The following is a 144179-nucleotide window of genomic DNA, read 5'->3' as shown; positions in this document are numbered from 1 at the left end:
GAGTTGGAGTTGCTCTAAGAAATCTTAGGAAAATTACACATCAATTATTACCATATTAAAGTGATATTTTTTTTTGCTAAATAAAGTGATATATTTTATTTATAACAATCTAAAATATTAATAACATACTATTTTTAAATTATAACCAACCAATATAGCCAATACCATCGAAGCAAAAAATGTCTTACAGGTTTAGCAAATTTTACATAATGTTTTACAAATTCAATTTAGCCAACCATTATAGCTAACCCATTCGAGATAGGTTTAGCAAATTTTACATAATGTTTTACAAATCCAATTTAGCCAACCATTATAGTTAACCCATTCGAGATAGTTTGAGTACACGAATTGCACTTAAATTATTAATATTTGTCTTGCAAAAGCCTCCCCGTATTAGTACTACTACCTCCGTACCGTTCGATTCTATACATTTACTATTTGCACGTATTTCGAGAATTCTATAAAGTATAGTTTGATAATGTTTTTTTCAAAATTTTTTTTTTGAATAAGAATTTAAACATAAAACTTTTATTCTATAAAAAAATTTAAAAAAATATTGTGGAATTATATTTTAAATGAGCATTGAAAAACGTGTCGAAAAGTAATGTATAGAATTCAATATGATAGAGGGAGTAATTTTTGGCTGATAATTATTCTTTCATAAAGAGAACTTAATCACCATCCAGATTCTAGGACAAAGCGACTGTCATAACTCTAGAAGATGAACTGAAGATGGGTGGATCAACAGCAGATCCATAAAGACTCTGTACACCATTCAGCAAGTGGAACAAGTGAATTGCTTGTTAAGATTAGTTCCGAAGAATTTTTTTTATGATAGGACAAAATGAACTCTTTAACAAACGAAACCTTGAGTATGTGAATAATACACCCACGTCATATCTCTTTTGTGCATCATGTCTCTCATAATAATACGGAAGCCGGACAGTATCTCTGCACTTCACACTTCACTCAACAACCCATCACAGTTCACTCTGAAAAATTTAGCGATTTGATACATATTGATTGTTGACTTGTATCTAAAAAGTGGGGCTGAGCAAAACCGAACCGAAACCGAAAAACCGAACCGAACCGTGCTAATTCGGTTCGGTTCGGTCCGGTCCTAATTTTTCAGAAAATTCGGTCTATTCGGTCCAGACCGAATAGACCGAAATAAAATTCGGTTCGGTCCGGTTCTTGTAAAAAATATTTCGGTCTGAACCGAATAGACCGAATCATAAAAATCATAATTTTATATTATATCTTTTACATAGATTTTAAAAAATTTAATCATAAATTTTTAATTATAATTGTAGTTATACACTCTTAGAACTCTACATAACACCTTACTTTAATTATATTTTAGATTTTATAATTTTTGGTTTATAATTTTAATATAATTTTATTTTTTTCATAAAAATTCGGTCCGTTCGGTCCAAAACCGGACCGAACCGAAATAATTCGGTTCGGTCTGGTCCGGTCCATAATAAAATTTCGGTCCGGTTCGGTCCAAAAAAAATATGATAATTCGGTTTTTCGGTCTATTCGGTTCGGTCCGGTTTTGGACCGAACCGACCGAATGCTCAGCCCTAAAAAAGGTTTCAAACACTCTTATTTTTATAAATCGGACCGAACCGACCGAATGCTCAGCCCTAAAAAATGTTTCAAACACTCTTATTTTTATAAATGTGTAATCTTACAAAGAATTTAATATTTGAATTTTTTTTCTATGCTTACTTAATAAAAGCTCGTACTCGGTAGATGTACCAGTGTCTAGAGTTGACATCTGAAGGTTCTCCTAACATGATTATTAATTAATAAACTAACTTAAAGTTAATATTCTAGGATTAGTTGACATTGTTAACTTATGTCTTCTCCTAACCAACTACTAATCATCTTACAATTGCTAATAATCCTAATTTGTTTGGAAGATTATAACAACATAAATGCTAAAGTTGCTAATATCACTCTCAAAACCCTTCTAAAATTGCCGTTAGACATAAATATAAATTAAAATCAGAGAAATATTAGGTTCCCCAAATTTTTTTCCCAAACATTTTCTCAAATACTGATATATCACGTTGCAGATAACAACTTTTCTAATAATATTAAGGGACTCCGCATTAGGGCTGTCAAAAAAATTCGAAAAATCCGATATTCGTCCAAAAAATCCGCACCCGTATCCGAGAAAAAGCGGATATTATCCGTATCCGAGAAAAAAGCGGATATTATCCGTATCCGAGAAAAAAACGGATATTATCCGTATCTGAATTCGGGATATTCGAATCCGAAACTAAATACATATATGATATTTAAATTATATAAATATAAAATTATATATAATTTTAAATTTATTTTTTTAGTTTATAGTGTGTAATGTATTAAATAATACGTTTATACAAATTTTATATATATTATACACTTACTTTATTCATATATAAATATATTATGTGTATTTAAGGTAGGGGCAACAAAAAAATTCAAAAAATCCGATATTCGTCCGAAATATCTGTATTCGTATCCGAGAAAAACGGATATTATCTATATCTGAAATAAAGCGGATATTATCCGTATTCGAATCTGATGATTGCGGATGCGGATACGGATATAGGCATATCTGTATCCGAATTATTCATTTGACAGCCCTACTCCGCATGCATAAATATGCGTGCACAAATCAAAATCCGCTCATTTAAAAAGATTTTTGGGAATTTTTTTTCAGGAACCTAACGTTACTCTTAAAATTATTAAAATTATGGGAAAATTCTTTAAAATTATAACCAAATTACCGTAATTGAGGATTAAATAATAAATATTCTTTGCTAATCAAATAAATGCTTTATTACCCGCATCTTTTTAAAATTTCATTTGAATCACAATAAATAAACTTTTTAAAATTTTCATCCCATTTTTTTATAATTAATCACACGCACACACATCAGAAGTCGAACTTAATTACGCATAAGCTTCGATTTTCAATTTTCACCTGTGATTCTCATTCTAACCAAAATAAAAATAAAAATCAACACTAAAATGAAAAAATACCAAAAATCGCATTGTAAATTCGCCAAAAATAAAGGGTAAAATCGGTAAAGGGTAAAATCGGTACTTCACAACAAAGCCGCCACTCGCCAGTAATAAAAAAGCCCCCTTCTGCCCCAAACACTCGTCTCATTTTTTGGATCATCACAAATTTTCAACTCTCTCTCTCTCTCTCTCTGATCTCTCTCCGAGAGAGATCTCTATCTCTTTTGTAATCTCTTTCTTTTTTCTAGGGTTTCGATCAATTCAACCCTTAATTTAGGTTTTTTACTCTTTTTTCAATTCATCAAATCTTCACAAACCTTGATTTCTCGTTAATTCACAATGCTATCTTATTATTGCTAGGGTTTTTATTAATCCCCTCGATTCTCAAAAACTTCACACTGTTAAATTACTTTCTTAGTCTTTACAAATTTACCGTTATGGCGATTAAAATTACTATTAACTTTTCTGGTTACCTGGCTAACAACCTTGTATTAAAACCTGCCACTAAAGCCCGGGTTAACCCGGGCTTTAGTGGCTCGTTGTTTACGACTCGGACGATATTTTCTGATCGTCCGGGTCTGAACCCGATGTCTAAGCAGATCTCGGGTTTGGAATTTCCGAGTTCTGGCTCGGGGATTTCGCCGTTTTTGCACGTGTATAAATGGTTGCCGTGTAATGAGATGAGAGTTAGGGCTGAGGTGGATAAAGGAGGGACAAAAGAGGGGAATGTATGTTGTGGAGAGTTTTCGGGAGTGGATTTCGAGAGGAGTAATTGGTTGGCGAAGCTGTTGAGTTGTTGTTCGGAGGATGCTAAGGCTGCTTTTACTGCTGTTAGTGTTAGTTTGTTGTTTAGATCGTCGTTGGCTGAGCCTAGGTCGATTCCTTCGAAGTCTATGGCTCCTACTCTTGATGTTGGTGATCGCATTCTTGCAGAGAAGGTATGAATTATCTACGTATGCCTTTGTCGATTGTTATGTATTTATTAGTGAATTGAGTAATGATAATGTCTGTTTTGTTTGCCATGTAATGTGTACTCTTTATAGCGTATGTTTTTCGTGTTTTAAAATGATCCAAATTTCATAAGGTTATACTCGAGAGAATGAGGAAATATGATAAAGTTAGTTGCATAATGGGCTTATATTTGGTTCTGTTAAATTTTACATGTATCCATGTGTAATAGTGGTCTATTAGGCTATCCCTAGGTTCAATTTCAGAGAAATGTATAAACCGATTTGCTGGTTTTCAACACTAGATTATCAAATTAACATAACCAAAAACGTGTACTTCTATATGGCTGTTAGTATCTACAGATTAGTGGTGATTTGTTGCTCGAGGTTATGTGATGTAGGACAAGATAAGTTATAATTAAATAAACCAACTAATAGAACAAACTTAACAAGTCTATATATATAATGTATGGGACTGATCTAATAAAGTAAACCAACTAATACAACAAGCTTAATAAGTCTATATATATATTATCTATGTAATCTCGGGACTGATCCATATCATTATTTGGGGACTGATCTAATAAAACAATTAAATAAACCAACTAATAAAACAAGCTTAATAAGTCTATATATATGATGTATGTGATCTCAGGACTGATCTATATCATTGATCGGGGTGTGCCATGGGGAAGTATTTCTGTGTTGGGTGACGAGGAATGTGATGAGTGGTATAAAATTTACACTGTTAGATTAATCATAGGCTATATAGTCTCCATTCTATGAAGGCTTATATATTTTCAAATTTTTCAAGAGAATGACATAACTCATCTGCATCACAAATATTGATTTTTATATATTTTACTATCTATTTAGTCAGCTCCCCACCCATTGCTTCCATCTCTTTTACGCACCCATCATTTATCACAAATCTTCATTCCATTCCCACCAACCAAACACAATGTTTTTAGTGTTATCTTATGTGTTTTTAGTGTTATCTTATGTTGTATTTGGTTGCGGGAGAAGGAATGGAATGGATGAAATTATAGGGGAAACAATAGAGCTACGAGGGAAGATTTGGAAGAAAAATGAGTGGGCAAATTTTCTATGATGAGATTTGGGGAGAAAAAGGGTATGATTTGGGAATGCAGCATTCTTTATTAATTTGGGGGGGGGGGGGTAACTTTAGTTTAGGTGGATGAGAATGGTATGGATAAGGATATAACTTTTGCCCCATATTATAGGTCAAATTCCATTCCTTCCTCTTTCATTCAATTCAACCAAAGACAAAACACGTTTGTTCTCATGATAAATTGATTTAGCTGGATATTTATGGAAATTGGAAGATACCATCTTATTTCTGTTAAACTGACTAAGCGGCTATGGAAAGGCTTAGTGATTGTTTTCACTCCGTGATTTGATGTGTTCCTAGTTGTTAAGTTGTGATAGAAGTGACTGTCCTTTATACGTGCAGGATGCTGTTTCTCGGGTTAGGAATATTTATATTATGTTTTGTGCTCTTTCTTTTGGTGTTTCTAGGTTTCTTATGTTTTCAGAAATCCAGAGGTGTCGGATATTGTGATATTCAGTGCGCCTCCAATTCTTCAGCCAATTCTTCAGGTACATTAGATCCAAGATTATAATCCAGCTGAGCATTTCTATCTTTTATTTGGAATTTGAAAATAGAAAACTGACATTGTTGTTATGTTTGTTTGTGCTACCATGTGTAGAAAATGGGTTATAGCCCTGATTATGCCTTTGTAAAGCGTGTTGTTGCAAAAGCTGGGGACTGTGTGGAGGTGAGATCATCTTTTCTAGAGAAACACCTAGCTATTGAGTCATTGTTCAACTGGTGCTAAAACTGATAAATTTGATCTTTGTATAGGTTCGAGATGGGAAATTGTTTGTAAATGGTGCTGATCAAGACGAGGACTATATTTTAGAGCCACTTGCTTATAATATGAAGCCTCTGGTATGTTTTAAACTTCTTGCAATCTAATGGAATGAACATCTTTGTTACATGATTCTGTCGATTTTAACTGGCAACCTTGGATGTATGTCACATGTCCTATTTTAGTTTCAACCATAGTTAAGTTATAGTATGCAGTTAAAGCGTGATTTAACTATTCAAGTGTAAATGAATGAAATCGGGAGATTCAAATCCCGGAGAATTCAAGTCCTTTTTAGACTACCTATAAATTCAACATCTAAAACTGTGTCTTAGAAGTCGTGGTTGATTGTTGTTTTTTACAGCTTGTTCCTGAAGGCCATGTGTTTGTGTTGGGGGACAATCGAAACAACAGTTACGATTCTCATAACTGGTAAGTTTAGCTTCCGTTAATATGATTCCTTGAAACGTATTGACAGGAAATAGTAGATTGTCTAGATATTTAGAAGTTATAAATCGTAGTTTCCAACATGATAATTGTACGCGGTGGAAGGGGGACCATTGGATTTTAACTTGTGACATCATTTTATGCAGGGGTCCTCTTCCTATCAGCAACATTATCAGTAGATCTGTCCTCCGGTATTGGCCGCCCTCAAGACTTGCCGATACAATTTATGAACCATACGCAGGACATCGAACCGTTGCCGTTTCTTGAAACATTTTACGTGCTGCTTTTAGCACTCTTCATGTTTGTGCTTTGTATAAAGTTGTTTTTTTAACTCTTCTGTTTTGTTTTATGTATAAAATTGCATAATTAATGAACAGAAAAACGTAAACTTTTGTCTCGATCTGGGTTTGTTACATATCCTGGACCTGGTATGTATAATGAACCGATGGTTTTCCCTTGTGATACACATAGGGTGTGTTTGGGAAATCTATGAGTAAATAGCAGTTTGCACCCAGTATCTTTGGGTGTTTTCTCACTATGATCCCAAACTACGTTTGTTGACAATTTGCACCTCAAGATTTAAGTATCTGTTCAGTTTGCAACCCTTCAGCCATTTTCCATCCAAAAGCACCGTTAATGTTAGTATTGGCAGGGGTAAAATTGGTAATTAAACTAAATACATACCACTAATCCCAAATCCCCAATTTGTAGTTTCCTTTTATTATCTATCTTTTAATGATATTTGTTTGGTTCATATGGTTACTGTTTAATTTAATGTATTTTACAGAATATTCAATCCACTTTACAATTAAACTATACCACGGTGGGGATTTAGATGAATATGTTAAGTCATATGTTGGTGGAGAAATATCATATTTTGATATGTGCTCAATTAAAATATACCACGATGAGAATTTAGATGAATCCACAGTGGGGATTTAGAGTAAGTCAAATGATAGATGAGGCAGAGGATCATATTGTACCCATAGAAAAAGAGGATTAAGATGTGCATGCACAAGGGGATGATGAGGAGGATAATGACAGTTTTCAAGGGGATACATCTAACTTAGATTCAACTGACAGCGAAGTGGAGAAGACTCCAAAAAAGAAGAAGAGAACCTAATCCTCCATACAGGACCATAAAGAGAGGAAGATATTCCATGTTGAGGGTAAAAATTAGAGTAATTCTTTGTTAATTCATTGCAGAAGGTTGCATATGAATTTAACAGTTGTAATTTTTTTCTGTTGTCACAGGGACTATTTAAAAATACAGAAGACACTCCTGTAGTATTGGATGACAGTGAGCCAGTTGAAACTGAAGTTAAGCAGAGTTGCAAAGTAAAAAGAGCAAAGAACCAGTCAGTTCCAAGGAAGAAAGCACATAAAAGAAATGAAGGCTCTGCAAATGTTGTTGAAGATCAACAAGTGCCATCAGAAGAAGACCCACCACCTCAAACAGTTCCAGATGTTGAAGAAAATGTGAATTCAACCCCTGAAGATGCACCAGCTGCATAATATGACTTTGAAGATTCTAGTTCAGAAGATAGTTGGAATTCTGTAGATGAAAAAATGGTTGTCTCTTCTTGTGATGAAGCTGACATTCAGTACCCAGAATTCAATGAAATCACTGGGATGGATGACCCTCAGTTTGCACTTGGGATGTTGTTTACCAATGGGGCTGTTTTCAGAGCAGCTATGTGGAAGCATGCCATTGTTCACCAAAGGCCTATCAGATTGCGGAAGAACTTATCAGACAAGATCAAGTGGGTGTATGATGCTGGTTGTGAGTGGAAGTGCTATGGGATTAAGCAGAAAAGGTCAGCTACCATCCAAATAAAAACATTATACAACAGACACACTTGCAATCCAACTTGGGAGCAGAAGTGTGTCAATGACACATAAATTCACCGTCTTCATTTATCATTCAACAACCAGCACAACCACCTAAATTCAATGCAAATCTATTGAAAAACATAAATTATAACCACCAAACTTTCCATTGCAAGACATAAGTTGATAACAATTACATGACTATTTCTACAACCACCAAACAGTTACAAAATTGTACTCCTAAACTGATGAAAAGAAGAAGAGAAAAATCAAGATCCAAGTCACAATTAGAAGAACGAGAGCTTTACTGCATGACTGTTTCTCAACCTCTACTACCCCAGGTTGTTCAAACTCATTTCTTCCTCTTTCACCTTCTTTAAGTCTGTTGATTCGCTTAAGCAACCCATGGATTATGATTTGAGCACGATCACACATAGGAGGATCAACCCATCGAAAAAAGCCACATCTACGATCAGGACATGATAAGAAACGATGCCCAGCATTTGTCGAGGTCCATGTTGTTGCCTCGAATACTCAATTCCCACAGTTACACCTGCAAGCCATTAACAAAAAAAATGAAGGTTGTTGATGTATGAATCATATATGTACTGGGGCTGTGTATATATACTACTATGTACTGGGGCTGTGTATATATACTACTATATACTGGGGCTGTGTCCGTTACAAAAAAGCAAATTACCAATTTTACCCCTCTGAATATTGAACAGTACTAACATTAACGGTGATTTTGGATGGCAAATGGCTGAAGGGGTGCAAACTGAACGGATACTTAAAATTTGGGGTGCAAATTGTCAACAAACGTAATTTGGGACCATAGTGAGAAAACACCCAAAGATACTGGGTGCAAACTGCAATTTACTCGAAATCTATTAAGTGGGCTTAATAACTTATAAGTCCGCAACAACTTATCGATGAGTGTTTGTCTACCCAATTTATAAGTTGAATTTACAACTTATAAGCTGATAAGTTCAATGTTAGCAATGACGTACTTTTTCTCAACTTATTTTGATTTTTTGTTTTGTTATTAACTTTAGTTTTTAAAAATATTTTTTAAAATGTTAACCTAACTTAAAATTCAAGAATTAAGATAATTATATTTAAAAATTATTTATTTTAGTTTATTTAAATAAAAAAAATTCTGAATTATAAGTTAAATTAGCCAAATACTTGTATAACTTATAAGCATTTATCAACTTATCACTTATCAGTCACTTATTCGATTTAAGTAACCAAATACTTGATCACACCGGAACTAAGATTCAATAAAGGATTATAATCACACTACTTTCTTGATAGAATAATCTCATTTCACTGAAATAATAAGAATGTAGAGCTATGTAGCAAGCATTCTACCGAATTACAAAGGGTTGCGTTTCAAATTTGGGGTATGTTGATAAGAATAAGATACATAGTTTGGTCACTGATTTGAGTGCAAAAGGAGTGCTTGAGCCTTGTTGGGTTGAGATTGAAATTGAAGGACTTCGAGTAATGTTGTTACTGGTGTCCTATTGATCTTTCAGATCAGTGATAGCATTTCTGGAAAAAGTTTCAGAGTTTATGAAGTGACCATGTTAGTCATAATATAGTTTCTGGAGTTTAAAAGACTCACAATTTATGGAAATTCTTCCTCAAACCCTAGAATTTGAGACAACTTAAAAGACTCACAATTTAAGAAATTCTTCCTCAAAACCTAGAACCCTTTTTTCTACTTCACTCGCCCGAATTTTAATCGGAAGTCGATGAATCACCGTTGTTGTTGCCACTACCACACTTACTTTTACATATTTTTATGTATCATTGTATATAACTTTATACCTAAAATACACTAGTATGTGTGCACACACAAGGGTTTTTTAAGAAAACAACCTCTTCATTTTTTGGAATGTGGTAACCCTCCCCAGACATATTGTCCTAGATAGTATTTACTGGGTACGGTGGATTGATTGATTCACGATTTCTGGAGTTTGAAGTGAAAGATCGGGTTCGAACACTATTTGGCTTTCAGTTGGCACTTCAAAGGGACATCACATTGAGGACCAAACCTTGGTGATCAAGAAAGCGGGACGTTTTGATGGAGTGCATACTGGATTGATTCCTTAGAGCACTTTGATGTCTAACATGTCTTTCATGAAGTGCCGCTCTAAGCTTATTCATGTAGAGTCAGAGTAGAGACTAATAAGGATAAGCGTACCTCCTATACTATCGGCTGACTATTTGATTAGATTACAGATAGGAATTGGATATCTATATTTATAGTTGATATTGATAAAAGGATAAACTAGATATATCTTTATCATTCTGTTAGTTAGAGAAGTCAGGTTTATCATTCTGTTGTATATAAACAAGTGTATATTGATTCAGGAAATAGAATGAGAACAATACAATTCTAGCATTGTTAATCTTTACGATTTATTATGGTATCAGAGCCATTGAAGCTCTAACAAGCATTTAACGATTCTGTTCCATTCTCTCATTATTCATCCTACAATTTCAAATCGACCCAACTAGTTGCATCATGACAACCTCGTTACATCCAGATAACACCATCACCATGACTGCTCCCAACAATTCACTAGTTCAATTTAATCCTACATCTCAGCTACCTATTAAGCTAACCGGAAGCACGAACTTCACAACATGGAAAGCTCAGTTTGAATTGCTTCTTTTCGGGCATGCTCTTTTAGGCCACCTTGATGGCTCATCAACAGTACCATCCGTTACTACAAAAGCAAACGACAAAGAGATCTCTAACCCAGACTACATATTGTGGCTCCGACAGGACAAGCTGATCCAAACTGCACTCCTTGCATCTGTTGATCCAACCTTAGCTTCTATTGTCGCCACTGCTCCATCTGCTCAAGCTGCATGGCAGTCTCTTCACACTGCGTTCGCCAACAAATCACAAACCAGAATTTTCAGTCTCCGTGATCAACTTGGACGCATGACTAAGGACTCCAAAACTGTCACACAATATCTTGGTGATATTCGAGGAATTGCCGATGAGTTAGCTATTGCTGGTTCTCCTCTGTCTAATGCTGAACTAGTGGTCAAAATTTTAAGTGGAGTAGGACCAGAGTACAGCTCCATTGCAGCAGCCATTCGAGCCAGAGAAACTCCCATCTCATTTGAAGAACTTTCTGGTCTCTTGCTTGATCATGAAATTTCCCTACAGCAAAATGAAATTAAAAAATTGACGATGCCTATCACAGCTGCTTTAGTACATCAAGAACAACCACTCTCTCAGGCACAACCACGATTTGGGCGCCACACACCAACCAGACGTGCTTCATATCCGACTCAATGGCGCCATACATCGGGCCAACCAAATACATATCCATCATGGCGTAATCCGTATTCACACAACTCTGGTGACCCAGCTAAACCTACTGCACGTCTAAGGTGCCAGCTGTGCAACAAGAATGGTCATACAGCCAATGTTTGTCGTTCCAGATCACACAATCATATGGAAGCCAAAGCTCATTTTGCTAGCAGTTATCATCAACCACCTGCACCTTGGATAGTGGATTCCGGGGCATCTCACCACATCACATCGGACTCTCAGAATTTCACAGAAGTCCAGAATTATGCCGGTCCAGATGAAATTTCAATGGGTGATGGTAAAAAAATTCCTATATCTCAAACTGGTACTACACGTATATGTTCTTCTAATTCTCAGTTCCGATTAACAAATACTTTATGTGCCCCTGATATTAAGCGTAATCTTATCTCAGTATCCAAGTTCTGTAATGATAATTCTACATCGATTGAATTTTTTCCCTCTAAATTTTGTGTGAAGGATCTGGATACAGGAGCTCCACTGGTATACGGTCGGAATAATGCAGGACTTTACGAGTGGCCTTCAGATTCATCTTCTTCATTACCTCAGGCACACCTTGTTACTCGTCAACCATCAATAAATCTGTGGCACCAACGCTTAGGACATCCTAATAGCAAGTCTCTTATGTCTATTTTACGTACTTTTGCATTATCGTACTCTTCCTCAAACAAATTTGATTCATGTAATTCTTGTTTATGCAATAAAAGCCACAGATTACCATTTTCAGTCTCATCTTTAAGCACTACTCGTCCCTTACAAATCATTTATAGTGATTTATGGGGTCCCTCTCCTGTGCTATCAGCTGATAAAAAATTATACTATGTGCTCTTTGTTGACCACTATACAAAATATTCCTGGTTGTATCCTCTTAAATATAAAAATGAAGTCCAGAATATTTTCAAACATTTTCAAACCCTTGTTGAACGCTACTTCAGCACTAAAATTTTATCTTTGTATACCGACGGGGGTGGTGAATACGAAGGTCTAAAACCATATCTGGCTTTGCAGGGCATAGAACATTTACAGTCTCCACCTTACACACCACAAAGGGTAGCACAGGCCGAACGAAAACACCGCCACATTATTGAAACTGCCCGAACACTATTACACCAAGCATCCCTGCCTCCCAAATTCTGGTCATTTGCTTGTAAATACTCGATCTATCTAATTAACAGACTTCCGCCTCATGGGTCTACAAATAAATCACCTTATCATATACTATTTAACGAGCCACCAAAATACTCTAATCTTAGAGTTTTTGGATGCTTATGTTATCCATGGCTAAAACCTTATGCTACATCCAAACTTGCACCACGCTCTACAGCTTGTATCTACTTGGGATTTTCCACACAATTTCATTCACATCAATGTTATGATCCTGTCACATCTAAATTATATCATTCACGTGATGTTGTATTTATTGAGTCTACATTTCCATATGTCACTAAGTTTGCACACATTTCTCATAATTTCCCTGACTTAGATTGGGTTCCTGAAACCCCTGAGTCTAATAATGTCTCAAATTCTCAGCCACATATTTCACTCGAAAACCATATTCCGGAGCCACTTACAGTCACCCCATCTTTACCTACGGTCATTGAGGACCATTCGCGCACCACTCCACTAGAGTCCTCCTGCCAAGAATCCGCATCCAGTGTTTCTCCTGTGTCCTTCCAACAGCAGCCACATGAAGAATCGACCTCACATATGTCTGCTTCATCCCAGACACCTACAACTATAACTGAGAATACACATGAGGCCTCTAGTCCGGCTGTTATTCAAGAAACATCCAGGCGAGTAACAAGATCACAAAATCAAATCTTTAAACCTAATCATTTTTATGGGTTTAATGTTACAGTGCCAGCTGCTTTCACTCCGTCTACTTACAAACAGGCTCTGAAAATAGACCATTGGCGTAATGCTATGCAATCTGAGTATAATGCTATGTTAAAAAATAATACTTGGACTTTGGTGCCCATGGATCCTTCTCGTAACATTGTTGACTGCAAGTGGTTGTTCAAGATAAAATACAATCCAGATGGTTCCATTGAACGCTATAAAGCTAGACTCGTTGCAAAAGGTTTCACGCAACGCCCAGGTGTGGATTTTCACTCGACGTTCAGTCCTGTTATCAAACCTACTACTGTCCGACTTGTTCTCTCTATTGCAGTGCAAAAGAAGTGGCATATTCATCAACTTGACATAAATAATGCATTCTTGCAAGGACGCTTGGAAGAAGAGGTGTTTATGAAGCAGCCTCCTGGGTTTGTTGATCCTTCCTACCCCACTTATATATGCAAATTAAACAAGGCAATTTATGGCCTTAGACAGGCATCTCGGGCATGGTACCATGAGCTTGGAAATTTTTTGATCGAGATAGGATTTCGAAAATCACATTCAGACTCATCTCTGTTTATTTTGCATACCGGTAATGTCACTGCATATGTATTAGTCTACGTTGACGATATTGTCATTACAGGGTGCACTTCTCAGGTGGTTCAAAAACTCGTACAAGCTCTTTCTGCACGTTTTTCACTCAAAGATCTTGGACGGCTTAATTATTTTCTAGGTGTGGAGGTAATCCCCAGGTCTGATGGACTAATTCTTTCGCAGTCCAAGTACATCAATGATTTACTGCATGAAACAAAAATGGCTGAATGTAATGGTGCTGTCACACCCATGAGTACTTCATCAGTTCTCACAATTAATATGGATGAGCCTCCAATTGATATCACCAATTATAGGCGAATTGTTGGCAAACTGCAGTACCTCTCGTTCACCAGACCAGACCTTGCTTTTGCGGTAAATAAGCTCTCTCAGTTTATGCATTGTCCACAACAAAATCATTGGCAAGCAGTTAAACGCTTGCTGCGATATCTTAAAACAACTAACATGTATGGCTTATATATTACCGCGAGCCCAGGATCTCAATTGCATGCCTACTCTGACTCTGACTGGGCTGGAAATATACTAGATCGTACCTCCACTACTGGTTACATTGTTTATTATGGTAATACACCCATCAGTTGGTCCTCACGTAAACAGAGAACAGTCGCTCGCTCATCTACAGAAGCGGAGTATCGTGCAGTTGCAAGTGCTTTAGCTGAAACTAATTGGATTGAGAATCTCTTATCTGAACTTCAACTTCCACCTGTCCAACGTCCTCGTATTTATTGTGACAATATAGGTGCAACTTACTTATGTCAGAATCCAGTTTTTCACAGTCGAATGAAGCATATTGCCATTGATTTCCATTTTGTACGTGACCAGGTTCAGAAAAATCTTGTTCAGGTCAGGCATGTACAATCCAGTCAGCAAGTTGCCGATTCCCTCACAAAACCACTTCCGAAGGCTGCTTTTCAATCTCATTTTTCCAAGATCGCCATTGTTGACACAACGTCGTTCTTGAGGGGGCATAATAAGGATAAGCGTACCTCCTATACTATCGGCTGACTATTTGATTAGATTACAGATAGGAATTGGATATCTATATTTATAGTTGATATTGATAAAAGGATAAACTAGATATATCTTTATCATTTTGTTAGTTAGAGAAGTCAGGCTTATCATTCTGTTGTATATAAACAAGTGTATATTGATTCAGGAAATAGAATGAGAACAATACAATTCTAGCATTGTTAATCTTTACGATTTATTAGAGACTCTTAACCCTAGTTGTCGAACAGGAAAGAAACCAGAAAATGTAGCTTTAAGTCGTGTTTTCCCTGTCATTTTGCTTTGTATTCATGACTCTGTAAAACCGTAATATTCAAGTAACTCCTGTAAATCGACAATACCTAAAAAACTAGCTATTTAAATGTGTTGAATAGTTGTACATCATTTTTGAGCTGACTGCTGATGTTTTTTGGCTTTTCAGTTTAAGTTATGCACCTTGCTTGATTATGTACTGCTCGTACTTTAGGAACTGATTTGTCTCGGTCAAGATTTTTAAATTGGCGAAACCAGACTTCTGCAGATGGTGGACACCCTTAACAGATTGGCGTAACGGAAGCTGAAGATGGAGGCATGTCTGGTGGATACCCATTGCAATGTAGAGGTTCCTTTCTTTCTTGTTTTTTTGTTCATGTACTTTGAGAAACAGTTTTGCAATCTGTTTGAATCATTACGTTATTAAATAATATAAGAATGGACGATGTTTATATATCAAAAAAAGGAATTTGAATCCAGAAAGTTCCCACAAACTCCTCCAATGGAGGGAAGTTCTACTTGTCTAGAGCAAGAAGCTATGAGTAATTTATACTATAACATACAAGTTGAGAAACTTAAGTTGTGTGCCCAACTGCCCATGTTGAGAAACTTGGCAATGAGTTTTAGAACACAATGGCCTGACTACCTTATACACTCGCCAATTGTAACTTGCCCTCACCTTCTATCTGCTTCATTTCCACTTTCTTATATCTATACCAAGATGCACAGAGCAGATAAGCCCCGAGATTCAGTATACTTAACACGGCTAAAACCCAGTAGAAGTAGTTCAACTTATCTCTGTTCAAGTTGTTGCTTTTGAACCACCCTCCACTTACTGTGTTCACTAACTCTACCGTAGCTGAGCTTAAGAAGTATCCAAATGCCAGTGAAGACCACGAAATGGCTGTGCCCAAAGACTTCATTCCTGCTGAACTTTCCGCGTAGAAAAACTCTAGCAGTCCAACCACTGTAAACATATCAGCCATTCCAAATATTGCATACTGGAAACCTAACCAGAACACAGTCATAGGCAAAGGCTCTGCAGAATCAACCATGTTGTACTCGACAGCAACAGATTTGCGGTGTGTCTCTACTATTCCTGCCACAGCCATAGAAATGGCTGAGAGGACGAGTCCAACTCCTATTCTTTGGAGGTGTGTGACTCCAGTGGGAATCCCTGTGAACTTTCGGAGAATTGGAACACAGACGCGATCATATATTGGGATCAATATAAACATAAACACTAGTGGAATGACGGGAATTGAAGATCCAGGCACTTGAAAACCAAGAAGATTTCTGTCCATCGTATTACTCTGTTGAATGCTGAAAGTTTGGAGTTGAGCCAAACATGTATTCATGAAGATAGTGCTTAAAATTATCGGGAGCATCCGAATTAGAATTTTTGTTTCCTCAACTTGTGTCACAGTACACATTTTCCAGGGTCCCGGATTGTTAACAGTAGATGAATCTGTAGTCACAATAACTGCTGCATGATCCAAGAACCTGCAATATATAGAGATTAAATTTTCCGAACACTAGGACTCTCCACTAGCTAGCTAAGATGAATAAGAGTAGGCACCTGAATTGATTTGTTCTGTGAAGAGTCTCAGATTGTTTATCATGAACCTCGTGGAATCCTACAGCGTTTTCTGGCAGTGGAAGATTACGGTTTCTAATTGCAGCCACAAATACCTAGTTTTAGAAAAAAACATTTAAAGTCATGAATTAGCCCCCATCAAAATAATGGACATCAAAGTATATCTCTCTGCAACTGCAATGACCATGCATAAGTCCTGTGTAATTGTCACAAAATGGCGCACACCTGCATTATTCGACTGAGTGGGCTTCCTTTGGGGACATTGTTCCTGTAGAGTGATCTTCCCATGCACAGGAACAAAATCGCGATTGCTACTGCAAAAGTAGACACCCCAAACCCCCAGTTCCAGCCTTCATTTTCACTAATCCAGACCAAGAAAGTGACACCAAAGATAGCTCCAGTAACAACAAAAAATAGGAACCAGTTAAAGAAACTAGAAAGGGTATTAGACTCTTCAGGATCTGACTCATCAAACTGGTCTGCTCCCAAGGAAGGAAGCGCCGCTTTTAGTCCACCAGCCCCAAATGCGACTAAATATAGGCCAGTGTATAGAATCGCAGCTTGGCTACTATCTGCAGCCTCACATTGATTTATCAGTAATGGCGAAACATCCTTGCAGGGTGAGGGTCTTAGCTGTGGGAAGAATGCTTGTACTGCCAGGACTGCATACCCCTGTAGTTACACAATATCTTAGTAATCTGCTATCCCACATATGAGCCACAGATCATGTTTGTTACACTTTTTTAAGCCTTTAAACATCTAGAATGTGATGCATGATGACATATACTGTATTAGTTTGTTGTATTATATCCTCGGAACAGTTCAGGATCAGCAATGCCTTTGTGTTAGCTAGCAATATCTCCAGCCTGGTTTCTGTTTCATTCCTATCTATTAAAACTCGATAAAAATCTGCAGGAAATGATTAGTTGGTGCAGCTTCAAATCTTACATCAGTAGTCCTAAAAAATATCATTATTAATGTTGATAGTGTTAGAATAATATAAGATCCTGGAAAGGCCATTCTCTACTAGTTCCTTGACATGGTATCAGAGCTCAGGTTGGTGAGCTCTGGCAGAGGACTCAGGTTCGATCCCTACAACCCCCAACATCCTCACAATTTATGAGGAACACGAAAGACAAATTTATGCCCCAAAGATGGGCGCCCATGATCCACTCTTCGACTCATAAATGGGCGGGCTTTCGAGTGAGGTGGAGTGTTAGAATAATATAAGATCCTGGAAAGGGCCATTCTCTAATACTTCTTAAACTTTCAAATTAAGAGTATAATAGCTGTATTATTCTGCATTTTCCCTGTCAAACTATGTCATGCATGTCTTCTAACCACCAATTATCTCCAATTCATGTATTATAATCTGGTCTCAGTTGCTAATAATTATATAACTAACAGGCAAATAATTGAAGTAGCCGAAATAGTATAATCAAATCGATTTACTAGCAAACATTACATCAGATAGTTATTTAAATCGCGTTGTACATTGTACCCTACTTCCGAGTTAGATATACTGCTACGTGTAGTTTATTTTACGAGACTGCAGATTATGAAATTTTACCAAAGTAGCTCATGATAGTTATTCTTCATAAATTCTAATTAGTTCTTGCTAAATGGTGACCAGATTGAAGTGCAGAGGACATACCAAGACTTCTACACCTCCAAACAGCACACAGCTTCTGAATCTGGACAAGTAAGTATCGCAAATGAACCCTCCAAACAACGATAGCAAATACGAGGCCCCCATCAAATTGGTAAGCATTGTTGCTGATTTTGTCAAGCTGAAGTTCATGTACCCATAGAAGTAACTAAACAGGCTCACTGCATTTGCTATGAATGGCATGTTCTCCAAAGCCACCGTAGCTGCAGGTGCACACAAAGTTCAGTATCAAGTAAAATGAGAACAATTTTTTTTATAGAGTTGTATATGAGTAGAATGAGTACCATATACAAAAAGAGTTGCTCTTGTTCCTCCCAGTTTCTTTGCATGCTTTTGCTTGGGATTGACTTCTCCTAAAATGCCCTGTACATTGTATCAGTTACATACATGAAATCAGTGTTAGTTTACGTATCAATATAAACCAAACCAAACATAACCAATATATTCCTATTTCCGATTATAGTAGCACAAATCATGTCACAACTTAAATCACCGGTTTGTAGTTTGTAGGCTAAGTTAGGGAGATGATCCAGAGCAAGCGATTGTTGCAGCATATTATACCGCGAAAAGTTTTCGCAGTACGTGAAAATGATGGTCCCCGTGTATACACATCAAAAACCTTACCGTACACGTGCCACCTGTCGTGAAAACTTTTCGCGGTTTCGTGTGCTGTGTAACAATCGTTTGCTCCTGAACGGATCCCTGTACCAGAAGAGGCAAAGAAAAGTAGTATCATGCATGCAAGTAGGATTGAGTAGTGATGAAGTGTGTTACCATTCTTGAAGAGCCTTATTCCAAAGGACAAGGGAACTAAAAGTGTCTTCTTTGAAGGCAATAAGAGTTAAAGTATGGATTGTGCAACGCAGGAGAGTTTGTTTATATAGAAACCTTGTCAAGTCTTCTCAACTAAAAAGGAATCAAAATGCAATTATGTTTTGGCATGAACTTGGTGGCTGTTTGGTTCTTTTTTGTTTGTTCTATGATTGAACTTCTGTGCCTCCCCATAACAAATTATTAACATGTATGCTACTACATGTAATTAGTGTATTTGACTTTATTAGTTGACATGATTCTTAAATATTAATTTTAATATTCAGAAATGCAGTATAATTAGTTGGTAGCCGGCGTCAAGGCATCATAATTATTTATATAGGGTGTTGTTGCATCGATGGCTATAATCGTTTGGAAAAATTTCATGAATGCATTCAGTAATATTGAAAATTGACGTGAATGTAAGGGTCAGGTGACTCTATTCGCGCTAAATTTTTGTTTATCCATGCTTAGTTTTTACTTTTGAGATTTTTTTTATAGATGAAAATTTTTCGCCAATATATGTGTAAACAGAAATGGGCATTGACTCGGGTCTGAGCGATCCCGTCCCGATCCCGTCCCGATCCCCACACGAAAGTGACAAGGATTCGAAGATTTTTACGGATACGGGTCGGGGAACATGCGATTTTAGAAAAAAACCGAGGAACATGTGGGGGAAGGTTTTTTAGTCTATCCGACACGATCTCCGTCCCCGACTTGATTTTTCCCCGCTATACAATACATTTATATATTCTTATTTATTTTCAAAAAATATGTAAGTGTTAGGGACAATCTGCATTTTCTGTTTTGTTAGAAATGTTTTTAAATATTATTATTTTCAAAGTATAATGTTAGAGTGAATTACTATAAATGTACTTTGATTTTACATAAATATTTCATGTATCAAAAAACAAAATTATTAGAATTTGCAGTATAATATTTAATTTTTACTATTTTTTTCTATGTCCTACACTAAAAAAATTAGCTAATTAAAAATAATAATTTAAATAAAATATCCCGATTATCCGCGGAGATCCCCGTTTTCTGTTTAACTGGGAACAAAGAATGATATATAGTTCCCGATAAAAAATGATCCGAGAACAAGAATCAGATTTCTGAAGTCGCGGATTGGGGAAGGAGATAGTATCAACTGAACCCGAAAATGATCCGATGTCATGCTTGCGTGTAAAATTATGATCCTGCACGCTCCAAGAGCACAAGTAGTTTGAGGTCGGCAAGTATAAAATTATTGAGACTGTGTTTGACATTTCATTGTCACTATATCATCACTAACACGGGAAAATGTAAGGAAGAATATACCAATTCTATGGCAGGTAGCAATTGTTTCTTTACTCTGTTTACATTAGAGATGTACAAAAAGCCCGGGCCCGAAAATCTGGCCCGGCCGGTTAAAACCTGGTCCGGGCTTCGGGCCTCGACGGACCCTATATTTTTAGGCAAAGCCCGGCCCGGTCCGGTTAAAAGTCCGGGCTTCGGCCCGGCCCGGCCCGATTAAAAGCTCGGTTATAATCTGATTATTCTAATATATTTTCTTATATATTTATAAATTCACATTTACTATAAATATAAATAATACTTTAAACACATATATATTTACATATTTGTGATTAATAATATTATTTATATACTTCGTTGCATAAATAATGAAAGAAGATATAATAAGTACACTATATATATTTGGATATCATTATCATGAATATTTGGATATCATTGTTATCATTGTTATCATAACAATGATAAAATATATTATATAAACATGTTTCATTTTTTGCCGAAATCATTGTTATGATAACAATGATAAAATATATTATATAAACATGTTTCATTTTTTTCCGAACTTAAATATTTTCAACGAAGTAATGTTTTCCTAAAATATTCCATGTAAACTAATACATTTTTACGATGATCTAGTTGCTAACACATATGTTCTTCGGAATCTCTAATAATACTAGATCCGATTTAAATTAGAAAAAAGCCCGACCCGGTCAAAGTCAAAGCCCGAAAAGTCCGGCCCGGTCAAAGCCCGGGCTTTTTAAGGCCCGGTCAAAACCCGTCCCGGTGGGCCTTTTGTGCATCTCTAGTTTACATTTTACAAGACCAATCATACTATTACTACTCCTTCTGTTTTTTATATGTCGTTTGACTTTCTTGCACACAATTTTAGAAACTTTGACTGCAGAGATAAAATAATATTTTTTAAAATTTTCTTTTTGTAAATTAAAGTTTTAGTTATATATTTTTATTCACGAAAAGAAGAAATGAAAAATTATTATTGTAACTATGCGGTCAAAGCACTAAGAACTGTGTGCATAAAAGTCAAACGTCATATAATAAAAGCGGAGGAAGTAAAATAATCCTAAATTTTAAAAATAAATGTGTACATTTTACATATATCGTTCACACATGAGGATATTCAGTTTTAGAACAGTTTTCACGTAAAAATAATTGTTGAACAAATTTACTTACAAATCGAAGAAAAACGAGAAAGCATAAATAAAATTAATTTGTTTTTGAAAATAATTAAAAGAGAGCAACTATGTAGTGATGCTCATTCTCATTCCTTTGATGATCAAGCATTCATTCATAAATGGGTTAAATATCAAATTGGTCACTGAAGTGAAAGTGATATATCAATTCTTTCACTGATCTTAACGGGGTATCACTTTAATCACTAAAGTCGTATAATTATCAAATAGATAACTCCAAAAATGTGACGAAAAAGTAAATATTATATTTTGTTAAGTTCTACACATTTTTCTTCAACGCTACTACAATCAAATGAAAAGTCATGAACTCTAGTATTTTAGATAATATATCTAGATTTTAAAACTTTTATTTACTATTTATTTTTAATTAAGTAAGATAAAATAACTAGAAAATTTAAAATAAATAGTAAATAATTTTTTTTAAATCTAGATATATTATCTAAAATACTAGAGTTCACAACTTTTCATTTGGTTATAGTAGCGTTGAAGAAAAATGTGTAGAACATAACATATGATAATATTTACTTTATAATCGCATTTTTAAAGTTATCTATTTGATATTTATATACCTTTAGTGATCAAAATGATACCTCGTTAAGATTAGTGAAGGAAGTGATACATGACCTTCACTTCAGTGACTACTTTGATATTTAACACATTCATAAATTATGTATAGTGAGTCAATTTCTATGAATATCACGTTTTTATTGAATATTACGGAGACTACTTATATTCTGTAAATAAAATCTTGTATACAAATATTGCAAAATATATTATTTTTCGAATAATGTTCTACAGAGATTATTATTTTATTCAAAATCTTGAACATCATACATGTACTACATGTAGAACATTATCAAATATTTTATTCTACGAAACATGTATAGTTTGCAGAATATTTGTTCAAATTGCTGAACATACACATTATATTTATTAAACTTAAATGATTTTCAACAATTTTAATGAAATAGTAATATTCAGATAACACACTTTACAAAATAATATATTTTATAGTATTTTGATTGCAGAACACAAGTGATTTCCGAAATATTAAATAAAAATGTGATCTCCGTAAAACTTTATATTCCAATACCCAGCTGAAAGTAGCTATTGATTTGGACAAAAGCACCGGCAATATTAATTATATTTAAAATAGTAAACTGACGGCTACAAGCTAACATATTGCTGAGACATCAGGATTCAAACAAAAGTTTAGTTGAGAGTTTTTGCATAAAACCATGTAAATTAAGTATATAATATGTTGGAGAACTGTTTTAACAAACTAATGGTCTCATCAAGACTTTTTAAAGTTTTTTTTAAGGAATCAAGTGGCATCAATTTGAGTCTAACTAATTTTAAATATCACCATATAACAAACTGGTACTCACTTAGTCCTGTAATTTTAATCTTTTATGATTCAAAGAAATTTCTTATAATATATATCAATTTTCAATTTTTAATATAAACTAGCATAATAACCCGTGCGAGGCACATGTCATTTTTCAGATTTTTTTGTACATTATACAATTATATTAGTAAAATTCTTAATCGTTTTGTTATTCATAAATATTGTATAACGTCTAAAATATATCAAATACAAGTTGAGTATCTGTCAATATGTATGATTTCATGTAAAACATTAATAACACATAACATTTTTAAATATATTTCATTAACTATAATATATATTTTCTTATTTGTGTCGTGTAATTTGTATTCATTAAATAAATACAAGCAGGTAGTCACTGTATTGTACGTGTAAAAGAAAAAAATTGTAGTTAATCTATCAAATATTGTCAATATGTTTATAAAAATAAACTAAAAATTAACATATGTGTATATTGCAGAGTCGAGTAAATTTTTTGAATTTTGATCAAATAAACCCGGAGTAATGAGGTATTTTATTACCAAAGTCATTACTAATTTACAGGTATCTTACTTAATTTAAAAGGATCAATAATGCATAATTAAAGTGGTCAAGAGCTGCAACCGTAATATTCAATAAAGTAGAATTTACAGTTCAATTAATATAAGTTTATTTTTTAAGAAAAATATTATTTCTTTAATTCAACGTTTATGTTAATTTAATATCATTGCTAATTGCTAATGTCTTAATTCATTAACTAAAGTTGATCTCGACAATGTATTTAGCTTTTAATCATCTCCATTATATAAAGTTAATTTCATAAGAAGTCATGTTATTGTCAATTTATAAATTAAAATTGACATAATCTATTTAGTTTTTAACACATTGAAAAAAAAACTTAAATTTAATTGATCATTCTTATTTTCAGAACATAAAAGACTTTTATTATTTTCTTCTAATATATATATCAATAACTCTGAAATACAATATCAAAATTGAATCTTTTAATATTTGTTAAGATAAAGTCACATGTGTGTGTATGTATGTAAATTATTATTTATTATATATTTGAGTAAATTATGTTTATGTCATTTATTTATATTCTAGATATCTTGGTCATGTATATATCTAATTGTTATTCAGTAAATTACTCAAATAACATATATTTATGATAGTTCAAAAATTATAATTATCTAATAAATAAATTACAATTATTTATATATCGTAGTCGTATTAGCACTGAAAATCAAATAATATCTATTTTTACTCAACAGAGCATGAGTCATGAATTTAACATAAAAATAATTCATATATCGTCTGATATTCAAAAGTTTTTTTTTCAAAAATCTGAAAATAAATTTGTACTAATATCATCATTCAAATCATTTTAAGTTTCTTTCATTTATGATACTAATATTTCTTTTTATAGTAACTTTATAACGGGTGAGTGACCAAAATACCCACCATTTGGGGAGATTTGCCCAAAATACCCATCGGCGGGAAAAGTGCCCAAACTACCGACGAAATACGCATTATCATCTTGCGTATTCTGATTTTCAAAATTTTTACAAAGAATACGCATGTCAGACATGCGTATTCTGACATTCTTTGTAAAAATTTTGAAAATCAGAATGCGCATCTCTAAAATGCGCATTTCGTCGGTATTTTGGGCAATTTTCCCGCCAGTGGGTATTTTGGGCAGTTGAAACTGGAAAGTGGTGTATTTTGGACATTTTTTCCTTTATAACATTGTATACTATTTTTCTAAAATTAAATATTTTCAATTTGACGATTTTTTTTAAAATATTAGTTAAACTTGTTAACCCTTTCAAAATATCGACTAATACTAATTATTTTATTCAGATAACATAACATGGATTAAATCAAATAGTACAATACATTATAATTTTAACCTTTTTCCAAATAATTTAAAATAGTTGTACAATATTTTACAACACTAAATATTTTTTTTGTAAATTTATTATTGCTAATTTAATTTTTATTTTTCAAAATATTGAATTATATAATTTTCCAAGTTTCTTATATATATATATATATGAGAGTCTATATTTTTAGTTTAGTACGGGAGTCCATATATGTTTTTCAAATAAAACTGTATAAAAATAGTAATTTTGATACATAATATCAATTGACTTAATCGTATAAAGAGCTCAAAAATATTAAATTTTATTAATATAAGATATTATAAAATTTATCCTTATTGGTAAAATATTCTCGTCGAACTCGTAATTTAAATTTATTAAATCTAGATAGTGATGATATATTTTCGGCTGGGTCGTGTATTTAAATTTCGAGTATTTTTCAAAATGGGTAAAATTCTGATTTTGAAGTTAGAAATTTTGATACATAAATCAATTGACTTGATTCTATAAAGATCCCAAATATATTAATTTTGTTGGTAAGATTTTCTTGTAAAACTCATAATTCAAATTAAACCTATGTAGTGACATGGTATTTACGGGCAGATCATTTAGTCAGATTTCGAGTATTATTTGAAAAATGAGTCAAATTCTAATTTTAAATTCGAAATAAATCGAAATACGTTAATGATAACTTATCTAAATATGTAGTACATATATATTATTTATAAAAGTATATCTCTTTTTAACATATAAAAAATTAATTATATGTACAATTTATTTTATTATTAAAAATACATATTAAAAATACATGAAACATACTTTTCAAACTAAATTATTTAATAAATAAGGTAATGATCCGTTTATACACTGTACTTAACTTTATATCTCAAATTCAATTGTTCAAAACTAACTCTACAGATATATTAAGAATTTATGTTTAAAATTAAATAAATTGTCGTTATTTACGACACTCACATGTTATGGGTATGATAAAAAACTTAAGTAACAGTATGGTTTAGTGGTAAGGTGATGTATTTGTGAATCTCAAGGCTTGGGTTCAATTCCTCCAATTTATTTTATTATTAAAAATATATATTAAAAATATATGAGACATACTTTTCAAACTATATTATTTAATAAATAAGGTAATGATCCGTTTATACACTGTACTTAACTTTATATTTCAAATTCAATTGTTCAAAATTAACTCTACAGTTATATTAGGAATTTATGTTTAAAATTAAATAAATTATCGTTATTTACGACACTCACCATATTATGTGTATAATAAAAAACTTAAGTAACAGTGTGGTGTAGTGGTAAAGTGATGTGCTTTTGAATCCGAAGGTTCGGGTTCGATTGCTCCCAACAACCTATTTTTATATAAATTTAAATACAAGGATAAATTAGTCATTTAAATGAGATTTTTTAATTTTATGTCCTTATTCTTCTATTATATATAAGAGATGTATAATGTTTATCCAAATTCTTTTTTTTTTCAAAAGTTGTAAAAACGACGAGTGAGTAAATGTCTAAAGTAATTTGCTTTTATATGAAATCAATGAATTTATAATAAGTATAAGTAAAAGAGTTTGATGCTCGTGGCTTAGACGAGTATAAAATATTTTTTCAATGTAAATGTACAAGGGGTATTATTTTAATTACCAAATTTATTTAAAAATTACAATTTCGTCATTAAAAATACTTTATGTGCCTAAGTAAGTCCCCTAAGTACATACTTAGGCGCATTTTTCTCTAAGTAAGTTGATATTACTAAATTGATATTTTTTTCACAAATATAAAAATTCAAAAAGAAACTAATATTAGGTGAAGGCATAGTTACATATTCCGAAAATCAGAATTATTTGATTGGGCTACCGATTTACGATTTATCGGGTAATTTTTAAAAATTATAAAGTAAATAATTTATCAGCCATTTATCAAGAATCGATAAATCAAACAAATATTTTGATAAATTTTCAAGTAATTTATGAGCATAATGCATAATGCATAATGCATAATGCATACATACAGAATGGAGTTCCGGTTTTTAATTGTTATTGGCCTATAATCCGTGCATTGCACGGATTGCTTTTAACATTTGATAATTTTTATTTAATAATATATTTTATAATCTAATTTTTAATAGTTGAAAAATATAATAAGTTATAACAATATATGTTTTATAATAGTTTGAGACTTAGATTGAAAATAAATAATATATATAATATGTTTTTCACAGGACCCGGGCCCTGAACTTGTAGAAATTGTTAAAATAAAGAATATAAAAGTTTAAATATAATAAACTGTTGACGGGGTTTGAACCCTGAATGCTGCAAGAGAACAGTTTAAATATTAATATAATAATATTTTATTATTGGATCCAACGGTTCTCATCTTTCTGACATTAGATCTGACAATGGTTATTTGTCGTACCAAACAACTGTACCGAGTAACTGACTACCAAATAGAGGGTGTTCCGCTTATAATATTATAGTATATATATCAAATATTATATTTCAGTCATTTGTTTAGTTTATCATTGACCACTCTATGATTGTTTCCTGCGTGAAATAATATGATTTTTCGAGTAAATTGAATCGGCCACAGCGCCAGAGTATTCTGCTTGAAACAACATGACTTTTTAATACCTCGAATCTGCCAGAGTTCTCGAATACCAATCTTACACACTTGTTTGAGTTCAAAAATGTGATAAAAAAATCAAAAGTCTGATATTTATGTGAAAATAAATTTTTTCGTCGTCCAACTTATCGTCTTTTTAGAAATTTACCTTTTAACTATAATTTTTTTTTCTTTTACTCACTAATGTACTCCCTCCGTCCCTAAAAAACGTTTCCTATTTATGTTAGACACGTTTGTCAATGCACACTTTTGATTGTTAATATCTTTAATTTCGTATTAGTATTAAATATAAAAACTTCATTGTATTAAACTACTCATAAATACGAATCCAACGAAATCACTCATGACTATGTTTGATCTTATAAATTAGACGCAAATTAGTAGTCAACCGTTTACCATGAACAGTACCAAAAGTCAAAATGAGAAGAATATTATGGAACGGAAGGAGTATTAACTATAATTTTTTTTTACTTTACTCACTAATGTTAGGTTCATATTTTTTTAGTGACTAACGTGAGGTTCTGATTTTATTATTAGCATTATATCAATTTTTGTAGCATTATTAAAACATAGCAATAGTACTCTGTAATATTTTAATGATTTGATATATATATCTATATGTTTATATATAGTACTCCATATGTACCCCAAAACGTTTACCTTGGTTGATAAGAATTTGACACGCATTTTAAAGTTCCTAAAAGATGTAGTTTCATAAATTATTTTAAAATTTTATTTTTCTGAATAAAATTTAACGTTTAAATCTTTTTATACAAAAAGAAAATTTTAAAAATAAGTTATAAAATTATGTTTATAAGAAAAATATGTTGTGGGAGTTGTTTCATTTAATACCAAATCCACATTAGTACAACATTATTCTATTTTTGTGTTTATATATATATATATATATATATATATTTGTTTCATGATTCTATTAGAATGGATGAGTTTATAGTTTTGATTCTGGGTCGGTAAAAGTTGCATGAAGGAGTTGTGATTAGTGATTTCATTGGGCTTTTGCAAGTGTCTATGTGGAAGTTTGGTAAAATATTGATATATAACTTTATAATATTTATAGTACTTTATGATCAGTTTCCTAATTTGATTGTATTGATTTTTTTATTTTCATATTTCCCAAATCTCTTACTTCAATCAAAGAAATCTCCTAGAAATTTTAGTATTATATTCTCCCTTGTATATGAAGTAGTTAAATAATCCTCTTAATCTTAAAAGGCTAAAACAGTTGCTGACTTGTTGCTCCTATTAGGATTATATTAGCATTGTTGACAGATTGGGATGCGTCTCCTCATAATTTTGGTTTTGAGTTTAGTACCCAATCTAATAAATAACAGACGTATATGATCTGATTTTATGTGTCTGTTTACAATGTATATACGTCTGTTATGACCAGACGTTTAAAACAATATGCGTCCTTTCTATAACAGACGTATATAATCCATATATTATACGACTCATCCATATGCATCTGGCAAACTTAGACGCATATAAGTTTTTTATAAGACGCATATGACACTTTATGTACTAGTTTCCACTATGGTTTAATAATGCTACAAAAAGTTGACAAAATACTAATAATCAAATATGAACCTAATGTTACCTAACGTTAGTGACTAAAAAGCTCTGAACCTAACATTAGTGAGTAAAATAAAATATATATATAGTTGAGTGGTAAATTTCTAAAGACACAATAAGTTGGGTGGCGAAAAATATCCATTTTCCCTATATTTAAAAACAGTAAATTTAATTATTTTCATAATCATTTTGTTTGAGTGACATTATTGTAACAAATGGTCACCATGAACCATCAATCATGGTATAAGAAAAGAATTTATAACCCTAAGCACCTTAATTATACATAATCAAGTTACTAAAGTAGTACCCGTAAACACGGATCTTATATGAAATGATTTCTTCTTGAATTTTTAGAAACACAAGTCATAGATTATTTGTTCAACATCAATATTTTTTAGCATAAATTCTTCTTGATACTTAGGTGTATACATGAATATATATAATTTTGGGCCCCAAATTACGATGGGCCTAGTGCGATTCCACTACTTGCACTAGGTCGGGTCGACAGTGATTGAGTTTTTTTGGAGACGATGCAATAGAGTAGAAGAGCCACCACATGATTAGTAGAGTAGAAGGTACGTCCTATATATGTGAATATTAACCGTGGGCTCATGTATGAATCGTGCGTAAATTTTAGTTTTATTGTTGTGATAGTATTTACCATATCTGTTACTATGTCCTTTTATCACACAATATTTTTATCGTGTAATAAGCCGGGGTCTTCACGAAAACAACCTCTCTATTTTTTGGAGTAGGATCATGATCTGCATATATTTTACCCTCCACATACACTAATGGGATCTGTTCGCATTATATCCGCCCTTCCATACTTCTCCATCTATTTAAAGAATAAAACTGCTACTATTCATAAAAGCTAATCAACTGAGATACATGCATGGGCGAACGTAATTTGCTATATATCATCAGCTTTGTAAGTGGGACAAAGTGTTTCGACTCTTCATCCATCAGTCCACCTAAATCTTGTTAAGTAACCAATTCATCTACCATTAAGATTTTCTCTTTCATTTATATTTTATCATGTTATCAAGAGTTATGGTCCGATCCGGGATAGGTTGATGGAAACTCGATCGTAACAGCTTCTACATGTAGATTTTAAAACATGTATTTCGATTATTGTTGCTTCTCGTTATCTTCTTCAAATCATTTTTTTCCTTGGATGATTTGAAGTTTTTCTGCTAGTTTTGATTGGGACTCTCATACACACTCTACCTTTCTTTCATGATATTAATTCATTGATAATATTGTTTATTTTTTCTTTCTTCCCTCTAATCTTGATTTCCTTTCTCGTGTTGATGATGAGGGTAAATTTAAGAAATACCTTCTTTAATTTTTATTTTTTATTTAGTACTCTAGGTACATTGCTCCTTCACGAAATTGTTTTAATTTATTAGGTGTTATACTCACACTGGTCAATCGTGAGATTGTTTTAGTTCATGGGGTGCTCTTGGCATATTGGCCCTTCAAGATATTGTTTTAGTTTTTTGGTGCTCTAGGAACATTGGTCTTTCACGAGATTATTCTAGTGTATTCGGTACTGTAGGCACATTGACTTACGAGTGATTAATTTATTTGGACTCTAGGCACATTGACCCTTCATAAAATTTGGTTTTGAATTTGATTTTTATTTTGGTTTGATGTTAGGATTGAATGCAGTTTGTTAGTTAGATTTGGATAAAAATTTGAATAGAATTTGGATTTAGAGTTGGTTTGGATTTGGACTTGGTTTGATTTTAGATTTGAATTTGGTTTCAGTGATTGCAGATTTGTTTTACCGTTGAAGTGTTTTGGTTGATTATTGGGTGACATGAATCATTCTTATTTTCTTGTTTATTACATACTCATTTTTCTTTTTTTTCGCGGTTGCATCTTTGCTCTTGTTTTGTGCTTGTGCGCAGTTTGGATTCATTTGGAAGTACTTGGTTCGTTTGGATATTTGACTCTATTTTTGCATTCAGTTGAATGCTCTTGTTTCTGGTGTTGCACTTGTGTTGCAGTTTTAGATTTGTTTGATTATGTGACTCTGTTTTTTGTTTCTTATGTGAAATACGCCTAATTCATTATCGTGAGTTTGATGGGGAACATTAACATATATATTATTATTATTAGATAATTTTATTTTATTATACTTTTCTTTTTTGGATGTTTTCCTTTATTTTTTGGTTGTTGACTATATAAGGTGTCTTCATTGTAATTGAGAACAAGTTGAAATATAATAAAATTCTACTTTTCTCTCTTATTTCCATACTTTAACATGGTATCAGAGTTCAGTTTAGGGGGGACTCAGGTTCGAGTACTCCTACCCCCCATTTATCTAATTTAAATATTTGTTATTGGTATTAGTTATATTTGTTGTTATCAATCGTAGATAAGTATCGTATATTTGATGGGGAGTGTTTTGTCACAAAGATGACAAAATTTGGCTGTATGTAAGTTACAATGTACAAAATTATTTTTTATTACATTTTTCACATTACTTTTAATATTAAACCTTGAGATTATAGAGAAAATGACTTAAATATCACAAAAATAGGTATACGTTTCCCAAATTGATAATTGTGGGGATTGATGCCCTTTTCTCATTTTATACTCGCACAAGGTATATGTGTATCCTAAGAGTCTCACATGTACAAGTATACTTATCTAGTTGCTTAAAAGTTATTGTATGTTTGTGTTACACTCATTTTTCTTCTTCCTCTGCACACTTACTAGCCTCTTGCTTTACTTTTTTCCCTCGTACCTGCCCAACCTCCCTTCTATAAGTTTTCTCGGTCAAATAACTAAACAAAAACATATCCACAATCTCCCATGTATTATCCTTTGCTTCTTGTAATTATTAAGTTCAAATATTACTTGGATTTTACCTTCTCAGTCCCTTCATCTATACTTTATCCTTCAATACAATTAATTGTATGTACTCTAAAATTGTTATATATTTTGAGGTATCACTTATGCCAGGATAACTTGAATTAAGCATTTATTTTTATTTATTCGGGTAGAGTTAAACCTTCATATCCAAATGTTGTTTATATTGTAGTATTAAAATATAACGCTCCTAAATCCAAAAACGATCCCTGAAATTTACTGAGTTTGGGTGGTTTTTGACCCATTGGACATTCACCGGGAATTCGACTGGAATATGAAAATTTTACAGAAATCGGTGAGTCGCCGATCATCTTTTTTGCTACTTCGACGAGGCTCCCACATCTGCAACCACCTTTGATTCTTCAAAACCCTAACCGTTCATTAATAGTTAGTGTCTCTTGTTTATAGACGCTTGTAGATTGATATAATATTCACGAGTTGAGTAGCCATCAGATGTAAGCTGGGATTATAGTAAGCAGATAGTGTGCATATTAGGAAAGTATAACTTTCATATTCTAAATTCAGAATAGATGAATGTTTTATATATTTAAAGTATTAGAATAATTTATTAATGTTCTTGCAATGTATTATACACAGACAATCACTGAATTATTGAAATAATTTTACTATAGTAATCGTTTTGCTAGAACAAATCTTCCATTTGATAGATAGTGAATAATTATATTATCTAGATATATTTTATACCGTGAAACTTTGTTATGAGATTAGCGAATAACTATTTATTTTAGTTATCTCGCCATGAGTTGTTGCGGTTATTCCAGACTATTTGAAATGGGGAGTTATGTTGTTAATGATGTTGATTGTATCAGCTGCTTTAATAAAAATATTTGTATTGATTGGATGGTTGCATAAAAGGTCGTGGAGGCGGTCAGTGTAAGTTATGTATTATATTTGATTATAATACTTCGTTAGATCAATGTGTGCTTTGGGTACCCCTTTGTTTTGTTGGATATACTTCGACATACCGGTGTTGTTCCGCGGCTGATCATCGGCGACAATACGCCGTCGTTCGAGAATTACAATCTAAAATATCTAAAATATTGTTTATCATTAAAACTTATATTATGTTTTGATTTTATTCAGATATTGTTGTTGTTTAGTTTTTATTCTTTAGATATGTTGTTGTTGTTTAAAGCAAAAGTTATATACTGCTTGCTGACCATTTCATTCACTCATACTTGTTTTATTATTATGATATTTCATCTAGGTCAGAGCATGTTTATTACCCTTCACCATGAGAAGGTTTTGAACAGAATTCGTTAGCTTGTAATTAATTTTGGTGTGTCTGTCTAGGTAGAATGTTTTAAGACGTTAGACTAGTATAGTAGTTTGGTTTGTAATAAAATTTGAAATAGCTTGTAAAGCTAAATAAACTTTGGGTTGTAATAACTTGTGGTTTGTTGTAGTGTTTGTTTCATACTATAACCCGTGATCGATCCAGTTGCACGCAGGGGTAATATTTATTATTTTATTCAGCTGTGTATATTGTAGTACTGCGTAGCAGTTAGTAACTCTCAAATCTAGATTCCAGATTTGAAGGGAGTCACATAAAATAAGAAATAACAATATTCAGCCCACACACTATGATTATGCGTATTCCACAAAACATGTACATATAGTGTCTCTGTATATACCCACTATGCATTCATAGGATGTGAGTTCCATGATATAATTAAAGTAATAATTATAAATCATTTTATACGCATTGCTGGAATGCGTATATGTACATTCACATTCACATAATGCGTATAGAGCTAGTTATTTTGGTTACCTCTTCCGAAAACTGATATTTTGGGCACTTTAGGTGTAAAAAGAAGAAAGATAATGCGTGTTCACCCAAGAAAACATAGTCATTAATTTACTTTATCTTTTTAATTTGCCCATATTTTTATTATTTTAACACTTTCAAGTTTTTGAAGCACTTTTTATTGATCTCCTACGAAAAGATCAGCTATAAAATTTCAATATCTTTTATAACCATTTATGACTCGATTTTGATTTAAATTGGATTTTAAATACTTTTTAGCTTTGAATTTTAAGAAAAAATATATTGTAAATTTAGAACATATGAGTCTAACCTCGTTTTTATCAACAACTTGTTCCGAAGCGAATAAAACAAATTTGCTTTTACCGGCAGTTTAGCTATAGAAACGTACGAATTCAACCTCGTTTTTATCGACGAATTAAATATAAATACACGACAGAACACCATTATTTCTTAAGCACATCTTCATCATTTCTTTACCCAGAATACAAATGTTTTATATAATCATGTTTGTTCTGTTGATCCAACCTCCATTAACAGATGATACATGTATTACACATATGTATGCCATGTATAAATATAAATATCTACTTTAATAGTAGACATATCATCAATAGTTACACCATAATATCATATAGAGGCGTTCAACACAAAATAAATTAAATTGAAGATCCAAGCTGAACGTTCTCAAAAATTCAAGTTCGAGTGATCAAGCGTTGGCACGTGCTCATAGTTCTCTGCTCAAATCCAAGCAGATGCTCATAGTTTTCTGCTCAAATCCAAGCAGCTGTGATGAACTTGAAGCGAAGATAAATCGCATAATTGTTTTATGTAATAATTTTATGAGATTGATGTTCATGAGATTAACTCGGAAATTTTATCTGAACTGCAGAATAAAATTAGTTTATTTATGATAATTAGTTATCAGATTCAATCAAAAAATTATTCACTTTCTTTATTACATATACATTTAATTATTATATTTTCATAACATATATAGATTTGACCTTGTAAAGACAGGGATCATATTTATATTGGATACTCCAGAAGTTCCCTAAATTAATCTCAGAAATATTATTATCTAAATTTATGAAAGATAATAAATATATGTCAATTATGAGAATGTGTATTTTGAGGTAAATCTTGGAATATTTTGTTGATGCAGTGTAGGGGTGGCAAAATCAGACACAATCCGAAACCCGACACAAACCCAACCCGCAAAAGTACGAATTAGGGTTGAGAATTTTGACTTTCGGGTCGGGTTCGGGTTGGGTAAAAATTTACCTGAAAAAATCGGGTCATTTTCGGGTTGACCCGAAATACCCGAACCCGACCTGTTTATTTAAATAATTAATATATGTATTATATATGTATATAAATGGTAGGTTATATTGTATAAATCATTTGTAATATTGTATTTTATTATATTTCTATTTTTTATATTAATTTGGCATAACATTTTAATTTTGTAATGATGCAAATTATTTTCTTTAATTTTAATTTTATTAATTTTTTCTAAATTTTGGGTTATTTCGGGTCAAACAGATCAATTTCGGGTTACTCGGGTACCTACCAGGTCGGGTTCGTGTCACAATTTTTAAACCCGTTTCGGGTCGGGTCAGGTTCGGGTCAGACAAAAAAAAATCAGGTACATCCAACCCGACCCGAACCCGACCCAAAATCCGAAATTACCACCCCTAATTGACCCTAATTGAGTGAGTGTATTATACATAAGTCATTTATTCTCCACTTTCATAATTTGAAACCAAAGCAAAAAATGGTAAGTAAAAATATGTAACAAAAATAAATAGATTTATTTATGAGGAATGTTAGGGTCCAAAAAAGCGTTTCAAAATGTTTAATGGTAAGTATATTATTGGTTATTTTGTTATTAATGACACGGGCCTTCATGAATAAAATCATGCCATATATGTCGTATTGGAACAATTTTTTAAAACATTTTTGGATACGTGATACTGAAAAATATCCTAAAATCTATCTCAGAATCTCTATATTCATAAACTATTTTATATTAGCGGAAAGATTTAAGAAGGCCTCCATTGATTGTGTACTAACAAAATACGAGTCCAAATGCAAGCATTGCTAAGGTAGCAAAAATGACTTGTGTCAGTTTTACCATATCTATACGGTCAATGCATCTTAAATTATCTGAAAAAATTAAACTTGACAAATAAATTGGGAATGATGGAATATATTAGTCGAGTGCGAGCGCCCTGCAACTAGGACAACTAACCTGATTACACTTTAAAATACTCTCATTTTCCTTAACTCAAGACCATGATTTTGCTCGAAAGGGTTGGCTCAATTGGTTAAAGAGGGAATAACTATCCTCTTTGTCACAGGTTCTAATCCCACGGGAGGAGAATTTATGATTATGTCTGCTAAGCCAGACTCTATCGTTTAAATGCGGTTTACCTTGGTTCACGTGATTTGCAGGTTATTTGGTTCACGTGATTTGCAGGTTATTGCGTGAGGCCATAGGGTTTACCCAGTGCGCACCCGAAGGGTAGCGGTTGCGGTTTAACTTGGTTCACGTGGTTTGCACGCTATTGCGTGAGGCCGTAAGGTTTACCCAGTGCGCACCCGAATGGTAGCGGCTGCGGGTAACTACGATAAAAAAGAAAGACCATGATTTTGATTTTACATGTATTTAATTATTACAATTATTTTGGGATTTTTAAAAAAATACACCATTTACAATTTTTTTTATACATAGATCGTATATGCAATCCATTCTAAACTATCGTGAAATTTTACATGAAAATTTATCCATATTTTAGAGAAAAAAGTTTGAAAAATCGAGTGTTTTATACAAAATCCATTATTTTTTTGTCATAAATTATTAATATACGAGTTCGATTTCTTGGGACGTGCGTATATGATTAACTAAAAAAAATGTTTTCAAACAAATAAAAAAGTAGCACTAGTTGAGCAAAATCGAGACCCTCAAAGGGCACCCCATTTCGTTATTGTAGACTCGAGTCCTTGTGAATTTGGATTGCTGTGGCCGGGAAATGATGGGCTGGATTGATTTAACAGCCCATTTAACTCAAAATTAAAAATGCAACACCAAATTTGCCAACCGGAAGAGTGATCTCGGGTCTCGACTCTAAAGGGTCAAGCGGTATTTTAAGCTGTGCTCCAGAGATTTTTTAGGAGAGAAGAGAAGAGAAGGAAGGAGAAGAGAAATAGTAGAAGAAAATAAATCAGTCGTGTGCTCCCGAGTTTTTGTAAAAATGAGAGAAAGTGGCCATGAAAAAGAAGATAATGTGAGAGGATCTTTCCAAATCTTCCCATTTTTGGGAAGAAAGTTTTGGGGGGAAATTATAGGTAATTTTCTCTCCTGATCACTTCTCTTCTCTCGCCAAAAAACTCGGGAGCACGCATAGGAAGGAAAATTTTAAAATTTTCTTTTCTCTTCTCTTCTCTTCTCTTCTCTCCATTTTCAAACTCGGGAGCACAGCGTTAAAGTCATCGGTTACTTAACATGATTTCAGAATTTCTTTTAGGGATGAACCCGGGTTTGCAATTCCTTACCCAGTTTATTTAATTTAAATATTTGTTATTCCATGTGTCTCATTCAATTATATACATTTTTTTTCAATGTTTGACACACATTTTAAGCTGAATAAAAACACACTTTCATAATTTATTTTTAAAATTTTTCTTTTTGTATTAAACTTCAAATATCAAATTTTTATTCCAAAAAAGAAATTAAAATAATTTATACAAATATGTTATAAAGGGACGTTAAAATGTTTGTTGGCTCTCCGTCCCCATGTATACTTCACACGAGGACTGAAGCAGTATTAATATTAGGTGTTAGTATACTTGTCATTGTCAATTATAACAAAATATATCATACGATTAAAGGGAGTGTTCGGATAATTCAAATCGAAGCAATTGGATGTCCAAAATATGAAGGATAGAGACCGAAACAAAACGCAGAAAAGTAGGTCGCAACGCATGAACAGTCGCAATTTATCACCCCCATGATCTTAATTGTTACAAGTTGTTTTCAAGCTAGCTGCTCCATTGACAACTTATCAGCAGTCCTTTTCTTCTTCTTTATTACGCGTCTAGTCACTTACATAGTCACTTACATATTTATTTAAATTTTATTTATGTTATACTCCCTCCGTCCTTTTGAAATCAAAAGTATTGGATACGGAGTTTAAAAAATATATATAAAGTAGTGAAAAATAGAAAGAGAAGTGTGTGAAGTGGTGAGACCCATTGATTTTTAATGTATAAAAGGAAGATAGTGGAGGTAAAAGTAGTGTGAAAAAAAAAGAAAAGCGGGAAAATGGTGGAATACTTCGATTATTTTTGGTAAGTTTTGAAATGTAAATAAATGAATGATACATCCCAAAAAGGAAAATGTAAAAAAAATGAAAAGGACGGAGGGGGTAGTTTACTTTTTCAAAATTTTAACTTTTTCAGCATAATTTTGTATTATTTGTTGTATATTATACTGTTTCCAAAGTTAGCTTTTTAATATTATGCCCGTTTGAAAAATCTTAAAATAAATAATTTACGACTTAAAATGAATAAGTGAATTGTAAGTGATAAGTAGAAAAATACTTAAAAGTTAAATAAGTGTTTGGATAATTTTACTTATAAGTCATAATTTTTTTTTCTTAAATGAGCTAAAATACATAATTATTAAATATAATTATCTTAATTCTTAAATTTTAAGTTAGATTAACATTTAAAAATATATATTTTTTAAAAATGAGGTTAAGAAATCAGCGAAAAATCAAAATAAGTTGAAAAAGAATACGTCGTTACTAATATTTAACTTATCAATTTATAAGTTATAAATTTAACTTATAAGTTGGGCCGATAAACACTCATATATAATTATTACGGATTTATAGGCCAAAAATAGCTTATAAGTCACATTTTTTAATATATGTCACATTTTTTAAACATTACTGCGAGTCGTGGTACGGTCTTATCTTGTAATCTCAATCTCGTTTTTAATTATCAGTCACTCCTGAAATTTGTTTTGTTGAAACAAGTACTAAATTTTAAGATATATTAGTTCAATTAGTCAAAAAAAAAATTATTCGGATTATTTTATTTCCTTTGCCAAAATTTGTTAATACAATTATTCTCAACCTTAAATGAAGAAATTATATGCATATAAATCATTTGGAAAATTGGAAATTAGAGAATTGATAGAGGTATAAATTATAATCGAGGAGGGATTTATGTATACTAAGCGAGAATTTAATGAAATATACGGAAACACGTGTCACACTTAAAATAAGAATTTATATTTTTTCATCATTATTTTTTTAAAAAAATAAATAAAAATAATTCCTATAATTTAAAAATATTAAAATATATTAATAAAATAGAGCCGGTGTCTCCCGAATATTTATTGAGAAAATTGGGCCTGAGGTTGTCCTTAAGCAAATTACCTGAGGTTATGATATTTTTATATTGTAATATTTTAAGGGCAAATTTGTAAATATAAACATGACCCTCTGTATTTACAAAAATACCTCTATACTACACTAGTTTTCTTTTAACCTCAGACATATCTCCTGAGGTTGTACTCAGGTCAGCAATCTCATATTTATTTCTGGTTCCAACCGCGTATATATATAGGGGTTATTCTAATATAAACCAATTTAAAATAAAAACTAGAAACTGGTCAAACTCACCTATATTATAAGAGGCTAACTGCTCAGCCCAACCCATTAAGTTAGTCCATTTACATATTAAACCATATATACATACACCTGGTTGTATATCATCATCATGACTACAATCATCAATACTATAATCGCTTACTATCTTTTTCATCTTCCATTACAGCTAGTTAGTCATCATATAAAATCACCTTCATATCTCTAATTTCCATCGTTATCGTCGATCTATATCCACCATTTACGATCTCCGATTACCTTCCACCAACACCTTCAGCCAAACTTTCCGATTTTATTCATCACTGACATAAATTTTGACGGCTTTTTATTTCTTCCGCTTCGATCTTCATTTATCTACACTCAGTGAATTCGATTATATCTAAAATTTTCATATTTGACCTTTCTTCATTGATTCATGTATAAAAATCACTAAATTGTATAATGAAAATCACTAATAATCTCATGAAAAACATCGATTGTATTATATAAATCACCAATTTATATTGTCGCTGATATTTTAATTTTGGGCTTATAGCTGGAGTTGTGGGTGATTATAAACCACGATGATGTGTGAATAGGGGGTGATGGAGATCTATATATATGTATAATTTATATAATGATGTTTAGTGATGACAAGGAGGTAATTTGTGGCGATTATGACAATGTTAATGGCTCGAATTACTGTGATAAGAGTGGTTTAATGTTGTGTTGGTTTAAATTTTGAGCAGATGGTGACGATATTCTTTGAATAGAGTAATGTAAATACGGGGTTGGGAAGTAACAGATTATAGGTGGGAGATTGATAAAGATAAAAAGAAATTTGAGTAGTCCACGTTTAATATAAATTAAAATAACAAGGGGTATGGTAAATTTCTAATTTCTATTTTAAAATTGTGTATATTTGATCAACTCCCTGTATATATACTTTACAAATAGGAAAAATGCGCAATGGGATTTTGTTGCGAAGAATATTGTGAGGAGAGCAAAAGAATAAACGCCCACCCATTATAACGTGACGTTACATAAATGCAGCTAAGCAAAATCTGAATTATTTGTTAGATGGCCCTACTATCCATATAAAACAAATATATCAATCATACCCTTTTTTTAAAAATAAATATCTATTTTTCTGTTAGGATAAATATCTACTTTTCATACATAGAAATATAAACAATTAAATTTATTCCATTTTAAAATTTTGTCACCAAATGTTATAATATTGCACTATTCTAAAAATTGATTACTCGAACAATTGAATAATCGAAAATTGGATCTGATTCGAATTTAAGCTGATAAATAACAACATTATGTTATAATATTAGTTTATCTATTTATATTAGTTTATTTAAATTTTCGGTGATTCAAAAATGTTATAATATTATGTTTATATTACAACTTTTATCTATTTATATTAGTTTATTTAAATTTGTTCATTATTTTAAAATAATGTTCGGGTTAAATTTTAAAAAAAATAATTTTCGGGTTTCGAATCGTATCGGATTCCGAATCTTAAAACCCTGACCCGACAACGACTCTGGTCGACTGGTACATACACTTATTATTCCCACCGGTTCACTCCCTCTTTCAGTTACTCATCTCTCTCTCTCTCTTCACATTCTTCTGCTGATCTTCCTGTTCCGCTGACGTCATCATGTTCCCGCCGAAAATTTCGCAACCTACTCCGCCGGAAAATTCGCCGCCGGCGAACGTGATCGTCGCCGTAAAGGCTGAGAAAGTGATCTCCAAGACCGCCTTGGCTTGGACTCTCACTCACGGCGTTCGCTCCGGCGACTGCATTATTCTGTTGGCTGTTTTTCCCGCCCAAAAAACCGGTACTCATCTCATTATATATTTAAATAGTTTATCGTTGCGGAATAATTTTAGCGCGAGAACACGTGAGAACCGAAAACTATTAGCAATTTGTTATTATACATTTATACATATATGATCTCTCCGTTTCAAAATAGTAGTTAAGATTTTTTACTGTATTTGACCGGTAAATTATTTGTTAAAAGTAGAAAATTCATGTCAAATAAATTGTACTCCCTCGGTCCCCCCAATTATTATCATTGTCCGGAGTTTTTTTTAATTTTTTTTTTTCTGAATAAAAAATAAAATGTTTAAACTTTTATTCAGATTTTTTTAAAAAAAAAACGTTCTGGAACTATGTTTTATATTCATCTTAAAATCCGTGTAGGACTGTCTTAGAAATGATAACAAATCCGTGTAGGATTGTCTTAGAAACGATAACAATTGGGAGAGACTGAGGAAGTATATATTTATAATAAGTTTTTTTTGTTAATTTTTTAAAAGTCTATAAAGTTTAATGCTACTGTGTTGTGTACACATTACTATGCATGCAGTGTATATTTGTAATTTGTACGTTGATGATGAATTATATGGATTGATAATTACAGGGAGGAAGTTTTGGAGTTTTTCGAAGTTGAAAAAAGATAATAGGAATGATGAGCGTTCGAAATTGCCAGATCAAGTGTTTCAGATCTCGGAGTCTTGTTCGCAGATGGTGCTTCAGTTTCGTGATCAAATCGAGGTTATTGAATTTTGAATTGAATTGATTATTGCTTGCATTTTGTGCTTGGTGTTTGATCCTGAAATATGCTACTCGTATGTTAAGAATGGATGCAGATTCATTTGAAGTCTTTGATAATTTGTTGAATTTAAGTCTTTTTTCCTAGTACTTCTCTGCTAATCGAAAACACTAGAACATTCAAGGTTGTTGTTAAGACAAGATAATAGGTTCATTACGATATATGAGACCATTGAATTTAAATTGTAACGATTTTGTAAGATAATTGATGATTTTTTTGGTAAAAGCTCAGTTACAGAAATTTAAATACTCAAGCCGTCGCGCGCGCTCAAACTTTTGATCTCTTGTTACTAAAAGAACAAAACAGGGTATCCATTAGGCTGCAAATGCTACTAGGGCTGTTCATGGGTTAGCGAACCCGTTCAAACCAACCCAACTCAACCCAACCCTTAATTGGGCCGACCAAACTGAACCATCCAAACCCGTGGGTTAGTTGGGCCGATTATATTGGGTTGGGAATTATGCTAGGGATAATGATTGATGATCTTTGGAAGATATTGCTGTTATGTAATAATAAATAAATGAATAGGAGAATGTAGAGGAGATAACAATTATTGATAAGTTTGTTGACTATTTGGCATTTGATTGAGTTGTCAGGGGATACCACATTTGTCAGGATCCAATGCTGATAAAAACAGATTAATCATTTTAGTAATTTGAGAACTACATGTGCCTTGAGAATAGAAAAGTTAAAAGAAGGAACATCACAAATTTTCTTGTAATAGTTTATTCCTTGCATCATAACTTTACCAGTACCGGAATCTGATTATAATGCTTATGGTCTCTTTCTTTTAGAAAAATGTCGTGTATTCAAACTGGCTAATGACTTATTATCAGACCAGAAAGATTATTATTTCCATAAGAAATTGATTTATCTGGACACATGTTTTGGATGTGGATACTAAAGGCTCTTCCTTTTATGACAATTATAGATAATATAACTATCTGCATAAATAAAAAATCCGCTTGACAAAATTTACATAATTTAAAAGATATCTAGCAGTTTTATGGCCACATGTTAGTAGCTAAATAGTTTAAACATGTAAGCGTATGTGTCTCACTGAAGTAGCTTGTATACCCTGCAACCAAAAGCTGTTGTTTCTTATATATGCTGATATGTTGAACTTCTGATCTGTTTTCATTTCCTTTCTGTATTTAAAGTGAGCAATCTATCAAGGCGACAAGTAAATTCAATTCGGTTTTCTTTTGGTATTAAACGTTAATCCTATCTACTGCTGTAAACTAATATATACAAAGTAACAACTAATTTCTTTTACTTGAAATAATTTGCTAATTTGTAGGTCATAGTGCGGATTAAGGTGGTATTAGGTACGCCTTCTGGAGTCGTGGCAGCTGAAGCAAAAAGAAATGAAGCTACCTGGGTCGTATTGGACAAGTAAATAGACGTAAAGTTATTTTCTTTCACCTATATACTAGTTAGGTGTTTAGGTTTTTTATTTGGTTCCTCTTTCTTTGAGGACTGGTGTTTATTACTTACCTTAAAGCTCACATAGGGGCCTCAACAAGGGACCATTTCTGCCATTATTTGGATTACTTAAAATGCAATGGATGTACATGCATATATAGAGTAAGTGCCTGCAGTATTGATCACAATTGCCCCGTTTTGTGCAGTATACGCATACTCTCTTTTCCCAGCCCTCTTTCCTTATCAGTCACAGGTCTCACAGCTTTAGAAGTTTCCTAATTGAAGTGGTTTCCCTTTTTCTATATCTGATGATTTATATATAATATATGCATAGATAGATGCCCCGAAATTTACATATTTATAATTTATAAAAAGTCATACTTGCATTGTAACTGTTTTTTCATCACTTCAGTTATTTATTAATAAATTTCTATCATCAATTTGCAGTTGTAACACTGTGTTTAGCATACTATATAAAGTTTGTTACTGGAAGATGAACATCAAGTTCCAAGTCATAAACTTTTTATTTAAAAAAGTCACCTCTTTACCCAGACTTTTTCGCTTTATAGTAGCACTGACTTCGCATGCAGTTCTGAGATGTTACCAGTGGACTTCATATTTTGCTTGACCTGTAGAGATGATCATGAACTTGGCTGTGGTTCTTTCCGAAGTGCAGTAGATCATTTTGTATTTTGTAGCCATCAAAACATGCCTAAAGTTTAAATGATATTCTTGATATACTTTATTTTTGCAAATCAGTCAAATTCACAGTTTCCTTTCAATATACGGGTTTGTGGTAAGGTTGGCAGTCTTATAACTTTTTTAGAATCCAGGCAGCTACATTCACCTTTTATATTATTGAACATAATACTATTGCAAGTCCTAGTTATCAAATCAGAATTTTTTATTTATCAAATTTTAGCATCTTTAGCATGACCCTTGATTTAACTTCTAGGATTAAGATTATTTGGAGTACCAATAATCATTTGTCTGGTGTGCTGAAACAGGAAACTGAAGCAAGAGCGTATACATTGTATAGAGGAACTTCAGTGCAACATTGTAGTAATGAAGGGTTCTCATCCAAAAGTTGTTAGACTCAATTTGGCGTACTCAGATGATATTAAAACGCCTTTCTTTTCTGCTTCTTCATCGCCAGATTCTTCAATGTCGCAAGGCTACAGGAAGAGGCATTCTACTCCTTCAAGCAGTCCTGAGGAACCATGTACCTCATATACAAGGTCGTCAGATGAAATTTCAGGATCAAGTTCAGACACGATGGCTTACTTTGTCTACGAACAAAATCCTCTTTTTGAAAAACCTCATAAGGTAAAGCATGCACCATTTAAAATAACTGATATGGACAATCCACATGCTACAGTCTATTCTGAGGAGGAGAGGGTGATTGCTCTCTCTACTGCCCAAAAGTCAAACATAGATGGTACTCCTAAAAGAGTTATATGGATTCCCCAAAACCATGTTGTTGATCAACAGAAGCCCAGAAGTAGATGCTCCAGAAACTACCCCCAAACCAAACCTGTTAATTGTAAAATTGAACTTCATAAACAGCTTCAATTTGATCAAGATGCAAATATAGCACGAGCGAAGCTCCAACAGACTCAAGAGCACATGGATATCAGTAGCATTAGAGAGGCAGTATCTTTAGCTAGAACTTCCTCGACACCGCCTCCTCTGTGTTCATTATGCCAACACAAGGCACCAGCTTTTGGTAAACCTCCAATACGATTTCAATATGAGGAGTTACAAGAAGCTACAAACGGGTTCTCAGATTTGAATTTCTTGGCAGAAGGTGTGTTTGGGTTGGTCCATAAAGGGATACTAAAAAACGGACAGGTGGTTGCAATCAAGCAGCTTAAGTTTTCTGGGTCTCAAGGTGATGCTGATTTCTGTAAGGAGGTGAGGATATTAAACTGCGCACAGCATAGGAATGTTGTGCTGTTGGTTGGCTTTTGTGTTCAAGGAAAAAGAAGAGCATTAGTATACGAGTACATATGCAACAATTCACTGGACTTTCACTTGCATGGTATTTGCTGTTCAGTTCCGCATAGTTACTTTAACAGAGCAATCAGTTATTAGAAATTGTCTTCTTGCAAAATTATTATATTGTTTTTCTTTACATATGACTTGCAGAAAACAAAAGAACCCCACTGCAATGGCATACACGTTTGAAGATAGCTATTGGGACAGCAAGAGGCTTGCGATATCTACATGAAGATTGCAGAGTTGGTCGTATAGCTCATAGGGACATGAGACCTAGCAACATACTTTTGACTCACAACTTTGAACCACTGGTACTTAATTTTATATGATCTTTTCAGAAGAGATTTAAATTTATTTTACTGTCTAATTGGCGGAATTGTGTATCTAGGTTGCTGATGTTGGACTTCTAAGACTGCACACTGAGTGGGATATTGTTTGTGAGGAGCAAAACATCGAAACTTTACGGTACTAAATTTTTTCCAGCCAAATTTATAGGCTATAACGTAACCTTTTTTTTGCATTTGTTTGCTATTTAAAGAGAGGTGAGGGATAATAATTGCAGCTAATTCCTAGAGTCTGAGCCCTCAAGTCCCTGCCTTATCTCTGTTTTATCTGTTTGTCATCATAACTTTATCAGTATGTAAAGTGTAGAAATTTTCGAATGAGAATGATCTTGTTTTCTCAAGTAAAATTGGTTAAGGATCCATTCACAGCCTAAATGTAACCATTATTGATGTATTAGCTTTGTCATCCTCTAATCAAGCATTCTTGTACAAGGTACCTTGCACCTGAGTACTTTAACAATGGAAATATTACAGAGAAGGCTGACATATATGCATTTGGATTGGTACTGTTAGAGCTAATTACTGGTCAAAGAACTGTGGAGTTGCAATGCTACAAGATTGAAGACCACTCATTTTCGGAAAACATTGACCCTCTACCCTCTTTGGAAGCTGTAAATATTTTAACAAATTTGCATCAACTGCTGGACCCGTCCTTGCACTCTCATCAACATGGTAACATGCCCAGTGAAGTGCAAGCAATGGGTCAGGCTGCGTTCCTCTGTCTACGACAAGATCCAGAATCAAGACCTCCCATGTCAAAGGTTCAGTACATATCTAGTATTTCAAGTGCATGTTATCCAGGAAATACCTGTAATAGGTCATCTCTAACTTTTGCTTCTTTCCTTTTCCTCGAATATAGGTCCTCCGAATACTAGAAGGTGGAGAAACAGTTATGCCTGTGGGTTTGGACTCGCAGTCAGTTGGTAATAGAAGTGCACACATGAGTAGTCTAATATCATACACACCGCCTGAATCAAGAATGCCACATTCTCGGCAGCTTTCTCACTGATGTGTTTAGTTGATAGGTAAATTATTTAAGTAAATTTTGTCATAAAGTTTTATTTAAGTTTTAGAATTATGTTTTAATGTGATACTTTTGTTAAATTTTCTATCCTCGTTCGGAGCCAATTCCACAATCAGGAAACTCTTTGTCCGAACAACATCATTGTACTCGAATGGATTCAATTTTATTGCATAGAAAATAATATGAGTCTACTTTGGATGACAGTTTTGTTTTCACTTGCTTATGTGCAGTTCATTATTCTGGTAAAATTTTGATAGATACATGTAACAGCTTTAGTTGTCTGAAGATAGTCACCGGAGTTTCGTCCTAGAACAGTGTTAATTTGAAAACTAGGAAAGAATGGACTCCCAGGCTCAGGTACACTTCCAGGTGACTTCTACTTCAACCCTAAATTTGTTGTCCTCATCAGTTGCATAAACAAAACAAATAATATATGTACAAAGTTCATCAGTTGCATAAACAAAACAAATAATATATGTACCTCTTACAATTACAAATTTTACGACAACTCAAATTAGTGCCTGACAAATATGTACATAAGAAAGGTAAGAGATGGTTTATGAAGAATTTGATCATCATTATTTTGGCCCTGATTTGTTAGTATTTTGCTGATGGTATCGAATCCCAGCCTGACGACATCTGACCCATATCAGGGGCTTGCTCAGCTACACTCCACACCTTAACTGATTTGTCTAGGCTGCCACTGTAAACCACCCATTTTGGATCACTGTCTGTTGACTCACGATCCTTCTCGACTGTCAAACACTTGACTGGTCCGGTGTGGCCTGTTAAGACCGACAGACAGTTGTGAGCTGATCCCTCCCTTCTCCACACACAGATGTTTTTATCTGCAGATCCACTGAACAACAGAGGCCCTGCAGCTTCAAGGCACAAAACTGCAAGTTTGTGTCCCTTGAGAACACCTCCATGAGCCAACTGCTTATCGCATTCCCAGAAATTCACGTTTCCATCAGAGGATCCACAGTATAGTACTGTGTTAGGTGCATTGACAGCTAGTGATGTTATAGCAGACTCTTGATCGAGGAGTGTCTGTATAAGAACGTGTTTTGTGACTTTCCCATGAGGCTCTCTCTTCCATACCTTAACACTACCATCAGCGGAGCCTGTGAAGACTAGGTTGTCTGGTCCTGCAACGATAGAGTTGACAGCATCCTCATGGGCTTTTACTGACTCTAGGCATTTTGAGTTCTCGACCCTCCACACCTTAAAAGTGCGGTCCCATGAAGCAGAATAGAGAAGGCCTTGTGGCTGACTCATGCTTAAACAAGATATGGCATCACAATGTTTAATCCAGAGAGTAGTCTTGTTACGCTTAACCTCAATGTAATTCTTCGGTTTTATGGAGCATTTGAAAATGTCCATCATTGTAGGCAATGTGCCACATCTCTTGTGCAGACTAGGATCCTTCGATTGGACCTTCCAAACACGAACCTTGCCATCTTGATGACCTGTGAAAATCTTGCCACCGCAAATTATAATAGCCTTAACCAATCCGCTGTTGGATTTAAACGCTGAATACTCTTTCAAATCCTTCCACACACGAATGTTCTTGCTGTCAGAGCCTGTGTACAAGAGACCATTGATAGCAGCCAACGAGTAAATGTGTCCCTCCTCGCGAACAAGGGAACCAATAAGGCCAGACGGGGGAGCACCACCACTTTTAGCATCAATTTCATCAAAATTAGACCAAGGAGATTTTGCAAAAGGAGAGGATTGGTTCCAAGGAGACATCATCATTGGTGATCCCTCACAGCTTAACCTCGAAGGATCATAGGCCGAGAAACTGCTATTTCTGTTATTGTAATCAGAATGATCTCCATCTTCAATAGACGACGTAGATGACATGTTAGGATCAGAATGCAGCCTGTTGCCTACTTTTGAAGGCAGACTGTTAGCTCCACCAAACATTGCACTCGTAGATCCTGGTGGTTCATCCTCTCTCATTCTATCGATACAAGTCTGTACAAACTTCTAACAGCCTAAACTTCAATTTTATCGAGAGAGAAAAAGTGCATTCAGGAGGAAGATAAAACAGAAGTTTGAAATGATGGAAGGAGAAAATGAAAGTAGGAAATAGTAAGATGTTTTTGTGGGCAAAATCATACGAATGTCGAAAGATGGAGAAGAATTTTCGGGTCTGAATAATTTCATGTTCATCAAATCTATGTTTGGTAGTATTCTAGAGTTAGATAAATGGTTCAGAGATTTAACAGGTTGCTGCTACACATACAAGTCATTACCCTATTTTGGGAAAGTTATTGCTATATTCTGTTTTGTACTCAGCGGTGAAAAGTGTTAAGGAACCGGTTACTCTAAGATCTCTGGCATGAACTCTGATATCATGTTAAGTAATAAGTTAATCTAAGAATAATGGACCAAAATGTCATTTTTGAGTGTTAAATGGTTCAAAATGTCACTTTTGAAAATAATGACTTAAAATGTCACTTCATAACGGTATTTTGTCTTACGTTTTGTTTTTTTAATGCAAAACGGTACAGTGTGCAGTTTTGCTACTTTATTTTTTTTTTAATTTTTTTATAATGTGCAAAACGTTAGTTGAAGTAGCGTTTTGACTCAAAACAATACATCATATAGGGTTTTGTACCAAAACGGTACTTTATCTACCGTTTTGCGCATAAAAAAAATTCAAAATGTCAAAACGTTACACGAAATACCGTTTTATGTCTTTTGCATAAACGTTACACGATGTACCGTTTTGAAGTGACATTTAAGGTCATTTTTAACCCCCAAATGACATTTAGGACCACCACCCCTAATCTAAAACCTCACGAAAGACCCAACCGGATCTATATTCTAACAAAAAGAACCTATTCACAGGGTGCGACTCTGTAGGATATGTTAGTTTTTTTTGGATAATGAACACACTTACCTTGTTTTGACAACATTTGAATCCTCGACATCCCCAAGGAAAGCGAGGGGATACCAGCAGATCAGCAGTAGTAAAATGTTAGTTTCCATCTTCAAAGTGTTCATGAAATTATTGATATGTTGGTGTTAAAGAGCTCCACAAAACCAAAACACCTAGAGGTTTTGTGTACCTTTAAAGATTTTCGATGTTTGAAGATACAAAAGTAATAGTAGTAGTGGTAGAGGTGAAAAAATTCAAGAGAGACCACTGAGGATGCAGTAGGAAGACGGAAAGAATCGTGGTTCTTTCTTTAAGAGCATCTCCGATGATGTTAAATTGCCAGTCATTTAGAGTATATTTGATATTCTGCGGCATTTCACTGAAAGTCAATTAAAAAACTGTCTGAAAAACTGCTTTTTAGATAAATGTTTTTATCTAAAAGTTGTTGTCAGAGAAAGCAAGTCCTCGTATTTTTAGAAAAAGATGTTTTTCGGCCTTTGCTGGAGGCAAATACTAATTTCACCATCAAACCGTACCAAAATCATTATTATTTTTAATTTTTTATATCAAAATATATACATATCTAAAAGATTACCAAACAGTCAACTAATTTTTACAACACTTTTTCCAACATCACTTTTTCTAACATCAATCTCCAACAGAGCCTTGGTTATTTACAAGAATATAGATCAGCATGAAGATCCCTCACCCTGAAATGAAAGCTTAATTGTGGTCCAGGACTACAGTTCCAAGATTAGGGCCTAGAAGTCATCACCACTGAAAAGTTTGCCAAAATATAATACATGCAGGTCTTCCTCCTGATAAATGCAAAAATTTGCAGAGGTTCCTGCTCCCAAAATGACATTTCCTACAACAAAAATGTAAATTCTGACAACCACGAGAACGAGGAACCGCAATTATCCATACACTTTAACAGTAAATGATTCGCAACACAAAGTTCGACTTCGAGTTCATTTCCATCCTCCATAATTGTCGACGATTAACTCCAAAATACATCCCAAGTACAATTTACTATATTAACATTCAAAATCCAACTTCTGAAATTCTAAATTATCAAGTAAAAGGAAACTTAGAAGACTTTAGCTCTAAATTAATTTGTACAAGCCCAAAGTTTTTGATTTGTTGTTGATGTCTACTTATGCTAATAGAATGTGGTTTGAAACTTCAAACCGTAATTTACTCTGCGGCAGGGCTATTATCAGCTAGCAATTGATAGGTTCATTCTGCTGCAGGCCTAAAGTCCACAGCTACTTCCACTAGACCCATCCCGGCTCTTCTTTGCTTATTTTTATGCGCTTAGTTGAACCACTACTCCCGTCGTAAAAGTTCTGAGAGCTAGAAGACGGCTGACAAGGTCTTGCCACAGATCTCCCTGTCAACACTATTTATTAATGCAAATACAAAGTGAAATACAAGGTTTATGCAAACAGCTGAAAACACTTAGATAAAAAAGAAAACGCGTCTGCTATTCATACCGTTTTCATCGGAGCTTTCGCTAGAAATCTCGGATGCACGCTCCACACCGTACGGCCTATAAGGAGCTATAATATGAATTGCCTGATGCAGTTCCCCTAATAATTCATTATCAATGCACTCATACCTGCAGTCAATAAAAACTTAAAAGTCAGCTGGTCAAACTTCTTTAAAATGCTTAGAATGTACGAGGATAGCAAACAATAACTACTTTTTGAGTTAAACTTGCATCAAATTATACAAAACGAGTACTTGCTCAAAGGTGAAGATTTATTTTAAACTTTTGCCATACACAACTTATTGTGCTAAAATCTGGCAGTATCTATCAAGATTATGAAACTGGAAGTCAAATCAATAATAGACTAAAATTAACTACTAACAGAAATAAAAAAAAACTTATAAGTAGAATTCAGTCTCACAATTGTTTGCAGCACTTGTCAGCAATCCCAGACAAATCAATGATCCTAATTTTGGTTTCCGCAAACTTATACTCAGAATACTCATGAAATGGAAGCTCCAGAGACATAGAGAGTTGCTCAACAATTAACTCAAGCTGCTCCTGCTGGTCCTCAAACAAGTTCTGTTTCATTTCCCTGACATGCTTCGGCACTTCATCCTTCAGCAGTCCATTACCAAACATGTAATAACCCAAAGGATAGGAATAAGAGAGAATCCTCCTTGATCTGGAGAGTCTGTAAAGGCCGTTATTTAACCATGCGAAACATGTGGCCTTCACTTTCTTTGCTTCCAGATGTGATATCTTCTCCTGGGTTATTCTTTTCAGCTTACATTCAGCTTTTAGAGAGTCAATATGAGCTTTAAAATGATTGTGATAGTGAATATAGCGCAAAAGTTCTGTCCTTGCTTGTTCAGTATTTACTGCATGGTAATCATCTTTGTATCGCACACAACTGTGACCTTGAACACCATTCCATGCATATTCACATCCACAAATCCAACTACAAAAATTGGAAGACGGAAAATTACTTTAAAAGGCATATATTAATATTCTTTTGAATTAAATTAATTATAAACCGTTAAAAGAAAAGGATATAAGGGTGACATTTCAATATCTAATCACAAGCACATGCGAAATGGTCAGCCTGAAAAGAACTCGAGCGTATATGCAAAAGACTCTTTAACTCTAGGCTGGAGACAACTAAATTTTCTAAAATTCTCCACAATCATCCTAACCAGTATTGACTATTTGTTGCTTGATTGTTGACATTAAAATATAATTGTGCATTGCTTCTAGCTTGGGCACTTTGCAAAGTATGGGCTTCTTAATTACTGAGTTTTCAAAATGCTGTACAAGCATTCATCTTTCTTTGTACTCCAAGTTCAGAGTACAAATGCTTACTTTAAAATGCATTATTTAAATTTTTTCTGTAAATGTATCGAGAACAAGGAGGGAAGAGCAGTACCAAAGAGCACACTATATAGTTAATAATATATGCATCAAAGATTCAGAAACATGGAGTTACTAGTTGTTTAAAACTAAAAAATGTAACATTAATACAAATAAGAGGCTGTCATGTATAATCCACAGCCAAAAAATCCTTAAAAAAAGTCAATTGAGGGTTAGATTAGATGATATCCATGTTGAAAGAATAAATATTCTTGAAAAAAATGTACTTTTAACTCAATAGTCCCCATAACAAATCTTAAATGCCAAGAAAAATATTCTAAATTCTGCTATGTACAAAGGGTTTAAACTTACAAAGCGTACAATAAAGCTATGAGAGAAATTAACTAAGATTGTTAAAGAACAGAACCTCAATATGATTGCAGATAAGACATGTGAAAGAAATTCTGGACAGGATCCATTGTTTGCCACAAAGGAAAAAGGTGTATAATAATTCATACTGCTAAATTTCACCAGCCATATGGCAACAAGTGGGACCGGGTAAAACTGAATTGAACAGGTTTACATCTCTGTACAACATAAAAACAGGATGATAGAAAGAGTACTACGGTAGCAATGATTAAAGAGAAGATGACAGGTTGACAGTTGAGATGATACAGATGCAGTTCGCATTGGCCCATACATATCGACGAGAAGAGTGGCATATTAAAGGACAACTGACTGGGAATTGGTAAGTAGAAATTACTCGCACAGTAAGTTCCAAGTAACTGAGGAATGCGGAGAAACACAAACTTCGTATTAGACCTCTCAGAATGCCACAATTTGCGTTCTGATGCTTCTTTATTTCCCTGTTATCACATTGATTCCCCCATCCTTTCCCTCTTATTCTCTCTTATGTTTTGATAGGTAAATACTTAACGTATACATTAAAGGAGGTGCTTCATTTTAGTTTGTCATGAGTAAGGTATGATATGCATAATCAAATTCACATTCCCATTCGAAATATGAACCCCTCAACCAAGCATCAATGCATCAAGATGGGATTCTGATTTCCATTAACTGGAACCATTGACCTTGAACCGTCCCCCACCCCCTCCCCCTATCTCCCCATATCGCTACTCTTACTTTACTGTTTTTTGCATGATTACAATTTAGTGTTCTGATGTTATTACTCCATTTACTAATTATAACCCCCCTCCCCCCCCCCCCTTCTCCCTCCCTCCCTCCCTCCCTTTCCCTCTCTATTTCCATCACATGTGACAATTTGTAGACTCCACAATTGTCAACAAAATATGTAATTAGATAAGTTTATATTGCATAGTAATTTCCTCATCTGTGTATAAAAAACAAAACTTAAAAAAAAATCCTGAACACTCAAATTTTTTTAAGTAGCATTAGCTAATATGAGAGAACTAACCAGAATGCTTGCCCACAGATACATTGTACTCGATTACATCCACCATTCTTCTCCACTGGTTTGTGACAATGTGGGCAGGGTTTTGTATTGACAGTAATCCAATTTACTGTCTCTGATTCATCCATGCATTTCTTGCGCCAAAGCTCCCACATCATACATGAACAAGGTGAGTGTGCTTCAGCTGAACAATTAAAGCAGAATTGCAGGCCACATGCACATTCAACCTCACAGTACTGATCATCCTCAACACGTATTGCATTTCCGCAATGAGGAATGCTAGGGCACCATTTCACCTTCTTATTATCGTCTATGTATGACTGTAGGAGAAAGCAGTCAAACTTCTCAGCAAGAACAGGATCTCTGGCACTGACTAAACTTTTGACTTTACCTTCATCACAAATTTCATTGCACTTTTCTGCCATGCATCTGACACGTCTACTCTGGCCCTCGTTTATTTTCACAATGAAATGTTCAGTCCAACCTGTATGACAGGAGGCAAACTAAAATGAAGTTCATCAAGTACTTAATGCAAGAAGGTTAACGTATTATATTAGTAGTTTTAAACGTCTATATTCAAGGCAACAGTATTCACCGTTCTAAATATAACCACTAATAAAAGTTAAAAAAGATGTCCCTCTACTTGTTTAAAAGACTCCAAACTAAAGCCTATACCGTTATATTACAAAAATACTTGCGCAACAGGTTGTGCCATTGAAGAAAAATCCTTTGTGCATCGAAGCAAAAAACTTGCTGTATATTCATTAAGCTGAGAAGACATTTTGCACATCAATGTTGCATGCAGAATCAAGTACATATATTTTGATGTTGTAAAGTTTATCTAAGCTAGATATAACCACGTGATTAGAATAATTATCCAGGGTTGAACATCAAAGAATATGACTTGCTAGTGCTAGACCAACATAGATGTCTGTAACTATGGTATCCGCACCATTCAAGTGTTTATTCAAAGTATTACATTTGAGAATACAGAGTCCAAGATATATAATTAATAGATCATGAGAGTTGACACTAAAAGTTGCGGATTATTTGAACTACATTTCTGCAACAAATGAACTTGAAGGACACTGTAAGAAAACCAAAGGCAACAATGCACTTACAGTTATTGCAATAACAATGGCCACAATCCATTGTTGTTGTCTCAATGGCTGAAACTTCCTCTATGCAAATGTAGCATGTCACCTTAGATGAAATCTGAAATAAGGATTGACCATCATGCTCCTTCAATGTTATACCTGCTTCTGCATACAACTCATTTCCCTTGTCCACAAACACCATGAGGACCTTTTCAACATTCCAACGATAATGAATGAGTATGGTCCGTGCATGGTGTTCTTTCACAGACAACAAGTCCATAACCTTTTGTAGGTCTTCCCTCTGCAAAATATGAAGAGCAACAGTCAAGCATTTTGAATCCTACGGAATTTTAGGGCCAAATAAGAAAGTAAATAAGATTAAACATTAATTCACCTGTGCAGCCAGCAAAGATTCTTTTCTTATCACCTGCAAAAGAAAAGACTGTCAATAGGAAACTGCAATTTCAAATTGATGAACATAAGCTTTATTGAAATTTCAAATATATAATTAAATATCAAAGAAATGGACCTGCTAGCTGGGTATAAATATCACAGAACAGAACTGGGTCCTATATACAAGCTATTGTCGCAACTTGCAAGCTACTACTTTTAAGGAATTAACGAGAACAAATCATGTATTAGCATTACAAAAATAGAAAATAAAAAGCAATTCAGAATTAAATTATTCATCTTTTCAATCAAATTCACAAATTTTCTGGACCCTTTTAATCTGGTCATCTGACTAATTAGCATAGCGACTCAAGTGTGCCTAACTTCACCAGTCCATAATGTTTACATAAGACAAACAAAAGAACAATTAAGTTATTGTAATGTCAGAGAAAAAATATCTCACAACAATAATTAAAACATGTAGATTCAAACTGCAACGTAAAAAAAAATATTTAGATCATTTAGGGACACTTTATACACAATATAACAGCAGCACCAAGAAAGGGATGCATACATTCTTACTTCAATTACCTTAGGTGATGAACATTGACTACTAGACTGTAGCGATTCATGGAAATTAAGACCGTCAAGATGATCACAGTAATTCTTCATAATTTTTTTGTGTTCGTGTGTGCGTCTATTTTATACAGCCAAGATCTATAGACAAAGAAACTGGAGGCCACAACGAAGCTAATGGCATAGAAAAAATAGCTACTAAAGAAAAGGAAAAAAACAACCAACGCTTGAGTTGGAATACACTGATAAAAAAATAAATTTTAGATGAGAGAAGATATTAGATACGGGAATCTGCACTTTAGATTTTATTGAGCAATAAAGTTGCGAATTATGTATCCTAATTTATGCTTATTCTATACAGTATAATGGATTTAATGACAGCGGGAGAGGTTTTAATATTGTGTAATATATTCACCACTTTCTGAACGGAAATACTTCTCAAGACACGTGGCTACATTCATTATCTAATAATTTATAAAAGTACATGTTTTATAAGTTTCGTTAGTACAGTTAAGCATACTTCATACTCCAAATGGATGACCCATACTCAATATAAGAGAGTTAAATGGCTTATGGCCTTATGTTTTTTTCAATATAAATCAAATTAAAAATGATTATTGCATTTAGGAATTCACTATGCATCTCGCTTCGTCATACATTAATTACTAATGAATCAAAAACCACATATTTTTGCTTGCTTTGATGTCAACATAATCAAAGTTCATTGATCAATTCGATATACTAGCATCTTTTTGGATTTTCTTTTTAGTGCACGAATAACGATGTTCTACCTTGTTTCGAGTTTATAAAGATGTCACCACCATCATCACTTAATGTACAAACTTTCAACATCCTCAATAGTCAATAATATACCTAAGTAATTCTTTTCTTTTTAATTTCTAAATCTCCTTGGCTTTTTTTTAAAGGGGCTGTGTCCATATTACAAGTTATGACTTATGACTAGTATGCATCAAGTAGCTCAAAAGCATTGTAGATTTCCAAAAAATTTCATAGTCAATGCAACTGTGTGTCTTATTATTATACCACTTAAACTCATTAGATCGTGGCGTTTAGGTTGTTAATTGTTAATCCACAAAGATTGTAAATGAGAAAATAATTAAAGGGGAATCACAGTTGCATAAGGAAAGATATTGTAGGATATATAATTCTCTCGTGTTGATATGAAATATCATTATTTTAGATAAAAATGGGGATTTATGCAATTTAGCACCGAGGGGTATGTGTACATTAGAGCATCTCCGATAGATGCTGCCTAAGAGTTGTCAACCATTGACAAATCTATCAGATATGATAATTTTTTAATTTCTCTCCAATACATATCACTTCTAGCAATTTTTGCTTAAAACCTCCTCCAATAATTGGCAACTCCAAAAGTAGCCAATAGTCACCTACGTGAATTGGAGAAATAATATAATAAGATGCGATGATATAATAATGAGCAGAGGGGTAAGTATGCTTTCGAGAAATTGTATGTGTAACTATTTTGGGAAGTTGCCAAGAAGCTTCTATAGGTTGGAATTTTGTATGTTTAATCAACATGTTCTTAAATAGAAGGGACTTTTCCTTGCAAAATGGATGTCCCTCTATTCAGCATTATAAATATAAATAGGTAAAATTTCAATTGCTCAGCATAGGCCAGTCACGGGGTCCAACCAACATCTGAAATGTACTACGGTTTCCATCATACATTCCTGTCAGATATTACACTCATAACTTCAATATAATACAATTCTAAATACTAACTATATATAACAAAACATGGACCTAACACTACTTATAGATTGGGCGATTCATATCAAATGACATCAACTAAGACAGCACGAATTAATACTTTCCTTTCACACGTGGCATTTAACATCTACGAACGAACTTCAAATGTATCTTACAATAAGAAAACAATTCAAAACCGACAAATGTGCATACATAACTTGATAAATCATAGTTCACAGAATAAATGCATGAAAACACCTTGACTTCATCAATACAGTACAACAATACAACAAAGTAACTTTTCGATATCTTAACTCAACTAAAGGTGCGATCTTTCCCTTGCATCATAAACCCTAGAAAATTCCTCTTTTCTAAAAAGGCATGTCAAGAACATAAAGGTGCAATCTTTATAACAAAATTCAAAACAAATGCTTATTCTAAGATAAATAATAGTTCACAAAATAAATGCATGAAAAAATCTTGACTTCATCAATACAGTACAGTAATATGTCAAAGTAACTTTTCGATATCTAAACTCCACTAAAGGTGCAATCTAGCCCTAGCATCATGAAACCTATCAAATTCCCCTTTTCTATGAAGGCATGTCAAGAAATAAGGTGCTATCTTTTTAACAATATTCGAAACAAATGCCTCTTCTAAGATAAATTAAGTTCACAAAGCAAATGCATGAAAACATCTTGACTTCATCAATACAGTACAACAATACATCACAGTAAGTTTTCGATATCTTAGCTCAACTAAAGATGCAATATTTCCCTAGCATCATATCATAAAACCTAGCAAATTCCCCTTCTCAATAAAGGATGTCAAAAACACAAAAATACAATCTTTTTATCAAAATTCGAAACAAAAGCTTATTCTAAGACAAATTATAGTTCACAAACTAAATGCATGAAAACATCTTGACTTCATTAAAATAGTACAACAATATGTCAAAGTAACTTCTCGACATCTTAGCTCAACTAAAGATGCAATCTTGCCCTAGAATCATAATACCTAGCAAATTCCCCTTTCTGTGAAGGCATGTCAAGAACATAAAAATGCAATCTTTTTAACAAAAATCGAAACAAATGCTTTAAAAATTAAAAAGAAAACCATTATAGCAACAACCCACAACAAAAAGAATCATATAGCATCAAACCCTAATCATAGAATCCCAGAAACTAAAAAAATAAAAAAAATACCATGATCAAATCAAGAAATTTAAAAAAAAAACATTTTTTAAAATTTAAAAAAAGGATGAATTATAATACCTTATGAGATGAAGGGGGTTCAGAAAAGAGAACTTCTTCATGGAAAGTATAATCATTGTCACAGTTAAAGTACTCATCTTCGCTGCTCTCACTGTGATCCATTAATTTATTAGTGTGTGTTTGTGTGTATAAGATGTTCTGGTGTGAGAGAATTAAGGGGTGATCATGGAGAGAGAGAGAGAGAGAGAGAGAGAGAGAGAGAGAGAGTTTGGGTCTTTTCTACAGGAAATTGCAATGAGAATGATGAAAAGTGCCTGGGAAAATAGGAGTGGACTGCTGCGTAAGACTATGAATTGGAGTAGAAATAGCCAAGGTACACTTCTTTTCTCTTCTTGTCCTCTATACTATGAACTATCAAAATTTTAGGGAAATGCTACTTTGAGAGTTAGATTTTTAATTTTCGGACTAAACAAAACATGAAAAGATAAAATTGTTCTCGGGTGCATAATGCATAAACGACAATAGCAAAAGAAAAAATAATAATAAGAGGGGTAATTTCGTCTTTTCGTACCTTTTCGATCTCTGAAAATAAAAAGTTTATTCTGAAAATAATATTTTTAAAATTTTATTTTTCATTATAAATTATTTTTGCATCACCAATTTTGTAGATCTCGTAATCCGGTATACATGACCACAAGATGCACAAAAAGTTTGTCGAATCGGATTTTATCATGATTTAAAATTTCTGATTTTTTTTAGAAAGTGAACCTGTTAGGTCCCAATGTGTTTGTAGAAGGGGGATTGAATACAAACAGTACCGAATAATCGAATTAAATGCGGAATAAAAAATGTGAAACAAAATTCAAGTTAAATAAGAATATTATTAAACTTGAAAGGTGTTACAACAACTGTATCGATTACAAGGAATTAATCTCAAATTAATTATCACAAATTTAGAATAAATTCGACATGAACTTTTTCTATTTTTGCAATAATTAGAATCAAATGCTAAACGCGATTTGAGATTAAGTTCTAGGGATTTTAATCCGCTAGATTGTTACACAAGAGCAAGATAAAGATTTCTAGTGGATTGAATTTAACTTTACAATCTAGAAATTTAATCTTGAAGTATGCAGATGAAAAGATGAAATATTTCTTCTTGTTTTTCTTTTCTGCTTTGTTCTTGACTTCTGTGTTCTGGATTATTGAGTTGCTGCTTCTCTGCTTCTTTTTAATCAACAACCGAATAGAATTGAATTGGCATGACAATCCTATAGCTGGCAAGACTTTCGGTAGGACAATGGATTGAACTAGCAAGACAATCTGAATGAACTAGCGTGACAATCAGAATGAACTAGCAAGACAATCCTTCTCCTAGTGTAACTTTCGGTGAGACTATTGAAAATGGCCTAGCATGACAATCGGTATGACAATCCTGATTGTCATGCTAGTTCATTTTCAATTGTCTTGCTGATTTAATGCAGATTTTAATCCAATTTAAATTCTGAAAATTCCTAAAATTAATTCAGAATTAATTAATCAATTAATTCAATTAATAAATAAATTATTCTTCGCAGATATAATTTATTTTCTTAATTAAATTAGATGACTTAATTAATTAATAGAGAATTAATTCTAGTCTTCAACAGCACTCATCCTTCTGCAGATCTTCTGAAAATCACTGAAAATTATGAATCAATTCCACCACTTCAATGTTGACACTCGATGTACTGTCTGGTTCATGAGTGACTAACTTCCGTGACGTTTCTTCATGTCTTGACTTTGACACTTTGATTTTCTTCAGATTAAATCCTTGTAATTAATGATACTCTGACGAGATCTCTGTCACTTGATTAAATCCACGATCTTGATTTATATCACTGAGGCATGATCAACTTCTTGAACTTCTTCCAGTGAATTAACTCCTCAAGTCTGTAGATGAACCTTGTTTCTGAATCCTTTGACAGATATTACTTTGCGAGATCTCTCTGACGGTCGATCCACTATTTACTTATTATATTCTTATTTGAGTTGAGTTTAATCCTCGAATATACAAATAGGCCTATGACATATGACTTACAATCTCCCCCTATTTGTTTGTTAGACAATAACACACAAATACCTAGAGGATAACTCAACTAACAAATAAGAAAAAGATATAAACAGAAATGCAAAGTAAATAGTAGAAAAGTTCTGGACTAGATTTAACATTTTCCAGATTCCAAGTAGATGTTCCTCTAGACTGAACATATCTTCAAGTAGTTCCATCTTCATTTGTACAACCACATTTCCTGTTGAGAAGCCCATATCTCTCTTGCTTCTCCCCCTATGAGAATCAACTGATTAAAGAAGATCACCTTCGTTTACCACCTCTCTCGTACAATAGGATCCGCAGATAAAAGCCAATGGTACTCCCCGTTTGAAAATAGCTTCTTCCCTTACTAGAAAATCACCTTGTGTTTACCACCTCTCCCGTACAATAGGATCCGTAGTTACAAACAACAATGGTGTGGTGTATTGTACATGTAGGATCTTTTTCTTCCTCCCTTCTATTTCTCCCCCTTAGTTGAGGAATCCTCCAAACTATTTCTTAAGCTTTTATCTCCCCCTTAAAGAAGGAATGTATGCCGTCGTCTGAAGAAGTTCTCATATTTCACTTGGTTGGAAAAGAAATAACAAGTAGTTTCTCTTTCTTCCTCACTGTGAGTGTGTGATCCTGTTTTAGTGTACCTCACATGTGTTTCACTCTTCTCTCCACTCGTGTTTACACTCATTCTCACAAGTGTATCACTCTTCTCTCATAGCTCCATAATCCAGCTGTACCTGCAAGGAAAATCACCTTAGCCATCCTTAAGGAGGTCACAGGTGGTGCAATGGGAGTTCACAAATCCCCATCCTTGTTAAACTCGTCAGATGAATCTGAGTCATAATTTACAAGTTGCTAGTTTCCCTTTTAGGGTTCCAGATTTGAATTCTGGGAAGGTAAACAATGATCCAAAGAATTTAGCATAAAGATCACAGTTCCCTTCTAATGCCTGTGAAGACATTTCCTTGTGACTCATCAGGTAATATCTGAATCATTGTCAACAAGTTGCCGATCTGCGCCTATGTCAGATCCACTATCCGCAGATGCATCCAGGGGATTTAAGCCTGGGGAGGTAGACACTGACCACTGACATATGGCTTTTGGATCAGTATCCTCTCCTAACACCTGTAAAGGCAATTGGTCCACTAACGAACCTTGAACAATCGAATCTGACCTTAAAATGGTCGAAACTCTTGTTTCCGTCAACTCATCCTTTGTGTGTGTAACCTCTCCTTGTGCATCAAGAATTGATTATATTTGAAGTGGTGACACTACATCGGATACCTTGGCCGACAGGCAAAATTTCAATAGACGCATCCTGTTGAGAGAATGAATCTAGTAACTGTTTTTGTGCCTTTTTAGCCATTACATCTTTTTGAGAAGATGTATGGGGGCTAGCAGTTGTCTCGGTTTAAATACTACTCATCTATGTATGAGACAGAGCTACTGGGTTGACTACAGAACCTTCCTTATGTGGTGCACTAGGCACTATCTCCCTCACGCTCATTCATACTACATTTAGTGGTAAGAGAGTGTTGGTTGGTTCTGTTTTTGTGTTTGTCTTTACAGTCTGGGATAGACGTTGTGGGTTTTCAACCTCATGACTGTCAATGAAAGAAAGTCATTGGAGACTGAACCTGTACCACAGAATAAATGGCACTATAGAGATAATGATGTACAATAGTGATTTCAAAAGATTTTACATGAAATAAGAAATCACTAATGTAGAAAGAAGTTTGATTTTGTTTTTCAATATGAATGAGTTTTTGATAAAACATTGATCACTTAGGGTAAAGTCTAAGTAATTTTCATTCATGTCAAAAGCTTACAAATATCTGCAATATAATGTTAACAACATATCATTGACCAATACTTGTCAAGTACTTTAGATACTAATTGTTATGTTGCATTATCAATATATCACTGCACATATAAAACAATATGATTGTGCCTAATGATAAGATAGTTATAAATATGACGACTCTACTAGTTCATATAAAACTGTAACTGCAGTTAGAGTGCCATACCATGTCCTTGACGATTGCTTGAGCAGTATACTAGTTCATACCAACCTGAAGTAAGATTGTGAAGAAGAGATTGCATAGTCCAATAGATCTGCAGCTGCAAAGTCCATGAACTGTGGTGCACTGACTTCCTCTTTTAACTCACCAACCAGGAGTACACTTGTACACATCTTACTAGAGTACAATTCCAAGTGTAATGTGCAGCAAGTGCCTGATATGTCGTAATATTCTCAAGTCTCGTCACTGGTGCTATATGTTAGATACTGCTTCCTGATAATAACCTAGCACAATATACAAAATTTCACTGATAACATATCCAGCTTGCAAACAGCCATATCCCTCAGATAAACCTTTGTTGTTATCTCCAAAGGTAACCAGGGGGCCAGCTTTCTCAATCACATTTGATAGCAGGGCTCTATCTCCGGTCATATGTCTTGATGATCCACTGTCAAGAATCCACACTTCTGGTTTCACCTACTTTAATGCCCTGCAACACAAATGGATTAACCCTTCTTCGGAACCCAAACTTGGTTGGGCCCGACATACTTGTAGAACTGTCCTTTGTCAGGCAAAACAACATTTTTAATCTTAATTGTCTCAACTTTCTGAATGACTGAACATTTGACCTTGTAAACAGCCTTAACAAATTTCTGTTTAATCCTAGGCACAAATGTCTCCTTTATAGCCTTAGAAGGACTAGCAGTCTTTGACCTATCATGCTTCTTGTTATTCACATGCTGACGAAGAGTAGTCTTATCATTAGAAACATGCTTACCATTAAAATAAGCATACATCATATTAAAAGCACAAGACATACAATTAGCAATACTACATGCTCTATGAGAGTGATTAACAGCATGCAATTTATGCATGGTAGACATGGCATTATTGTTATCCAACTCATGTGTGTCTGAGTTAATCTCAGTTGCTTTCACAACTTTGACTGGAACTTTCGACTCACATGACTTGGAAACAATCTTCTCATTAGCAAGATCTTCAGCACGTATTTCTTCTTGAATAACAGAAGAGGTCGCATCAAATGGTTCAACAATTGATGGTTTATAGAGGGGTTCATCAATACCCTTAAGCACATGTGGTACTTCCCTCCCTTTAGCACATACACGAGGAGGGGAGTTTATGCCTAATTCTCCAATAGCAACATTGTAATCATAACCTATTCCAGATGTTTGATTAACAGATTGCTTACTGTAGAACTCTTTAGCCTTCAAACAAGAATTGAAGTAGGCTCTAACCTTAGTCTCAAGACCGGTGATCTTGTCTTTGAGAATAGTTTCGAGTTTTCTATAACAGTCAACTCTATTCTCTAGAAAAGATACTTGTTCTTTTAATTTGTCTTGATTAACGTGCACAAGTCTTAATTCATTGACCTCTTTCTCAAGGTCTGTGATCTGTAAACTTAACAGTTCATTATCACGACGTGCACAATCTAAGTTACCTCTTAGATGATAAACCATTTCAGCATCAGAAAGTTTTACCTCTATTCTTGACGATGAAGCTTTTCCATCAATAGCCATAAGAGCAAGATTTCCTTCATCTTCATCTTCACTGTCAGTATCATCCCAGCTTCTTCCCTTTGCCAGATAAGCCCTTTCAGAGTTCTTTCTTACTTGCTTTGGCTTCCTACATTCTGTGGCAAAGTGTCCCAACTCATTGCAGTTATAGCATCTGATGGTGCTCCGATCAACCATCCCTGTTTTGTATCCACCACTGCTGGTGTTAGAGGATGAAGATCCACCTTTCTGGAATTTGTTGTAGTTGGACTTGTACTTAAGCTTGGGATTCCTCTTGAATCTGACATGGGAGAATCTCTTGACAATTTGGGCCATTGACTCGTCTTCCAATTGCTCCAGCTCTTCCAAGGAATAAAAATCATCACTTGATTGATTTGTAGTAGGAGGATCATATTCTGCTACTAACATATTTTCCTCAGCCTTGGAACACTGTACCATTCTTTCCAATTGTTGAGATTGCTGTTGTTGTTGACCTTCAGCTACAACTGCAGTAGATGTGCTGACCATTCTATCCTTCCCGTAGACTTCCTTCTGTTGAATCTGCTCCAACTCATAGGTTTTTAACACTCCATAGAGTCTGTCCAAAGAAATCTCACTCAGATCTCTAGCTTCCCTAATGGCAGTGATTCTATGTTCAAGATGAGTTGGCAGTGTTAAAAGGAACTTTTTGTTGACCTCCCTCATTGAATAATATTTCCCATTTATGTTCAGGTTGTTGATCAATGCATTGTACCTCTCAAACACTTCAGTAATTCCTTCTCCTGGATTTGATTTAAAATATTCATACTCAGAGGTTAGGATCTCCAACTTGTTCTCCCTAACTTCCTCTGTGCCTTCATTAATCACCTCAATAGTTTCCCACATGTGTTTGGAATTTTTACAGTTCATCACATGTCTGTTCATCAAGGGATCAAGGGAATCAATTAATATTAATTGAAGGCTGGCATCCAAGGAGGCTTCTTCCTTCTCAGCAGGAGTAAAATCTTTAGGCTCTTTTGGATAGGTTCTAGCTTTGGTAATCACAACATCATCTACTATCACATCTGGTTCAATAACCATTGGAGTTTTTAGACCCTTCTTTAACAAGTTCAGATATTTGGGATTTGCAACTTGTAAAAATAATAGCATCTTCTTCTTCCACATGATATAATTTTCTTTATCAAATAGTGGAATTTTAACGGTTCCAACTTTTTGTGAAGTCATTATGAATTTTTGAATAAATAAAAATTCAAGGAGTTGAAAAATCACAAAAGTCTAGGATCTTGATTTGTTCGTTAATCAGAAGGCTCTGATACCAATTGTTAGGTCCCAATGTGTTTGTAGAAGGGGGGGGGGTTGAATACAAACAGTACCGAATAATCGAATTAAATGCGGAATAAAAAATGTGAAACAAAATTCAAGTTAAATAAGAATATTATTAAACTTGAAAGGTGTTATAACAACTGTATCGATTACAAGGAATTAATCTCAAATTAATTATCACAAATTTAGAATAAATTCGACATGAACTTTTTCTATTTTTGCAATAATTAGAATCAAATGCTAAACGCGATTTGAGATTAAGTTCTAGGGATTTTAATCCGCTAGATTGTTACACAAGAGCAAGATAAAGATTTCTAGTGGATTGGATTTAACTTTACAATCTAGAAATTTAATCTTGAAGTATGCAGATGAAAAGATGAAATATTTCTTCTTGTTTTTCTTTTCTGCTTTGTTCTTGACTTCTGTGTTCTGGATTATTGAGTTGCTGCTTCTCTGCTTCTTTTTAATCAACAACCGAATAGAATTGAATTGGCATGACAATACTATAGCTGGCAAGACTTTCGGTAGGACAATGGATTGAACTAGCAAGACAATCTAAATGAACTAGCATGACAATCAGAATGAACTAGCAAGACAATCCTTCTCCTAGTGTAACTTTCGGTGAGACTATTGAAAATGACCTAGCATGACAATCGGTATGACAATCCTGATTGTCATGCTAGTTCATTTTCAATTGTCTTGCTGATTTAATGCAGATTTTAATCCAATTTAAATTCTGAAAATTCCTAAAATTAATTCAGAATTAATTAATCAATTAATTCAATTAATAAATAAATTATTCTTCGCAAATATAATTTATTTTCTTAATTAAATTAGATGACTTAATTAATTAATAGAGAATTAATTCTAGTCTCCAACAGCACCCATTCTTCTGCAGATCTTCTGAAAATCACTGAAAATTATGAATCAATTCCACCACTTCAATGTTGACACTCGATGTACTGTCTGGTTCATGAGTGACTAACTTCCGTGACGTTTCTTCATGTCTTGACTTTGACACTTTGATTTTCTTCAGATTAAATCCTTGTAATTAATGATACTCTGACGAGATCTCTGTCACTTGATTAAATCCACGATCTTGATTTATATCACTGAGGCATGATCAACTTCTTGAACTTCTTCCAGTGAATTAACTCCTCAAGTCTGTAGACGAACCTTGTTTCTGAATCCTTTGACAAATATTATTTTGCGAGATCTCTCTGACGGTCGATCCACTATTTACTTATTATATTCTTATTTGAGTTGAGTTGAATCCTCGAATATACAAATAGGCCTATGACATATGACTTACAGAACCGGGTCGGGATTTCTTGGAAACCGGCCCGGGCTGGGACAAATTTTCTTAAAAATATGAGACATGTTTTTATCCTGCGGGCTGGGCAAATTTTTGTACAATAATTATTTAATCTAAAATTTTAAATTTAAATAAGACATCACATGTAATATTATAATAATAGAAATATGTTACAATTAATTAATTTATTATTGTGCCAAGTCGAAATTTTTTTAGGACTTTTTTAAATCTGACCTTTTAACCGATTTTTCCAAGTTTTGGATCGGGCCGAATTTTTAAGGAAAAAGGAAGCCCGTTTATAGTTGCGGGCCAAGTTTTTTTTCGAATCCGGCTTTTCACACCTTTTTCGGATAGGATAGGACCGGATCGGATTTCGGTTTCGAATTTTTTGCACTATGATGAGTTATTAGGTTTGAGGTTATTAGTTCTGGTATACGTTTGGTTGTTTCCTCATCGAATGGAATACATATATGTATTTCAAGTTTTTTTCCCATTATAAGTTTTTTAAAAATTAAAAAGTTGATAGTAAATATATGAAGTAATATATATTTTATCTTTGTTAGTATTTTTTACGTATTTAAAAGCAGTATGACTTTTTTAGTTGTGTGTTTATAAAATTTCATTGCATATTTAATAAAATAAAGGGGTATTAAATATTTAGGATATCACCTAAGATCTTACTATTTCTTCTAATTTCTTTGCAATTTTACTACAGTGAAATATTCATACTTCAAAAGAAAGCTATATAAAGTCAATTTCAATCACAAAAAGATTAAAAATTTACTCTCAGTCTTTCATGAGTTTAAAATTTCCATTTTTGCAAAAAGTTGTGAAACGTTCTTTTTCAATACAAAATTTAAGATGGTATTTTTGCAGAAAAGGGTTCATGAATCATTTATCAAAAAACTTTTCTGAATTCCCCAGTCTAGGATCCAACCAAAAGTTCATCATGATAAAGCCCGATCCGATGGCTTTTTTGTGCATCTCTAATCCTATCCCTGCCACTGGATGAATGTCTCTTAATTCTACTCAATAATCATCACTTCCTCACAAATGAAGAATGTCAATAATATCACCCGTCTTCACGGAGATTTTCGAGAGAAGGATATTAAGCTGTACTGTGCAGTTGCTCTGATCAAATATTTGTCATATATAGGACTACTACAGACCACATGCAGCTGGGATTTTATTAAATGACACCACATTAAAACTTGATAATCCTGTGATAGAATTTGGTCACCAGCACGACTTAACGTTCTCGTTACTCCATATGTAAACTGCGTATTCTGAGCTGACTTTAATGCCGTGGTCCAAGTAACCAAGGGCCTTTCAAGTTTCCCTTCAAAAATTTCTATCGGTCAGTTGCTAGGCATGCTCGAGATTTAGATCATGATTACCTGGATATTGTGAAGGATCAGTGTAGGTAAATCAGTTTTCTGTTTCTTCTAATGTTTAAATAATGGTGTTGCCTTAAAAGACAAAAACACTGAAGCATTCATGTATTGCAAAAGGGATAAATTTGATGACTGATTTATCAGTAAACTATTAACAGCATTCTCCTACCTATCACAGCAAGTACGACTCAACAACAGTCCGCCCAAACTTCTGCTGGACATCTCTAGGGGTTTCAATCTGATTATATGAAGGAAAAATAATTAGCAAAAATACAGATCAAAACAATTATGAACTGGTAATAACACTGTACTGAAGGTACTTACTGCATTTAGAGCCTTAAAAAGAGCTTTAACTGTGTTATGAGGATTCCTTGATCCAACAACCTACATGACACTTATTTTAAAAACAACAGCACTATGCCATTTTTAGGAAACATCGTGAATACACAAATTGGGATTCCATACCTTAGATTTTACATTTTTAAAGCCAGCTAAATTTAACACAGTTTGTACAATTCGCCCCGCTTTCATTCCGGTAGTAGTTGGGCCAGGCCAAAGATAAACCTGCAGATATGGGACAAATTGACAGCTCAGCTACTGTTACACGATAACAAACCAAAAGGTCCTTTCTCTCACAATGATATTATACACACACATAAATATATATAAAAATACCAAATGATTGAATACCTTGGTTTTCTTATATGATGTTTGCACTGCATGTGCAATTGTGTGTTCCTCGTGACGCTCTATATAATGGAGATTTTGAAAGCATTTCTCATGCGCCTGTTACAAAATCAGATCAGCAAATTATAAATACAATATAAATACTTAATGGATGTTTATATGAAAGAGTAATTCTAGAGGTACCAAAAAAAATTCCCAAAACTTTCCCAAAAAATGAGGTGTTGGTTTGTGATTGGTTGATTCTCATAAATGTAAAGGACCCCAAGTGTGTTAATATGAGTCCCACCAATGAAAACATGCCATGTGTTTTTTGGGAGCTGTTTTGGTACCTCCAGCACTACTCTTATGTGAATACTCAATTGGAAATTTGATGTATTCATATGATGTGATCTAATCAAATGTAATAGAGCAAAACTAAATAGATACCAAAATGCAAAATGAAGCCTTTCAAATTCTCCTCATCAAGTCTTCGTATCAAGAACGCAAGTAACACGAGGACTAATGTGCATATAGAAGAAATTGAGGAATATGGTATATCCACATAATTAGGAATTTGACTTGACCAATAAACAACCATCCTTATTACAGCAATTTGCCCAATAAGCTACTAACTGCTATATTGTAAGCTAATAAATCATTAACAATTAAGTAAAAACACCCCATACCTTCTGAATGGCAACGGGAATTGCGGGCCCTTTTGCTTTAGCAAAACCAATAACACCATGGTAGTTACCGCAGGCTAACATTGCAGTGTATTTTACGACTTGACCTCCCTATAACAACGATCGCAACATGAGCAGATTAATTATAAATACGGTAAGACGCGGAGAAGCAAGTTTTACCTTTGTGACTTTACAAGTTCGATTGACATCGATTATTTTCACATCAAAACCCTGCAACAAGTTTATAAAGTCAATGGCTATGACAGTGATGATAAATTTTCAAACGTCCATGCACACACACATATATATGCATACTAATGATCCATCCATGATTTGATACACTACACATTATTCTCAAAAAACTCCTAATAGAGATGACATAATAGTTAAAAAAACAAAATTCATCAATGACCTTTATTATTAATCCCTTTAGGGCAAAAGAAGCTTCTCATTCATCACAGAATTCTTAACATAAAAATCGATTTTGACAAAATTTCTTGAAGCAAACCTACCTATACATATGGCACTAAGCTGGATCGCTAAGTCATGCTTATAAGTTGAAACCTTTAATTTCTTTAACTTCTGACCAAGTGAAATTTAAACTTCGATAGCAATGCTATAATCTTATGAAACCTAGGGTTAATTTGAACATCATAAAAGTCAACCAAACATTTCCCGAAACCAAGCAAGAGCTTGATTAACTTGTTTATTTGGCCATACTTCGAAGACAAAACTATTTGGATAACCAATTGATGTGAGCTTTTGAGGCCTTGAACTAGAACACCCAATACAATTAAGAAGACTTCTAAACTCTGCAGTTAATCTATGATGAAACTTTAGAGAATACTTCGAATAGGAGAGATGAGTTTAGGTCGATATATAAGGAGATAGGACCCAAAGTTTTTATCTAGGAAAAAGAGAAGCAACTTAGGACAAGGCCAATTTAAGAATCTATAATCTTAAACCGATCTAAACCTTCAACTCTTTAAGGCACAATACATACAAGACAAATAAAGAAAGCTTATTAAAAATGTTAAACATAAGTTCATGTGAAAGGCAAATTCTAAAAATACATTAGAATTATATGAAAACATTACAAGAACCATTATTTGAAATGTTAGTTGACCAATACCTAAAATTAATAAATAATTATTATAGCTGATATAGTAGATTGGGGACTCAATAAATTGGAACACGGAGAAATATAGAGCCAAAGTTGTCACCAAAACAATAGTTCATAAACTGAGAACAGTTTTAATCCATGCTAAAGATAAATATAACTAGAAGCTTCAGACTTGGCGTCCATATCTAAATATACTATAGCCCTGCAGTAACATCATGGGTAATTTTTATGGCAAAAAAAAAAAACATCACGGGTAATTTCTTTACTCCGAAGTCTAAACTAAAAAGGCCAAGCCTCAGCTTGATCACATAAAAGTTTCTAACTTAACTTTGAATGCTTGTTTTCAGCTAGCCTAAACTATGAGATTGAGATATATGTCAAGGCAAACCTAAAAAGTGCACTCTGAAATGACAAAAAAAGTTGATGTTAAATATGAAGTCATGTGTCCTAAAATGCTACGTAATATAGGATATCACACCTAAAAAGTCCTAAAAAAATCATTTCATAGAGCATGCGCGGTTGACGTTAGGTATCATTTTTACATATTAGAACTTTAACAAAATTCATGTTAGGCATACTCAACAATAAAGCACTCCTAATCACCATTTCAATTCTGCTGTAAAACCATTATTATTTATTACTGTTCCTACCTCATATGACATGTAAGGAAACAATTTAATATCTTAATTATACTAAACATTAGAAATGCCCCCATAATGTTGCATACAGCATAATTCAGACTCTATTTGTTCCAAGTAGGCGCTCTTTCAATTCTGAACTAGGTTCCAGCTACCAAACTCAGAAAGGAAAAAATAATTCGACAAGATTATAAATTAGGAGCAGTAGTGAGGAGGTTGCAACCCCGATCCTGGATAAAATGACTGACAGAAAGTGACAATGATATGGCCATATGGGAGACTACATTAATAAAAACACTTACAAGAGCCATGTACAAAAAAATTGTGTTTTTTTGAATATACTAATACTTTAAATTAAGATAGGCGGGAATAAATTTCTAGAGCACTACACTTCATATTCAACAAAATGTCCAATTGATCCAATTAGTATGATGCAGAGATATCAACAGGAAAAAGGTATTCGGGAACATGTCCATGTATGAATAATTGGAAAAATAGCAAATCGCTTACTTTTCTGTAAAGAGGCCTTCTCTTCTGCTCAGTCAAGGAGTTCCTCTCTTCAGCAAGATCTCTGATCTCCTCCTCTAGGACCTTTCCTTTCTTTCCGAAAGTATGATCCAAGTCCCCAAGCTTGATTTCGAGTTCTTTATCAATAGCTTCAAGTTTCTCCAACAGTATATCATCCCTCTCTTTCATGCTGTCAAATTCCATGTCATCGTCGTCATCAAGTTGAGCTCGTCGCATCAATTGTTCCTTCTCCAATTCCTCATTCTCAATAGCAGCTTCATCTTCATGCTGGAATACCCCATAATTGGCAGGATTATTTGGGTCATAAGCTTCCTTCCAATCCACCAAACGCATTGCCCTGTTCAATTTTTGTTGGAGAAGAAATTTATCCTTCCCAGTAGCCACCTTCAGTCTGTTCATCAATTCACCAATTACTATATACTCAGGACGAAGCTTAAAGTGCTTTTGCTCAAATTTGTCAAGTCTATTCATCCATTTAAAAGATTCATCAAGAGTCTCTGCACAGAACAGAAGCCAATCAATTTACAGAACAGTAGAGGACTTTAACTTCGAACCTCACTGAGATTTTGCAGCTTAAGCTTAAGTTTAACACAAACACAAAACCACGATAGCGAAAGTAGTCATTCAACAGCAAGAGTACATGACCATATTAAACCCAAAAAAAAAGTGAATTTAGAAGGTTACTAGCATCCGTGAAATTTTTAATAATCTCTTTATGGCGCTCGAACTTCCTTTCAAAATCATCAGATCTCTTCTGAACAGCTTCAGGAGAAAATCTGTCATCATCTTCATCGCTCTCAGAGTCTGTGGGCTCTTCGAACATCATGTCTATGTCAGGATTTGGAGGGTGTTTAATCTTCTCTTTCTCGAGCTTATCAATAAGCGGGCCTACGCCCAAGTAATCCTCATTATCCTCAGCATCAATGTCTGCAGTATCCAACCCCATTCGGATCCTCTCTTCCCTCTCCTTCTGCTTCTGTCTTTCCACATGTGCCTGAAGCGATAGTGGGATCGACGCAGCATTATTGCAGAAAGACCGTGTTCCACACAGAGAATCAGGAACCCGGGGTACTACATCTTGTAAATGAGGCCTAAAAGTAACTAACGGTCTATGAAATGGGAAATCAGACACCGATCTACACAACTGTGCGCTTCGAATATGACGAGAACACGTCAAAACATACGAAACTCCTCGCAACTTGCTCATATTTCTGCAACAACAATTACCAAAAGCTTGAATCTACAAGATATAATGTATTCTCATTTGGATGTGAAAAAATCAAATTCCCTTTTAGTGAGATTAATTTCACACTCTGGCTAGTGGGTCTGGCTTAATTATCAATTCAAAAATCCACCATAATTTCCGAGCTACATAGACAAAATGAGACAAAAAAAAACACAAGTCACTTCTTAAAATTCACAACTTCTAATTGCACGCACCCTTCCATGTAATAATACAATCAAAACTTCTAACAATTAACACATCACTATATCCAATTTTCACGATAGTCAAGTAAAATCTACAATAACATATATATGCTCACGTAATCAATACATAACCTGGATAAATTCATACTTGTCTATCTTTACCTCATACATAACAATAATAATCTCAATAAACGAATAAAAATTCTCCACGAGCATACATTTATCGAGGTTTAACCGTATATGTTTAGCTAAACAATGAACCCTAGCTTTCGAACCTCGACATATCAATATTAATCCCAATAAACGAATAAAATTCTCCGAGAGCATACATTTATGTATAGCAAAACCATAAACCCTGACTTTTGAGTTTCGATACACACAACAGCAATCACATTTCGTAAATCAAAACACAGATCAGCTACTTTCACATGAATCATTGCATAACAAACTGAATATCGAGGTTCAAACCGCGAAATCGTCATTACATTTCACGAATTTACACACAGTTACACGCACAGTCATTTATATTCATTTTGATTCGAAATTGAAAAAATCAAAAACAGAGATTAGAAATTGAAGAGTGATAAAATGATATGATGAGAATGAGATACCTGATTAGATTCGCCGGTGGCGCCGCCGTTACTAGCCGGAGTTTAGAGAAACATTTAAACCCTAATTATTTAGAACAGAAGCTTAGGCCCTACTATATCGCTTCAGGGTTTTAGAAATATTAATTTCAGATTCGGTTCGGTTTTAATTTCCAATAATAAAAAAAATTATTAGTAATTAGTTTAATTTTTATTTAAACAAGGTATAATATATTTTTAAATAGAGAAAAATATCCATCAATACGTTATATAATTATAATAATACATATTGCGCATATATATTTAAAAAAAATTGAACGTTGAACTCACGTAAGTTACGTGAGTACGTACTTGACTATCAACTGTTTTTTATATTTATTTTACTTAGTGTAATAAATTTTTTATTATCCGTTTTGTTTTTAAGTTAATTTTTTGATAAAAAGGGGAAATTTGTAACATATGTAACTTGTTCGTAAAATTTTAAAAGAAATTAGTTATAACTTAAATATAATAACTGACTTGTAAGTGATAGATAATTTTTAACGAAAATGTTAAAATTTATGTTCGACGGTTTCTCTTCTAAGTTAATTTAGGTGTTTAGTAAAGTGACTTATAAGTATATTTTATAAAAATTAAAATATTTTTATTTAGAAATATATAATTTTACAAAATTAAAAAAAATTAAAATTATCGCAGTCACCAAACGAATAAATTTGAGAAATTATATCATCTAGTTCAATTATGAATACTATTAACAATATTATTACACGGCGAAATCCACGCACATTCAGTTATAACTATCCACGTTTATCCATCACATAAATTCTTGAAGTAGAATACTCCAAAATATAATTTTATCTTTTAGTTGTTCGAAATACGTTGTCATTTTCATATAATTATGAATAATCATCATAGTGAGAACGATATCAAATTGCTTATCTATATTATATACTGACATATTGCTAAAATAATAAATCTAGTTTTCACACCTGGAATGATTGTTCAGTAACCATTCTAGAAGAAGAATAAATATGTTAAACTTAAGAATTTCGTGGTATAAGTTCGTTGTCGTCACCTCCATAACAATTTGCAAGGCGATATCTAATGCTCGACCCTTAGTACAAAGCCATGTATTTTTTTTGTGCATAACTTGAATCTACAAGATATAATGTATTCTCATTTGGATGTGAAAAAATCAAATTCCCTTCGGTTATAGCCTCGGTTAAGATACGATTATCGTGTACTTCATCTTCCCGCCATGCTCATGCAAAAATAAAACATATCTTATAATCATATAGGGTGTACGCTCTATTTCTTTTACTGCACATTTAATATGAATATCAACAATAACTTTAATAGCATACTGCAATTAATAATTGAATAATATGAATTAATTTGCCAACAAAATCCATGAATTACAAAATATAAATAAATACACATACTTCGAAAAATGGATGATTTCGACCATGTTGAGATATGTTAACCACATATAGTGTTATGATTTGAAGCTGATTTAGTAATTAGTAAAATATAACAAAAAGTCAAATTTTTGTATAGTGATTATACATTTTTGCATTAACCCATTTTCATACCTATGAACAGTCGTCATTGAGGAGATACTTACCTCCTCATATTCAGATATGCCTTGTGTAAAAATCAATTCATAATTAATGAATGTGCGACAGCCATATCTCATCTACTTTTTGTCGATAATTCCTACTTTTTCTTTCTAGCTACTGAATCAGAGGTCAGTATTATGAAGAATATTTTGATGAGGTATGAGAGTATCTCGGGTTAAGCTATCAACTTTAGCAAATCAACTGTGGTGTTCAGTAAAAATACTACGCCAAACAACAGGAGATTGGTCTGCAATATCTCGGAGGTACATGAGGTAAACATCCCAGACTATTATCTAGGACTGCCAATGCACATAGGCAGGAGGAAAATGGAGATCTTTAATGGGGTAACGGAAAGCGTGAAGAAGAAGATGCAGGGTTGGCGAAATAAGAGTATTTCAAAGGCAGGGAAGCTCACCTTACTTAAAACGGCAGCACAGTCTATCCCGAATTTCTGGATGAATCTGTTTTTATTGCCTAATGAGATATGTGAGGGTATTCATAGACAAATGAACAAGTTTTGGTGGGAGAATGGTGGGAATGGAAAGGGAGTTCACTGGTTCTCATGGGAGAGGTTGTGTGTAATAAAAGAAGCGGGAGGCTTGGGGTTGATAGATCTAAAAATATTTAATATCTCAATTCTTGCAAAACAAGGCTGGCGTTTGTTGAACAAGGAGAACCAGCTTGTTGCAGATATTATGAAGGCTCGCTATTTTCCCAATTGTGATTTTTAAGATGCTAAGCTTGGTGCCAATCCAAGTTTCATGTGGAGAAGCATATTAGCTTTACAGGAGATCATACGACAGGGTTGTAGGAAGCGAATTGGTAATGGCCACGATACATTCGTTTGGAAAGTACCCTGGCTACCATGTGTGGAAAATGGGTATTTAACATCAAGTATGCCTCGGGAGCTGGAAGATATTACTGCTTACAATCTGATGGAAGAGGATACAAGACGTTGGGATAGTGTAATTCTCCGTGATCTTTTTAATACAAGAGATGTAGACCTCATTCTTAAAATACCATTACATGTAAGAGACAGAAATGATACATGGTTTTGGTACAGAAGGCATTTTCACGGTTAGAAGTTGTTATCGTTTACTGCAGGGAGAACAAGTCATGCCACATAAGGAGTTTTGGAAGAAAGTATGGACACTAAAAATACCAGGTAAGGTGACTAACTTTCTATGGAGAATATGACGTGCATGCCTACCGACAGCGATAACTTAGACTGAGAAACAAGTGCAGATTGATGTACGTTGTAAATGGTGTTTGGAAACTAAAGAAACTGCAACCCATGTACTATTTAATTGCCCGTTTGCAAAGTCGGTCTGGGCAGCTACAGGATTGCAGACTACTATTCAAGTGAGACAGAATGATACAGCTTTTGATGCTCTGACAAGAATCTTCTCCAGATGTGCTTGGGAAATGATTGTACAGATAGTGATGCTTTGTTAGAGCCTTTGGAACCGCAAGAACAAGTGGGTGTGGGAGAAGATTTATATGTCTTTGTTTGGAGTCCAAGCAGAGGCCATGAATCTGCTACATGACTGGAGAAGGGTGATTCAGGAAAAATGAAAAACAACCCAGTAGTGCAGCCGAACTCGAGGAAATGGAGTCCACCACCATCAGGGTATGTAAAAATAAACATTGATGCGGCTATCTTTGCAGAAACTAAACATGTTGGAGTAGGCAGTGTGATTTGTTGGGGTTAAACCCAATAGGTAGTATGGTCTTGGTGATAGAAAACATAATTGAGTTGGGTAATAATTGTATGTGTTGACAATTATTATTATAATGGGAATGAGTAATAATTGTACAGGTAGACAATTCTTATTGTAATCAGATTAGGTATGTCTTGTTGGCTAAGTTTGTGATGACTATATATACATAGTAATGATATTGTTTTGATGTATGCTTGAGTATTGTTTGACTTAAGTATCGCTTGAGTGAATACCGCTTGGTGAGATTGATTGTATTATTGATAATTGTTTTGATTAATAATACAAGTTGGAATGTGGGTTTTTCCGCGTCATATATTGAGTGTGTGTTTTGTATTGTTTATTTGGTTCTATACTTGTGTGTGTTCCCCCTAACATGATTAGTGATGAGTATGGGCGTTTTTTGCGAGCGAAAGGACGAAGGCTTATTGTTGAATGCCAGCCGAAAGAAGCTGAAGCGTTGAGCTTAAAAGAAGCTCTATCTTGGGTACTAGAGAAAGGATTCAGGAAATGTATTTTTGAATCGGACGCAAGGGATTTGGTAATAGCGTGTCAAGGTAGCAATGGGAGAAGCTATTTCCACACTATTGTTAGTGATTGTGTAGACATGTTTAAGCACTTTTGTGATGTGCTAGTGCAGTTTGTTCATAGATCTGCGAATGGCGTAGCTCACGTGTTAGCTAGAGCGACCCATTTCTTGTCAGATACACATGAGTGGACCGATACTGCTCCTGAGTTTATGGTTGATGCCCTAAATTTTGATTCTGTTTAATGAAAGCAAGTAATTTATTCTCAAAAAAAATTAAAAAAAAATAAAGCCTACAATTATAGATTTATTCATATGAGCATCTTGGTACAAACAAATTTTATCCCCTTTCATCATTTTTTAAATTAATTAGGCTAAGTTTCAATTTAATCACGTTATGGTTCTCTGTGCACGAATGTGTCATAACAATACACCAATACGTGAACAATAACACTACAAATAGTTTGCAAATCCAATTAAATAATCTTAATTGCATGAAAGTGGCTTCAATTATAATTGTTCACATAACAATGATCAACATTTAATCATAGACAGACGCATCACTGTTGTTAATTATTTAAACACCGATTGCATTCTGTGAGTTGTCATTAACAAATGTTTGATTTTTCCAAAAGTTAAATTAAGCAAAGTATGGGGGAAATGAGGCACAAAGAAGATCGAGATGTCTTTAAACTGTACGAGTGTCCAAAATATTTAGGTAACTCTTATTCTCCTTATATGTATGTATACTGTGTTGATAATAATATAATATTTGTGGGTTTTATTTTGCCTATTAAATATGTTATGTGTATATATTGTGTGGATTTGTATATTTGAGCACTATTGGATAACTCAAATGATTAAAATTTTATTATTTGTCATCTCAGATCCTGAGTTCGACTCTCGCTCTCCCCAAGAATTTATTAGAATGTATACTCATTTTTAAGGTTATCTATAGTTTCTACCGCCTCTTTTGAATAGTAACTCCACCCCTTTCCCAGCATTGTACCCTCCAAGTTGTTAAAAATACTGATGTCGCCACTGCTTTGTTTTTGTTGATACATAATTACATATATATTACAGAAGAAGAAAGCTTTTGTTGAAAGTTTCTTAAGATTCTGTTGGAAGTCAAGGTTTTTCCCTACTCACTCTTTAATCTGAAATTCAAATTACTTTATTTAGGATAATCCCAAATATGGACCTAGCACCTTACCTACTGCATATTCATTTACAATATATATTGTGTATAGAATATCCGGTTGATGATTTAATTAGAGGTTGATTAATTGTACAAGGATTGGGTGGTAAAGAAGCTGACAAGTTATTTAGCCTGGAAGATTTGAATGCAGATTATGGTCGGAATTACAGAAGAACGAATGTGTGGAATGGAAACAAAGAGAATGTGGTTGTTGACCGTACTGTCGCCGATCATAGTGGTTTATCTTCTTCCTCGATAAGGAGCACGAGAACAGGTAAGTTAGTTGTTATTGAGTACTATCTCTTCGTATATGTGAATGTAACTAACGCCTTCTATTTGTGTTTATTCTGCTGGTGTGTTAACAAGATCAATGGCCAACATTCATACTCCGTCCCCAAAAACCAACCGATCACCTCTGTTCACCCCAACAATAGTTAGTATTGGGAGCCAAAATAAAACACCTACAAGTAGATAATCTAATTCTTACAAAATTTAAACCCCGACCATAGTTAGGCTTCTGTTGTGAATTGTTTGTGAATAATCCTACCATTTATTTCGAAGAAGGTATATAGATGTTATATAGATGTGACTACCCACTGTTGTGTCTGTAATGCAGGTATATTGACGGAATCCACGCCAAATATTGTTAGGATGTTGGGAAAGAGGACGAAAGTTTGTGACTTACCTAGGTCAAACAATTTTAACAAAACAGCTGCAAGTACTGTTTCTTTTTTATTTTACCCTGTGTTTTTCTTATAAAGCAACTCCTATTTTATGTTTATGATGCAATAATTCGTTTAATATTTGGTTGGTAGAATGTAGTAGTCCAGTTGTTACTCCCCGATCAAATAGCAGAGGAAATTACATGAATCCTCCTGACGGTAGTCACAACATAACTCCTTTATCAGATGTAACAAATTTAGGTAGCGCTTCATTTCCTAACAAAATAGTCAGAGGTAAGTATTACATAGAAAATTGTTAAGCTTTTCTCTTTCTATCATTATGGTAACAGGAAGAACTGAAGAATTGTTGTTTTAATTATGAAACATATGTAAGCAACATAATATGAAATGCTTCTCCGCGATCAACCATTAGTAGTACAGAAAATGATGTTGCCTTAAATGAACGTGAACGTTTGAACCGAAAAGGGAAGGAAAATTTTCTTGGGTTTGGTAGAGAATTATTCGCAGATGATATTGTTACTGATGATGAGGAAGAAAGTAATGACTTTAATGAAGGTGTTATCTCTGTAACATTTCCTGTTGGTTATGCGTTACCTAATTGTGAATAACCATTTTCTGTTTTCTTGCAGGTCCAAATGTTGTTACTCCTTCAGTGTGGTATGATGATTCTGATGGATCAGAATATGAAGCAAGTGGTTGCGAATTAAGTGGTAAGAAATACATAGATGGCACTCCTACAAAATTTCACATATTATATTTGGTGACACTAAAATATAAAAATGCAAATGATGCAAATTATCTTAGTGGGTCTCATGAGAGTGATGATGAAGATAGTATTAATGAGATGAATTCAGAATCTCATTTGACACAGAACAAATGTGTACGACGACGTGTCATTCTCGAGGTGTATGCTTCTTTGGGTGCTCCTACCGTTATATGTTTGAAATGCCATGCTCGGATGTGGAAGGAGGAAATGGTTAATAAAAACGTGACTAAACGATGTCCTACTTTTTCTCTTTGTTGTATGAAAGGTGCAGTGAGATTGCCTCCAATCCCTCACACCCCTCTGTATTTGCTGGATTTATATAACGACAAGAAAAAAGGTCCTGCTTTTCATAGATTGATACGACTCTATAATGCAATTTTTGCCTTCACTTCTATCGCGGTAACATAGATCATTCAATCAACAATGGAAGGGCGCCTTATGTATACAGATTAAATGGTCAAAACCACCATATTTTTGGATCTTTAATACCGAATGACAATGAAACCCCCAAATTTTGTCAACTTTACATTTATGACACCATTAACGAAGTTGATTATTGTCTTCAGTGGGTTAGTGTTCAGGATCGACAAAGTGTTGATAAAGAGGTTATACGAGGTTTTATAACAATGTTAGATGAAACAAATCAATTGGTTGGTGAATTTAGGCAGCAGCGTGATCTGTATGAAAGCGATGAAATTGTTGATCAGCAGATTACACTGAAAGTAATTAGATCTGAAAGTGGAAGAGAGTGTCATATTTCTAGGACTGATGAAGTTGCTGCCATTATGGTTGGCAACACTGAAGAAACATGCGGCGACCGTGATATTGTTGTGAGTGAAAAAAGTAAAGGTTTAGTCCGTGTTTCTTACGTTCATCCCAGGTTGATGGCTTTACAGTATCCTTTACTCTTTCCACGTGGAGAAGATGGATTTCACCCCAAGATAAAATTTCAAAAGATCGCTGATAGTTCTTGCAAACCAGGGGGTTTTTGTCTCTAAAGAATTAATACTCATATGCTTTTCAATTTAGAGAGACTGATGGTAAACTAGATTTAATAATAAATATTGAATTGTTTATGTTCAACATAAATAATTTATGAATTTTTTATTGTAGGGTTGACTCCTCAGCTCGGTGGAAGACTATTTCAACAATATATGGTAGATGCAATTTTTACCATTGAACAAACACGACTATGGTGGTTTCGTACTCACCAAACAACTTTACGGAATGAATTATACAACAATATTTGTAAATCTATTAGCAGAGGTGATGTGGACACTTTAAATACCGATAAAGGTATAATCCTGCCAGCTGGCTACGTTGATTCGAAGCGATACATGCAACAAAAATTCCAAAACGCGTTGCCCGTATGCAGTTACATCCAGGGACGGAGCCAGAAGTCGGGGTTCGGGGTGGCGAATTTTTTTCCAGAATAATTAATATATTTTTTAATTTATTATATATTAAATAAATTAATAAATAATATTTTTAACAATTTTAATGTACAATATATACTTGAATTTCTGTATCTAAATTCATAACTATTGTAAATATCATTAATATTAGTACTAAATTCAAAAACTTATATATTTTTGAGGGGGCGAAAATTGGAAATACTTTCGTTTACTACTAAATATATAAATATTTAATTTTTTTTGACACATATTAATGTTAATTTAATGATTATACCGGAGTTTGGGGTGGCGGTGCCTCCGTCTCTGGTTACATCGGACATCTAGACATATTCCTGACTATGACCTGTAATTCTCTTTGGGATAAAATACGGAAGATGATGGAGTATGTGCCTAGTTGCATTGCTCCTAACTGTCCCGACATCATATCAAGGGTTTTTAGACTAAAACTTGATCAGTTGATGGGAGATATTAAGGAAAAAAGCACTCCGAGGTTTGTATTGGAGGTAAAAGTGCTTACAAGGAGTTTCTGAGTATATTTTTTTAAGCTAATACTCATCGATGGAAGGTTACATTTTCCTTCTACGGTTCATATCCATATTGATAGGTTATTTTAATAGTTATTCCTCATATATACCGAAAATTATGCGTAGGTCCTCAATCAATGTCACTTTCTGTGATACATTTGCTGAAATGTTTGATGAACAGATGAAAGAAGTTCATGAAAAACCAACAATACTGACTATAACAAGTAGTCGAGTAGGATTGTGGAATGGTATCATATTTCTAACTTCTTCTGTCAATTGATCATTCCAAACAATGTGTATGTATATTAATGTGTTTCGCTTCCAAGATCAAGTTGATCTATCAAGTGTAGGAGGAACTCGGTGTTATATCAACTACAATCATTACAGTGTCATGTAGTTAAGTCAGAAGTAAGTAAAAAAACTTATTTATTACTTAGGTCTAAACCTCTAATGTATGCAACACTTTTAACATTGCCCAAATCTCATTAGGTTGACCCAACCACCTTTCTAACAAGAAACGTATGCAATGGGTAAGCATGCATATGTGGAAATGCTGAATGTTGCAAGAATTATGAGCCCGGGGAAGGAATACATCATGGTACTACAAAAATAAACTACGTCCTCATTTTACTTCATTGAAACTGATTGTATATGTACTTGTAGAGACAAATTTGTGGACACCTCATTATCACTTCCATGGAAGAGACAGATACGTGGTACAAGACGGTTTGCACACAGTGTTTTCAAGAATTAGAAATTGGGGATGATAAGTGGTATTGTATGCATTGTAATCGTATCATGCCTTGCCCCGACAAGAGGTATATTACAGCTTACAAACGTCTCCGCCAAATTTAATATTGTCTTCATGTCATACCCAATTGAAATATTATATTGCCTCTTCAGTAAATATAGGTTCAAGCTAACTGTAAAGACATCGGATGACACGGGTTGCATTGACATCATCCTCCATGACCAGCAGGTTAGAGTTGTCCTCGGAAAAAGAGCTGTCCACCTCCTGAAACAGGAACCCACTCAAACTTTAATCAAACCTTTTCTGCATCATTTCACACACCATTAACTTCATTCTCTCTATTCAGATGGGAGAAGATAAGTCGTTCCCTTCAGACTTGAAAAAATTGGTTAACAAAAAATACACCATCAAACTTATCATCAACGAATTCAATGTAGTGCACAAGGCCACAACATACTTGGCAACAAATATTTGCACAGGCTTCATCGATCCAAACCAACACCTACCTGATGAAAAAGCTTTTATGCAGCAACAGACAACCATGGTATGCCATTACACCCCAACTAACCTATTACTATATTACAAAGAGGTTATCTCTCAATACACTTTTTCAAATTTCTGCAAATTACAGGCATCAAGCAGCAGCTACCACCCAGACATGATGTCACGACTAACCTTTCGGTCTCCACCAACAAAACTGAAAAGAAATCCACGAGTCCACTTCAAATACAAAGATCAAATCCAGATGATTTCCAAACTATATTTTGCTCGAATTTTGCATCCACTACAACGTGTAACTATATGTAGTCATGGTTTTCATTTTGCCTCCAACCTTCAAACTCAGGGAGAAAAACTATTATGTAACGAATTAATTGCTTTTACAAATATTTGCACAGGCTTCATCGATCCAAACCAACACCTACCTGATGAAAAAGCTTTTATGCAGCAACAAACAGCCATGGTATGCCATTACACCCCAACTGTCCTATTACTATATTACAAAAAGGTTATTTCTCAATACACTTTTTCAAATTTCTGCAAATTACAGGCATCAAGCAGCAGCTACCACCCAGACATGATGTCACAACTAACCTTCCGGTCTCCACCAACAAAACTGAAAAGAAATCTATGAGTCCACTTCAAATACAAAGATCAAATCCAGATGATTTACAAACTCTATTTTGCTCGAATTTTGCATCCACTACAACATGTAACTATATGTAGTCATGGTTTTCATTTTGCCTCCAACCTTCAAACTCAGGGAGAAAAACTATTATGTAACGAATTAATTGCTTTTACAGTCTAACTATATGCACTTATGGCTTTCAAATTGTTGATCAAATAAGATGTGTTATCATATTACACATATTTTAAACATACAACTTTCTATTTACAACTATTAATTTGTCACCCTTCAACATGGACTTTTAATATCAAACTAGCCTTAAAGCTCATGTTACGATCTTCAAATAATTTCCCATATCAACTTCCAATCAGCATCAACAATAAGAAAGAAGATGGAGTAATCGGGCAACAAAACAATGAAATAAAAAAATGTGGCGCAACCTCATTTTCTTTTTACTGTATTTCACAATAATGTAATTCCATCAATTCAACCTTTTCCCAATTTTTGGCGCCTTCATAAAAATAAGACCGATACGCCTCCAAGCTCCTGATTTTGGAGAACCAATTTTATGTAATCAGTTGATTGTCCTCTTAATTTTTTTAAAAACAAAAAAATACAATCTTGTAGTCATTTGATTACAACTGCTAACTAATGGTCAATATGATAGTACTTTTGGCAATGTAGTATGTTATTCAAATTAATATGATGCAATGATGTTAAAATGGTTGTGAAAATGTATTTTTTTGTTTGGTTATGTATGAATTTACTTGTTATTTTTCTTAATGGTGTTTGTTTATTTTATTATACAAGTGGTTTGTTGGTTTATGTGATTTTCTGTTATTTTAATGTTATTAATCCATTTGAGATACAAAGTATGCTGAATGAAACCTGGATGGCTCATTGTTGTTTTTTTATAAATAAATCTTTAATGACTTAAAATGTGAGGTGTCAAAATGTGATATTTATAGAGTTAAAACAATTGCACTTCTTAAGATAAATGACACTCACACAACACAACATGCTCAAGTTTAGGATTATGCATGTGAATTAAAAAGGGGTTTGCCTAAAACCACATTGAAGATTTCATGTGAAGATCCCGAGTCAGGTGAAAAGGGTGGAAGGGTTATGAGGATGTATATCTGTCCGCGGCCATCGAAAAATGCATTTGTTCGATTTTGTAGATACTTGGTTGGGCTAGATGGATGCCACCTCAAACATCCAATCAATGGACAGTTAATAGCGTTGCTTAGGCTACTGTAGAATCTGAAAATAACTGAGTCCTAAAAGGTAATTTTAGAGACATTGACCAAAGATTTGAAGATCCAGAATGATGAAGAGCGGCCTTTAATCTTCGATAGACAAAATGTTGGAATTTCTTAACTTCTTACCTGTAATTTGATTTTTATAACTCATCGTATTTACTAGGTGTCTTTGTTGTTATGTAGGAATTGATCAATATTTTAAAAGAGATTGTACCATATACATAAGACATATTTCGTGTTATTCGTACATATCAAAACATGCATAAGAAATTCAAAGGAGTTGCATTGAGATAATTTCTCTGAAAAATTGCAAAATCAAGTACTAGTTAAGAGTTTAATCTGCATATGAACAATATGAATGAGGTATAATATTCTTGTGTACTGTTATATATATTTGTTTAATATTCAGATCTTATTTATCATACATGCCTTATTTATTTCACATGTAGCATCTAAATGTCATGAGTGTCTCGTGACAAAGTCAAAGAATCAATGGTCGGGATGTACCTTCGGGATATTTATTCACAATGATATGTTTCGTGAAGTGTTTAATAACAACATTAAGAAATTCAAGGATTTGCCTATAGTACATATGTTTAAAGAATTGCACAAATTTGTTATGAAAAGTATTCAAGTCATAGGAGATAAATTGACACACAGGGAGACTGTGATGTGCTCTAATCCAATTAAAAAATTGGAGAAATAAATGCTTATATGTCATAGCCAGCCTGTCAGTTGACCCCGCTCAACTTGAAATCATGTATAAATTTTAATTATATTAGTCGTATATCGGTCAAAATTTACATGTAATTCTAATATTTTGACCCCACTAAAATGAAAGATTTACTTTAAAAATTTAATATTATCAAAATTTTGTAAATGTTGACCCCGATAACTCATAGTTATATTACACTTACTTATATGCATGTTTAACGTATAATTTGTCAATGTTGGTTATATGAAGACTAATTAGGAACCCAATATGCTGATAATTACACTGTTGCCTGGTCCAAAGCCTCAAGTTATTGGGTCACATTATTGATGGTGGTAACGAACTTGTCGTGGATTTTGTTCAATAACAAAATATGTACATGTAGGAAATGAGATTCAAGTGGCATTCTTTACTATCACTGCATGTGCATGCATAGTTGTTCAGAATGAATCACGTGACAAGTATATGCATAGGTGATATTTCAAGGAGCTATACATAAGAAATATGAAACATATTGTGTATTATGTTTCATGGCTTTTCCTTAAATGAGAATTTTTTAAAACGAGAACTACGAAAACTGATAATATTTGTAATTAAATTGGTAACTTCACAAAATTTAAATATTTGTTAATCGAACTTTACACAACACATAAAGGGAAAGATATGACTAAAGATGCACAAAAGGACCCCTCACACCAGATTTTGACCGGTTCTTAAAAAATCTGGGTTTTTCAGATTTTGACATTGACTGAGTCAGGCTTTCCGAGAAATGTCAGAGTCCGTTTACGCCCTCGCAGCGAGCATCGCTAGATTTTTTTCCGGGTTGGATCGGATCGGGCCATGTTTTTTTTCCCCGATTTAAACCGAATTCAGTTTTATTAGAAATTATGAAGACTATGTTAGCAACTAAAAATTGCAAAAACGTAATAGTTTGTATGAATATTTCATGAAAATATTACTTCATTTAAAATTTCTAAGTTCGGAAAAAATGAACATTTTTTTAGAATACAACATTTTATAAATATTTATCCAAATATAAACAGTGCCTTGCTATGCCTTATTTCATGAATTATACAATAAATTATATAAATAGTATTATTATTCACGAATATGTAAATATATATATATATATGTTTAAAGTGTTATTTGTAATTATAGTAAATATAAATACATAAATATGTAATGATATATATATATTAAAATAATCAAATTTTAATATATAATATTTAAATATAACTTGAAATTATAAATAATTAAATTTTAATAAAATTATGCCTTATTTCATGAATTATACAATAAATTATATAAATATTATTATTATTCACGAATATGTAAATATATATATGTGTTTAAATTATTATTTATATCTATAGTAAATATAAATATATAAATATATAATGATATATATATTAAAATAATCAAATTTTAATTTATATTATTTGAATATAACTTGAAATTATAAATAATGAAATTTTAATAAAATTATACAAAATAAAAATATATAAATATTAATCAAGGTCCGTGATATGTTAGCGGGGTGTTAACTCTAAATGTCACTATTTGGGGGTGAAATGACCCTCAATGTCACTTTCGGAAAAAATGACCCCAAATTTTACTCCAAAACGGAGTTTCAGTTGAAGTTTTTATTTTTAACGAAAAACGGAGTTGCGTGTTCCGTTTTCAATTTTTTTTAATTGAAAACGCAATTTCAATTCATGTTTAGGGGCAAAACGCAACCTCAAGATTAATTTTTCATATTAACTCATTTTGGATTTGCGTTTTTTTTCTGCATCCTGAGAAAAACTCAAGTAAAAATTGCGTTTTTACGGAAAACTAAGTTTTAAACCCCGTTTTTATATCCATAAACTAAAGATGGGACTGCATTTTTGAACAAAACAATTTCTGAAATTGCGTTTTCATCAAAAATATAGTTGGAGAACCACGTTTTTAAACAAAAACATAAAACGAAAGTGCGTTTTTATTTATTTTTTTTTTTTAAAAAAAGTTTACTGATTGTTTTAAAAAAATGACTTCAAGATGCGTTTTGTTATAGAAAAACTTAACACGAAAATGCGTTTTCGTCTATTTTAAAAAATTTCAACCGAAACCTCATTTTCAAGTGATATTTAGGGCTAATGATTAAAAAATTAGATTAAAAGTTATTTAACTCAAAAAAGAGACATTTGAGCGTTTTTTTCCCGTCGCATAGGTATATAAACAAACTTCACAATTTTCGGCTTCTCTTTCAAAACCCCCAATTTTCAATTTTACCGCCATGAAACCCCAAAACCCCACCGGAGCTCCACCTCTCCACCCATAACCACCACCGCCACTTAAACCCCATCATCAAATGAATCTCTCAAATCAACGGCCCAGATTGACCCATCTCATCTCTCTCTTCAACAAACAATCTTCATTTCACTCAACTCCATTTCTCAATTGGAAACCAAGAGATGAATATAAACTAACCCCATCTGAAATATTTACCCGCATTTCTCGATTATTAATTCTCCACCGCTACAATGCCGTGCAGAGACTCTCTTTCGAGTTCTCGGATCGGCTCGTGGACGAGGTTTTACGGGAGATTAAATTCGACCCGGATGCGTGTTTGACGTTCTTCGAATTGGCGGTTAAACGGAAGAATTATAGGCCTGGGGTTGGGTGTTATTGTAGAATTGTACATATTTTGTCGAGAGCGCGAATGTATGATGAGAGTAGAGGGTATTTGGAGGAGTTAGTTAGGGTTTTTGGGGGTGGGGAGAGGTTGATTTTTGGGATTTGGAGGGAGTTGGTTGGGGTTTATCGAGAATTCGGGTTTTCGGGGGAAGTGTTTGATATGGTAATGAGGGTTTATGTGGAGAGGGGTTTTTTGAGGGATGCACTCTATGTGTTTGATAATATGGGTAAGTGGGGGCGTGTTCCGAGTTTGAGGGGGTGTAATGGTTTGTTAGGGAAGTTGGTTAGGGAGGGGGAGTACGGGACGGTTTTTTGTGTGTTTGATCAGATGAGGAGAGTGGGGGTTGTGCCGGATGTGTATATGTGTACGATTATGGTGAATGCGTATTGTAAGGGTGGGAGGGTTGGTAGGGGGGTGGAGTTTGTGAGGGAGATGGAGGAGGCGGGGGTTGAGATGAATGTGAGGACGTTTCATGGGTTGATTAATGGGTTTGTGGAGAGTGGGGATGTGGAAGGGGCGGAAGGGGTTGTGAGGATGATGAGTGAGAGGGGGATTGGGAAGAATGTGGTTACGTGTACGTTAATTGTTAAGGGGTATTGTAGAGCTGGGAGGGTGGAAGAAGCGGAGAGGGTGTTGTGTGGGATGGTGGAGGATGGGGGGATGGTTTTGGATGAGCATGCCTTTGGTGTGTTGATTGATGCGTTTTGTAGAGTTGGTAGAATGGATGATGCTCTTAGGATGAGAGATGAGATGTTGAAATACGGGTTGAAGATGAATTTATTTATTTGCAACTCGATGATCAATGGATATTGTAAGCTTGGTCAAATTAGCACAGCTGAGGAATTTTTTAGGAGTATGGTTAAGTGGAACTTTAATCCAGATTCGTACAGCTACAATACCTTGCTGGATGGGTACTGCCGGGGAGGTCAGACAGACGAGGCTTTCAAGCTTTGTGAAACGATGCTCTCTGACGGCATAAAACCAATTGTTGTTACTTATAATACTCTTTTAAAAGGTCTGTGTCGAGATGGTGCGCTTGAAGATGCTTTGCACCTTTGGTCTTTGATGCTAAAAAGAGGCGTGGCACCTGATATGGTAGGATACAGCACCTTGCTTGACGGAGTTTTGAAGGCAGGGGACTTTGAGAAAGCTTTAGAGCTGTGGAAACATATTCTAGCTAGAGGATGTAAAGAGAGTATCTATGCTTTCAATATAATGATTAATGGTTTGTGTAAGATGGGGAAAATGGTTGAAGCAGAGCAGCTTTTACAAAACATGCAGGATTCAGGCTATTCACCTGACGGTATTACGTACAGGACTCTGGCTGATGGTTATTGTAAATCCGGGGACGTCGAAAAAGCGTTTAGAGTTAAGGATATTATGGAAAGGAAAGATATTCCTGCTTCTATAGAAATTTTTAATTCACTTATAAGTGGACTTTTTAAGGAAAAGAAGTTGAGTAGAGTAACAGATTTACTTGTTGAGATGGATGGCAAGGGTTTGAACCCAAATACTGTAACTTATGGCACACTCATCGCTGGGTGGTGCAAGGCTGGGTACCTTGATAAAGCATTTAAAACATACTTTGAGATGACCAAAAAGGGTTTGGCTCCTAATTTAATTATATGTAGCGCACTTGTTAGCGGGTTATATAGGCTTGACAGGGCCGACGAAGCAAATATGTTGCTGCAGAAGATGATGGATTTCGATCTTGTCAAAGCCCATGACTTCTTCGGCATATTACCCAAGTCGCACACGAAGAAATTAGATGTTCACAGAATTGCAAGTTCCTTAGATGAATGTTCTGACTTTTCTCCTCTACCCAACAATGTTGTGTATAATGTAGCTCTTGCAGCCTTGTGCAAATTCGGAAAGGTTGATGATACAAAAACATTAGTAGTTACTTTTTCACGGAGAGGTTTTGTTCTTGACGTGTTTTCCTACTGTACCCTAATCCATGGGTTTTCAGCTTCTGGTAATGTTAGTGAAGCTTTTAAATTACGGGATGAGATGCTCAGTAGGGGTGTTTTTCCAAACATTGCTACTTACAACTCTCTTATAAATGGCCTCTGTAAATCTGGAAACCTAGATCGAGCTCTCAGGCTTTTTCATAAACTCCGATCAAAAGGTGTAGCTCCTAATGTCATCTCTTATAATACGTTAATTCATGAATATTGTCGGACTGGTTGTACTAGCGAAGCTCTAAAAATGAAAGACAAAATGATAGAAGAAGGGATTTTGCCTTCTAAAAGTACCTACTCTGCTTTAATAAATGGTCTTCACAAGCAAGGTAATACTGATGAAGCACTGAAGCTTTTGGATCATATGATGAAAGAAAATACAGATCCTCATATCAAGACATATTGTTCAATGGCTCAATGTTATATTAGCTGCGGTGATATGCAAAAGATTTCTGATCTTCACGATATTATGCATGTCAAGAGTCTTTCTTCTGCAGTTTCTTCTCACGAGGTAATTGAATCACCTGAAATTCCAATGTATGAAGAATCTCCTCATGCATGGAATGTGTCAAAAGCCGCGTCTTCATGAGGTTGGTGACTAAAAACACTGGTGAGAAAATGCTATATTCGATGAGTATATTTAAATTGGGTCAATAATTGGGCCACTGAAAAATCTAATTTCTCTGTTTTGGAGGTTTCAGTCTCTTGCTTGTTGCAATATGTGATATATTGGTAATTTTACTGCCAACTATAAAGAAGCCCTGATGAACTTTTCAACAAATACTCTATAGTTGCTTATGTGGATGAAGTGAATGTTCAAATCATAATCTCACAAGTATTATGGCCTATAATTGTAAATCTAAGATGATATGTTATGATCTTACGAAGGCTGAGCCACCGGGATTACAAGGCAGCATCACCCGAAATGAAAGCCAAGCAGAAATTCCAAATATCCACACACGCTTACGGCTTACCCTCCTCCACTCAAGGGTGATTTGAATGGGATTCAACCTTTGTTTGAGATTGAGCATGATGTAGTTGATGTGGAGAAGTATGCATTGGTGAGACGCCAAGGTCTCGGGATCTTAAAAACATCTAAAGAATCGGATCAATCAGTTGGAGCAAAGTCCAAAACAGTGTCGGCCTGATTTGAATTTTTTTGGTACTGAGGCCGTGCTTGAAAAAGTGATAGTTGGTAATTATCCAAGGAGATATACACTTTGGGAGGTATTTAGCTGGCATCTCAAGTTCTTATTTTGCAACAGTAGAGAGACAGGTTATGATGTTGCCAATGAGTGATAGAGTATGCTCTATTGCTTTAGTTCATAATGTGGTATTTATATTCCAACGTTACTGATCCAAATGCTTCTATTGACATATGTGATGACTATACAACTACACCAAGGGAGTCACTGAATATATCAGATGTGGGAGACCCTGAGTTCAAAAAACTTTACTCGAGTCTTTATGCACATAAAGCTGACAGAAATTTTATGCGTCAGACACACATATTTATGCGGACGGATAGGGCACAGCTGGTATTTTTGAAGGAGATAGCTGATAGCTCTTGTAAAAGAAATTGAGAAAGTCAGCATTTTATGAAAGTTTATTATTCATGTTTATATTCAAGTGATTTTTTCTAGTTTTTTTGGGAAAAGAAAGCTACTCGCAGCAGGCATATCTGTGGGACGTCACTCAATACTGTGGGATTGCTTCTAGACAAGGGACCTCACTTAGGGAAGTGGAAATTTCTCTAAAGTAGTACGCATCTGTGATATCTGCATAAATTTCTAAGTCCATTTATAACTTCTGCTGTAATCAATAAGATCTACTGCTCATAGATGTCAGCAGGGCGTCACTGAATATTGTGGGATTTAATGCTTCTAGACAAGGGACCTCACGTGGAGTAGTGGAATTGTCGCTGAAGTAGTACGCATCCGTGATCTACATAACTTTCTATGTCCATTTACAACTTCTGCTGTGATCTATAAAAACTACTTCCCATAAATGTCATCTTTAAGTTATGGCTCATTGGCTTCTTTTTGTTTTAGCTAATTCTGCTCATTGGTTATTGTAAGAGTATTCTTTGCTTCTAACTTCTGCATTATTATCTACGTATTTTCAGATTTCTTGGATAATTGGCTTCTTGGTGTAAGCATAGGTCTAAGTGTATCAGAGAGATCTACTAGATGCTTATCAGTTATCACGCAGCGGAGACTTAAGGTTCCTCTTTTCACTAAATTAAGTTGACAATGTACTTCTATAGTTCAGCTTCAATTTGTTACCACTTAGAGTTGACAATAAAATTATTATCAAATGGTAATATTCTGTCTTTTTCCCATTTGATGTTATGATTTTTAGTTTCAAGAATGACAGTTGTTTAAGCGTCTAAGTGAACTGAAAATGCAGCTACATGTGTAGAAGAGGTTTGTCAACAAGATCTGAAGTTTTAAATAAAAGCTTTTAGTACACAACGCAAAAATATTTTACAATCACAGTGTCTTACTGTACTCGCGTGAAAAATATCTAATATTAACAGATGCTGCCTTTCTAGTTAGAGGCTAAGAAGATCCTGTAATCTTGTCAAGCTCGTTCTCTTCCTGCTAATTAGTTATATGTACCAATAATATACAGCCTCTGTAACTAACACTACCGGAGAATATACTGATTTAGTGTCTTACCTACCTATTATTGGGTAATCATTAAAAAGAGCACCGTATAGAAACCAAATTTAATTTATAGTTGAAAGAGGTTGTAGGACAAGAAGTCTTCTAAGCCATATCATCTCATGACTATCAAAAAGTCGAGTAAATCAGAATCGTAAAATGGAAACAACAGTCAACTCCTATACATGTATCCTTTATTTTTTTGTATGATTTGTTGTGGTAAGTGATAACATGGTTCCATGACGAGGTTGTTTAAATTCACTCATAGTAGTACCTTTTGTAGTCCTATACTGTATAAAGGTAAATGATTGCTTACTCTATTAGGCGATCTTAGCACCCTGCACTTTGCAAAGGCCAATGATATATGGTTGAGCCTTGTGTCTACGGATACCTACACTTAAAATCTTACTTCTCTTAGTAAAAACCAAATTATACAGACTATAGTTTAGTTTACAAAAAATTTATAAGAAAGATAAGTGCACTTGGTATGTCCTTTTTAACTTCTAAATTATTCCAGTGGATAAAATTGGATATCAGGGGAAAATGATAGCAATAGCACAAGAATTGATGATTAGTACACAAGTCGGCTCATTTTTCCTCACAGTTGCTTGAAGCAAGCACAGTTCACTTTCTATTTATATTTTTTTTTCTTGTTTGGATTGTACATAATTTCGTAAGGCGTTCCATGTTAGAAGCTTTAGGTCAAGGACTCCCATCAATTGATCTTTTTAGGACACTGGGTAGTAATCTTTTTCTACATATAATTATTCCAAGTAACAGAAAATCATTACAAACCATTTTGTCTTGTTTTTCCATACAAATTTTTTATTTATATTTTAATGTAGATGTGCCCTGGGAAGTGTACACTCAATTACGCAGTTGTGAAATTGGAGAAAGACAGGTAGCGTTCCAGACTCCAGAGCGTAATAACAGTAAAGAACTAAAACCTGGTCCTGTAACGAATTGCAGTTTAATTATTTGGCTATGCATAGATGCATAGAAAACCTAGGCCTTATTTGTTTTGTCAACTTTGCAATGCTGAGGTAACTTGCACTTCCTTGGTTTTAAGTTATAACTTCTAGTTCCATGGCAAATGAAAAGCTTTGGTTTGCCTTGAGACTGTGTAACTTGAAGTTACTTTGCTAATTTTGTTAAATTGAGTCGCTTAATACTGAGATATGTAACTTGTGGAGTTGTGGTGACCATGTGTTACCTAGGTAACTAAGTTCCTGTGTTTTATGTAACCATAAATACCTTGGAAGTAGGAACTTGAAGTTAATTCAACTGAAAAATTGTTGAACCAAATACATGAACTAATTTGAGTTCCAAGGAAGTTGGGTTACATAGAAACAAAGGAGGCCCTAGTTTTAGGATCTAGAAAGAGATTTGAGACTAGATACTCAAGCCAACACAACTGCTGATTTGCATCTACAGAACGAGTCCAATTTTTGTTTTTCTGTATTGTTTTTCTACTTCTCATTGTTAACCCTTTCTTTTTCTCAATTCTTTTCTAATTTTATTTCCTAATATTTTTTTATGTTATCATATTGCTTGTTACTGATTGGATTTTTGATATGATGCTTTAACACTTAAATGCATACATACATAATGTTAAAGAAGAGCCATGCTTCATAGCGTATAGTTAGAAATATTGTATTGAAAAATTTATCTTTCTTTATTATCATCTTCAGTTAACTATCTTGAAAAATGAACATCTTCTAGATAAAGATGAGTCATCTCATTTGTTGTTTTCAGAATCTTGTGGGCAGAAAAATGCTTGGGGTGAATCGAGTAAGAATATACAACATGACATCTGTTACTGCAGCAAATTGTAAGCCAAACTTTTTATTTTTTTGTCCTGTAACAAAATGTCACCCGACCTTTTCGAATATTTTATTTGCGGTGCTGTGGTGCATATTCATCTAGATTAGCAACTTGGCACAACAATGCAGTGTATAAGCTAGAAACCTCTGTGGAGTTTCGCATGTTACATGTGTTTTTAGTCCAAACACTAACATTTTGTAATTGGTGGCAGCACATTGTACTCTGGGTTAGTCATTGAAAGTGTTTTAGTTAAATGGAGTAAGTTTCCCAATGTAATTGTCATTGACCCCATCATACAACAGACTTTTTAATCAGGTTTCGAAAGCTCTCCTGACCGCTAACTTGTTTCCAGACTATTTTTTCCTATTCCAAAATTACTTGGCCCATATTCAAAACTACACACTCATTTTTCTCCAACATTCTGGAGCTTACAAGTTTATCATATATTGTATATATTTTCCGTTAATATGACCACCATAGGACTCCTGTCAAAATTTATGTTCTTGATACACAATGAAATTGTAGTTTAAAAAAAAAGAAATACTTGCATTAAATGCATAGTTTTTAGAGGTTGTTAATGGCTAATATTTGCTCTCTATCTTTTTGGAAACAATCAGTCGCAGAAATTCAAAGACTCTTGCAGGCACCGAATGCCTCCATTGAACGGGCGAGGAGGGTATTTCAAGCCCTAGGATAAAGCCAAGGGGATCACTTAGTACCCTTTCTCTTCCTTGAAGAAACCAATATTGTCCATAAAATCTCAGCCATAGAAGTTGATTGGAAGCACAAGTAACACATTTTTTTCAGTTTACATTCCTTTGTTTCTTATTTCATTTGTTGGTTTTGGGGACTAGCTGCATATGCACTGTCTTTAGACATGTCTCCAACATCTGACGCTTGTCTACAAGTTTCAGAGCATCAAATTACCTTTAGAACATGGGTTTTCTACTTATAATACAAGGAACTGTTTAATTCGGTTTCCATAGCATCAATGGTGTATAATTTTCATAATTTTCTTGAACACCACAAACATTTTAGCCATGATTTAAATAGTCTGCAAACCACGTGTATCAAGATAAGCCGTACTTAAGCGACATACTCTGATTCAGGAGCCATAATCATAAATTCACCTGCCGTGGGGTGCGAATCCGTGACCAAGAGAATAATTATCCCCTCTTTAACCAACTGAGTATTTATGTTCAGTATTAATGTTTATATCGTTTTTATTTTCAATTTTTTTTTCTCGAACATTAATTATGACTAAAATATTAGATATTTTGTTATGTGTTTACATTTTATAATGAAAATATACTTCAACCGACAAAATGGCAGGCATGGTCCAAGAACAAATGCTTGCCTTGAGGCTTTTATATGATTAGTCATATATGTGGGATGCTATTTTGATCTTTCAAAGTCTTCCTAGAATCATATAGGATTTCTTTTTCTATTCCAGTATATAGTTTGTTAGAATGTTAGCTTTGAAATTTGTATATTTACTTTTATATATAGCTCAGAAACTAATAAGTATATGGATATTCCATAAATGAATCATCCCGTTAAATAAATATTTTTTCTCAGTCCAAATATAATAGAGATAATGTACTTTTAACCTCGATAACTGAATAATCTCAATTAATAAATAAAATATTCCGGTCCCGATTGTATTAATTTATTATCGAGTTGTAACCGTAATATCTATTTTTTGATAAATTTCGAATGAATGTTAATCGAACTCGGACCCGGAATTTATGAAAATAATGCCATTTATGTAAAAAAAAGGAGTTCTAATCTATTAAATCAAGATATTTAGATTTTGAGGATGATTTTATATTAAGATAACAAATTTGACTCTAGTTTATGCTACTCATTAGGCATCCAAGAAATAAAGTTTCTTTTAAGTTGTTCTATCATTATCAACTTTTTTCTTTCTACTATTTAAAAGGGTGTTGTTTTCAATACTTTTCCTTCATTATTATTGTATTGTATATATCATGTAAATTACATCACTTTCTTTGGCTCTTTTTCTAGAAAAACAGTAAATCAATTTGGCTAATTAGCTGGCAAATTCTGTCCATATTCCATCCTGAGAAGACTTTACATAGCTATATAAGCGTGTACATAATTTTTAACAATTTATGTAAACTATAGTTTATCACTTTATCCTACAAATAAAATATTTGTAAAATATATAGGGGCAGCAAAGGTAAAAAATAATGAGTAAATCAACTATTGAGTTGTCTCGAAAGTAGAAAAGTGATGAACAATGAATTAAACAAAAAAACAAACACAGTTCACTAACATGCTAAAAACATGCTAAAAACAATTGGGTGCTAATCCCAGCAAAACCGGGTGTTACATAAGTCATATCTAAAAGATTAAGACACTGTTCCAGAATCGTTAGATCATTATCTTAAGAGCCTTTTTTTTACCGTTTTGCGAATATCGAAAAATATCCGCCGAAGGGTAAAAAAAATCCTTAAATTTGGACCCTTAAAATATAGATCCGACACCCTGAAATAATATGTTAAATAAAGCTTAATTGACATACTATTGTCAGGAACACGACTCAAAACAATTAACCAAAAGTAAAGTAGCATCATAAAGTTCACTATTATGTACCATCAGTATTCGATTCTGGTTCATCTCGAAAAGAAAAAATCAACAATAATTTACATTTTTGCAAATGAAAGCACAAATATGAGAATATATAAAGGGATTAGTAATGTGTGTATATATATTTGATCTTGGATTTCTATCCTTATTATTACAAAAAATATCAACATAATAGACAAACAAATAAACCTAAAACACAATTTACAGAACAAACAAGCTGTATGGACTTTAGTATGTGTACATGGAATCTTTCACCTTCATGATCATCATCATCATCTATTGATCTTTACAACCCAACATCATTATCATCTTCTTCATTTTCTTGCCATTTGATCAAGAATCAAAAGAGAATGGAGGTTTTAAAAGATCATAAGGAGCCCATAATGCATCAAGTGGACATGGCCTATTTGCATCAAGTCTTACCCAAGGCTTTCCTTTGCCACTCCAATGCAACAAACTAACTCTCCCAGGATGCAAATTCCGACAAAGACCTCGAAAATTGTCTCCTCCTAGGCCATGCTGGTTCCATTTGTGATCAACTGGAGCTATGTTCCCTGCAAAAACTAGCAGAAAAGGTGGCAATGAGCCTAGCTCATAGATTCTCATTCTTTTCTGTAGTTCCATCCATTCCTCGATTTTTGTCGTGTAATCGCCTAGGCGCCATCGGTCAAGATCGATCACCATTACTCCGGTGTTGAAGTAACATGCTTTGCGGTTAGCGAATGTTAGGGAGAGTGATGGATTAGACCAGAATGTGGGTGTGAAATAGGACGTGAAATTTGCGTTACAGTACTCTGGCGCTGCTAGAACAGCGTCTTGGCCTAATGGCGTTTCGGATAATTTTGCTATGTCGTCGACTAATATTAGGTCGGAGTCTAGGTAGACAATTTTGTGAACGCAATTTGGTAAAATTTTTGATAAGTAGCTACGTGCGTAGTTTAGAGGACAGTCCAGGGCCGATCGGATTGAGGTTGATATTAGGCCTGCCATGATCGCGTCATTGAAGTGATAAACGCGGAATTTAAGGTACGGGAATGATGTCGCAATGGTTGCGCGTAGGAGTGACGCGTTAGCGGAAATGGAAGCCACAAAGTGGAAGATTATGTTTTGTGGACAAGAGGAGTGTTGGAGGACTGACAGGATTGCTGCCATTGATCCGCGAATGTACATCGCGTCGAGGGTCATTGCTACGTGCACCGCGTTGTCGTAGCAAAGACCCTCACTGTCGTCGTGATCATGATCATGATCACGACGACAGTTGGGGGAGTTGTAGAATTTTGGGGCTTCTTTGAATTGGTTGAGGAGGGTTTGTGAGGTGGGGATTGTACATTGAGTTAGAGTTGAGAAGGAGAGTAAAATGAGGAAAGAAATGAAGAGGGAAAGGGGGAGTTTTTGGTTTAACATTTGGAGGTGTTTTGGGGGAAATGTGGAGAGAAAAGGAAGGATTTTAAGGTGTTGTTTTGAGAAGGTTTGAAAAAAAGTTTGTAGCTTTGTAGAGACACGGTTTGGGGAATAAAATAAAGAGATGAGTGAGTTGCTGGCCAGGCTGCAAATTTGAAAGGGTGTTTGGGGTGGGGCTATGGTCAAGAAATTTCAAAAGGTTATGTATATGGTTTCATACCTTAAAAACAAGTTTGGTATCAAGAAAGTACTTGCACTTTTTCTATGTATTTTTACTAGGTTTCTTTTGGATTTTACATTTTGAAGTTGTAGAAAGGTAAAGATTGCAAGATGAGTTGAGCAAGAATAAGAAAGTGTCTATGTATGGAAGGATTCCGTAATCAGTTGCAAACGTATGTTGCAGTATATCATATTGTAAAAATCTTTCGATATATGATGTAATAAGATTTTTGATTTATATATATGTATCCATTTTTAATACGTGTCACAAGAACTTTTCGCGTTATGATATATCACGATATTCATTTGCTCCTTACCATGATTCTAAACAGTGCTACAGATTTCGGAAATCGGAATTATTGAGGTACCGATTTGTGATTTATCGGACGATTTTTAAAAAATCGGATAATTTATCTACGATTTATCCAAAATCAGTCAAATCAAACAAATATTTTAACCGATTTTTGAATGATTTATCGGCAATTTTTTTTAAAAATCGGCCAATTTCTATAAAAAAACGTTCCAAGTAGAGAAGGGGACAAATCAACATGTGCATTGGGGTCTCCACTCCAAAGAGATATAAAAGTGGTTATAGCCAAGTTGTAATGCATGAAGTTATTAAGCTTTTTATTAGTGTTGGAGACCTTTCGAGCAAATAGGTTAAGTGGGGGGACCAAATATGTCGAATTTTATCACTAATACCAATTGTTCGAGGAACTTGGTACCTCAGAAGTGTCAAAATATCATGCATTTACGATGCAAATTTCACTATCTTAGATTCGGAAACACGTAATGACATACCGCCCGACAAAAGTAACTAAGATGTACGCAGATTTTACCTACGTTACTTAACTCGCAAATGCTCCTTTTCTAAAACGCTCAAGTGCAGATTGTGATTGTGAAGTTCCATCTATCCACTATACATAAGTTAAGATATCACAGTCGGTGAAAATTATAAACGCAGCAACTTCGACAAACATCGCATTCATCGGAAAATTTCGAATTCACGACGACTAATTAGCAAGGAATGTAGAAGCTTAGCTTCAAGTTTGAGGAATGTAATGAAACTGATAGCGAACCACCTTTTCTTTCATCGGTTTTTGTTCTTAGTTTATACTTTAATTAGGTCGTCTGCAGTTGTTGAAACACACATCTAAACGAATCTCAACTATACTATAACAAGTAATCACGCATAATAAAAATGTCAACATATTCGACATATCGGTTCGTGTTACATTTCATCGAGACAGCTAGAGCCGTAATTCGGACCGAGCGAGCCAAATTTCGAGCAAGGTGTAATTCGAGCCGAGCTGGATCGTTTAACTAATCGAGCCTAAATCTATACTCGAACTCGACTCATTTAATTTCACGAGTAGAGTCGCGCCGGCTCGTTTAATTTTATACTTAATTGCGCCTAAACATCTACTCGTCCCGCAAGGGTTGACTCAGTTGGTTAAAGAGGGAATAATTATCCTTTTGGTCACATGTTCGAATCCCACGGGAGGAGAATTTATGAATATGCCTCCTGAGCCAGAGTATGTCGCTTAAATGCGGTTTATCTTGGTTCACGTGGTTTGCAGACTATTACGTGCCCGTTTGGGAAATCTTAAAATAAGTAACTTATGATTTAAACTGAATAAGTGAGTGATAAGTTATAAATTGATAAATGCTTATAATTTAAACTAGTGTTTGGATAATTTAACTTATAAGTCAGAATTGTTTTTATTTAAATAAACTAAAATAAATAACTTATATATATAATTATCTTAATTCTTATATTTTAAGTTAGATCAACATTTAAAAAAATATATTTTAAAATTAAAATTGATAAAAAAATTAAAAATCAAAAATAAGTTGAGAAAAAATACGTCGTTACTAACATTCAACTTATCGGCTTATAAGTTGTAAATTCAACTTATAAGCTGGGTCAACAAACACTCGTCAATAAGCTGTTACGGGCTTATAACCGTAGGGTTTACCCAGTGCGCACCCGAAGGGTAGCGGCTGCGAGTTACCTACTATAAAAAAAAACTTCTACCCGAACTTAGATCGTTTAATTTCACGATTCGAGTCGAGCCAAGCCGGCTCAGATAATTAAATAAGTCGAAACTTCAGTCCGGATTCGGCTCCTTTAACCAAATGAGCCGAGTCAAGTCCTCCTAAACGAGTTTGAGCCGGGACAACTGGCGAGCCGCCGGACTCTAGACAGCCTCTCTTATTTCAAATACGTTAAAGTTTAACTTATTCTAAACATGAAAAAGCCTCTCTGGGTTGGGTACGTTTGATTTGGTTGGGTTTCGGTTTCAAGTTCCATGTACTTGGATTAATTATAAGTTCTACGATGAGGCCTTTGTCTGCCCATACTTCAGTTTTTAACCCATTACTTGTGTCATTCAATTAACATGAGAACCAGCTTCATAAAATTCAAGACATACAAATCATTCATATAGATTCATCTTTAGTCCTCTTTTTCTGTCATGTATATTAATTGTGCATTTCTCATGCATTTCTGAATTTATAACGGGCATGGAACTCGTGTGGATTTTCTTGCATGGTCTTGTATTTTATTTTATTTTTTATTTAAAAAACTTATAGCCTTACGATGGAGTATTTATATTCTACGAAATTTTCGAATTTAGCCGTCGAAACAAGAAACTGGGATAAAAGAGTAAAAGTTCTTGATCACTTGAGATTCCAAGCGTGCTCAAAAGGGCTTAGTATTAAAATACCCAATTTTCAAATTTCATGATCGTGCTCGGCACATTTCAAAAATTTGACCTAAAATACCCGTTAAAAACGTCATTTCGGCTGTCATATCAGTGGTGATGCGCAGTTTTGTCATGCATATCAGGCCTGATACGTATTTTCAAGTCGCGTATTTAGCTCCTCAAACGGGAGGATGCGTACCAGACCTAATGCACATGACGAAACTGCGCAACAAATCTTTTCTTTAAAAATTCAAACGCGGCAGATGATTTAGCGCTTTTTCGGATATGGAGGACCAATCAAGTTGAAAATGTGGTATTTTGGTGATTAATTATGTTTAAATAGTAGTCTTTAATCTAATTTTGTGTGACTATGTTGATCAAATTTCACCATAAATTATAAATTATGTATTATTCATAAAACTTAAAAATATTATTTTTTAAAATTTTATAATATAACATATGTAACCTTCAATGAAACTTGTCAATTTAACTGCACAAAATCAAAACAAAATCATTATTTTCAAATGGAGGTTGTTATACGCTGAGATATGACTTATCACAAGAAAACAAATGTGTAATAATAATAAAAATATGTCATGTTGTATAAATTGTTACTATATCTTTAGCACATAAATAGCTCACGTAACTAGTAGACTTAAAAAATAATTGCACATATATTTTAGTCATATACCACCAAATGTATCTGAATATCTTTATCAGTGTTTGACAACGTTTAGTTTGAAAAACAAAAAACAAAATAAAATCTTGAAAGATATGTTTGTTATAATTAAAAGAAAAACGTCAACGTAGCCAACTAATTTTAACACTATGAAAATATGGTCCAAGATACATGATTAAGCTTGTGCTATTTGTGTAAAGCAATGATTAGTCAGTTTACTGATATCAAGTGTATTCAGTTAGTATTCATTTTGTACATCCCGTAATTTCGGCGATGTTCTAAAAATTCCCGATTTAATTGATTAATTTCTTGCAAATTACCTGATTAATCCGATTTTTGAAATCCGACTAATACTTACGAGTTTTTCTTTATCGAAGTATATATAATAATTTATTAAAATTAAAATACTATATTTATTGAAATGTAAAGAATTATAGAAATTATGATATAATAAATATATATTTGTTAATAAATTACTAATATAATCATAATAATCTATTAAGTATTAATTAATATTATAATATATCTGAATTTTACTCCGATTAATCCTTTCGATTAATCCCCGATTTTCGATTAATCCTAAATCGACAGTTGGACCGATCTTCATCGATTTCCGATTTTTACTACACTGCATATAAACGGCAATTCACTTCCTATGCACCCGTCATTTTTGTTTTTCGACGCCCGGTTATTAGCGGTAACGAATTGAATAAATAATTTAAATTAGTGAATTATTTAGATAAATAGATGTTGAAATTAGTTGTTTGTATTTCACTATTCTAAGACAACCTTTTTAGGACGAAGGAAGTACATGTTTATCAAAAAATCAACCCCTTCATAAATATGAAAATATTAAAGGTACAAAATTACTTACCAAAATAATTATAAAATGATACGTGTAATATTTTTTTAACTAAATGTAAATAGATCCCATGCATTTACACTAGTAAGAGCATCTCCAAGAGAATGAACCTGTTGGTAATAAAATCTACGTGGCAACTAAAATTTCAAAAATATAGATAATATATAAAAAAAATACAACTCCAACGCAGACAACTGTTATGTATATTTTTAAATGTCGATAAACAAACACTCTAGATTCGTTGATTGAGCACCATCATCTATATTCATTCTACGTCATTTCCCTCTCAAAAAACTCTATCCCCAGTTTTATTTACCTCCAAAATGAAGAATCCCCCCGCTTTAACCTAGGGGAGATGTATATACTTGTTCATCACACACATATATATTATTTTAATTTCATGTAATATGAAAAGTGGAATTATTTTATAAAAAATTGTAACTTTTTTCACTGTTAACCAAATTTCATTAAATACTTATATAATAATTTTAATATATATTTTATAATTTTAAAATTATTAATAAACAAATATAATAATAAAATTAGTTAAATATTTTATAATATATGAACATAATATTTTTAACTAATTTTTCTGATGTTTATACTATAAGAATAATATCCTTAAACATGTTTAATTAATTTAATATTTTAGTTTCACCTATATTCACTAAAAAATAATTAGTTGGTTATTAATAATTTATTCACACCTATATATGTTAAAAAAATCATTTAATATAATTGTTGAAATTTAAAAATAACAATAAAATTCTTTTCAAATATAGCTAATCATTTTAGCTAATGTCATTAAAGTAAAATTGCTTACAAATTCAACAAATTTTACATAATATATATTTTATTCTATTTTAGCTAATGAATACACCTAATAGCCTTGGAGATGCTCTAACAACAATTAAATTATTACATTCGACACATCATCCTTAACCCGTCACTATAACATATTTTTGTAAATCTTTTTGTAACCGCACATTAAAGTTTTTTTTATTATAGGTAACCCGCGACCGCTATCTTTCGGGTTTGGGTGCGCACTGGGTAAACCCTACGGGTCACGCAATAGTATGCAAATCACGTAAATCAAGGTAAACCGCATTTAAGCGACATGCTCTGACTCAGTATACATAATCATAAATTATCCTCCCGTGGAATCCGAACCTGTAACCAAAAGGATAATTATACTTTTTAATAATATATTTTTTTTATAATTTTTCTTGATTATATACTAAATAAACTTTTCAGTTATACTTAGATCAATTTAACCGCGAAAAGTTAGACAGACAGATATAAAATTACAATTTGAAAAATGTAGGTGAAAATTGAAGTATGGGGATACAATAGAACCATATTCACCGACAACACTCATAGCTACTATTAAAAGTGGGTCTCTTCTCATGTGAACTTGACACTATTGACATATTGAATGCTTGAGCCCAATCAGTCCAAGCAAGCAAGCTACTTGAAAAGTCTTTGATAATTATTACTCATCATCTTCTTCTTCTACATCTTTGTGTAATTATTGTTTCGTACACAGACAAGTGGAGAAATGAATAGGTTTGTAAGAACTTCTGGTTCAGTACACTGTTGTGTCTTGTACCTAGTAGTCAACTTTGCACAACTCAGAATTTGAGTATGCATCTTCTTGTTGTCAGAGCTCTTGCTCTATAGTTATCGCTACAGGCCGATTATCTTTAATATATGAATATGTCTTCGCAATCGATTGTTTAAACCAGCTATCCGTTATAATTTTCGGTGAATAGTTTAGTATTTTATTCCTTTCTGTCGGCACATTTACGTTCACTATTTGTAAGCATTTCGAGATTTCAATAAAGTATAATTTCATAATACTCCATCTATTTTTTAATATATGACGTTTTACTTTCTGATACACATGTTTAGGAGGTTTGACCGTATAGTTAAAATATTTTTTTTTCAAAATTTTTTTTTGTGAATAAAAGTTTTGATCTCATATTTTTATTCAAAAAAAGAATTTCTTAAAAATAATAATTCTAGTTATGTGGTCAACCCTCCTAAATATGTGTGTCAAAAAGTCAAACGTCATATATTAAAAAACAGAGGGAGTATTTTTTATTTTTGAAAAAAAGTTTAAACATAAAACTTTTATTCAGAATTAAATAAATAAAAATATATTATAGAATTATATTTTAAACGAGTATCGAAAAGTATGCCGAAAACTAACGTAAACAATCGTGACCAATGGATTAAGTTTTTTGTGAATTTAAGATCACCTCATATTATTGTGCTTAATATTTGTTATGTCCTAATTTATCTGTCTGTTTTAATTTTTTATGGTCAAATTGACTCAATTTTGACCGAAAAAAAAAATTCTTTCATTATTGTGAAAAATACAAATTAAAGTATATTATGTATACTTTTTAATGGTATAAATTTTACAATCATTTTCGGTTATATATTATAAGAATATTTTTTTTTAGTAAAAATTCGATCAGTTTGACCATAAAAATTAAACAAGACAAATAGACAAATTGGGACGTGAGAAGTATTCTATTCCTACTATATTTACCTATTCACGAAAAATTATAATAGATAAAAACAATTGTTTGTTGTGAATCAGCTTTCATATAATCTAATCTATATGAATGTATTGAATGATTTTCTTTTATTTTATCGATTATAATCCGGATTCCTCACATGCGAATGCGATTGTTAATGTGTAATTATTTTTTAATGTGATTCTATCCAATAAATTAAAAAAAAAAAATCAATTTTAGTAACATGTAGTTTTAGACAATTTGGATATTATTATTATTGTGAGGGGTGTCGGATAAAATAATTGAAAAAAGGTGAACTAATCATTGTACAAAAGTCGCAGAAAATCAATAGAGCTTGCTGTCTTTCACTAAATTAAATTTTGAGTTTTAACTTTAAATAAATGGACCAAAAGGCTCAAGGGCCTCTTTTTGCTGGATGCCATTAACAATTTCATTTTCTTTCACTTACTTAAATATACTAGCATAAATCCCCGGATATCGTACGGGTTCTCATTAATATTTTAAATTTTTATTTATTCAGTTATATTATATTTTTAAAATATTTATATAAATATATAATGATTATAAATTTATAATAAAAATAATAGAATAACATGTGATCATAATTTAGTAAAATAAATAGACTATTTCTAGTAGTTTCACAATTTAGTAGTTTAGCAAATATATAACACTATTATTTATATCATTTAATAATAGGATACGTTGTATTCGTAGTTTAGTAGGATAAGTATACTATATTTAGTAGTAGTTTAATAATTTAGCAGTTTATTAGATATATAACACTATTTATCTATTTTTGTAATAATCAAAATTAAGGAATTATCGTTAAACCAAACCGTTCAACCAAATTATCTCTATTCCGGCTATTACAGTATAGTATAGATACATAAATTATATATTCATTATCTATAAATATTAAGTTGTCGTAATGGTAAAAAAAACTCAGTAATTCATTATGCAAAAATTAACTATGTAATACGAGGAACCAAGCAAAGTTACCGTGTTATATTTTGATCGGTTAAATTTAAATGAATCACATGCATTTATATTGATAGATATTTTATGGAGTAGTATTAGGTGTACCAAATTTATATCGCAAATTTTATATCAAATGATTTGGTATACACGTGGCGGATTTTGATTTAAGGCGCATATGTATGCACACGTGGTCCATATTATTATTAGGAAACTTACTTACAAGTTATAAGTTTGACACATCAGTTTTTCGGAAAATTTTGGGGTCTTTAATATTTACCTATTTTATACCGGCACATTATCAACATAATATCACTTTATAACAATTTTTGGTATCCAATTTGATATTCTAGTACTTTGGTAAAAAAGAAAAACTTAAGAGGATTATATTTAATTGAGATTTTAAAGAATTTTGTTGGATTTTGGAAATCCTAGGTATTCAATTTGGATTCTAATTTTTTTTTTAAATCTGATAATATTCAATCGGGATTGAAAAAGTTTTTTAAAATCTGGGTTATTCAATTTAGATTTTAAAAAAGTCCATTAAAATCTGGAAGTATTTAATTTGAATTTTAAAAAATCAATTAAAATCTGGTGTTATTCAAAAGTTCATGCATTTTGTTGTATTTTATAAAATTGTAGATTTTGGATGATTTGTTAGTGTATTTTATAATTTTAAAAATCTGTGCAAATTTCAAGAGATTTCGATAAATTTGTATTTTGTAGAAATCACTGCTCAAATCAGCAACACTCTACGAGATCGTTAAAATTCACCTACAATTAAAATCAGTCAAAATCAGGAATAATCATTCACTATCAATGGATTGTTATAAATCGTCTAAAATCTGAATTGAATATACCACCGTCAGTCTATCATGCATTCTTTTACAAAGTTTCAAGTTTTCTCTGCAGACCCACCAATTTGATCTTGAAGGTATTGGCCTTCATGCGCAGATCATCACACTTCAGACATTTCGAAAATCATGGGATTGGACATCATATGTTTAGGAGCGAATGAAACTGAATGACGTTATGATGAAATCATTCATTTGTGAAGATTGGTTGCTTGCATATCATTTTGGGCCTAAAATGAAACTTATCTAAACGAACATGTTCAATATATACTCAAGCCCATGAACTGAAATAGTGATCCAGTTCTGTGAAATGACTACTCAAAGGATGGTCCAATAATTTATATTTTAGCGGACGGGCCCTTAATAAATAGGCTCTAGTTGATCCATTTTGGGGCCCTTGTCACTGCTCCTTTTCCCACGCTTGTAACACAACTTCTGTTATTAAAATCGGCCGATTTTAAAATTGCCGATAAATTGGTTAAAAATCGGACAAAAATATTTGTCCGATGTGACTGATTTCTGATAAATTATCCGATTTTTTTAAAATCGTCCGATAAATCGTGAATCGGTATCTCAATCGAATAGTTCCGATTTCCAAAATCTGTAACACTGAACACAGTAGATAAAAATATAAAATGTTATTTTCAGAGGTCATTTTTTATTTTAAGAGTAAAATTATGTGAAAAGATTAATTACCTTTTCAGTGATTTTTTTCGGGCTTGTTGATATGGATTCATGGAGGCAGTTTTTTCACTTCCCCTGATCTCAGTATTCGAAAAATGTTAAATGCATTTAAAATTAGGTAAGTCCTATGTGAATAATGTTATAGACTCAGTCACTCAGGTTTGTCTCGACCTATTTTTTTTAAATTTGTCATCGTATTTTATATTTCAGTTAAAATTTTAAAATTTTTTATCAATCTTGTAAAAAGTGCAAATCGAACCTAAGCTGCGTGGTCACCTTCTAGCGCTTAAGCGCTAAAGCGGACGCTTAAGCGGTTTTAAAAGCGGATGCTTAATCGGTCAAAATTCGCTTAATTCCGCTTAGAGCCGCTTAAACTTTATTAAACGCTTAAATATCCGATTTTGCACTAATCCAAGCGCTTTTACTTCTGATTCCGTTTAATGCGCTTTTTACAACACTGCTTTTTATATAATGTGCACATACACACATCCGGGGGTTTTTCGGGAAACAGTCTCTTCATTCTTACGAATGAGGGAAAAATTATGTATATTTTATCCTCCCCGGACTTGTGAAAACGAGATATATTGGGTATGTTTAGTTTGATTTTAGTAAAATAATAATTCTGAAAATAACATTTTCCGCAATGATTCTATTTCAAACGTTATAAATCCATTATTACAATAAACGGCTAGTAGCATATAGAGACAACATACAATAATTAATACAGGACACCAGTATATCAAATCAGCTGCCAAATTGTATTGATCTTTGGGCCTGGGCCCTAAAAGGGCCTCAAAATGAGTTGTCCAAAGCCCTTTTTGTGTAGGTGAAAAATAAACTTTCTAAAAAGCTTAGTAAATGAAGAGAGTAAAAGAGTACTTGCTACTTGATTAACCAACCACTCTGTTTTTTAATATACTTTTGTCTATATAAACAAGATTACACTTGGTGCACAAATCTCATGTTACCTGTAAGGCTATTAGAACCACTATATTGCTCCTTGTAATGGCTATGCTGCAGCATCTTTTCCTTCTCCGTCTTCTCATTTTCTTCTCCTTAGGTACGTACGGAACGGCAGGTTACCAAATTTTTAATATTTCGACTTTAATAACAAGATAAATGTGGGCGGAGATGTAGATATTTGTGTGTAAAATGCATCTTTTCCTCGTTATCTTCTCTTTCGTTACTAATCAAACCAAATCAAACATATTCAGTATAATCCTGCTTCTACTAGCGGAATATGACATGTTTGGTTTGTAGGCGGAAAATTTGTATATAGCTAATAAAATGTATTTGTGCATGATGGGAAATGTAGGTAATCTAACTACATGTAATTCATATATTTTGCAGGAAATAGTGTTAGATCTACTACATTTACACTCCAAAACAGTTGCAGCTACACGGTATGGCCCGGTACACTCTCCGGCAACGGTGCTGCCGTCCTAGGAGAAGGCGGATTCTCATTAGCTCCCGGTGCTTCGATCAGTTTCCCTGCACCACCAGGCTGGTCAGGCCGCTTTTGGGGCCGAACAGGCTGTACTTCAACCTTGGAAGGTACCTTAAATTGCCTTACAGGAAATTGTCCCGGTGGCCTAAAATGTACGGGTGGAGGTACCCCGCCAGTAACCCTAGTAGAATTCACATTATCGAGCCCGGGAGAAATGAACAAAGATTTTTACGACGTGAGTCTAGTAGATGGATACAATGTAGGCATGGGCGTGAAGCCTGTAGCCGGATCAGGAGACTGTCAGTACGCGGGGTGCGTGACGGATCTAAACACGAACTGCCCACCGGAGTTGAGTGTGGTGAATGGCGGAGTTGTGGTGGCGTGTAAGAGTGCATGCGAGGCGTTTAATGCACAGGAGTTTTGTTGCACCGGTGATCATGCGACGCCGGAGACATGCACGGCAACGCAGTACTCGGCGATGTTTAAGAGTGCTTGTCCAACGGCGTATAGTTATGCTTATGATGATTTGTCTAGTACTTGTACTTGTAGTGGAACTGATTATCTCATCACTTTTTGTCCAACTGTGTAGCTTTGTATGCAAATTTTTTGTCATTTCAAAAATTTGATTGTTCAAATATATATGTATCAATTGGAACTAATATTGTCACTCAACTTGCACAATAGAAGGGAGAGCATCTAATTACATTATTATGTAACCTCCTCGGATTTTTTGTTGGGTCATGATCCATGGCAATCGATTGTTGGAGGCTGAGTTCTGATCCTCAGATTTTTCGTTGAGTCCTTATCCTTGATAATCGATTGTTGGAGGCTGGATCTTGATCCCGACAATCAATCGATTGTTGGAGGTCACTTCATGTATCCCCTCCTGACAATCAATTGATTGTTGGAGGTCACTTCATGTATCCACACTTAAAATACTACTTTTAGAATTTTTTTGCTCTCCGATAAATATTATAGCAAATAGTTGGTTAGTAACAATCGACTGTTATGAACCAACTTCCCTTCTTTATTTTGCCTCTATATAGATGGGATATATGATTACATATTCTAGTACTCCATTCGCCAGATCGTTAACATTGTTGAAATTATATGAGGGGGAATTTGAACAATGTTAACGATGTAATGAGACGGAGGGAGTGCACGGTAAGAATAGCTAAATGTCACAACTTTGTATGAGTAGTTAACCGTTGTAGCATTATTTTAAAAGTTACTATATATTTGCTGCAAATCTCAGATGTTCATATACCAAGAATCTTGCGGATAATAATAAAATAACAAGGGGACAAAGATATGCGTTTATTTTTGTGGTTTGAAGAATAAGATTCCATCTGTTCCTCTGATTTTCTTTTTTTGCTATCTCTACGAGACGTACGGCTAATACACTATTCTATTACTGGCATATGGAATCAACTCTGAGTTCATACTGGTTCTTATATATTATTGTCACAGTGTAAATGCACGTATTCAGGGACGGATCTACGAAGGGACACGGGGACTAAAGATAATTTTCTGGATCCGACCATGCACATATTAGTTTCGAATTCTAGTATTGTTAAGATATGATGTATAATCCCGGTAAACCCAATTCCCGACACCTTGAGATTTTAGGAGAACCGGTAACTTAACATGATATCAGAGCTCTGGCGGGATGGCTCATGTTCGATCAAAAATGGGACGAGATCCCCATTTAGAAATTGACCGGACGCTAGGCCTAAAAAGGGACGAAACACCTAGTGATCCACTCTTCAACCCCGAATAAACGGGCTTTCGAGTGAGGAGATGTTAAGATATGAGATATGATCCTATGATCCTGGTAAAACCAATTCCTGACACCGTGATATTTTAGGAAAACCGGTAACTTAACAAGTATTTAGAAATATCTTTATAAAATAGAGAATTATAGACTAACAAGCATTCTTAAGGGCTAACCTGAATAACTGGCTACTGCAACTTGTTCACCATCTTCATGAACATATATGAAAGAGAAGCTTGGTTTAAAAGAGTCGAAAAGACTGTACAGTACACAAGTTCGCCAAACAAGGATGGCAAAAATACACTTCAAATCGAAAACTATTATTTCTGTCGGGCCTTATGCCAGGATCTGAACATGCGTTCATACAATGAAATTTGATTTTCATTTCTTATATTTCCCTCATTTGTACATATATTTGCTATTATTCTACTTTTAAACTTTTCCTATCTTCGAAAGCATAATATTCTGTGTAATTCCTACACTCTTCACTACTTCGTCTCTAAGGGTTGGACGTCTATTCATTGGCGGGGAGGGGGGAGATGGTCTGATAATTTACGAAAGGTTAGATGCCTATAATTTACGGACATTCCCTGGTGTACATGGAATGTTTTTGCTAGAACTGCTTCAGAAAACACTAAATCCCTGAATATTTAACTTACCATAGCCCGTGCACAAGCCCTCAACTTCATCCTCATTGCTGAAAAGGGTTTGGTCCAAGCAATTGAGTGTTGCTCTACATGCTTTGTTATATGATTGGCATGCTGATCGACACACTCTTAGCCTATTATCTCTGTCGCCGTCCTTGTCGCACTTTTGGATAGATATCTGATACAACAACATTGAATAGCCAAAAACATCAGTGTTTTAATTATTTGCAAATATATCAGCGGTCTGTTTAACCATTAGTACTAGTAGTATCACATTTCAGGTGAACAATAACGTAAAAAACCTGTTTTTAAGACCTTTAAGCTGTGAGCAAGCATGCTAAAACAAGGTTCAGCACTTCAGCCATTCATTATTTATTACAGAATCAATAGAAAATTTAGGTTGACTACATGGCTCTTCATCATCAAAGCTTTTTGTCAAAGAAACAACGACATCCCTGGTACTTACTCGTGTATGGAGTCAAACTTGGTATTACAAACTCTCAGATACAATAACATATGTAGTATTACTTGGGAGAACCATTAAAATCTATATATTCAACAATACAGTTGTTGTTAAGAGGGCAAGAATGAGCTACGGCCTACGGGTCTATTGATGCCAATCGAGGGTTATGGGGGTCACTAACCAAATGTAATACTTAACCATTAAATTAATCGATATTCATTAAAGCGTATAAAGAATAAGAAATTTACCCAGCAGGCTAGCCGCCTAGCAGCTCCATCACAGTCACCACCTCTGAAAAAGTTAAAAATTTTCCAAGGACGGCCAGGTAATAAACGGTAGTAGTTAGGCTTGACAGCTACTTCCTCTAATCGCTGAAGTATACTTGACTCACTAGGAGCACAATGTTGAACAGATATATCTTTCTCTAGCAAATCTTTGCAAATCAGGAGATTTGAGGAAATCGTGGAGCTGTTTTGACATGTGTAGCCTGCATAATCAGAACACCGAAACTCACAGACTCCATTATCGCAGACGCCGCCATGAAGGCTGCACTGTTCATCACAAACAGCTGCATAACATGACAAACATAATGTCACGTAAAAGAACTTATGATAAATGACAGATCAACAATGTGCATACCAGAAAACAAGAAATCTTTGCAACTTGGCCTTTAAAACCCTCCCATAGGATTTATATTCTTATATGTATGTAAGCTGAGAAATTCTGACTATGTATTAGAGGTTAGATGCATTTAGATTCCTAGTTCTAAACAAAGTCCAACCTTACAAAGGTAACTCCTCAGTAACTATATAACAAGAATTTGGGCATCTGAATACCGACTTTTGACAACTTTCCTTTTCACTTGTGTGGATACAAGATCTTCTGACTTCGCAGCCAATACAGATAATTCAATTGTTTTGTATTATCATCGCTACTCTAATACGAGGTACATATTTTTTCTTCTATTCCTGCACTTATCAAAGATGAATAAAAGTCGCATAATAATCGAATGTAAGTCAAACAACCTACATGTGAGACCAGAGGGAGTACGTGATTACCACTTTACTGTTGATTTAATGATATTTTTGTTACAAACTTATAATCACATTCATCACATGGAAATACAGGGTTGGACACGTGAAAGATCCATGTGCTCGACTTCCTTTCTCACCAATTCATCAAGTTAGGAAAATGCAACAAAAAGTGATGCTAAATTTTCAATCACATTACCGGTAGAGCAGTCAACACCAGTGTGTCCTTTTTCACACTCACAAACACCGTGTGGTAGACATTTTCCATGGCCATTACAGTTACCAGGACAATAACCTACAAGTCATATTATAAATTTTAAGAAAATCCAAATGAAAGCATTAATAGAAGGTCAGACATGTGAACAAGAAGAACTCACGTTTGCTACAATCATGACCGCTAAACCCCACAAAGCAGTGACACCTTCCATCAACACAGTCACCATTGAAGTGACAAGAATTTGGACACTGCCCAGGCACAGAAATCGGCTCAGTGTTACACAGTTCAGGATAGGCTGGACATATTAGCTCACCTGAATGAAACATTAGAGTACTATTAAATATGGGATGCCCAAGACAACACTAATGTATACATCAATTGACAGTTAAGATTGTACACAATGATACCATCGAAGCCTGGAAATTGTACTGGTCCGCCCAATTTAGGGCAGACTTTCCAAATGCCATCAACAGTAACCTGAAAATTAAAAAGGAACATGAGCAATTAATTTTACAGAATACTGAACAAACATCATTCTTATTTTTCTACCCAACGTAATACTTTATCGTGCCAACTAGTCCCTAGATTTTGAGTACTGCGAATATTATAGAAATTAGGAAGTAATACTACCTCTAATGAATTGTGCATACACCTGTGCTGGTAACAACCATTTCCTTCGGCCGTGGAACCACGTACAAAGCCTCTACGTACTAGTGATGAGGCCATGCACCTGGAGAGATTGACAGATAAAAATATGATCAGATTAAATAATTAAGACAACAAATTCGTGCAAGTTCTTGGAAGAAAACTTGCCTTGAGCTACTCCCTCGCACTTCACCCAACATCCGATCAGGTGGTCGTGCACTTTTAATATCTGTACAAGACCCATCAGAGTATGCTACAAAATAAGTGCAATAATCAGCCAATGGTGACTGGCCACCTGCAATGACACGGCGTACAAGTCAGCGTTTAGATCAATTTGCTTGCAAAGAACTTATTATGACAGTGTTCAATATCTAGAAATTCTATATTACAAACAGGGGGCATAAACGTTTTGTAATAGACTATCTAAAGGCTAGTAATATATAGAATTATATAATTAAATCCATCACATATAGAAAGCATTAAAAACAACAAAGCTGTTATCACAAGTGTAATTAAAAAAACCTAGATAATTAACTAGTGTCATGATGTCGACTCGAGGACCATTTTTAAGTTATGCTGGCAATCAGTTCATCCCCCAACAAATACCAATTCCATTGTAAATATTTAGTAATGATAAGGAAATTTTAGATTGTTTTCATTTTGTGGCGCTTTGATACTGCAATTAAGGGTGCCACATCCAAAATTATTTGAGAGCACTAGGCAGTCTTCAGAACTGTAAACCCCATATAACAGCCACAAAAGCACACAATAAAGAGCTATACAAGAATACACATTAAGAAAAAACACAGAGATGTTGTCACCAGACACACCTTTGTTAGCTTCTGGAAAATAACGAGCCCACTGAGGAAGGTCCCCGCTGTAAGTTGAAATTGGACAGAAACCCTCAGCCTCCCTATTGTAAGTACACCCTGATAACTGCGTCGAATTGCAGTAATATGCTCCCTTCCAGAGGTTGCAAGGGGAGGTTACAAAAGTTGTACCTTGGTTGTGGCCCCAAGCAAGATGACCGGCCATGTTATAATTAGCTTGGTACCACCCAGTATCCTCTAGAAAAGCCAATGTCATCTTTGAGACTACTGACCTCGTATCCACTGAACCGGTCATAATTTCATTCATCAAAAGCCTCTTCTCCCAGTGAGACCCTGTGGCAAATTTAAGAAACTCGCTGATTAATGAGATGATATTTGTTGTCAATATTGAAAACATAGAAGTTGGTGTACTTAAATAAGGAACATCAGATGGCCATGGTTGGCAAACAATTATGATGTACTTCTGAAAATTAATTATATACACTATACAATGACATAGCTAGATGTATAGATTTCGAAAAGGAGAAGTGACCTGAAGTCCCAGGTCCTCCGCCATCTTCTAACTCTAAGCCGGTGAAGTTTTCAGAGAAGGCCTGCATAAAAAATTCGATTTAAATTTTTGAGTAAATGCATATTTATAAACAATTGACAGAGGATAATAACATACACCGAAGTGATAGCGTGAATGCATGACAACACGAGGAAGCACTACGCGTGTTACCATTCGCCCAAGCTTTTCATCATTTACTTGTTCAATCACCTACAATTAAAACAAACAATTTGAACTTAAACCCAACTATAAATGTAACTACTCACAGAAATTTGATTTAAGGTTGACGCTGAAAAGGTAGCAGAACTACACATATCAACAGTTCAATACAATAGAGAATTAGAATGGCACAAAGGTATTGAATATAATGATATAGAAAAATATTAGCTAAAAAGGATTTCTTAAAATTGTTGTTTCACGAAAACGTGGATGCTTTTCTGTGATTGCCTACGTCTTTGCAAATTGTGTCAAACTGAATGAAATAGATGTACCTGAATGTGACGCCTTCTCCTCTCATCCCTAAAGTGTGTGAAGGCATGCGGATCAAAGCCAAGTACGTGCATCACCTGAGGAAGTTCCAGATAATTTAAAAAAATAACAAGCATGAACGAGACCATATGTTCTCTAGAATACAAATTTCTAAATCTAACTCACTTCATGCATTAACGTAGCTGAAAGTAAGGTTTCTAATTCAGCAGTCAAATGGCGCGGAGCAACATTCACGTGTCCTGCACGTGAATGAACCATAACTAGCTTAGGACAACTTTCTAACAAACAGAGTTTTGTCACAACAATCATTCTCCACGGAAAAGGTACCAGCAATTGCACGACCCCATTGATCACGCTCGCAAGCGACTGCCCATGCTAGCGTGTTGCCGGGAGTAGGTCTAGTGGTCACTAAAAGAATCAAGTCTGCATCAGCTACACCCTCTGGACACCAAACAATTAGAGTGAGTGGTTACCTTCTAGGTGTATAATAAATAATCACACAGCCAATTAGTCGAGCAGAACAATACCTTCTACATACTTCCGTGGCAGCTGTACACCTCCATCTTGTCCACATGCAGAATATCCACTCAACTGCAAGTTCCCTCTTACACGCTCTACAGCTAAGGCTCTTCTGAACCAGTCAGCAGCTTTCCCTAGAGCCTGTATTAAGTAACCTGGTTACTCCACTGAAAATAGCTCTAATAAAAATCATGTAAAATAATTATACATATGAGTTATGACTAATGTCGCTATATGTGTTAGTAGATTAAACTTGTGTAGTTTGTCTTGCATAATGAACCGTTGGTAACATATATTAATAAAAACTTCTAATAGAATTAGAATAATTTAATTGAGAAACTTCCAGAAAGAACTATTTAGATGTACCTTACGAAGACGATATTTTTGGTCCTCCCCGGCTATATCATCTAAACTGCAGTTATACAAGCAGTCAGTAGAGACTGGAGGATCATTATGAGGGTTGCATGAAGGCATGCCAAAATAAGAAGTCATGGCAGGCTCTCCGAGCTGCACAAGAAACAGAATATTAAGCAAGATCCCACTATTTACTTGAAGTCAGAAAATTAAAGATGGTAGACACCTTCACAATGTCACCAACATTTCGACAGTCTCTATCAGGCGAGTGACCAACTGCCTCATAGTTCAAATGAATTCTAATAGGCTTCTTTGAGTTGTCTTGCATCCCTGTAAAATCGGAAGCATTTAGCAATGCTCTTCCTTTTCTTTGGATAGGACTTGAGATGCGATGTTCTTCATAAACTTGCGGAGAAATAGAGTACACCTTGAACCCCAATCTTTTCCTTTGTTCAATTATCTGATCATGAATACAAGAATGCGATATAATGTTCTTTTTACTGGCCTGTTCGGACTCTTGCCACAACAACTCCTGTTCTTGGGATACGGTATACCCAGCAACAATCCATACCAAAACCAATATAATCTGAAACCGATAGAAACAGACAGACTTGATAATACATTCATAGACAACAAAGTTTCAATAAACAGAAACCGAAATATCTAAATCAAGTCTAACTATAAACCAAGTACAGAACATGATCACTGCTCGCAACAACTGATACTTAAAACTTATAAGAAAGCAATCCCCAAACAAAATCAGTTAATTTTAGCTAAAACATGAACTTCAACATATACAGGGTACAATAAACATTCAATTCAAAAACCCGAAATAGGCTTAACTAAATTCCTAATAAACTGTATATAAAATACTCTCGCGATATAAAAATTTGAGCACCACATTATCAATTTCTACTAGTAAGTAGTAATCCCATCCCTTGCATTAGGCTTAAAACGAAAAAAGCCTAAATTTTTTAAGACCAACTATGAGCTAACTTATCATTCCATTCATTTTCACGACATTTTATCAGCAATATTATTGACCATTCCTCTACTTTCTAGTCCATCATTTTTCAATAATTCAACAAAAGAAACACAATAATAGAAAGCAAAACCTAAAATTTCTAGCTCCAAATAAGATATCTTATAACTTATAAGCAACTTATAAATTAAAAAATGTACGTTTTTCTGACTTATAAGTTCGCCCTGAACCATATGTGTAACCTATACTTAAAATTACCTTAAACAAAACCTATATACTAAACATACAAACATTAATACAAAAATGTAAAAATGCAAGAGTTGGGCAATACCTTAATATAAAGGAAAGAATGAACTCTTACAAGAACACAATGATCATCACAAGTACTAATCTTTAACTCCATCAAGCCAAATCAAACTCACAACAACATTAGTTTCATCAATTTGCTAATGGGCTTTAAGTTTATAGCATTATTTATATAATCTTTAGCTTGAAAAGCATAAAAATTTACAGATAAAATTAGTAAAGGTTGGAACATTACATGAAATATTACAAAAGAAATGAACTTTCTTGAATTTTACAGATAAAATTAGTAAAGATTGAAACTTTATTTGAAATGGTACAAAAGAAATGAACTTTCTTGAATTTTAAGTGAAGATGGATAGTGGGTTTTGTGGGAAATGTTGTTTTTGTGAGTGTAAAATGTGGTGTGCATGGAACAGGATTTCTGGGAAAAAATGTTAAAACAGAGAAACAGACACATATAGACACAATCCATGAAGTAAGAAAGAGTTGAATGTTGTGAAATGTTTATAGTGGGGGAAATGGCAATTGTGTAATTTTTGTTTTTAAAACACATTTCCTTGTTACATTTACATCAAATTTTTTTCCCAATTTTTATGGTAACAATTTTTTACTATCTCAAAAAAAAAATTCAAATATCTCCTACAACTTGTATTTAATTTCTTTTATTGCATCACGCCGACCAAAGATAATATTTGTGTAACCAAAGATAATTGTTCCGAATATCATATATATGATAGAGCGTCTAGAACGTAATCAGAAATATAATATTAGAGGATTTTATAATATTTATGATTATTAATCTAAATTATTTACAATTTCAAATATTATGTTAAAAATTAGGGATCTTTTAATTGATATAATTACATTTCACCTAATGGGAATTTCAAATACTCCTCCGTCACAATTTATCTGTCATGTTTGACCGGTCAAATTGATCCAACTTTGACGATAAATTATACATAATTCTTTCACTATTTAAAGAAACTTAAAAATACGTATTAAAATAGATTACATGTACTTTCTAATTGTATAATTCTTATAATTTTTTTATCATATACTTTATAAAATTTTCGGTCAAAATTTGATCAATTTGACCACAAAAATCAAACAAAAAAGATAAATTGAAACAGAGAAGATATTGTCTAATGAAATTTTGTATTAAAATCTAATTCTCGATAAAACGAGTTGTAATCTTACGATTCAAACAACACATTAGGCTTCGTTTGGTATTGCTGCTACAGACGATTACAACAGTTTTTTGCTCAAAAGCTGTCAGAACCGTGTTTGGTAAATTCTAAAAGTTGATGTCTGGAAAAATGTTTTTGGTCTAAAAACTGCTATTAGCAAAAACTGTTTTCAGCTTTTGCATGAAATAACTATCAGTTTCATCATCAAACTTCTCAAAAATATTATTTTTATATATTATATCTCGAAATATATATAAATTAAAAAAAAATATCAAACAATCATCTAATTTTCCTGACAACACTTTTTCCACCGACATTTTTTATCACAGCTAAACAGTTTTCAACAGCATTCCAAACAGAGCCTTACTATAACAGGGCGGTTTCACCAAGCCCGTATATCAGTCACCCTCAACCTAAACCAACCAGATCATTCATAACTCATGACCAAACCTAATCGCCCACCAAACATTCATAGGCTGAAGACACCTATTGCAAACTTGTTTGGCCATGAAAAAGCCTAATGGCAAGTTTTATTGCCATATCTTATCAAATCTCACGTGACTTGAATACTTGATTAACCGGCATCTCACATCACATTCTAAATAAACAAAAAAGTAAAAGCTTGCATGTAAATAATTTAACACGTTTTCAAGGGGAGAACTAAGACTATAGTAAAAGAAATTGAAACTAAGGGTATTGATTTGATGCGACTGAGAAATAAAGTGACAAATTGCTAGATCAAAGCAATCCAAACTAAAGTGAATGAACAAATCTGAGGTTTGTTTGTAGAAAAAGAAAATGGAATCAATTGCATGTTAGTTTTGCATCTTTGTCAAGTATCAAATCTACATTTATGTTTTATGTAAATGAGTCAATAAGGTGGTACCAATTAGTCCATTATATGTCCCAGCGTTTTAAATATTCTATTTTTATTCAGAAAAGAATTTTTTTTTTTTAAAAAATAAAGAACAATATTTTCTATTCATTTTAAAATGCGTGTCAGACACTTTCTCAAAAACGATAACAATTGAGTGAGACTGAAGGAGTATAAAATGAGGAAGAAATTAAATTTAAATTTCATCTAATAATCTTTTGGATCCCTATTATTTTTAAGCTGTTGAATGCCATACATGACATGTTTTCGTTTTCGTCACTAGATTAAAATCTCATCAAACTAAATGTACATGCGTCTTGCATATGAACATGATTATGGCTCAATCTCATGACTATTGTGTTTGTGAGATTATTGAGGCTAAATTTGCAAAATATCTTCTATTTAATAGTTGGTCGATTGTTTAATAATACAATATATAACAACAGTTAGATCTAAAGATAAATAAATATGAATCGTTAGATGTAATAATCTATAGCATTCTATTATAAGCTAAACACCTTCTATCTAGTAGTTGGTATGTTGTTCGGTACGATAGTGTTGAAAGTAATAATAATAAAATATTATATTAATATGTAAACTGTTCTCAGGGTTTGAATACCGTTAACAACAAATTATATTTAAACTTTTATATTCTATATTTTTTGAATTTTTATAGGTTCAAGGTTCGAGTTCCGTGAATAACATATTATATATTATTATATATTAAATTATTTATTTTCAGTCAAGTCTCAAATTATCATAAAACATATATTATTATAACTTATTATGTTCTTCAATTTATTATTTCAACTATTGAAAATATATATTAATATATTAATAATTTTAAAATAAAATATATTATTAAAAATTATTCGAGTGTTAGAAGCAATGAGTGCATCGCACCGGTTACCCAAGTCAGTATTAATTAAAAGTGTTTATTAAGTTTTAAGCTGACCTAAGAAGTAAGGAGATGAAGTGCATGGACTCTGTAGTTCTTAAAGTTTTTGGATGTGTAAGTTAGTTTGTTGGTATGTGCTATTTGTTTTGGGCTAGTAGTTTCGCTATCTTGTCAGCCCAAATTATAAAAGCGGTCTTGGGCTATGTGCCCAAAAATCAATATAATACTGCAAGGTCCAGTTTGTTTTAGGTTCTTAAGGGAGTGGCACTGCGTTTCGGCCTAAATCTTGGCCTAAATTTGAACCGAGACAAATTTCGGTCCAAATTCATATATCAATATTTTTTTTTCAACTATTAATATATTGATATTAATTCACATATATACTAATTCAATTGGACGTCAAACTGATAAAATCATCTTAATTTCAAACCTAATAAAATTATGAATTTAGAAAAACATTACACTTAAATAAGAAAAATGAAGAAACATTAATATTATATTTAATTAACTAAAAGAAAAATAATAAATATTAAACTACTCCAAATTAGTATATCGTTCCCACAAATGCTCGATTAATGCATCTCGAAGAGGAATATGAGCTTCTTTATTTTTTATTTTTCAATATCGTCAAAGAAATTGTTGAAATCGAGCATTTTCATCATTTTCAACCGTCTTAACTTTTGGATCTGAAATTTCGATCAACTCTTGAATTGGAGCACTCAAATGACGTTCATCTTCAATTAATATATTTTTGTTAAATAACTATTATATATATAAGTGAAAATTAAGAAATATAATTAAAAACTACTTAATACATATATATAATAACATTCAATCAACAAATTAACAAATGTATAAAACATAAAAAGTTAATATTTTATCATTAAAAAGATTTAGGCCGGTGAATAGTGTCGGCCTAATTCACAGTCCTAAATTGGAACGGGGCAATAGACCACTGTTGGGTATATTTGCACCGAAATCGGTCCAAATTTAGGCCAATAAAACACTCTTGGAGATGGCCGAAGATACTCTTCCTTAATACAAACAGTTAATGAAATATTTTCTATCCGCGAAAATCATACTACCTTTGTTCTATTCATTTCCACGGTTTTTTTTTTAAAGTTCGACAATCATTTTAAGGTGAATATATAGAAAATCTCCATAATTTGTTTTTGATATTTCTCTTTTCTATATTAAACTTCAAACATTCTATTTTAAAATTAGAAGAAAAAAATAATTAAAATAATTTATGAAACTATATTTTTAATACGTCTTAAAATATGTGCCGAGTCCCCGTATTACATGTATAGAATTGGTTGGTACGAAAGTAAGGTTGAACATTCGGTCGGTTCAGTCCAAAATTGAACCGAACCGAATAGATCGAAAAATCGAATTACCATTTTTTTTTGGACCGAACCGAAATTGTAATATGGACTGGACCGAACCGAACATAAATAATTCGGTTCGGTTCGGTCCGGTTTTGGACCGAATAGACCGAATTTGTTTCAAAAATAAAATTTTATTGAAATTTTAAACGAAAAATTATAAAATCTAAAATATAATTAAAGTAAGGTGATATATAGAGTACAAAGAGTGTATAAATACAATTACAAACTAAAATTATAAAATGTAAAATGTATATAATATAAATTATAGTATTTATAATTTGGTATATTCAGTCTGAACCGAAATATTTTTTAAAAGAATCGGATCAAACCTAATTTTATTTCGGTCAATTTCGAATAGACCGAATTTCTAAAAATTCAGGATCGGATCGAATCGAACCGAATTGGCACAGCTCGGTTCGATTTTTCAGTTTCGGTTCGGTTTTGGTGAGCCCAGTAGTAGTGATTTTATAGTATACCGTAGCCCATTTACTAATAACATAGTACGAGCTTCCAGAATTTGGGCCTGGTCGTTTTGGGCTGGGTTCAGACTTAAAAGTGCTTTACCTATGCATTCGAAGCTGATTTTTACTAGCTGCAACAAAAATGGCGGAGACTGAAAAAACCGCCGAAAATAAGCTACCGAGTTTCGAGAAAACCGGAGTGTACCGGTTCGAGAACTCAAACGCAGTGTTCATAGACCCGGTCCGAGTGCTGAACCGGCATTACAGCCGGTTCAAACTCTCTCCATCTGTTTACTACTCTCGTTTCTTCGAATCAACGAATTTGAGTTCAAAAAGTGTTAGTAGAAAGAGGAAACGAAAGGTCAAAACGACGTCGCGGAGTCTAAATGAGAAAGAGCAGCTCGCTAATCGGCGTCATTTGGTAGTGCCTTATTTGTATCGATTTCTGTGTGTATTTGTACTTATTTGTGCGTGTGTGTGTGTGAATACAGTGTAATTGATGTTTGTGAGTGTTAATCCGGTGTAATTGAGAGAGAGATATAGAGATAGAGATAGAGATAGAGAGAGTTAGAGAGAGATAGAGAGATAGAGAGAGGGGGGGGGGGGGGGGGGAGAGAGAGAGAGAGAGAGAGAGAGAGAGAGAGAGAGAGAGAGATTGATGGATACTTTGTGTGTGTGTCAATACAGTGTGATTGATTTTGTGTGTGTGTGTTAATACAGTGTAATTGATATTGTGTGTGTAGGTGCAGACTATAATGTGTTGATTCGTGTGTGTGTGTGCGAGTACATGACTAATTGAGAATTGACTATAAACTCTTGTTAATTTTGTGTTATGTGAATGGGGACTCTTACGCGTTGTTACCTATGCGTATGAATACAGTATAACTGATTTTGTGTGTGTATTTCCAATGTCGTAGATTTTTTGTGTAAATTACATGACTATTTGACGAAAACTCTAATTACTTTTGTGTACGTGAATGCGGACTCTTATGCATTGTTACTTGTGCGTATGAATACAGTATAACTGATTTTGTGTGTGTGTATACAATGTCGTAGATTGATTGTCTAAATGACATGACTATTGGACGAAAACTCTAATTACTTTTGTGTACGTGAATGCGGACTCTTACGCGTTGTTAGTTATGAGTATGAATATAGTGTAACTAATTTTGTTTGCGTATATACAATGTCGTGGATTGTGTGTGTAAATACATGGCTAGCTGACTATAATCTATAAATTCTAGTTAATTCTGTGTTATGTAATTGCGGACTCTTACGTATTGTTACTTTTTCGTATGGATACAGTGTGATTGATTTGTCTGTGTGAATACTATACTACTTCGTGACCGGTCTTAAGTGTAAATACAGTGTAATCTATTTTGTGTACAAATATTTACTACATAGTCATAAAGTGTGTAAATACGTAATGTGTTGTGTGTATATAACTTGATTGTAGGAGGCTAGGGTGTTCATGTTGAAGGCACATGAGGATTTACTTAGCAACAACTATGTTTTAGAACGTCTGAGAAATTTGAGAGGTGACGAAGCTGCGGAAGAGGCAGGTGTTGAGCAGTCTTTTGTGGAGTTAGGGACTGTTTGGCAAGCTCCTATGTACGAGATTACTCTTAATTTATGTTACAATGAGTGTTTGACTGAGGAATCTCAAAATGGAGGTTTGTCAAAATTCATTAAGTAGCTATAATCTTGATTTTATGAAGATGCATATTAAATTTTATTGCCTTGTTTTAGATTCGATACATTATTATATTATTAAGTAGCTGCCTGATTAATGATGGAAATATTAAGCTGTTTATGCGGATAAATTAGTATATGCCTGGATTAAATGGGCCCACAATCGTTTGGGGGCTCATTCCTTCTAAATATTATCTTATGTAAAGCACAATCCTTTTATTTTAAGAAAGCTTAGATTTTCAAAAGCAATAAGTCATTGGACCTGAGTAATTTCTGCTTGCTCGTAACCACGGAATATGGCACACTGATGGATTCAGTCCATTAGCAATGGAAAACTGAACAGTTGTCCAGGTTTTAGTGATATCAAAGTTTACATCCCAAGTTTCAACCACTTTTTAGAATCTGGATTCTTGTTTTGTGGATAACGCGATGTGTGATGTGATCCATTCTTGTTGTATAGCTAGTGCATTTACCTCCAGATAGAATATGAAAAAAAGTATAACCAGAGAGGAGGTGATAGAGTTTTTTTGAAGGATAAGAGATTATTTGGTATTTAGAAAGAAAAACGCACATATTGTTGGTTACTAGTTTAGTAGTTTACATTGTTGAGTAGCAGGTCAATTTCAGTACTTGTCTATTTTATTTTTTTGTGGAATTTTTGAGATACAAGAATAAAATTCACATGCACACAAGGTCTTCGCTCAGGCTGGATGCGGTAAACACCTATTAAAATAGTAATTGTGGGGTAGAGGTGGAAGTACAAGGTATCAGGGGATTTAATTCTAATTTTTTTTCTAACATAATTGGTTCGAAGAACACGTGTCCTTGTATTGCTAGTTTCATCTTTTGGTTTCTATATTGCACTTTGTGGAGGCACTTCAAGATGAGCTTCTACCTTCAAACACTTTTGTTAACTAACTTCTACCGTAAAACTTGTATTTGATTAGGCTCCTGTATAGAAAGTACTTGCTTTTTAATGCATCCATTTCCTTTGACCTGATGTAATTTGAGCAATCTAGCTTAGTACTAAATATTGAAATCTCAGGTTTCTCCCGCATCCAGTCATGTGAATCTAAAACTATTCCGCTCTTTGACAACTTGGTTGTGAATGAGACTAGCAATGACGCGGAGGCCATATTTTTAAACAACAAATACATATTACCTAGAGAGAGCAGCTTCTTTATGGTATGCAATAAATTTTGCCTAAACAACATATATCTATCTATGTCTCCACTTCTTTGTATTATGTTATCTTTTCAATTTAGTAAATTAAAATGAAATCGAATAAAATTCTCCATATTTGTGTTTGTATACTTTGAAAAATGTTGGTGTTGAACATTCTAATCATGATTATATTTCTCTTGACATGTGGAAGTCTGATTTGGGGAAGATTCACAACCTGATTCCTGGTAATCTTTGCTGAAAAGTACTTGATTCTAATTAAAAGCTATATTTATTAAGAAAAACTAAAGAATTAGTATATGTAAACTTGATAAATCTGTTGTTGACAACTGATCGGTTAACAATGATAGTTTAAAGGCAAAACATAAGTAAAGGTTTTGGCAAGTGTTATATTCACTTCACTGATTGTTGCGAATGACTTAAACCAATATAATTATTTGTGCAGCTTTTGCACTATAAGCTCATTGAGTTCCTGCATTTGGGGAGGGTTGCTGTCCATTAATTTTCCTCTATATTTTAGCAATTTGTGTAATTATATTTAAGTTCTATATAAAATCTAGACTATCAATTTATCTTGCCAACTTGCATCCCTATCTGAATGTTAATCATAACTGTAAACTGGACTTTATAATCATTCAAAAAACAAGCATCTTAAAATGAATTTTACTGGCAAATGATTTTGATTAATTTTAAACTGTAACATTTTTCTTCTGATTGATTTGTGTCTAAAATTGATCATATCAAGTCCCTTTATCGCCACAAAGCCCATTTAACTCCTTATTTATTTTATTGTTCAACTATTTGACTGCATCTTTAATTTAATTGTCACATGACATATTTGTATTGTTAATTACACATTGGGTATATTAAGAATATGAAGTCAGATTTATGGATATGAGAGAAAGAAGAGTGAACACCCGAAATTTACCACTTCTCCGTGCTGTGACTTTGCAGTATTAGCCACAATGGGGCTGTTTTTTTGTGGTTGTGTTTCTTAGTTTTCTCTCACTTCCCGGCCTTTTTAAGTGCATTTAGAAATGCTATTAAGCCCAGTATTAGTTGGAGGAAAAGCCGTCCTAAAATATATTTAATTTGGAGAATTGTTTTACCATTTCACCTTTACCCATATGATTTATAAATTTACAACTCCTTTTTGCGGCCGAGTCTGATCGCTGCTTCAATCTTATAGTAATTGATCCGCCATGGGAAAATGGCAGTGCTCGACAAAAACTTAAGTATGGTGTTACTATTCAAATTTTGCATCTTTCTATGCTTTTATAGGGTTTAGGAAATGAGTGCAAAACTGTAATGTGGATAGTATATTCCCATTAAATTAAGGAAATGAAAACACTATATACCACATGATCAGAAAAATGTGCATTATTGAAATGTACTATTATAACTGAACCTAACATTTCCTTATTTATTAACTGCCCCGTGTTTTGACCATAATTAAAAGGTTATAGATGAATAAAGGAGGGAAACTGGAACTCACTTTTCGAATACCTTTTCCATGTAGTTCATAAGTTTTTTGTATAAAGGTTAATACAGGTCTCAATCTATGGGAGATGGCTAGCATCTCTATATGCCAAGTGGCAATTAACATAGATTTTTGGTCGCTGGCTCGCTGCAAAATAATTTTTCGTTAGAGTAAGTGAAACTTAAAGAAATGTTGAAGATCCATCACTGACGCGAACTGAAACTAGAAAAGCTTTTTCTAGTTAAGGTGTTTTACATAAAAGAATATTTATCAAAACTGTGAAATTCCTGCTCAGTCAGAATGAGTTGGTTGGAAGCTTTTAGTTCAAAAACTAATGTACTGGGGATATACTTCCGTTTTTCTTTTTCTGGTACATTTTGTCTCGCAAAAAATTGGAAAAAGGCTTCTCAAATATGCACTAAAATCCTTTCAAGTACTTGGTGAAGCATTCCAGAATGTTCCTGAAGTTGGGCCCACATGGGCTTTTCTAGGCCCACATGGGCTTTCTTCTCCTATATAAAGGGGGGGAGGAGTGTGCTTTCATTCACACTCTCCACCCTTCATTTCACACATCCTTTCTCAAGCTTCCTAACCTCCTCCTCTCTCAACTTCCCTTCCTTAGTTTTCCAGCCCTCTTTCTTTCAAAGTTTCCAGGCTTTTCCAGCTTTGCTAATGGCTGACAAGAGTTCCGCGAGGGCGGCCAAGATAGCCTCGGCTTCAAAACGAGGTAAGGATATCGAGATCCGTTCTTCGTATATGTCTTTAATCGATATGATTAACACTAGGGGGATGAATATCCCTCTACTGCACACCTCGTTTTTTTTAATCATTGTAATACTTGGCACAATATAGATTTCGATAAACTAAATGCACGTTATAACGTCCTTCCTCCTCTTAGATTAGTTCCAGTCTCGGGTGGTGACCGTACTTGCCATTGGAGACCCGACACTCTCTTTATTTACACAGATGCCCTTAATGCTGGACTTAGGTTTCCTTTTCACCCTTTTATTCCTCATCTTTTAGCTGATTTACAAATCAACCCGTGTCAGCTTCCTCCAAACGCCTGGAGGAACATTTTATGTTTTATGGTCTGCTGACTTAGGGAGGGCTTTCCTCTTTCTGTAGCTGTTTTTAGGAAGGTTTTTCAGTGCTATAATAGCTCTTCCAGTATTTGTGGCTGGGTCTATGTCAAGCAAAGGCCCAAAAGTAAACACATCTTTAACAGCGTCTCCATTCCTGATAACAACCAAAACTGGAGGAATAGTTTCGTTTGGTTACGTTGGGAGAATGGTGACTGGGGCACACTCTTCCGATCTTCCGATCTTCCTTCGGGAAGGTCAGTGATGGTAGCCTCAAATCCATTCACTTAACTCCTGAGGAAACTATTATTTATAATGGGTTACTCAGGACAACGGCACTACTACCAGCTGGACTCTCTTAGAGGAGTTCTCCCTCATTCACGTGGGAATATCCTCTGTTTCTCAACAGGGTATTTTTCTTCCCTTATCATCTTTGTTTTATTTCATAAAATTGTCTGGGATTCGTCCCTTACACAAGTCTTAATAAACTTCGTAATAAAACTAGAACATATAAATTCTAAGCACGCAAAGCTTCAAGGTGCTTTTCAACCTACTCGCCATCTTGACAAGTGAGAATCGTATCCAACTGCCTTACACATAGTAAACCTTGAGGTTTTGTGCATTCCAAGTTCTCGGGACTTCAAAACCATCCATAATCTCTAGCTTGTAGGTTCCTCTACCTTGCACACTCTTGACTCTGTACGGCCCTTCCCAATTCGGGGCAAGCTTCCCTTTCTGTCCTACACCAGAAGCGTCTATCTTCCTCAAGACCAGGTCACCTTGTTTGAAAAATCTTTCTTTAACCCTTAGGTTGTAGTAGAATGAAGCCTTCTTCTGATACTCTACTATCTTTGCATGTGCCCCATCTCGCACTTCGTCGATTAAGTCCAGAGCTAACCTTTGTCCTTCCTCATTTTCCTCAGCATTGAAAGCCTGAATCCTTGGAGAGGAATGTGATATCTCCACGGGAACTACTGCTTCTGCCCCATATGCCAACATGAAAGGAGTTGCTCCTGTCGTGACTCTACAGGTAGTCCTATAGGCCCATAATATGGGAAGTATCTCATCCACCCAATTATTTCTTGACTTCTCGATCCTCTTCTTTAGTCCATCCAGGATTATTCGATTTGCTACTTCCGCTTGCCCATTGGCTTGTGGATGAGCCACAGAGGTGAACCGTAACTCAATTTCATTTTCTTCACAATACTTCTTGAATTCCTCGTTGAATTGTGTTCCATTGTCAGTGACGAGGATACGGGGAATTTCATATCGGCACATAATGTTTTCCCACAGGAATTGTGCAACTTGCTTAGTCGTGATTTTGGCCAAGGGTTTGGCTTCAATCCACTTAGTGAAATAATCAATGGCTACAATCAAAAACTTCCTTTGTGCCGTGGCCATAGGGAAATGCCCTAGAATATCCATCCCCCACATAGCAAAGGGAATAGGCGAGTTAATAGAGGTCAGCATCTCGGGGGGTTGTCTAACAACTGGTGCATGCTTCTGACAGCGATCACACTTCTTCACATATTCTTTGGCATAAGCCATCATTTCTGGCCAATAGAAGCCTAAACGGGTTATCTTATGAGCCAAGGCCCTGCCCCCCAAGTGTTGTCCACAAATACCTTCATGCACTTCTTCAAGAGCCAAGCATGCCTCATCGGGCCTGAGGCACCTTAAGTAAGGAACCACGAAAGATCTTTTGTACAGAATCCCATCTACCAAAGTGTACCTTAGTGCCCGAACAGTCAACTTCCGTGCTTCAGTTGCATCGCTTGGCAACCAACCGGTTTGAATGTGAGCTTTGATGGGATTAATCCATGACGTCCCCAGGCCTATGGGAGCCACAAGCTTAACATCTATGCTTCGTGTCTTCAAAACACGGAAGTACACGCTTCCTGAACTTTCTTCTATCTCAGATGAAGCAAACTTTGATAACGCATGTGCCTTAGCATTTTCTTCCCTTGGAATGTGTTTAACATGGCATTCATTAAATTGGGTCATCATAGCCCTTACGAGGCGGACATACTTAGCCATCGTATCATCCCTTGCCTCAAATTCTCCCTTTACCTGGGATATGATCAGTTTTGAGTCTCCACGGATCTTTAAGTTTTTGACTCTAAGTGTTCCAGCTAGGCCAAGGCCAGCTATCAGGGCTTCATATTCTGCCTCATTATTTGTGGTTGGGAAGTCTAACTTCATAGCATACTCAATTAAGAACCCATCAGGGCTTTGCAAAACCAATCCTGCTCCCCTGGAGTTTGTTTTTGATGCTCCATCAAAATAGAGAACCCAATATTCTTTTTCTTTATCATCTTTCTCTTTGCCCCCATTATCGACTCCCTTGTCTTGAGGCAACAGAAGAAGTATGCTAACCTGGAGAAGAAGCTCAAGCGCAAGGTGGAAGAACTCGGAGAGTCTAACGCCGAGCTGGTGGTACTTCGGGCGGAGAAGGGTAAAGCTATAGACAAAGTATAAGGCAAGAAAATGCTACAAGAATGAAAGATAAGTTCAAAAGAGAGAAGGCATACCGAAACCAGAGACTGGGCTCCCATGAGCTTAATCCTCTCAAGGTCAGGGGTGGCCACCACGTCAGTAAAGTCCTTGGGAGTCACGCTATGATAGGACCAATCCCAAGCATGCTTCGTGGAACCAACCACGGTATCCCCTCGGCGGAATCCCCAGAGAGGCTGAAAGGCGCCTGTAGCAGCAGCAGCAGGGGCAGCAGCAGTGATAGGAGCATTATGGTCCTCAGCTCCTTCAGCTGAAGCCTCCCCCATAGGATCCTTGTGCTTTCTCAAGAAGATAGGCTCTATCGCCTTTCCCCGGGTGTCTAGGCCTGCGAGCCGAGCTTTCTTCATCCTAGCAGTCTCTTCAACAGGAGGAACATTGTCCTCGTTAATCTCCTTAGCAGCTGCAAAACAAGGCAAAAAAACAAAATAAGTGATGTTAATAATGCATGAAATGAAACAAAGATGATAAGGGAAGAAAAATACCCTGTCGAGAAACAGAGGATATTCCCACGTGAATGAGGGAGAACTCCTCTAAGAGAGTCCAGCTGGTAGTAGTGCCGTTGTCCTGAGTAAGACTATTATAAATAATAGTTTCCTCAGGAGTTAAGTGAATGGATTTGAGGCTACCATCACTGACCTTACCGAAGGAAGATCGGAAGATTGGAAGAGTGTGCCCCAGTCACCATTCTCCTAACGTAACCCAACGAAACTATTCCTCCAGTTTTGGTTGTTATCAGGAATGGAGGCGCTGTTAAAGATGCGTTTACTTTTGGGCCTTTGCTTGACATAGACCCAGCCACAAATACTTGAAGAGCTATTATAGCACTGAAAGACCTTCTTAAAAACAGCTACAGAAAGAGGAAAGCCCTCCCTAAGGCAGTAGACCATAAAACATAAAATGTTCCTCCAGGCGTTTGGAGGAAGCTGACACGGGTTGATTTGTAAATCAGCTAAAAGATGAGGAATAAAAGGGTGGAAAGGAAACTTAATCTAAGAGGAGGAAGGACGTTATAACGTGCATTTAGTTTATCGAAATCTATATTGTGCCAAGTATTACAATGATTAAAAGAATCGAGGTGTGCAGTAGAGGGATATTCATCCCCCCTAGTGTTAATCATATCGATTAAAGACATATACGAAGAACGGATCTCGATATCCTTACCTCGTTTTGAAGCCGAGGCTATCTTGGCCGCCCTCTCGGAACTCTTGTCAGCCATTAGCAAAGCTGGAAAAGCCTGGAAACTTTGAAAGAAAGAGGGCTGGAAAATTAAGGAAGGGAAGTTGAGAGAGGAGGAGGTTAGGAAGCTTGAGAAAGGATGTGTGAAATGAAGGGTGGAGAGTGTGAATGAAAGCACACTCCTCCCCCACTTTATATAGGAGAAGAAAGGGGAAATTGGGCCTAGAAAAGCCCATTTGGGCCCAACTTCAGGAACATTCTGGAATGCTTCACCAAGTACTTGAAAGGATTTTAGTGCATATTTGAGAAATTTCTGGAAGAATCCAGAAATTAAAGAAAAATTCCATAAAAAAAACCTCAAAATTCCAGAAGATTCTGGAACTTTGGTTTAGAAAAGGGGACCAGTCCAAGAATTATTGGGCCTATGGAAAAGCCCAGTTCAGAAAAAAGGGGCCAGTTAATTAGAGAATTAGGACCCAGAATATTGTTTATTGAAGCCCAGCAAAAAACAGTGGGTCCAAAGGGCAGCCCCAATAAAACAAACCCGGTTGAAATGGGCCCAAGTTTTAACCCATTAAAAAGTTGGTCCAAAAGAATCCAATTCATGGACCCAAGTTCGGGATGGAAGAAATTTAGCCCAGATTTAAGGGCCCAAATCCAAGAATATAAAAAAAAAAAATTATAAAGAAGGAGCCTGACCCAATTCGATTAGGACTTGCACCAAGATCCTAGTCGAGTGCATTGAGGTTGATTTTCCTTCGACCAAGGCTGAAAAAAGGGCTATTTCGGTCAAGAGAAGGATCCTGACCAAAAATTCCTGGTCGAAAAGGGAAATGACTGTTTCATTCGACCAGAATGCCAGGACGTTTTTTTGACCCTGTCGACCAGGAAGCAGGGTAAAATCCTGGTCGAATGGACCCTGCCCGAATGTACGTCGACCTGGGCAACAAAAGATGGTTAATTCGGTCAAAAAACAAGAATCCTGACCGAAAGGGAAGAAAATCCTAGTCGGAAAAAAAAAGAAAAGAAGGGGGGAAATCCTGGTCGAAATTCGACCAGGATTCCTGATCGAATGCACCCTGCTCGAAATCCAGTCGACCAAGGCATACTGAAGGTTAATTCGACCAGGATCCTGGTCGAATGGATTCCTGGTCGAAATCCGTATTAAAAAAAAAAAAAAATTCTGAAAAATTACAGAAATTGAGGAAATTCCTTAAAATATTTTTGAAAAATGTAAATATTTTCAGAAATAAGGAGTAAATCCAGAAATTAAGGATAAATCCCAGAAATTAAGGGAAAAATCCAGAAAATTAAGGATAAATCCCAGAAATTAAGGGAAAAATCCAGAAAATTAAGGATAAATCCCAGAAATTAAGGGAAAAATCCAGAAAATTAAGGATAAATCCCAGAAATTAAGGGAAAAATCCAGAAAATTAAGGATAAATCCCAGAAATTAAGGGAAAAATCCAAAAAATTAAGGATAAATCCCAGAAATTAAGGGAAAAATCCAGAAAATTAAGGATAAATCCCAGAAATTAAGGGAAAAATCCGGAAAATTAAAGATAAATCCCAGAAATTAAGGGAAAAATCCAGAAAATTAAGGATAATTCCTGAATAAAAGGAAAAATCGTTGTAAACGTGTAGGTAGCTCCACACTTTACGCAAAAACGAAACCCTGCAAGAAAATGAATAGACTTAACTTCTGCGAAACTTAATCAATGTTTCCCAAAAGTTGGGGGGCAAATGATAGGGATAAATAAATCTTGATTACATGATATTATAGTTTGGGTTGCAAGGCCCAATAAGAAGATGTATGACATTCAGACCAGAAAGGTTAACATATCGATCAGGCCTGATGGACCAGATCAGGCCTGATGGAACAAAGAATGCCCAAAAACCCTGATTATTTATTAATTTCGTAATTAATAAATAAGGGAGAAAAACAGCTATTAAGATAATTCCTAGTGAGGATATAAATCTTTGTAGATTGGCCTCCAAGGAACCTCATGGGATAAGGAATCAGCTTCCTACTCCCTAAGACTCCTAAGTCTATTTTAATTCAGAGACTTGACCACCAAGTCTCCTATACCAAGTCCAATTCAAGGACTCACAACATTTATATAAGGGGTCTTACCCCACAGACTAAGAACTACGTTTTTTGACTTGATCCTTGGCAATCAGCAAGGTACGTAGGCATCTTGTTAAGGCAGATTGAGTCACGAAACACAAGAGCAGTCAAAATCGAGTCTTGAAGCTCACGTTCCTTAGTATTAAATACAGCAATTATATATATTAGTTTTGATCCACGTTTAGCTTGTGAGTAATCAGCTCCGGGTCTATGCCTGACATATCAGCTGCTGACCATGCAAATACATCACTATTTTCTTGCAAAAATTTCACCAACTTTCCTCTAAGGGGCTCCTCTAGTGTGGCTCCAATGAAAGTCATCCTCTCAGGATTCTCGGGGTCTAAAGGAACCGAAACCAAGTCTTCTGCTGGCTTTCCTCTCTTCTCGTCATTTTCTCGGACATCCATATCTTCAATAGGAAGAACCTGCCCCCCGACTCCATCTGCCCTCAAAGAGGCCACATAACAGCTTCTAGCCATTTTTTGATCTCCTCTCTCTTCTCCAATCCCGTTTCGGGTGGGAAACTTCATAACTGAATGGTAGGAAGAGGGGACTGCCTTAAAGGCATGTATCCCTGTTCTCCCCATGATAGCATTATAAGTTGAACTAACCTTTACCACCACGAAATCCAACATCTGCGTTGCTTGCCTTGGTTCCGTTCCTATGGTGGTTGGCAATTTGATTATCCCTTCCACATGACATTCTACTCCAGCAAATCCATATATCGGCATGTCGGTTGGTGTCAACTGGGAGTCGTTATACCCCATCCTTAGAAAGGCGTCGTGGAACAATATATCCACAGAAGCACCATTATCCACAAGGACCCTATTAACCGGGCTATTTTTATTATTGGTGTTATGACCAGCGGGTCGTCATGAGGAAACTTTACACACTCTAGGTCAGAATCATCAAAAGCCAATGTTACTTCTGTCCTGGCCCTCTTCGGGGCTTCTCCAACAATATGCATAACCTCTCTAGTATATGTCTTTCTGGAGTTTTTGGACAAACCAGCAGCAGTTGGACCTCCAAAGATCGTGTTTATCACAGGCCCTCGAGGTCGCGGCCCTCCAAAAATTGCATTTATAACCGGCCCTCTAGGCTGGGGATGGCGCTAGAAGGAGGGGAAAAAACCCGGGAAAGACTGAATCATCCCTAATCCTCATGGATTGGGCAAACTCCTCCGAGTCCAGATAGTTGTCTATAGCTTTATCCTTCTCCGCCTGAAATACCACCAGCTCGGCGTTAGACTCTCCGAGTTCTTCCTCCTTGCGCTTGAGCTTCTTCTCCAGGTTAGCATACTTCTTCTGTTGCCTCTTGAGGGCATTATCGGCCTTATCCGAAGCCCGCTTCCGTGACTCGGCTTGCCTCACAGCGCGTTGAAAATAGGCGGTAGACTGAAACAAAACAAACAACAAAGTATAAGGCAAGAAAATGCTACAAGAATGAAAGATAAGTTCAAAAGAGAGAAGGCATACCGAAGCCAGAGACTGGGCTCCCATGAGCTTAATCCTCTCAAGGTCAGGGGTGGACACCACGTCAGTAAAGTCCTTGGGAGTCACGCTATGATAGGACCAATCCCAAGCATGCTTCGTGGAACCAACCACGGTATCCCCTCGGCGGAATCCCCAGAGAGGCTGAAAGGCGCCTGTAGCAGCAGCAGCAGGGGCAGCAGCAGTGATAGGAGCATTATGGTCCTCAGCTCCTTCAGCTGAAGCCTCCCCCATAGGATCCTTGTGCTTTCTCAAGAAAATAGGCTCTGTCGCCTTTGCCCGGGTGTCTAGGCCTGCGAGCCGAGCTTTCTTCATCCTAGCAGTCTCTTCAACAGGAGGAACATTGTCCTCGTTAATCTCCTTAGCAGCTGCAAAACAAGGCAAAAAAAACAAAATAAGTGATGTTAATAATGCATAAAATTCCATAAAAAAAAAACCTCAAAATTCCAGAAGATTCTGGAACTTTGGTTTAGAAAAGGGGACCAACCCAAGAATTATTGGGCCTATGGAAAAGCCTAGTTCAGAAAAAAGGGGCCAGTTAATTAGAGAATTAGGACCCAAAATATTGTTTATTGAAGCCCAGCAAAAAACAGTGGGCCCAAAGGGCAGCCCCAATAAAACAAACCCGGTTAAAATGGGCCCAAGTTTTAACCCATTAAAAAGTTGGCCCAAAAGAATCCAATTCATGGACCCAAGTTCGGGATGGAAGAAATTTAGCCCAGATTTAAGGGCTCAAATCCAAGAATATAAAAAAAAATGTATAAAGAAGGAGCCTGACCCAATTCGATCAGGACTTGCACCAAGATCCTAGTCGAGTGCATTGAGGTCGATTTTCCTTCGACCAAGGCTGAAAAAAGGGCTGTTTCGGTAAAGAGAAGGATTCTGACCCAAAATTCCTGGTCGAAAAGGGAAATGACTGTTTCATTCGACCAGAATGCCAGAACGTTTTTTTGACCCTGTCGACCAGGAAGCAGGGTAAAATCCTGGTCGAATGGACCCTGCCCGAATTTACGTCGACCTGGGCAACAAAAGATGGTTAATTCGGTCAAAAAACAAGAATCCTGACACGAAAGGGAAGAAAATCCTAGTCGAAAAAAAAAGAAAAGAAGGGGGGAAATCCTGGCCGAAATTCGACCAGGATTCCTGATTCAATGCACCCTGCTCGAAATCCAGTCGACCAAGGCATACTGAAGGTTAATTCGACCAGGATCCTGGTCGAATGGATTCCTGGTCGAAATCTGTATTAAAAAAAAAAAAAAATTCTGAAAAATTACAGAAATTGAGGAAATTCCTTAAAATATTTTTGAAAAATGTAAATATTTTCAGAAATAAGGAATAAATCCAAAAATTAAGGGAAAAATCCAGAAAATTAAGGATAAATTCCAGAAATTAAGGGAAAAATCCAGAAAATTAAGGATAAATCCCAGAAATTAATTGAAAAATCCAGAAAATTAAGGATAAATCCTAGAAATTATAGGAAAAATCCAGAAAATTAAGGATAAATCCCATAAATTAAGGGAAAAATCCAGAAAATTAAGGATAAATCCCAGAAATTAAAGGAAAAATCCAGAAAATTAAGGATAAATCCCGGAATTAAGGGAAAAATTCCTGGAAATTAAGATAATTTCTGAATAAAAGGAAAAATCGTTGTAAACGTGTAGGTCGCTCCACAGTTTACGCAAAAACGAAACCCTGCAAGGGAATGAATAGACTTAACTTCTGCGAAACCTAATCAATGTTTCCCAAAAGTTGGGGGCAAATGATAGGGATAAATAAATCCTGATTACATAATATTATAGTTTGGGCTGCAAGGCCCAATAAAAAGATGTATGACATTTAGACCAGAAAGGTTAACATATCGATCAGGCCTGATGGACCAGATCAGGCCTGATGGAACAAAGAAGGCTCAAAAAACCTGATTATTTATTAATTTCGTAATTAATAAATAAGGGAGAAAAACAACTATTAAGATAAGTTCTAGTGAGGATATAAATCCTTGTAAATTGGCCTCCAAGGAAACTCATGGGATAAGGAATCAGCTTCCTACTCCCCAGGACTCCTAAGTCTATCCTAATTCAGAGACTTGACCACCAAGTCTCCTATACCAAGTCCAATTCAAGGACTCCCAACATCTATATAAGGGGTCTCACCCCACAGACCAAGAACTACGTTTTTTGACTTGATCCTTGGCAATCAGCAAGGTACGTAGGTATCTTGTTAAGGCAGATTGAGTCACGAAACACAAGAGCAGTCAAAATCGAGTCTTGAAACTCACGTTCCTTAGTATTAAATACAGCAATTATATATATTAGTTTTGATCCATAACATTTAAGTCAATTATACGTTGATGTGTTGTATTTTTCTGCAATCTAAAAATGCTCAGATCAGCGTTAAGTACATTAATTATTGCTGATTCTATGTTTGTTTTTATCTACAGGTACCAAACTTTGCCTAACCGATTCTTTTTATCTCTTCCTATAAAGCAATTAAGTCATACTGAGGGAGCACTAGTTGCTTTGTGGGTGACCAATAGAGAAAAATTACGAGCTTTTGTTGAGAACGAACTATTCCCCAAATGGGGAGTCAAATATGTGGCTACCATGTACTGGGTAAAGGTGTATATACAACTCTAAATGTTAAATAGCAAGCAATACACTTTTGTAAACAGGCGACGCAAATCCTTGAAATCTAATGGTTTTACTTTTCAGGTGAAAGCAGATGGCTCATTGATTAGCGACTTGGATCTCTTTCATCATAGACCATATGAGTGCCTACTCCTTGGTTACTGTTATAACGAGGTGACACTATCAAGTTTTTCATCTATATTTTATCTAGTAGTTATTCAAATTTCAAGTATATTATTACCTTACATTCCATCTGTAAAATTGTATTAAGTGCTAATGTAATATGGTTTTATTTATTTCTGAAGGCTGTGGATTGTGATCGATATTCTGGCTTAAAGCCTATACCGGACAATCAAGTCTTCATCAGCGTTCCTGGAGATTACTCGAGGAAACCTCCAGTTGGAGGTAGCCTTATTTTATGTATTATATATTTTTACGAAGTGATATGTGTAATTTACCTTTGTATATTTATGTATCTATGTGATCCTAAAAAATCCGGAGGCTTACGGATGGGTCGTGCTGCCATCATACAACTAAATTTATAAGGATAACAAAAATACACATGCAAAGCCATGCAGGGGTCTGATAAGATTATCTGTCACTGACAGATCTGCTTCAAAATCGTAGGTTGTTTCTTCCATGACGTAATAGGTTCATTATAAATGACAATCCAAGTATTAGCAATAGCATGCACTTCACCAATCTGCTTAATGTGCCAAACGATAATTCTTCACTCATCAAATTATTTGTGTTCCTAATTCTGACATTTTCAGAATTGCTAATGGACTATGCACCTGGTCTTGAGCCTCGTCGCCTTGAGCTATTTTCTCGAGAGATGCTAGCTGGGTGGACTTCTTGGGGGAACGAACCCCTGCATTTTCAGGCTTCAAGTCATTTTAAGTAGGACGTGAATTTGAAGTATTTCATAAGAATGCTGGCCTGCAAGATTTTCCTCAAGAGGCCCAGAGCAAGCCTCACATACTATCTAAAAGCAGTTGATCTTGTAAGTTGCAATATAAATGATTCCTAATTACGTCTAATCTATTAACACTGATGCATGATTGTATGAGCATGTATGTTCCATAGCTACCTCTTTTTAACTACATAATGGTCTTAGAAGTCACAAGTACACTTTTCCTCGTAATTTGTGGAATTGGTCACCAGACTGTAACTTTTCTTCGGACTGAGATGCAAAAATTATTAGCATGTTTTAGAAATAACATGTATTTGCCGTAGCTTACCTCTTTTTAACTGTAGAATCTATACTATACTATAATAACCGGAATGAGCTATAATTTGTAGTTTGATTGACCCCTCATTTTGGTTATCCCTTTACATCACGACCGTCGGATCTTCTTCATCAAATAATCAGAGCCGTTAGATCTACATACTAAAAAAATACACTCCACAAGTTCTCAGGTTCGAATCCCGTCAACAACAAACATTTATATTATTATTTATAAAAATACATATAAGTTCTCAGGTTCGAATCCCGTTAACAACAAACATGTATATTATTTATAAAGATACATATAAGTTTTCGGATTCGAATCTCACTCACCAACAACAAACATTTACATTATTATTTATGCATAAAATCTCATCAATCATATACTATTTATACTAGTTGAGCCTAACTTGAAATTATAAGTATATAATCATTATTTAGTATTTAATTATTTATATAGAATTTTAATAAAATTATATGAAATAAAATTAAAAATGTATAAATATTAACCAAGACCCGTGCATCGCACGGGCCGTAAGCTAGTAGTATTAGAAGTCATAGTACACTTTTCCTCCTAATTTGTGGAATTGGTTACCAAACTGTAACTTTTCTTCAGCAGAGATGCAAAGATTATTCTCGTAATGGTTTTGTATCTATGTTTTAGTTGACGCAGGCATAAAGGGTTAAAGTACGGTATAGTTCTCATTGAGCAAATGGAGCCTGAAAGTGTTGAAGCCGATGTCAAGTCTTCCCTTGTCCGCGAGCATGAAAAGGGCAGTGTCACAAATCGAAGACAAGAGTGTTGAAGCAAACTTTATTCTTGTGCAGTTCAGTTTCTATATATTAGTGAACCCGATTCCAAATTTGGGTACAACGTAGCCCTAGATAAAATGAATGTCATATCGTCAGTATGGAGTATGGAGTATGGAGTACTATTACATTAGAAACATTCATAATTTCACCATCTTCCGAACTTCTGCATTGTTTTTTACGTTTCTTAAGTAGCAAATTTTTTTAGGAAGCAGCTGCATATATCATCAGAAATTTGATCAATTGGCCAACATTTTCTGCAGCCTAAACTGCGATTGATTTTGTGAAGTTGCATCATTGTTCACTAGGCGTCTCATAAATTGGAAAAATTGTCTTTGTAATTAACCTTTGTACCATATATCGTTCGACATACGTTGCCTGTTGAGAATTGCTCTTTTACAACTAAAAAACATTGTTATATTTTTCTTTTGATAAATCAATGTTAGTTTTGTCTTTTTGTAAGTTTGGAAATATGAGAAGGAGGCTCTTCAGGTAAATTTTAATTTCTAGTTCGAGCAAAAAATAGTTGATAAATTACCAAAAATACTAACTTTTCTAAGTTTTTTGTGATTTTTTCAATTTTCTAATTTTTTTTGCAAAAATACGGATTCAACCAAAATTAAACAGATATGCAACTAGTTGAATGTTGTTTTTTTTGTTGCATTTGAGGTTGCATGTACTTGCAGAAACTCGTCGTATCCAGTTGATTCTAGTTGCCAAAAATTGTATTTTTGCAAAATAAATTTGAGAAATAGTATTTTTTAAATTTAAAAGTATTTTTGTAAACTTTTTAAATAAAATAACTTATTATGTTCTTCAATTTATTATTTCATCTATTGAAAATATATATTAATATTTTAATAATTTTAAAATAAAATATATTATTAAAAATTATTCGAGTGTTACAAGCAATGAGTGCATCGCACCGTTTACCCAAGTCAGTATTAATTAAAAGTGTTTATTAAGTTTTAAGCTGACCTAAGAAGTAAGGAGATGAAGTGCATGGACTCTGTGGTTTTTAAAGTTTTTGGATTTGCAGATGAAGTGCATGGACTCTGTAGTTCTTAAAGTTTTTGGATTTGTAAGTTAGTTTGCTGGTATGGGCTATTTGTTTTGGGCTAGTAGTTTCGCTATCTTCTCAGCCCAAATTATAAAAGCGGTCTTGGGCTATGTGCCCAAAAATCAATATAATACTGCAAGGTCCAATTTGTTTTAGGTTCTTGACCTAAATCTTGGCCTAAATTTGAACTGAGACAACTCTCTATTCCAGTCTAAATTTCGGTCCAAATTAATATATCAATATTTTATTTTATCAACTATTAATATATTGATATTAATTCACATATATAATAATTCAATTGGACGCCAAACGGATAAGATCATCTTAATTTCAAACCTAATAAAATTATGAATTTAGAAAAACATTACACTTAAATAATAAAAATGAAGCAACATTAATATTATATTTAATTAACTAAAAGAAAAATAATAAATATTAAACTACTCCAAATTAGTATTTGTTCCCACAAATGTTCGATTAATGCATCTCGAAAAGGGATATGAGCTTCTTTATTTTTTATTTTTCAATATCGTCCAAGAAATTGTTAAAATCGAGCATTTTCATCATTTTCAACCGTCTCAACTTCTGGATCTGAAATTTCGACCAGCTCTTGAATTGGAGCGCTCAAATCACGTTCATCTTCAATTAATATATTTTTGTTAAATAACTATTATATATAAGTGAAAATTAAGAAATATAATTAAAAACTACTTAATACATATATATAATAACATTCAATCAACAAATTAACAAATATATAAAACATAAAAGTTAATATTTTATCATTAAAAAGATTTAGGCCGGTGAATAGCGTCGGCCTAAATTTAGGCCGACGCTATTCACAGTCCTAAATTGAAACGGGGCAATAGACCACTGTTGGGTATATTTGGACCGAAATCGGTCCACATTTAGGCCAATAAGCCACTCTTGGAGATGGCCGAAGATACTCTTAGGCCTTAATACAAAAAGTTAATGAAATATTTTCTATCCGCGAAAATCATACTACCTTTGTTCTATTCATTTCCACAATATTTTTTTAAAGCTCGACAATCATTTTAAGGTGATTATATAGGAAATCTCCATAATTTATTTTTGATATTTCTCTTTTCTATATTAAACTTCAAACATTCTATTTTAAAATTAGAAGAAAAAAATAATTAAAATAATTTATGAAACTATATTTTTA

General features: G+C 34.3%; 11 protein-coding genes and 1 long non-coding RNA gene across 18 annotated transcripts; 6 read left to right on the top strand and 6 right to left on the bottom strand.

The window, feature by feature from the left end:
* The first annotated feature begins 3165 nt into the window (after window positions 1-3165).
* Window positions 3166-6707, top strand: LOC141721723 (thylakoidal processing peptidase 1, chloroplastic-like). The gene is made up of 6 exons (XM_074524785.1): window positions 3166-3962; window positions 5511-5591; window positions 5702-5770; window positions 5857-5943; window positions 6225-6292; window positions 6454-6707. The coding sequence occupies exons 1-6, from the start codon at window positions 3462-3464 to the stop codon at window positions 6572-6574; spliced, it is 927 nt and encodes a 308-aa protein (XP_074380886.1). The 5' UTR covers window positions 3166-3461; the 3' UTR covers window positions 6575-6707.
* Window positions 6708-15649: 8942 nt separating this feature from the next.
* Window positions 15650-19444, bottom strand: LOC141717325 (protein NRT1/ PTR FAMILY 4.5-like). The gene is made up of 6 exons (XM_074519407.1): window positions 19244-19444; window positions 18754-18832; window positions 18455-18672; window positions 17026-17472; window positions 16783-16895; window positions 15650-16706 (listed from the first exon to the last, which is right to left on the bottom strand). Exons 1-6 carry the CDS (start codon window positions 19244-19246, stop codon window positions 15851-15853), a joined length of 1716 nt encoding a protein of 571 aa, XP_074375508.1. The 5' UTR covers window positions 19247-19444; the 3' UTR covers window positions 15650-15850.
* Window positions 19445-41187: 21743 nt separating this feature from the next.
* LOC141721721 (inactive protein kinase SELMODRAFT_444075-like) lies at window positions 41188-47236 on the top strand. Its single transcript, XM_074524783.1, has 8 exons — window positions 41188-41453; window positions 42039-42172; window positions 43531-43625; window positions 44663-45696; window positions 45804-45964; window positions 46042-46118; window positions 46431-46758; window positions 46857-47236. The coding sequence occupies exons 1-8, from the start codon at window positions 41273-41275 to the stop codon at window positions 47004-47006; spliced, it is 2160 nt and encodes a 719-aa protein (XP_074380884.1). The 5' UTR covers window positions 41188-41272; the 3' UTR covers window positions 47007-47236.
* A 236-nt stretch (window positions 47237-47472) lies between these two features.
* LOC141721722 (protein JINGUBANG-like) lies at window positions 47473-48950 on the bottom strand. Its single transcript, XM_074524784.1, has one exon. It carries the CDS (start codon window positions 48948-48950, stop codon window positions 47619-47621), a length of 1332 nt encoding a protein of 443 aa, XP_074380885.1. The 3' UTR covers window positions 47473-47618.
* A 1864-nt stretch (window positions 48951-50814) lies between these two features.
* Window positions 50815-59612, bottom strand: LOC141721720 (putative E3 ubiquitin-protein ligase ARI2). Of its 2 annotated transcripts, none has more exons than XM_074524781.1 (7): window positions 59254-59612; window positions 55677-55709; window positions 55307-55583; window positions 54189-54669; window positions 51825-52364; window positions 51408-51532; window positions 50815-51313 (listed from the first exon to the last, which is right to left on the bottom strand). In XM_074524781.1, the coding sequence occupies exons 1-7, from the start codon at window positions 59353-59355 to the stop codon at window positions 51189-51191; spliced, it is 1683 nt and encodes a 560-aa protein (XP_074380882.1). In that variant the 5' UTR covers window positions 59356-59612; the 3' UTR covers window positions 50815-51188. The 2 variants fall into 2 exon arrangements, with proteins under 2 accessions (XP_074380882.1, XP_074380883.1); XM_074524782.1 differs by having other exon boundaries at window positions 50815-51304; window positions 59254-59610.
* Window positions 59613-68399: 8787 nt separating this feature from the next.
* On the bottom strand, window positions 68400-74651 carry LOC141721718 (uncharacterized). The gene is made up of 10 exons (XM_074524780.1): window positions 74524-74651; window positions 73169-73695; window positions 72467-72981; window positions 70376-70426; window positions 70199-70306; window positions 69537-69632; window positions 69312-69410; window positions 69171-69230; window positions 69016-69084; window positions 68400-68849 (listed from the first exon to the last, which is right to left on the bottom strand). The coding sequence occupies exons 2-9, from the start codon at window positions 73689-73691 to the stop codon at window positions 69019-69021; spliced, it is 1518 nt and encodes a 505-aa protein (XP_074380881.1). The 5' UTR covers window positions 73692-73695; window positions 74524-74651; the 3' UTR covers window positions 68400-68849; window positions 69016-69018.
* A 14370-nt stretch (window positions 74652-89021) lies between these two features.
* LOC141721716 (uncharacterized) lies at window positions 89022-92759 on the top strand. 3 transcript variants are annotated; one of them, XM_074524779.1, is made up of 2 exons: window positions 89022-92027; window positions 92326-92759. In XM_074524779.1, the coding sequence occupies exon 1, from the start codon at window positions 89150-89152 to the stop codon at window positions 92024-92026; it is 2877 nt and encodes a 958-aa protein (XP_074380880.1). In that variant the 5' UTR covers window positions 89022-89149; the 3' UTR covers window position 92027; window positions 92326-92759. The 3 variants fall into 3 exon arrangements, with proteins under 3 accessions (XP_074380880.1, XP_074380879.1, XP_074380878.1); XM_074524778.1 differs by having other exon boundaries at window positions 89022-92047; XM_074524777.1 differs by having other exon boundaries at window positions 89022-92047; window positions 92139-92759.
* A 264-nt stretch (window positions 92760-93023) lies between these two features.
* Window positions 93024-96915, top strand: LOC141721717 (uncharacterized). 4 transcript variants are annotated; one of them, XR_012574831.1, is made up of 5 exons: window positions 93024-93366; window positions 93563-93660; window positions 94949-95004; window positions 95859-95934; window positions 96545-96915. It is a non-coding gene; the product is annotated as an uncharacterized LOC141721717 (long non-coding RNA). The 4 variants fall into 4 exon arrangements; XR_012574829.1 differs by lacking the exon at window positions 94949-95004; XR_012574830.1 differs by having other exon boundaries at window positions 93024-93660.
* Window positions 96916-98611: 1696 nt separating this feature from the next.
* LOC141721715 (putative galacturonosyltransferase-like 1) lies at window positions 98612-100036 on the bottom strand. The gene has a single exon (XM_074524776.1). It carries the CDS (start codon window positions 99942-99944, stop codon window positions 98874-98876), a length of 1071 nt encoding a protein of 356 aa, XP_074380877.1. The 5' UTR covers window positions 99945-100036; the 3' UTR covers window positions 98612-98873.
* Window positions 100037-110378: 10342 nt separating this feature from the next.
* Window positions 110379-111574, top strand: LOC141717324 (pathogenesis-related thaumatin-like protein 3.5). Its single transcript, XM_074519406.1, has 2 exons — window positions 110379-110528; window positions 110819-111574. Exons 1-2 carry the CDS (start codon window positions 110474-110476, stop codon window positions 111502-111504), a joined length of 741 nt encoding a protein of 246 aa, XP_074375507.1. The 5' UTR covers window positions 110379-110473; the 3' UTR covers window positions 111505-111574.
* A 1335-nt stretch (window positions 111575-112909) lies between these two features.
* LOC141721714 (uncharacterized) lies at window positions 112910-120193 on the bottom strand. The gene is made up of 17 exons (XM_074524775.1): window positions 119748-120193; window positions 118661-119020; window positions 118447-118587; window positions 118089-118221; window positions 117889-118002; window positions 117727-117800; window positions 117564-117638; window positions 117190-117282; window positions 117055-117115; window positions 116523-116855; window positions 115861-115987; window positions 115678-115777; window positions 115455-115524; window positions 115208-115360; window positions 115030-115125; window positions 114048-114367; window positions 112910-113514 (listed from the first exon to the last, which is right to left on the bottom strand). Exons 1-17 carry the CDS (start codon window positions 119817-119819, stop codon window positions 113314-113316), a joined length of 2523 nt encoding a protein of 840 aa, XP_074380876.1. The 5' UTR covers window positions 119820-120193; the 3' UTR covers window positions 112910-113313.
* A 4322-nt stretch (window positions 120194-124515) lies between these two features.
* Window positions 124516-142395, top strand: LOC141721713 (methyltransferase-like protein 2). The gene is made up of 10 exons (XM_074524773.1): window positions 124516-124951; window positions 125987-126203; window positions 127268-127407; window positions 127598-127637; window positions 128573-128639; window positions 139709-139886; window positions 139980-140069; window positions 140201-140300; window positions 140669-140898; window positions 141788-142395. The coding sequence occupies exons 1-9, from the start codon at window positions 124673-124675 to the stop codon at window positions 140797-140799; spliced, it is 1242 nt and encodes a 413-aa protein (XP_074380874.1). The 5' UTR covers window positions 124516-124672; the 3' UTR covers window positions 140800-140898; window positions 141788-142395.
* Window positions 142396-144179: the final 1784 nt, after the last annotated feature.

The sequence above is a fragment of the Apium graveolens genome, chromosome 4 (genome assembly GCF_009905375.1).
Source record: "Apium graveolens cultivar Ventura chromosome 4, ASM990537v1, whole genome shotgun sequence".
Classification (NCBI taxonomy): domain Eukaryota; kingdom Viridiplantae; phylum Streptophyta; class Magnoliopsida; order Apiales; family Apiaceae; genus Apium; species Apium graveolens.
The sequence above is the reverse complement of the archived record's forward strand: the minus strand, read 5'-3'. Positions and strand labels throughout refer to the sequence as shown.

Excerpts from the sequence above, each read along its gene's own strand:
- LOC141721723 (XM_074524785.1), top strand. The coding sequence starts at position 3,462 with ATGGCGATTAAAATTACTATTAACTTTTCTGGTTACCTGGCTAACAAC. Across the intron at positions 5,592-5,701 it reads TTCTTCAGCCAATTCTTCAG|AAAATGGGTTATAGCCCTGA; the intron begins GTACATTAGATC and ends TACCATGTGTAG. Across the intron at positions 5,771-5,856 it reads AAGCTGGGGACTGTGTGGAG|GTTCGAGATGGGAAATTGTT; the intron begins GTGAGATCATCT and ends ATCTTTGTATAG.
- LOC141717325 (XM_074519407.1), bottom strand. Across the intron at positions 16,896-17,025 it reads CACTCAGTCGAATAATGCAG|GTATTTGTGGCTGCAATTAG; the intron begins GTGTGCGCCATT and ends TTCTAAAACTAG. Across the intron at positions 16,707-16,782 it reads CACAGAACAAATCAATTCAG|GTTCTTGGATCATGCAGCAG; the intron begins GTGCCTACTCTT and ends TATATATTGCAG.
- LOC141721721 (XM_074524783.1), top strand. The coding sequence starts at position 41,273 with ATGTTCCCGCCGAAAATTTCGCAACCTACTCCGCCGGAAAATTCGCCG. Across the intron at positions 41,454-42,038 it reads TTTTCCCGCCCAAAAAACCG|GGAGGAAGTTTTGGAGTTTT; the intron begins GTACTCATCTCA and ends TGATAATTACAG. Across the intron at positions 45,965-46,041 it reads CTCACAACTTTGAACCACTG|GTTGCTGATGTTGGACTTCT; the intron begins GTACTTAATTTT and ends TTGTGTATCTAG.
- LOC141721722 (XM_074524784.1), bottom strand. The coding sequence starts at position 48,950 with ATGTTTGGTGGAGCTAACAGTCTGCCTTCAAAAGTAGGCAACAGGCTG.
- LOC141721720 (XM_074524781.1), bottom strand. The coding sequence starts at position 59,355 with ATGGATCACAGTGAGAGCAGCGAAGATGAGTACTTTAACTGTGACAAT. Across the intron at positions 52,365-54,188 it reads ATCTGTGGGCAAGCATTCTG|TTGGATTTGTGGATGTGAAT; the intron begins GTTAGTTCTCTC and ends CAATTTTTGTAG. Across the intron at positions 51,533-51,824 it reads GACAAGTGCTGCAAACAATT|GTATGAGTGCATTGATAATG; the intron begins GTGAGACTGAAT and ends TATTGACTGCAG.
- LOC141721718 (XM_074524780.1), bottom strand. The coding sequence starts at position 73,691 with ATGAGCAAGTTGCGAGGAGTTTCGTATGTTTTGACGTGTTCTCGTCAT. Across the intron at positions 70,307-70,375 it reads GAACTTGTAAAGTCACAAAG|GGAGGTCAAGTCGTAAAATA; the intron begins GTAAAACTTGCT and ends TCGTTGTTATAG. Across the intron at positions 69,411-69,536 it reads CATCATATAAGAAAACCAAG|GTTTATCTTTGGCCTGGCCC; the intron begins GTATTCAATCAT and ends CCATATCTGCAG.
- LOC141721716 (XM_074524779.1), top strand. The coding sequence starts at position 89,150 with ATGAATCTCTCAAATCAACGGCCCAGATTGACCCATCTCATCTCTCTC.
- LOC141721715 (XM_074524776.1), bottom strand. The coding sequence starts at position 99,944 with ATGTTAAACCAAAAACTCCCCCTTTCCCTCTTCATTTCTTTCCTCATT.
- LOC141717324 (XM_074519406.1), top strand. The coding sequence starts at position 110,474 with ATGGCTATGCTGCAGCATCTTTTCCTTCTCCGTCTTCTCATTTTCTTC. Across the intron at positions 110,529-110,818 it reads TCTCATTTTCTTCTCCTTAG|GAAATAGTGTTAGATCTACT; the intron begins GTACGTACGGAA and ends TATATTTTGCAG.
- LOC141721714 (XM_074524775.1), bottom strand. The coding sequence starts at position 119,819 with ATGGAGTTAAAGATTAGTACTTGTGATGATCATTGTGTTCTTGTAAGA. Across the intron at positions 118,588-118,660 it reads ATGTTGGTGACATTGTGAAG|CTCGGAGAGCCTGCCATGAC; the intron begins GTGTCTACCATC and ends TTTCTTGTGCAG. Across the intron at positions 115,126-115,207 it reads CGGTCATGATTGTAGCAAAC|GTTATTGTCCTGGTAACTGT; the intron begins GTGAGTTCTTCT and ends TATGACTTGTAG.
- LOC141721713 (XM_074524773.1), top strand. The coding sequence starts at position 124,673 with ATGGCGGAGACTGAAAAAACCGCCGAAAATAAGCTACCGAGTTTCGAG. Across the intron at positions 139,887-139,979 it reads CTACCATGTACTGGGTAAAG|GTGAAAGCAGATGGCTCATT; the intron begins GTGTATATACAA and ends TTTACTTTTCAG. Across the intron at positions 140,301-140,668 it reads GAGGAAACCTCCAGTTGGAG|AATTGCTAATGGACTATGCA; the intron begins GTAGCCTTATTT and ends TGACATTTTCAG.